The 139,165-nt window shown below is 51.4% G+C and overlaps 6 protein-coding genes across 11 annotated transcripts; 2 read left to right on the top strand and 4 right to left on the bottom strand.

Moving 5' to 3' along the window:
* Positions 1-10,004: 10,004 nt before the first annotated feature.
* TOB2 (transducer of ERBB2, 2) lies at positions 10,005-19,808 on the bottom strand. Of its 2 annotated transcripts, none has more exons than XM_058568277.1 (2): positions 19,303-19,808; positions 10,005-13,970 (listed from the first exon to the last, which is right to left on the bottom strand). In XM_058568277.1, the coding sequence occupies exon 2, from the start codon at positions 13,871-13,873 to the stop codon at positions 12,863-12,865; it is 1,011 nt and encodes a 336-aa protein (XP_058424260.1). In that variant the 5' UTR covers positions 13,874-13,970; positions 19,303-19,808; the 3' UTR covers positions 10,005-12,862. The 2 variants fall into 2 exon arrangements, with proteins under 2 accessions (XP_058424260.1, XP_058424259.1); XM_058568276.1 differs by having other exon boundaries at positions 19,307-19,808.
* A 7,150-nt stretch (positions 19,809-26,958) lies between these two features.
* On the bottom strand, positions 26,959-35,335 carry PHF5A (PHD finger protein 5A). Its single transcript, XM_058568288.1, has 4 exons — positions 35,243-35,335; positions 34,795-34,818; positions 34,111-34,277; positions 26,959-27,620 (listed from the first exon to the last, which is right to left on the bottom strand). The coding sequence occupies exons 1-4, from the start codon at positions 35,292-35,294 to the stop codon at positions 27,531-27,533; spliced, it is 333 nt and encodes a 110-aa protein (XP_058424271.1). The 5' UTR covers positions 35,295-35,335; the 3' UTR covers positions 26,959-27,530.
* Positions 35,336-35,516: 181 nt separating this feature from the next.
* Positions 35,517-88,395, top strand: ACO2 (aconitase 2). 2 transcript variants are annotated; one of them, XM_058568271.1, is made up of 19 exons: positions 35,517-35,852; positions 36,157-36,177; positions 64,613-64,749; positions 68,720-68,978; positions 72,597-72,689; positions 76,193-76,351; positions 76,585-76,735; positions 78,294-78,398; positions 79,210-79,301; positions 80,410-80,515; positions 81,744-81,901; positions 82,126-82,199; positions 82,741-82,852; positions 83,786-83,908; positions 84,178-84,333; positions 85,554-85,745; positions 86,237-86,369; positions 87,242-87,363; positions 87,865-88,395. In XM_058568271.1, exons 1-19 carry the CDS (start codon positions 35,817-35,819, stop codon positions 88,000-88,002), a joined length of 2,367 nt encoding a protein of 788 aa, XP_058424254.1. In that variant the 5' UTR covers positions 35,517-35,816; the 3' UTR covers positions 88,003-88,395. The 2 variants fall into 2 exon arrangements, with proteins under 2 accessions (XP_058424254.1, XP_058424255.1); XM_058568272.1 differs by lacking the exon at positions 36,157-36,177 and having other exon boundaries at positions 35,518-35,852.
* Positions 87,946-100,874, bottom strand: POLR3H (RNA polymerase III subunit H). 4 transcript variants are annotated; one of them, XM_058568285.1, is made up of 7 exons: positions 100,723-100,874; positions 100,458-100,588; positions 98,000-98,096; positions 93,091-93,177; positions 92,498-92,561; positions 90,910-91,111; positions 87,946-89,871 (listed from the first exon to the last, which is right to left on the bottom strand). In XM_058568285.1, the coding sequence occupies exons 2-7, from the start codon at positions 100,566-100,568 to the stop codon at positions 89,818-89,820; spliced, it is 615 nt and encodes a 204-aa protein (XP_058424268.1). In that variant the 5' UTR covers positions 100,569-100,588; positions 100,723-100,874; the 3' UTR covers positions 87,946-89,817. The 4 variants fall into 4 exon arrangements, with proteins under 4 accessions (XP_058424268.1, XP_058424267.1, XP_058424270.1 ...); XM_058568284.1 differs by having other exon boundaries at positions 100,773-100,874; XM_058568287.1 differs by lacking the exon at positions 100,723-100,874 and having other exon boundaries at positions 98,000-98,255; positions 100,458-100,520.
* On the top strand, positions 100,735-125,771 carry CSDC2 (cold shock domain containing C2). The gene is made up of 4 exons (XM_058567991.1): positions 100,735-101,022; positions 121,620-121,918; positions 122,982-123,104; positions 123,715-125,771. Exons 1-4 carry the CDS (start codon positions 100,735-100,737, stop codon positions 123,875-123,877), a joined length of 873 nt encoding a protein of 290 aa, XP_058423974.1. The 3' UTR covers positions 123,878-125,771.
* Positions 125,772-125,842: 71 nt separating this feature from the next.
* Positions 125,843-135,411, bottom strand: PMM1 (phosphomannomutase 1). The gene is made up of 8 exons (XM_058568265.1): positions 135,289-135,411; positions 132,982-133,099; positions 131,797-131,873; positions 131,577-131,668; positions 131,238-131,337; positions 127,843-127,918; positions 126,748-126,863; positions 125,843-126,380 (listed from the first exon to the last, which is right to left on the bottom strand). The coding sequence occupies exons 1-8, from the start codon at positions 135,373-135,375 to the stop codon at positions 126,258-126,260; spliced, it is 789 nt and encodes a 262-aa protein (XP_058424248.1). The 5' UTR covers positions 135,376-135,411; the 3' UTR covers positions 125,843-126,257.
* Between the last annotated feature and the right edge of the window lie 3,754 nt (positions 135,412-139,165).

Below are 139,165 nucleotides of genomic sequence, written 5' to 3'. Positions count from 1 at the left end.
TGTGGAACCCTGGGATCAGCATTGTTAAGCAGCCTCCTGGTGGCATGATCCTGCTTTAGGACTCTCCTGGGGGGCAGCATGGAAACCCAAGATGATGCCCTGACCAGAGGCAGCGAGGGAGAGCCAACGCAGTCAGTCATGGTGGGCCTGGGGGCTAGGGATGACCTCAGGTGGCAGCTGCTCGTGTCCCTTCCTCCCTTCCCAAGGGTGAGGCAAGCAAGGCCTGGGCAAGGGGCTTCCTCAGTCCCAGTTGGCCAGCTGGCATCTGCTGCACCCGCTGTGCGCGCAGGGCTCAGGGCCGCCCGCTGGGAGACAGCCGTGGATATAAATAACTAAGCGCGAGGCCAGGCCGGATGAAGTAAGTGCGAGCAGAGCAGAGCGAGGCAGGAACCGCCGCTGGGGAGCGGGGGTTGGCAGGGGAAGAGGCGGCAAGGCACGGAGCTCCCTCGGGTCCCGGGTGACCTGTGGGGGGAAGGGGGGCTGGGCCTCGAGGCGGGGCCGAGCGTGCAGCTTGAGCCCCCAGCTAGGCCCGAGGCGGAGGTGCGACAGCGCCCGGCAGGGGGCTGGAAGGGAGGCTGCAGGCGCCGGACGCCGGGCCCCGGGGGGGCCAGTGGGGTCTCCGTGCTCGGAGACCCCGCCCGGCGAGCGGCCTCGGCCCACTGAACGCCCAGCTCGGGCTTGGCGAGCCTGGAGCGTCGCTCTGGCACCCGATCTCCCCAGGTGTCCGCCTACCGCCCGCCAGCATCCGCGGGCGCGGCAGGCACGGAGGGCGCGGAGGGCGCAGTCCTCCTGTCGAAAGGACGGAACAGCCCGGCTACTCGTGGGAGAGGGAGCCCCGCCCCCGCGCCGCCGGTTACGTAACCCTTCCCCCGCCCCCTCGCGCCTGCGCCAGGTCGGGGGGGACGGGGAGGGGAGGGGGGCGGGGCCCCGTCCCTTGGCGCGGGCTTGCCTGGCCCTGTGCCGTCCATTTCTGCTTAGTGCCCAAGGGGAAACTGAGGCCGCTGTCCAGGGGGAACAGCGAGGGGAGTGCCCGCGGGGATATGGGTGACCGCCCTCGCTAAGATCCTTGGGCCCCCAGGGGAGCGCAGATTGTGGTGGGAGCCCCAGCTCCACCTGGGGCCAGGGCTTCCTCCTCTGTTCATAGGTTCCCTCCCTGGCCCTGACATTGGGGGCTCTGGGGTCCCCTGCTCTGGGAGCCTTCCACAGCCACTCCTCTCACCCCACTGTGTCTGTGCCACCATGTGTCTTGAATTCTAAGGTAGGCAGTGAAGCCTACTGGTTTCTCCACCTACCCTCTGGGTGACCTTGGGGAGACTTTGCCTCCTTCAGCCTCAGTGTCCCCACCTATGAAATGGGGTTGCTCATGGGCCCTCCTTCTAGTGTTGTGGGGAAGAACCTGCTGAGTACACAGGTAACTGAACTGTCCTCCCCCCACCCCCAGGACCCGGACAATGCTGGACCTGGGCCTGGCTAAGCTGGTAGCAAGTGCCCCACTGAGCCAGTCAGCTCCCTGTGGACCTTGGCCTTTGCCCAGGGAGCATGTGGTCCAGGCCTGCCCTGTGGTCTGGCCGTCAGCAGCAGGCAGGGCTGGTCCCATGGGGCTGGTCCTGAGGGGCCAGTGCAGCACAGGGGGTCTTGCCCAGCCACCCTCCGCACAAGACTCCTGGGAGCACCTGGGGGTCCCCTGCAGTGCCACCCATGGTCTCACTCCCTGAGGTAGCCCACCCAATGCCTGTTTTGAGCACCTCCTAAGAGCAGACTTCGGGATGAGAGAGAGATCTGCTTAGGCCTTTTCTGGGCTCAGACACTGTGGGAGCCTCAGTCTTGCATCTGTAAAATGGGGCTCCCTCCCTCCCTTCCTGCTCAGCCTCTGCCAGGAAGAGATGAAATGCTGCTGTCCCTGCTCCTACTTCTCAGGCCTGGACTGTGACCCAAGGCTTTATGGTCATTTTACCTTCCAACAGCAATTTGAGGTGAGGATTGGTGTCCTTTTACAGTTGAGGAAACCACGAGGTAGAGTAACTCCTCCAGGTAGGGTGACCAGCTGTCCTGGTTTGCCCAGGATTGAGGGGGTATCCTTGGACGCAGCACTTTCAATGGGACAACTGAGAGTCCCCCCTACCTCCAGGCCACACACCTTGAAAGTAACAGCACCTGAGTCCAAAGTCTGGCTGTCTGGCTCCAGAGGCCGTGTGCAGCAACACCAAACTGTATTTCCCTCAGTCAGTATTTGCTAAATGAATGAAAGCATCACTCCCCTCCCCATTCCCCGGCCCTTGTATATCTGGATCTAGTGTGGACTCTGCCAGGAGTGTCCTGTGGGAAGCAAGCAAGGTCTCTGGGTTCAGCTGCTGAGTTCCTAGGACCCCTTGGCCCCTCTTGGTTCAGATCAGCCTCAGGGAACCCCCACGGTTCTCCCTTCAGGCCTGTATCCTTTCGCCTACAGGAGAGAGTGGGTTCCCAGTGAGGGAGCCACTTGCCCCCTAAAGCCAGCTGTGTCACTTTGCTCCTTGGAGCTCAGTTTCCTCATCTATAAACTGAGGGTGATAAACCTGCCCTCTGGGTTGCTGTGGGGATTCAGGGCCATGCAGGTAAAGCTCCTGGCACAGACACAGAGGAGGGCCTCAGTACAAAAATGTTCTTGTTGGGCTGGCCCGATGGCTTAGCGGTTAAGTGCGCGCGCTCCGCTGCCGGTGGCCCGGGTTCGGATCCCGGGTGCGCACCGACGCACCGCTTCTCCGGCCATGCAGAGGCCGCGTCCCACATACAGCAACTAGAAGGATGTGCAACTATGACATACAACTATCTACTGGGGCTTTGGGGGAAAAAATAAATAAACAAAATTACAAAACTTATTTAAAAAAATGTTCTTGTTGCTTATTAATGTGTAATTATAGCACACTACTCTATCAAGCACTGCCTCCTGAGAGTCACTCTCCTAAATGCTTTCCATGCATTCACGCCCAAGGAAGTGGCTGCCATATCTCAGGTGAAGATCTGAGTTTCGGAGAGGTTTTGACCTGCCTAAGGTCACAGCAGGAAGGGGCAGGGCCAGCATTTGCAGGGTTCTATACTCTTGTAGAGCTTAGCTCAAGTGCTGGCAGTTGGTGGTGGTATGGGGAAACTAAGGCACAGAGTAGAGAGGGATTGCTGAGGTCCCCACAGGGCACCAGGCCCCTGCCTCCCTCCCAGACAAGCTGATCCTCTCCTTGCCCAAGGTGGCAGGACAGGTTGTAAGAACAAGACCTTTGCTCAGGCCGGGCTGCTCCTCCCGTGTTCGGCCCACTGCCCGTACCCTCTGCCAGCCACTTCCCTGTCCGCCAGCCAAGCCATGGAGCAGTCCAGGACATTGTGTCCAGAGAGAGGGCCAAGTGGGCCCCCCCGCCCATGGCCGCTGACCTCCCGCCCTGCCCCTCCGGGCGTCAGGCCAACCTGGCCTGTTCCTGGCCCTGGCACGAGCAGGAGGCCAGAGCTGCGCTTCCAGAAGCAGGACAGTGCTTCAGCTACTCCCACCTCACTGTGAGCTCTGCTTAAGAGGCACGCCTCTGCTCCATCCAGCCCATACACTCTCCCCAGAAGACAACCCCAAGTCCTGAGGGACCGGATCCCTAGGGTGCCTCTCAGGAGAAGCCAGCTGGGCTTCTGAGAAGCCTGTTTTCCTGCCTGCCCTTGGCATATTTGTTCTGCCTGTCCCCAAATCCAGCTGCGCCAAGGTGAGAGGCCCTATGGGCAGAGAACCGACTGTGTGGGGACTCTATGCCCACGTGAGCTGGGTACAACCTGTCTCCCCACTGTATGGCTAAGAAAGCTGAGCTGCAGAGAGAGGCCGGGAATCCTGCAAAGCCACGCAGTGGAACTGACTCCGCCATGTAGACCAGGAAGGGGGCTGAGGGGCAGCGACAGCTGGGAGGGGCAGTCTCAGAGGGGCGGGGGCACACAAGAGACAGGAGGGACCCCTCTGGTCTTAGTTTAACTGCCACCTGCTCAGACACACCTTCCCTCACCCCCTGCCCTCCATAGTGAGGAGAGCTCCCTCCCCCAAGTGTTCCCATTGTGATGCCCTGTTCTGTTTCCCTGAGGATATTTCTCTGCACAGCTTTTCTTGTTTGTTTATCAGGTTTATTGTTTATCTTGCCCACTAGAACATGAGCCTGGTCGGGGAAGGGACTTCATCTTGTCCCTGCTGCATCTCCAGTGCCAAGAACAGGGTCTTGCAGATAGTAGGAGGTCAATACATATTTGTTGAACGAACGATTGAATATTGGCTGTGCCTTTCAGTCCTTCGGACACCTCTGGGCTGCTTCTTGTTCTTGTTTGGGGCTAACAGACAAAGCTACTGTGAACACCCGTGTACAAGTCTTTGTATGGACATTTATTTCCTTTTCTTATGGGTAAATACTTAGGAATGCAATGGCTGGATCACATAGTAGTTGTGTTTAACTTTTAAAGAAGCTTCCAAATTATTTCCCAAAGTGGTTGCACCATTTTACATTCCCACCAGCAGTGTATGAAAGTTACTAATTCTTCCACATCTTCATTAACACTTGGTATGGTCAGTCTTTTTTTTTTTTTAATTATTTTATTGGGGTCATATTGGCTTATAACATTGTATACATTTCAGGTGTACATTATTATATTTCAGTTTCTGTTTAGATTCTGTCATGTTCACCACCAATAGACTAGTTTTTAATCTGTCACCATACATATGTGCCCCTTTACCCCTTTTGCCCTCCCCCTACTCCCTTTCCCTTCTAGTAACCACCAATCTGTGGTCAGTCTTTTGTGTGTGTGAGGAAGATCGTCCCTGAGCTTACATCCGTTGCCAATCCTCCTCTTTTTGCTGAGGAAGATTAGCCTTGGGCTAACATCTGTGCCCATCTGCCTCTACTTTATATGGGACGCTGCCACAGCACGGCCTGACAAGGGGTGCATCGGTGCACGCCCGGGATCTGAACCTGCGAACCCTGGGCCACCAAAGCGGAGCACGTGAACTTAACCATTGCGCCACTGGGCCGGCCCCTCTGTGGCTTCTTGAAGGCGTCATCTACACTTGCTGTGCCGAGGGCTTCACCCCTCACTCCTCTGCTCCCGAATCTTTTTTTTTTTGTGAGGAAGATCAGCCCTGTGCTGACATCTGCCAATCCTCCTCTCTTTTTGCTGAGGAAGACTGGCCCTGGGCTAACTAACCTCCGTGCCCATCTTCCTCCACCTTACATGGGACGCTGCCACAGCATGGCTTGCCAAGTGGTGCGTCGGTGCGCGCCCAGGATGCGAACTGGCGAACCCCGGGCCACCGCAGCAGAGTGCGCGCACCCAACCACTTGTGCCATCGGGCCGGCCCTTCTGTTCCTGAATCTTGTTCCTTTCCCTGCCTCCCTGCTGACCTCCCAGAGCCCCTCAATGCTGAGTCCAGGTGTCATCTTCCTAGCCCGCCCTGAGGTGCTTGGCATGTGTGCTATGTCATACCTCCTCACACACTAGCTTCTATCAACCCTCTGAAGAGCCTTCCTCCTCTAGGCTCTGTAGTTCCCTGGGCTTCCTTCTGCTGTGGACCTGATTAGGGTGTTGAAGTCATCATGACCTGGGTCTGTCTTCTGCTCCACTCTTCCACCACTAGAAGTACCCCTGTCCTCCAGCAGGCCCTTGCCCAGGGCCCAGTCAGGGCCTAGCACAAAGGAGGGGCTCCGGGAAGGTTTGTTGATTGAATGTGCGAGAGAACACTCTCTCACTCTCTCTGCCCCTAGCCACAGATGAGGCAACCTGGGGGTGAGAGACTTAACGCTCACATTTTTTTTTTTTTTTTTTTTTGTGAGGAGATCAGCCCTGAGCTAACATCCGCCAATTCTCCTCTTTTTTTGCTGAGGAAGACGGCCCTGGGCTAACATCTGTGCCTATCTTCCTCCACTTTATATGGGACGCCGCCACAGCATGGCTTACCAAGCAGTGCATCGGTGCGCGCCCAGGATCCGAACCAGCGAACCCCGGGCCGCCGCAGCGGAGCGCGCGCACTTAACCGCTTGCGCCACCGGGCCGGCCCCGTTAACGCTCACATTTTTTAAGATAAAATCCCAACTTCCTGTCTGAGGTGCGGGGCCCATGATGTGGCCCTGAGGACTTCTTTGACCTCATCTTGTGCTACTTGCCTCCAGTTTACTGCTGGCCTTTTCATTCCTTGAGCACACTGAGCTTGTTCCTGCCTCGCCCTTGGAAGTGGCTGACCTTTTTGCTGCTGTCTCTGCTAATTCTCTTGTGATTCAGATCCCAGGTTGAAAGCCCCCTGCGTAGGAAGGCCTCCTTCCCCTGACCACCCAATCTAAAGGGGTCACTTGGTCACTGGCTACCATCACTGGTTGTGATTGTCTTAACGGCACATCCTCACCATCTGGTATTTTCTCATTTGTTTGTGGTTAATACAACATTGTCTTCAGGAGAGCATGGATTTTGTCTGCTGTGCGCCTTTATTTTCCTCACACCTAGAACAGTGTTTGGCACTCATGGGGGCTCCATGTTGAATGGTGACTATGGGATGTTGAATATAGTAAATCGGGGCAGAGCTAGCTGAAGGGCCCAGATGTCCAGGTGGCTGGGCCAGTCCTCGTCTCCTGCCCAGACTTACCCAGCCCTGCCACAGCCCAGCAGTATTCTGATCAGGTCCTCATGCCTGGGGTGTCTCAGCCATATGTAGCCATGTGGTCGTGCCCAGGGCTCAGCCCATCATTCTTTCCTTCCCTCCCTGGGACAGGTGCCACAGCACAGGGTCCTGCAGGGCCCTCACCAGGGCTTGGGAGCCAGTAAGGCTGGAAGAGGTGCTGGCCCAGGGCCCAGCCCCACTGTTCCTTGTACAAATAGGACTGATATCAAGAGGGGAGAGGGGCTGGCCCGCTGGTACAAGCGGTTAAGTGCGCGTGCTCCGGTGCAGCGGCCTGGGGTTCGCCGGTTCGGATCCTGGGAGCGCACCGACGCACCACTTGGCAAAGCCATGCTGTGGCGGCGTCCCATATAAAGTGGAGGAAGATGGGCACGGATGTTAGCCCAGGGCCAGTCTTCCTCAGCAGGAAAAAAAAAAAAAGAGGAGGATTGGCAGATTTTAGCACAGGGCTGATCTTCCTCACAAAAAAAAAAAAAAAAGAGGGGAGAAATGTGTTCGAGGTTACACAGAGAGTTGGCAGCTGTGAGGACTGAGAGCCCACTTCTCTTGCTGGCAGTGAAATTCCCCAAATTAAAAACCAGTGGATCTGCAGGTTCCTGTTGCCCAGGGGCTTGAAGACTTCCTGACTGGTCCTTAGGCCCTGCCCAGGCAGGACTTGGCTGAACTGGCCAGGCCCAAGGAAAGGAGGATGGAGGGCGAAAGTGTGCCCCTCCAACCCCTGACTCACTCAGGGGGAGGTGGCAGTGGTGGGGACCAGACAGTGGCATCCCCTTGGCCTGCGGGCAGGCGCTGACTCAGGCAGGCAGTGACCAAGGGAGCAGGGTTCTCCCACTGCCGTGACTCACCTCCCCTGCCAGTCTGCTCTCCAGGGAGACACTCCCAGGAGCTTTTGGGACACACATTAAGGGCCCTGTCCCATTCCGAGGCCAAAGCCTGGGCCCCTGGAGAGGAGGAGTGGTGATCAGCATACTTTACAGGACGCTGTCTTGCTGGGGGACCAGCAGCCTCCCACCTCGACAGAGGGCAGACGGGAGCCGGCCTAGTCCCTGCTCTGAGAATGGAGTTTCTTTTTCTGCCCCAGCCTGGTCCTGCTGCTGGAGGGGTTGGGTTTTGGCCTGTTTGCTGATGTAAGGAAGCATCCTGGACTGGGTTGGCTGGTGGTGTTTGAGGATGGACAATAATGGCCCTGATGATGAAAATGATACTTGTTGTTTACTCTGGGCCAGCCACTGTGCTCAGCATTTTCCCCTCATTACTTCATTTAGTTTTCACAAGTAGGTACAATTATTATCCCCATTTTAGAGGTGAGGGAACTGAGGTGCCAGAGTGGGTGGAGTAGTTTGCTTGAGGTCACTGAGTGAGGGAGCAGCAGGGGTGGGAACCTGTGTCTTCTAAAGGAGCAGAGTCCAGACTCTTCCCTGCCAGGTGCACTCCCAACAGGTCCCTGGGAAGGGGACTTGGCCTTACTCTTCTCCTTCCTGGCTAACTTGTCCTCTTTCTTCGCCTCCTAGTCCCTGGGCTCTCAGGCCCCCTGTGTGCACCTGTCCTGTAACTGCTGTCCCACCTGTGCCCCTGGGGCAGACATGGGGTGCTCATGGAGGGTTTGCCAAGTGAATAAATGAGCCTTTTTTCCAAGGAACTCTGTGTCTACCAGAATGTTGTTTCTTCTGCTGCTGCAGGGCAGGGACCCCGGGCAGCCCTTTACCTCTAGGTCTCCCACTCCACTGCTTCAGACTGAGTGAGTGTTTGGTGACTAAATGGAGGCATGAATCTATAAACGAATCATTTCTGTGCCTATGCCTTGGAGAATTTGGGGGTTTGTTCAAATCTGGGCTGGCCGGGAAGGTGGTCTCGGCACCTGAGCTGGTCTCCCCAGTCCTTTCTGCTCTCTGGCACGTGCACAGGAGTGGGAATGAGTCACTGTGGGCACCTTCTGTGGCAGGACCTGTGCTGGGGGGCTTTATTTATATGAACATGAGCAGGAATGAGTGTGCAAGGGGCCCTGGGGCTCACACACAGGTAGGCGGGCAGCCTGTACACAGGGACAGGCTGGGCTTCTCCCTGGCAGGACATATGAGCGCGAGACCCCTGGGAGTGGCCTTATATCTGGCAGACCAGGGCCTGGGCCTCCCTCAGCGAGACAGGCTCTGTAGGGGGAGCAGCCCATAAAGGGGCCAGACATCAAGGGCTTCTGGGACCTTGTGCGGGCTGCACGTTTGGCCTGAGAGCTCCTAGGCTCAGTTCACACACACTTGGTTGGGGAGGGATTGGTGTTGACCTGTTTGGAGCGAGGGGCCTGAGGAGACCCTCATCCCGCTGATGCCCCAGAAGAGCTGCTTGCCCCGTCCCAGCCTGGAGGGGGCAAGGTCAGCCCCCGATCGCTGCCTCCAGTGTCCCTCTTCCATGGCAGTTACCACAGCTTTTTAAATGAAAAATTCACATGGGTCAAAATCTCAGCTTCCCCAACTAGTTTTGTGAATTTAGCAGTAATCTAACTTAAAGCCCATTTCTCAGTTGTACTGTGGAGATAATACCTCTATCACCAGGTTGTTGTGAGGGTGAAATAAAAGATTCAACAAAATACCAAGCTGCCCCTCTTCAACCCAGGGCCCTGCGGTACTGCTGTGAAATCACTGCTGGGGAGAAGTTGTAGGGGGAGGCGGTTTCCCCCACAATGGGCATTAACAGGCTGGCCCTGGGAGAGGGAGGTAGAGGCAGATGACTGCTCCTCCCCAGCCCCAGGCTCAGGCAGGCCCTCTCTCGTCCCTAAGGCAGCTCCGTTCTGGAATAGCCCAGCCACAGGAAGGGCCGAGAATCCAAGCACCACGTTTGTGGACAGAACCTGACTTAGGTGGGCTCTTCTCATCCTTGTTCAATTCTAAGAGTCTAGTGGTTGGGGGTGGGCAAATAACAGACCTAGAGCAGGCTGGAGGCCGATCCCTCCCTCAGCCTCAGCCTCAGCTTAATGATTTTATAGTATCGATGCAGATCATTTTTCAAAATATTTTAGTGGAACTAATTACTTAATAGGTCATTCCTAAAAAGCCACGAAGTATCCTGTTCTCAAGGCTTTGCTTCCAGACCTGGCTCCTCCACCTATGGGGAGAGGGAGCTGGGGCAGTTCCCAGCCTTGTGGAACCTGTTTCCAATGTGGAAAAGGCCCCTCAAAGTGGGCATTCCCAGGTGTCCTGTGTTGATGGCATAGGTGGGAAAAGGGGCCTGGACACTTATGCCCATCCAGGGGTCAGGTCAGGATGACCAATCATTTCTTGAAGCCAACAGGGGCCAGGTCACTCCCACTCTCTCCTTCCCAAAAGGGGTCCCAGAAATAAAACAAGCCGGGAGCAAGCAGAAGGCTATTATATATCATGCTTTTAATACAAACTTAAAAAAATCTGGAACAATATAAACTGTACAGATTTGATCAATCTTTTTGTTTTGTTTTTAAACTAAACCTCTAAACACACCAATGTCCCATTCCAAAATATTGCACAACATTCTGAATACAAAATGCTTGATTGTATTCCTCCTTCACTAAAGAAAACAAGTTCATTACCCTGCTCCCCCAAGCTCCTCTCCACATTGCCTCAATGCCCCCCTTCCCATCCCTAGGGGTCAAACTAGAGAATCTGTAGCTCACTGCATTGAGAAAAATACATCATTCTGGACTAAAAGCTTACATTCTTTACAAGACAATCCACCTTTTGATTTGTTCCTGGGAAAGAGGGATAGATAGAGAGAGGATGGGGAAAGGGGAGAAATCAGTTTTATTCTCCTCTTTTTTTATTTTAAAGTTTGTTTTTCCTGAAAAAATATCTGTTTCTCTCCTCTTTTTAAGAAAAAATCTTGAAAAGAAAAAAATTACGTTTTTTACGTTAGAAATATACATATATTATATATACCTCTTACATTTTACAAATGTAGCAAATTATTCAATACAAACGGACACCAAAAAATGTAAAAAATAAAAAAAAAGTTTTCCTACGAAACCAGGTAAATTAGTGCAGATTTTTTTGTTTTCTTAAAAAAAAATAAAATTGAAGCAAAAATGCCTAGATTTGAGACGAGACAGACTGAACCGAGCCCAAGAGCCCAGCACTGGAGTCACGCTCCTAAACACACATTTTTCTTCATATTTCAAAAGACACTAAGGGGTTGGTCTCCCCCTCTCCCTATGTGGTGAGAAACAAGCAGACCAGGGTGTGGCGGGTACCTGTGTGCGTGAGTGTGGGAGGAGGGCCTTGGGAGAGGGCATAAGGCAGCATCCAACCTTTCCCAGAGAGCAGCGATCTGCCTGGGCCTGTCACCTGTGTGGGAGCTGAGAGCTGGGGAGAGGGTGGCCCAGACTGGGCCGGCCCCTGAGAAGTGTAGGGGGACAGATGGCGCTGGGCTGAGGAACCAGGGCAGTGCCCCGCTGGGGGAGGTAGAGCTGGTGCCCACTGCAGGGAGGAGGCTGGCAGTGTCTGTCTGGGCTGGACCCACTGCCACAGCAGTTGCCCATGTGCGGGTCGCTGGGGAGGGTGGGGTGGGGTGCCAAGGGCTTTGGTACTTTCTGATGACAGGGGCCTTGATGCCACGTGCCCCACTTGCCAAAGCATCATGACACAGAAGCTGGCCCACTAGGGTTGGGTCGGAGAAACAACTTCTCTTCCGGCAGAGGGTGGAGTGAGTGCTCCTCTGTAATCCAAACACACCACCTGTGATGGCCAAGTGCCTGTCCAGCCCAGCCTGCCCAGGAGACCACTCCTCACAGCATCAGGACCCAGTGGGGTTGGGTTGGGCAGTGAGAGGGGTTGGCAAGAGGTACCGAGAAGTTCTCAAGCAGGCAGGGGCAGAAATGTACTAAAACAATGTCTACAACCAAAAGACCAAAAAGTCTCAATTCAAGGCTCAGGACTGCCCACTTCAGGCACTGACCCCCAAACTCCCACCCCCCAGGGTGCTCAGGTGAGCAGCTCCCACCCTGGGCTAAGGTCATACAACAGGAGGGTCCGAGTTCAGGAACTTCTCTTAGGCATCAGAGCCTTGGTATTCCCTCAGCCCCTCACAGCTAACCCCCGCTTCTTTTTGGTCAGAAACAAACAAAAGTGCAGATCCCTCCGCAGTCTGAAAACCAGTTCCTTCTGCAGTGCTTTCCCCTGGGAGTGTCTCAGGCTCAGCCACAGTCTCACCCCACCACCACGTGAACCACCCTATAAAAAGACTGACAACCCGCCCCCGGCCCAGTCCCCAATCTCATACATAAATAAGCACTTGCTGCAACCCCAAATCACATCCAGAGGGAAAGTTTCACATGGCTTGGAATCCTTTAAAACAGGACAGCAAACCACGCACACGCACGCATGCACACACACAGACCCACACGCACACTTGCCCTACCTCCCTACCTACAATCTCAGGGGCAGGGAAGAAGCTGCATGAGAGATGCCACATATGTCAACAGCTGGGTCTCCAGGGCCACGATGACAGGCTGGGCCAGGTGGGGATGGCGGCATGGGGCCACAGGACCGAGATGAAAGGAATTCCACCAGACAGAGTGCTAACCTCCCTGGAGTCACAGACATCAGCTCTAGGGGGAGGGTGTCAAGTGGCCAGCCAGCAGCTCCCTGTGGCCCAGGCCTGAGAGGGAGTGGGGGCTGGGGTCAGACCTATTTGGGTGGCAGGGCCCAAGAAGGCCTGCTGAGGTTGGATGGCTTTGAGTGAGAGGATAGCTGGGTGACGGAGGCAGTGACACAGGGCAGCCTCTCCCTGTTCTGGGGAGGGCCAGGCCCCAGCTGCAGCTCTTCCTTCTCTGTGAGCTTGGACACACCAATCCTAAACCAGGCGTGTGAAGGAGGGAGGAAGAGGGGGAGCAGGGAGCAGCAATTCACATCTGGACCATTCTTAGCACAGGAAGCCACTAATTGAAGATGTTATATAGAAAACTACACGTAAAAAAAAAAAAAAAAAGAAAAAAAAAGAAATATAAAACCCAAACCAACCAAATAAATCAGAGGCAGGCAGGAAAACAGCGGGGGGTTGAGTTAAACACGATCTGGTGCTTCGGGAGTCCCCTCCCCCTCCATGCCTGGGCTGGATCTCTTTTCTAGATGTGAGAGTGAGAAGACTGGAAATCTTTTTGTATATTTTTCTTTTCCTTTTTTTTTTGGCCTTTCCTTTCCTTTCTCTTTTCTGTGGTCTTGGGTGCTCCTGGCCCCGCGGGCAGGTGGGTGGTCAGTTGGCCAGCACGACGGGCTGGAACGGCTGGCTGGGATATTGCATGGTGTTCAGGTTGTAGCTGAGGCCTTCCACGAAGGGCGTCTTCTCCAGGAAGAGGCTATTGGTGCCACCTCCAAACACCTGGGCCACATCAAAGCTGCTGCTATTGCAGGTGCCGGCCCCACTGCCCTGGCCATCGGCCCCATCAAAGAAGAGGCTGGGAGAACCACTGCCGTTGTACACAAATTCCTTGGCATTGGGCGAGAGCTGGGATTGAGGGGCCGGGTTGGCTGCGATGAAGTTCAGTGAATGCATAGACAAAGAGAGGCTCCTGTGCTTCAGCAGGTTGTTGGTGGGAGAGCGGGCCATGCGAGGCTGCTGCTGTGGGGGCTGTTGGCCACTTGCCCCACTGCCGGCTACAGCCCCACCACTTGCTGCCCCACCACCCTTCTTCATCTTGGTGGAGCCAAACTTAGTGGCAGCGAAGGAGGCGGTGGTAAAGGTGATGGGTTGGGCGGAGCGGGGGATGAAGGTGGGGCTGGGCGACTGGCCAAAGGACGGCGATGGGGAGTTGGACAGAGAGCTGTCCTGGCTGCTGATGGGCACAAATACCTGGGCATCAGGGTTGAAGCTGCTCTTGATCTCCTTGTCCAGCTCTGGGGCAACACAGCCCTCGCTGTCATCCAGGTACAGCACTTTGACAGCCCCCTTCTCACCAATCTGGTAGGACACCTCAAAAGGGTCAATCCAGACGCTCAGCTCCTCAGGCACATTGGCCCGCACATCCTCTACTGCCAGGCCACTCCGCTTGGCGGCCAGCTCCACCACGGGGTCCACTATCTCCCCAATGTGGACACAGCGGAAGCCAGAGCCCTTCAGTGGCTTGTCAGGGTACCAATGGCCTTCATATTTCTTTTTCAAGAGCCGCTCTAGCTCCTCCCCAAACAGGTCTGCCCGACGCCGGGGCAGCTTGTTGTACAAGTAGGAGATGATGAAGTTCAGGGCCACCTTGATCTCCAGCTGCATGGTCCTGTCCTAGGCAGAGAATCAGTGCAGCACACGTGCACAAGCCAAGAGCACTGGCAGGAGACGGAAGGTGGGCAGCCTTGGGCTCTAGACAGCTCTGGGAAATGAGAAAGGGCATCATGAGTTTTTCGTTACATGCTGTCAAGTCGGCTCCAACTCCTGGTGACACTATGAATGAGTGATGTCCACAATGTCCTGACCTCAACAGCCCTTCTCAGCTTCTGTAGACTCATGCTTATGGCATGAGGAGATATGCAGAAAGCCAGGGAGATCAATGGCAAAGGACAGACAGAAAAGCACCAAATTTGGATCACACAGACCCAGGGTCTGCTACACCAGTGACTAGCTTAATTGCATGACTATGGGCAAGTCACTTTTATCTGAGCCTTGGTTTCATCAATTAACATGAGGCTATCATGAAAAATAAGTTAGTGCCAGGATATAAACTGCCTGACGCTGTACCTGGAATTTAGTAGGCACTTGATAAAGTTAGCTATTATTTTTTAACTAATTCTAAAGAAATAGGGGTGCTGAGGTTTCTACTATTTTGAGAATTCAGGTTACTGTACGACTGACACCAAAAAAAAATCGAGCCCCTAATTCAGCTGGAGCTAAGGCTCTTACTAACTTGTCTCTGCAATAACTTGGTGAAGTCATGCTCCCAAACTGTCACAAGCCGAGATATAAGTTTAAAATCTTTAGTTTTCTTTCTTAAATGGAAAGGGATACAGGTCACCAAACAGAAAGTAACATTGCCAACTTTTTACTGGGGGCTTGGACTCTGGTCACATCCAATTTATCTTCCTGGCTCTCTGGCTCACTCTGGGTTTGCAGAACCGATTTAAAAACTCCACAGTGTAAGCAAGGCATGCAATTCCATCCAGAAAGCCTCCAAGAATGGAGAAGACAAGAGCATGATTCCCAGAAAAAAGTCAAGACCTGTAGTAACCAGAGGCTTGGGCCAACAAGGGAACTGCTGACCGGGGGCCGCCCCAGGGAAGCAGAGGGAAGCAGGGCCCTGTAAGCCAACAAAGTGTTAAGAGCCGCACTGGCGGGGCCTGAGAGAATCTCTGTACTTCCTGGCTGGAGTGTAGATGATGAGGGGGGTAGAGAGAATAAATTTTCCATCACCCTGCAGCCTCCAGCTGGGGACCCATCATCACTCAGTCTCCCAGGGACTGTCTGACCACCTGTCCTTGGCACCAGATCAGATTTATCAAGTGTTTGGAGATCCCTGCAGAGAAGACAGCCCAAGATAAATACTCAGATTGTTATTTTGGGATTCTCTCACAGCCAGATCCCACAGAGGTCAACAAGGTTTATTCCCGAGGTCTGGGCCAGCCTTGTGTCTCAGGAAGATGATCTGTGAGGTCCTGAGAGCCAGTGATCCTAATCTCCTCACTTTCTCCAAAAGGGCAGCTCCCAGGCTCCTGCTATGGGAGAACTAACTGAAAAGGGCCACCTTTGAGGGCAGGCAGGGTCCGAACATGTTCCTAGCCAGACTTCTGAGTTCAGCACAGAGACGAGACTGATCTGTGATCTATCAAGGGCATCTTCTGTCCTGTAAAAGACCTAGGGCTGGATTTTGATTAAAATCCCTCTGGGTCCAGCATAAACTATCCAGGTACCAATTCTAGGCTTGAGAATCTTCAGTTTTCAGGACTCCACTCACTTCCCTGTAATTCTCAAGCTTGAGGCTGTGGCTCCTAGGCACATTTTTAGGAGTGAATCCTCAGGCAAAGATCTCTGGGGTGAGTATCAGAGAAGATGCACTGGGTCAATCTAAAGCTAGCCACCAGGACCATGGGCCCCCTCAAGAACAGGGCTGTAAGGGCCACAGTGGTCCACTAGAGGTGTCTAACACGGAAGAGACGAATGGGCCTGGAGTTAAAGATAGTTTTAAAAAAAAAAAGGACTCGAACACGACATATGACACTTTTCCCAAGGTACCGTACACATGGCCTCTTGGTATGCCACCCAGACCAAAGGGCTCCTACACCTTTCTAGGCTTCCTCAAACTTTGCTGCATAACTGCCTTCCAAGTTAACCTCCCGAACAGTTCAGTCTCAAAATGGGAGCATTTTAAATGCAGGCCAAAGTCACTGGGAAATAAGCCTCCTACTCCAAAATACAACAGAACCACTGTCATCAGTCCTGCCTAGCTAACCATTTTCTGCAGCATAAGCAACTAAAGCTGCACACCAATCTGTACCTCAGTGATGCTGCCACACAAATAAGGAAGTATATAATGCCACCTTTGCCTCTTTAATTGGAGAACAGGCCAGGCCAGATGGCTGTGGGGTGGAACCTTACAAAAATGCCAGACAGCCAGAATGAGATTTTCTGCTCTATCAGCTCAGGCTCTAATTTTGACTTCAAGAAGCTTATGGAACAGAGGATTAAGGCACTGGTACTATCTTGTCTTTAACTAAAGATAGGAGTGACCACTCAGATGAGTTTACTCATTTTTTTTAAGGCTATGGACAAATTCTAAAGCTTATATATAAAATATTCATAGATTGTGATAAGATTAGAAGCTTAGAAATAACCACCCTTCAGTAAAAGGAACAAGTAGATTAGAGTTAAGCGGCAGGAAAGGCCTCGAAGATCTTTTCCAAACCTGACTAGGGCACAAAAGGCCAGAAAGGTGGCAAAAAGGGGGGAAAAAAAACAAAAAACCCCAAAGGCTAAGTGTTTAACAATAGCAATATCTATCTTTTGTCAGTATATTAAAAAGTTGCAAATGTGAGAGTAAATTCTGTCCAATTTTATTTACAATCTCATCCTCCTTCACTTTACTTCCTGCAACAAAGTTAATTCTGCATTCAGATCCCTTGTGCTGACTTGTGCTTTAAAGAATAAGTGCTTAAGAGAATGATAAAAACGGGGGAAGAAAGGCAGCATGAAGCTGGAAGGTGGCTACAGTCTATGATACGGCAACAGAGATTCCAGAGAACTTCTGACAAAAATGCGAAGGAATGTTTTTAATAAGAAAAACAGTTATGTTTTAAAGAGGAAAAGGAGGGATAATGGTGAGGGAACCCATCGGGGCCCCAAACCTTTAAAAATATTCAGGCACCTCAAGCCTGAACATCCTACATCCTGAATTGTCCTACAATCAGGCACTACGGGATTCAAATGAGTGTGCAAAGTGTAGTCGAGGAGGAGAGATTCTCAATTTTGACAAGCCCAGTAGGGTGCCGGGGCGTTAAGAGGCAGGCTCCAGGCGGGACAGGCGGGCTCCACCCCGCCGTCCCCACCCCGCCGGTCCCGAGGCGGCGGCCCAGACAGGCGGGTCTGGTTGAAAGGCTTCCAGGACTTGTGCCGACTGGCCGCACCACCCCACCCAGAGTCTCACACCACCTCCGCCAAACAAGGACTGTGCAAGCCCAAGACTGCAAGGCTCCTTCCGCCTACGAGGGTCCTTTCTAGGGCACTCTAGGTTCCTCTGAAGCCAGAAAGACTTGACTGAGCCCCAACGTAGGTGCGGAGGCCAGCGGCAGAGGCGCGCTCCGCACTCTGGGAGTGGTAGTCCTCAAAAACCTCACGCTCCGGTTGCAGCAAGTGACCTACTTCTCTGCACACTACACTTCCCTGCGTACTTTGCGAACGCTCCGCTGGCGAACCACGCATGCCCGGTAAAGGGAGCTGGCAGAGGGTCGGAGAACCGAGGAAAAGTTTCCGATGCACATGCGCGCTGTGCAGGACGGTCGTTCCCCGCCCACCGCCTAATACACTTTATATAAATTCTACCCATAAGGCCTACTCCCTGTATTGTACCACCCCACCATATCCATATCTCGGCTTCACGAAAGGTTGAACTTCCCCCCGCCCCGTTCTCTTCACCGCCTCCCATGACTGTTGAATTAAGGATCTGCTTCTGATGAGGTTTTTTCTGGGTGAAGGCGGTGGGCTGGGATAAATAGGGTCACCCACCCCCCAACCCTGCCGCTTAATCTGTATTCCTTGGGCGGGGTGGTCTCCGTCTGGAGTTGCTGTAGGGACGGTGGATTCAAAGAGAAAAGAGCCTTTTCACTTAATGCCCAGCGGGCTCGGATCCAGCACCCCCACAGCCAGGAAAGGAAAGGCAGGAATTAAATCCAGTCCTCCCGTCCTCTCGGCCAAAGAAATTCCCAGTTAAGCTGTAGGGAGGTGCCGGGCCGACAATCAGAAGGCCCCACGCCAGCAGGGCCCAAGCCTCACCCCTCTTCAGTCCAAGTCCGAGTAACCAGACGCGGCGAGGGAAATGGGAAAAAGTCCCCGGGAAGGGAAGGAAAAACTGTACATCTGACACCTGAACATCATCTAATACTTAAAATTGTTTGTGAGTCTCCTCCCACTGCAAGGCCTGCTCTATGACCAGACTTACCAGATCCTCGGCAAAGCTCCCCTAGAGGGTGGTAAACCTCCCTAATCCTTCCTCCCACACAAGCTTCTTTCCCCACTCTGCTTAAGAGGGGGATGGGGGCAGGCACCCAAGAAAGCAATAGGGGTGTTTTTATGCTGGAAAATCAAAGATGAGGGACCCACTGCCAGGGTACGGTGGGTAGGACGGAGAAAGGTTAGATATGGAGCAGGCACCCGAGACCCCTCCGCTGGTCCCCCTGCTGTGTGGGGTTCTGGTTCCTCTGCGGGGTGGGAAACGGCCTGCCAGCTGCCCGGCTTCTCTCTGCTCCCTCCTTTCCCTCCCATTCTGGTCAAGGGCACAGTCCATCCTCTGGACAGGAGGGGAAGGAGCTTCGAAGTAGGGTTCTTCCTCCCAGGCACCTTACCAAGATTAACCAGAAGCCACTCACTGGTATTGCTATAAAGGTACTTTTTTTCTGCCCAGTTTTCCCTTAAAAGAGGATAACGAGTTCAAGCCAAAACGGTGAATTCTGGCTCAGCGTCCAGAGGACAGTCGCCACTGACCGGTCCGAAAGAGGGGTGTCCACCCTTCCTCCCCCCAGGCTTCACAGGGCCAGAAATAAACACTATTAATTATTACCACCCCCTTCCCTGCACACGGGGAAAGAAGTAGAAAAACAAGGCCTAGATCCCTTTCCTTCCTCTGATATATTTAATGGTGGTGGGAGTTATGTTTTTTGGGGGAACAGGGAAAATCTACCGAGTCTCTAGGATATGAAGAACTGAGGGAGCCGGAGAAGGGGGAAAATGCACCCCACCCACGAGGGGGCAACACTGAAGACAAGGGGGCTCTGGGGTACCCCAGGATGAGAGCGAGCGTGAGGAGAGGAAGAGGAGCACAAGGGGAAAGCGGGGTTCTAGAGAGAAGGGGGAAGGAAAATGTTGGCCAGGAGTGGGGGGGGGGGCGACAGCAACGTGGAGCGTCCAGCAAAGCGAGGAGCGGGAGGGGAGCAGAGGTGGGGGAAGGCGTCGGGCCTGTCGGGTCTCAGGGGGGCCCCCCCGCCCGCACGCCCCCCACTCACTCACTCGGGTCTCCGCGGCGGCGGGGCGGTCTGCCGGCCGCGGGGCGGCTTATCCCTCCAGGATGGTCCCGGGCGCGGGGCAGAGGTCGCTTTCCTTTCCTTCCCGGACGCCGCCGGGCCGGGGCCGATGTGTCCTTTTCTTCGTTGACGGTTGCGGGGCGAGTGAGGGGGGTATGGGCTGACTTGCAATAATAATTCTTTCAGCTTTTTGGAGGTCGGGCTTGGCGGCGGGGGGACGGAGGGCGGGCGGACCGGCCGGCGGCGATGGCGCGGGGATGGAGGACCGGAGGATGGCTCGTGCTGCGGGGCGGAGGCCGGTCCCGGCTGTGGCCGGCTGGCGGTCCTGCCCCTTTGGCCCCGCGTCGTCCAAGCCACTCGCTTGTCTCCGCCGACCACCCACACCTTCCCGCGCCCCGGCCCGAAGTGAGCAAAGTCAATGAAAAGTTTCACCCTTAGCAACCCTGCGCACGGATCCCGCTTCCCCACCCCTGCGTGATGCGTCCCTCCGCCCTGCAGGGGCGGGGCTGTGCGCCGGCCGGAACTACTTCCCAGCCGGCGGGCAGCTTAACCTCTTCGGTCGCGCGGCCTACCGCTCCGCCTGCACCCTCACCCTGCCGTGGCGCTCGTGCTCATCACTCAGATCCCAGTTCAAACGTCAGCGAGGCGGCCTCTGGCCGGCCTGTGTAACGCTGCTCGCCTCCGTCCCCATCACGGCGCCGCAACGTAGTTATTTTCTTCATGCCCCAAACCACTGTGAAATGGGGCTCATTGTGTAAGGTGTTTGCCCAGGTGGACAGCGGGTGCCGAGAGAGCAGGGCCTGCACTGGGACCAGGCTGCTCACTTTAGATGTGTTGGATGAGTGGAGGTCGCGGGAGGGGACTCCCCCCCCGTGTCTTCGGCCCTGCACCTGCCTCGGCGCCGACGGTTCCTACGCTCTGCCGAACCGTCCCCGAGGCCACCTGGGCGAGTCCCCCAACTCGGCGACCGTCTGGCCGTCCCCGCGGCACTCGCACCGCCGCAGTTAGGGGCTCTTCGCGGGTGGGGAAGCTGAGGGGATGACGCGAGCTCTCGACACGTTTTGGACCTTGATCAACTCCGGTCGGCCCAATCTTCCGAGCGCCTACGCCTCGTCTGGGGACGCGTAGCGTCGAAGGGAGGGCGACGGGGAAACCGGGGCCCGGGTACGCTGAGCGGGGGAGAAGGGGAGGCAAGGAGAGGGCGGACGGCCGGGAAAGGGAGCCAAGCGCCACTTTAACCTTCCACTTGTCGCCTCTGGCGCCCGTTACCTCTCGGTGGGGAGAGAGCCAGCGCACGGTCTGCGCAGGCGTGTCAGCGCGTCCCCGGCCCGCCCCGCGCGGGGGTCGGCCCCTCTGCGGGCGGCCCTGTTCGTTCTCCCGGCCTGGCGACCCCTGTACCGGGTACTGAAGAGAGCCAATTCCTTCTAGTAACAGCCCGCGCTGGCGGGCGGTGGCGCCCACCCGTGCCACGGGCGTCGGGCTGGAGCACACGACGGCCTCTCGGGCGGCGGGCCGAGGCTCGCCGAACCCGGAATGGGGCGCGCCAGGCCCGCGCGCTCGGCCCCCTGCCCAGGCTCTGGCCACGCGGGCCCCTCGGCCACTTTGTGACTGTGCGGGGCGCGGAGTTGTGAGCAGGGAGGCCTGTGCCCGGGTCCGGAGCCTCCGGGAGATTGCGCATTGTCTTTCCCCGTCCCTCCTTTAATTACCCCTTCCCCAGTTCTTCTCCCCCCGCCCCTCCACCTTCTTATTCCAGAAGGTTCCAGCCCAACGGTAGCCGCCGAACCCACGTGGGGTGGCGAGATGCAAAAGTTTCCAGCTAGAAACAGTTTGCATTTTTTTTTCCTTGATCACTTTTTTTGGCAAGGGCACAGAGCAACGGTAGCGTGGGGGTTTAAACGCGCTTTCCTTGACTGCAGCAGAGAAACGGCGGACTGGAGGGCAAACTCCGCGGGGACAGGAAGGCGGGAGGGAGCCCGAGCTCGAGAGCCCCCATCCCCCACACTCTCAGCCATTCAGCCCCTGGGGCACCTCGAGGGACTACTTGCTTTGTGCGTCAGCGAGTGGCAGAGCATCACATACACGCCCCCTCCGCCTCGCCCCCCTCTCCACACCTCCCCTTCTTTTTCCTCCCTCTCGGCCTCTCTCCTCTCCCTCCCCTCCCTCCCCTCCCTCCAGCCGGGCAGTGAGCCGCGGCCGACCCACTGGGTTCCAGAGCCCTGAAGAGCTAAAAATATAACCGGAATGTTAGCAACAGCCTTCTCATTGGTCGGGGAGCAGGGAGAGGCGGCATCTGATTGGCTTTTCGATCTAACCGCTAGGACTAAGGACGGGGGCCGAGAGCGAAGGAGGCGGGGCCCTAGGGGAGAGTATGCGTTTGCGCAGTGGGGCATTGCAAGGGGTGCTGGTATTTGTAGTCGTTTATTAGAGGCAGCCTTGGAAATAGGTAGGTTTGAATCCCAAATCTGCCACCAATCGTGTTATCTTGACTTAATGGCAACACGTCTCTTTACATCACCAAACCTGTTTGATCGTCCTTAAAATGGATATCGTGTGGGTATTAGCTATGGTACTGTATGTAAAACCTGGTTCAAATAGTTGCTATTCTTAATTTAAAGGTAACCGTTCTGGTCAAATTGCATCCTACGTATTCTGTGCTCAGTTCGGTGTGCATTCCTCAATTAGAAACCTTACAAGACAGAATGATGAGAAAGGTGATGCTGAGTTGAAACGAATTCTCCTAGGGTATCTCAGGAAGGAGGGATGGTGTCCATATAAGCAGATAAAGAGTAGAGGTCTCCTATCATTCAGTGCTGGCTGCGGGAGGGCGGACTGAATCCCGGGAAGGAAGGCGTTGAATTTCTGCGTTTGTGCCTTTTACTTGAACCTGCAGTGCTGGAAACACACCAGCCCTGAGCAACATCACTAAAATAAAAATGAGAAATCCAGCCTCCTTGGCAAATGAGAGCCCTGAGTAAAGAGTTAGCATATAAATAGGAAAAGATAAAATAGAGGGAAAAAAGGTAATCACCCTTAACTGCTCATGTCTCCATTTATCATGTGGTGAAGAGGACGTTTTCCTCTCCCCAACGTGTGATTTCATCTTGCCAGGGCTTAATTGTGAGCTGTACTCCTACTCAAGCATTCCAGAGTCCCCTCTCATTTCGAATAATCGTGCGTTGAAAGGCACACACCATGTTTTCGAAATGGTGAGCTTCAGAGGTAAGCATGTGCAGAGGGGAGAGGTGGGGGCAACTCCCCTGTCTGAGGGTAAGCAAGTTATGCCAGATGTTTTGGTGCAGTGACAAGTCAGGCTGGTCATAACTAGCCCCAATTAACTAACTCTCAGGGTTGAGTCACTCTCTCATACACACATGCCAGGGCGAAAATTTTTGTAGTTTAAGTTATCCAAGAAAATAGTTTGTGAATTTCAATCTTCAGATCCACTCCTCCAGCTGGGCAGGGGCAAAGACAGCCACAACAGAAACGGGCTTTGGAGAATGATTGGATGCTGAGGGCACATGATTTACTTTTTATTCACCACTGACTGATGTGAGTGAATTCTAGTAAACAAGGTAAGTGAACAAACCTGTCTTTTGCTAAGACACTAAAACTTCAGTGTTGGAAGAAGGTAACATTTTAGCCTTGGTAGTGGCAGACAAACCACTTGGAGATAGAGTTGATAAGGCACGGAACAACTGGGAAAAGGTAGGAATTGGAGTCTTTTTTTTTTTAAAGTAGGAAAATTCCAACCAAGGCAAAGAATCTTTCACCTTTACATCCTAGCTTCAAACTACGAAAGAGCTACAGGTCAGAATAGAGTGACATACAATCTCTCTGAAATTTAGTCATTTCAATTTGATTCTCTGGGAAGTTAATTTTTTTAATTTAGAAGCTAATTGGCAGGCCAAGGTCCATATCTGGTGGATATATACTGGCATATACTGACACGTTATACTTTTTTTGTGTGTGTGAGGAAGATCAGCCCTGAGCTAACATCTGATGCCAATGCTCCTCTTTTTTCTGAGGAAGACTGGCCCTGAGCTAACATCTGGGCCCATCTTTCTCTACTTTATATGGGACGCCACCACAGCATGGCTCAACAAGCAGTGCGTCGGTGCACGCCCGGGATACGAACCGGCGAACCCCGGGCCGCCGCAGCGGAGCGCGCGCACTTACCACTTGTGCCACCAGGCCGGCCCCACATTATACTTTTAAAAATGGTTGACATTTAAAAATTGGGAGATTGCACAAAAATACCTTAATTTGCCACTTGTCCTAAATTCAAAAATCTGGTAACACTGGGCATTCAAGGTGGCAATTATTTGGAGTTGAATAGCAGCTGCCTCCTTTAGACAGAGCCTGTGCTTTCTTGTTCCCCCAAGGTCCCCACCACTCCCTATTGTCTCCCAGACACTGAGGCCAAGGGTCACATACCATTTATCATCATGTTTGGGCTATTTCTACACTCCACCCTTTACAATCAATTATATTACTCACCCAGACTCCTGAGTTTGTGACCCCTTTTTCAGTTGAATGTAATAAGTAATTGTTTGAGTGCCCGGCAGTGAAGGGAGAGGCAAAAGGAGCTCAAGGATCTTATGATGTAGTTTATTGTTTTTAAACCATGGGTCATGACCCATTAGTGGGGTCATAAAATCACTTGGTTTAATGGATTTCAGCCAGAAATTTTAGAAGAGCATGGAATAAAATGAAAATATTGGAGTGCAATACACCCAGTAAATGTTTCATGAAACTTTTGTTTCTGTTATACATATATATTAGTCATGAAAACAGCCCAAGTGAGAGATTGTTGTGGGGTATGGTGCATCTGGAAGCATTCCTGCAACGTTAGGAGCTTACAAGGAGAGGTACCCAGTTGGCTGGCTGATGTAAAGGTGGAAAGCTATTTCAAACAAAGGAAAGAGAGCCAAGAAGATGGGGCATGTGCAAGGAATGTCTAACTACCTGATGAAGAGCACAGAGAGGAGTAGAGGAAAACCTTGGGGGTAGGGAGAGAGGGAACCATTTGGAGGACCTTCAATGCCAGGACTTAAATGTTTATCTACGAAGAAGCAGGGACCCATTGTAAAAGAACTACCATTTATGTAAAGCCTTCCCTGTAGCGGTCAGGCACTTACAAGGTCAAATTTAATCCCTACAACCAGAAGAGGCAGGCATTATTATTCTTATGTAATAGATAAGAAAAAAGCAGCACAGAGAGGCTAAATGACTCACTAATGGTCAACAGCAGAGCAGAATTCAAATATAGGTCTGACTGTAAAGCCCACACATTTCTCATTACACTTTTATTTTGAGCAAAAGCGCATGTAATAGGTGCAATGTTTAAAGGAGATTAAATTACCGTGTGTGTACAGAGTGTACTTGAGAAGCTGGAAGCAAGACACCCACCCTTTTGAGAACCTAGAACTGAATACATATCAAACACTGAATACTTAATAACAGTAATCATCATAAATCCAGGAAAGGGAACCACTTTCTCAGGCTGACCATGATGAGTTCAATTATTTCAACGAGACTTATGTAGGTAGTGCTTATTTCAACAATGGAGAAAAACAGTAGTTTTTAAGACCATTCTGATTTTTTGTGGCCATACACAGTTGGCTGAGATCATTACTCTAATTCTCTTCACAGAACTGTATACTGTTAGAGGTCAAAATTCAGCTTGTAAGCAATGTTTTCCCAACAGAGAATTTGGTACTATCATTTCCCTAATTTCTAAAATTGAAAGGATTTATTCTAAAGTTCAAGGTAGACATTAAGGATTTGAACTTTAAGGTCATTTACTTTATCTCAGGTGTTCTTAACTCATTCATTGTATTGTATTGTTCTCTTGGCCTCTGAAAAAAAACAAACCAAGAACGGGCTTATGAAATTAGGTGACAGAGGAGCAGAGTTCAGTGGAATTCACTGGGCTGAGGCTGAACTTGCCCCATTGCTGATCAGTGTGGAGGGGGTATGCCCTTCGAGATAGTATATGAGGCATTAATCTTCAACTACCTTGCAAGACCTTTTAGAGGTGTATGGAGCACAGTTAAGGTGGTGTTTTGCCGAAACTATGGAGTAGCTTTTGAAACATTTGTAGATGCAAGATGTTATGTGGACCAGGGTAGTTAATAAACAAATTTTAAAAATTGACTTTTTTAGCAAAACAAAATATTACACGTTAAAACTAAAGTTACTATAGAATCAATGACAAATTCTAATTATAGTCTGAAAATGATCTGGTCTCTGCAGCTCTTTTGACATACCATAACCCCCACCTGATGCTTTAGAACTGCTCAGAGAGCTCCCCAAACATATCACCCTGTTCAAATTGCTTCCCCCACACAAATGTCTTTATCTGCCCACCCCACCCCCTTTGCCTATAGATTCCAATATATCCTTTAAAGCCTAGTTTATTATCTGGTTTCTTTGACTTCAATTATTCATTCAACACTGCACACCTGCTACCTGCTGGGCAGAACAGATTTGGTTCCTGCCATCATGGAACACAGCCTGGTAGATGACAGTCAATAATTACCAAATGCTATGAACAAAATGCTTATGGTGCTACGAGGGAGTATAACAAGGGGAACTAAACTTAGCTTGGGGGTCGGAGAGGCATTTTTGAGGAACTATTTAGCTAAGGTCTGAAGGATGAGTAAGAGTTAGTCGAGCAAAAGGGGGGCGGAGCATTAGAAGGGGATTAACAGGTAATAAGCACTGAGGCAGGAAGGAAAGCAGCAGTTTGAGGAACTGAAACGAGCCTCTGTGGCTGGAGCACAGAGAATGGGGTGGCAGGAAGCCTTACGGATTATCTTTAGCCTTGTGGCTCTGACCTTCCCCTGGCCTTCCTGAGGTGCCCCCAAGCTAGGCCAAGAACCCTTCCTTTGTGCATCCTCTGGGTTATACTGAACTCTCTGTTTCTGGCTGAATCCCTTATTAAATTCCTTGCAGAGATTATCTTAATTCAATTTTGGACATGATACATCACAAATAATCAAGAGTTTTGTTGATCCAAACCAAAACCCTGACAAGAAGTCAGAAAACTCATTTTTTTCCTTAGCTTTGCCACTCAGTTGCAGTGTAACCCTGGGCCAAGCCCCTGGATTCCTCAGGACTCCCAACCTTTTTCCAATCCATGGTGTCAAGGACCTACTTGACCAGGAGCCTCAAATTATGAATGTGCCTCCTCGGGATTGCTTATTGCTTCTAGCAGGCAGAAAGCAGATAGCTGAGTTAGGGTAAAAGATATGTCTGAATTTGCCCATAATCTGTTAATTTACTTAAAACAAAAAAACATATCCTTAATGTGAGTATCTATGTACTTTATGAAACAAATCAACCAAGTTCAGTTCTCCTAACTCATCGATTTGAATACATTTTGTCTCATTCCCTTTACCATTACTGGAAGTCATCTCTTCAGTTCAAAATTAAAGTTGGACAGGAAGAAAAAACAGTTAAGTTTCTAAAAGTGACTTTGATTTACCTATAATGAAAGGCATGGAAGGTTTTGAATTCCTTCCCATAAGAGAACGAGGTGCTTAATGAGTCCCAATACCTCTATTTTGAATCACAAATTCCTGGGTGACTAAAATAAATTCCCAGAGTTAAACTTAAACTGGGACAGTGACTGACTACCAGAAAATAAACACCTACTTTATTAATACAATAGCAACAGAAAGGGTTTCCAATTTCTTAGAAGAAAAATAACATGAGCCAGCAGCCCCTGGCAAGTGTTCTGAGATTAAATGCCCACATTTATTGCCGGGAGAGCTCCCCCACACTGCAGACGTTCCATCGAGGACAACCGCCGTCAGAGCTGCTGCAAGAACACGTGCCTCACTGTGGTGGCTTCACAGTCAGCTCCTCAAACAGGGACTGAAATGATATTATTCCTGTTTTAGAAGCTCGTGGTGTAGAGAGAACTTATCAATGTGGCAAACAGAGCCTTGCTTCTTGAATTCAAGAAAAACCATGAACTAATCTATCAATTTTTCTCTGGTACACCGCCAGAGCGCTCTGTGAAGAATCCTTTTCCATTCCTACCACGTCTGGGTGAGAGGAGAGGAAAGGGTGGAAAGGTGCCAGTGTACTAGCAGGCAATTCAGGTGATGCTCTGCGCTCCACTCCCTTTCTGCTGGCAGTAGTAGGCGTCTTTTCTGGCAGCTGCAGCAGCTTGATGGGGGAAGGAAGAGGCCGCCCACCAATCACCTCTTCTTGAAACCATATTTTTTGCGTTCATAGAAGAGATCTGTCTTGGAGCTCCCCAAATTGACAATCTTTGGGCAACCATCTCTCTGGAAAATAGAAGAATAGAGAAGTTGTTAGAAGTCTTTAAGCCTGAATTGAGAGGGATTTAAGATAAAAATAACTTTTGGATTAATGGTTTAGCAATTCATCTCACCAGTTCAGTTATCCTATTCAACCAATCACTAAGAATTTACTAAGCACCTAGAATGTGCCCAGGGCCTGTCCACCTTCTATCCAGTGGCCTGCACTTAGAATGCTGGATTCTCAGCCCACTTCTGTTGCTAATATGGTATGGTTGACGTAGAACCTAAAACTCTTAAGATGTCCAAAGGGTTTTCTTCAAGTGAGGGGTAAGAAATGTTAATAATCATCTACAGATCCAGCTCTCTAGCTCTCCTCCACTATCCCAAGAAAGGAGAGAATACCACCAAAGAAAAAAAACTAAAGACTTTAGGAAATAGTATCTTATATTTTAAATACCAGAAGAGAATACTGGGTTTGATATGCCCTTATGAATTCACTTAATTTGACACATGGTCTTGGGGAAGAGTGCTCCTGTGCTAGAGATGGCTGTTGATGGTCCATACTCTGACTTGTAATGACATGCTCCCCTGGCCATTTTGTGAGCTTGAGTGGTTTCAGTGAAGCGCCTGGGAAGCTGTGTTCTGCAGAAATGATGACTCCATCAGTTGATGTGGGATGATGGGAGGAAAACTAGGGGGGAGGGTTGCTACGGAAAAAACCCTTCACAAGTCTGATTTAACATCCATGTCAAAGGAGGTTGTTTCCTGTGACACTGGATTATAGAATGAATTAATCAAGTCCTTAGACATCTCATTTCTAATTCAGCTGACTTCTCTTTTTGGGGACTGCTATCAACACTGTACAAAAATCTCTGAAAACACACAAAGCCAACACTAACATTTCATTATCTTCTAGAAAACATGTATCATGTATTACATGGAGAACTAGCATCTGTGGAGTTTGGTGTGCTGAGGGAGCCAGGCTGTGGACCCAACCCCATCAATGGCTTGCTAGGTGAACTCAAGTAAGCCATGTAATCTGTATTGAAAGTCCTGGTACAAATGAAGGAACAGCTGCCTCCTCTGGCCCAAGGCAGCCTGATATTAAACACGACAGTGCTCCAAGCCCTTTAGAGATGGTATGAAATTTTGTGGTATGCTGATAGCCTGTTTAGGCTTACTGTGCCTTACTGACTTGTGCAACTGTGGGCAAGTCACTTCTCTTTGGATTCGTATTCCCCAATTGTAAAATAAGAGGACAGGATCAGGTCAAACGTTAGAGCCCTAGAGAGTCCTGAGAGGTGCCAGGTGATGGCAGGACCCATCCCCCAAGCTGTGCAGCTCTGTTCTCACCTATAGTTTAGGTTAAGAAAGTAGGCTCTGGAGCTAGGCCTCTTGTATGAAATTACTACAATGCTAGAACCACCTCATAGAATTAAGAATCAATAAATATCCTTAGAACAGTGCCTGGCATATAGTCAGCCCTTAGTAAGTTATAAGAAACTGCCAAAAGCAAATATCAGCAATTTCATAATGGTCCAACACACACACACACACACACACACACAGACATACACACAGCTTCTGAGTAAGAAACTTTTTTTTTCGTGAGGAAGATTAGCCCTGAGCTAACATCTGTTGCCAATCCTCCTCTTTTTTGCTGAGGAAGATTGGCCCTGGGCTAACATCCGTACCCATCTTCCTCTACTTTATATGTGGGACACCTGCCACAGCATGGCTTGATGAGCAGTGTGTAGGTCTGTGGCGGGTATCAAAACCTGCGAACCCCAGGCCACTGAAGCGGAGCATGTGAACACAACCACTACACCACTGGGCTGGCCCCAAAGTAAGATACTTTTTTTTCTTTTTGTGAGGAAGATCAGCCCTGAGCTAACATCTGATGCCAATCCTCCTCTTTTTTTGCTGAGGAAGACTGGCCCTGGGCTAACATCCGTGCCCATCTTCCTGTACTTTATATGGGATGCTGCCACAGCATGGCTTGACATGGTGGAACCTGCGAACCCTGGGCCGCCAAAGAGGAGCGCGCGCACTTAACCGCTGTGCCACCAGGCCGGCCCCGGTAAGATACTTTTTGAAGATAGGAAATATTAAAAAAAAATTGGAAAACCAATGCATTAGATTATCAGATCTTTGGCTTTTATGGCATTTTCTCTCACTGACTCACAGGTTTCTGGTTTCTTGCCTAAACTCCCATTTTTTTATTTTCTACAAATCTCCCATGGGTCTCATGGTTGTTCCCAAATTCTACCAATGCTGTGAGAGGTGAGGATGTACACTGGAACTAGTTGGCTTTTGTTGAATATGCCTATAAATGGAGAGCATGAAAAGGAAGACAGAAGGCCTGTTAAGAAACCTTGGAGGACGGTACAGGAGAATATTTGTGAGTTCAGCTAGAAGATCTTTTAAAAATACCTGCAAATGTCTGCCTGATGGCAGTAGCTCTTTTAGCCACTGTATGCCTGAATACTACAAATTTCATCCTTTCTCAGTCCTCCCCGAGAACTGACCGAGTTCCCTATTCCTAGCAGAGGAAGCCTTTATTTTAGGCAGCTGTGGCTTGAATTGAATGCCCATGGTAAATATGTTTTATGACCACTTAATTTCTAAAATTTCACAAAAATGTAGACAGTAGACTGCCAAATGCTTGTTTCCATTATATTAAACAAGTCCACTAAAGCATCACCAGGAGAACCCTAAGCTGGGCTTCTGTAGCGACCACCAAGGAGAACTCAATGCCTTTGGGTCTCCTTCCTGAGGAGGGCTGTGTGTCAGGTCTATTTCTATGGCAGGAAAGCAAACTATAAAAATTACCCTGAACCAGTGACGAAAACTCAAGACTTTCAAGCAATGCTTTATTTTTTTTATTTTTTAGAGGTTTTCTTTGTTTTATAATTTTATTTATTTTTCCCCCAAAGCCCCAGTAGATAGTTGTATGTCATAGCTGCACTTCCTTCTAGTTGCTGTAGGTGGGACGCGGCCTCAGCATGGCCGGAAAAGCAGTGCGTCAGTGCGTGCCCGGGATCCGAACTCAGGCCACCAGCAGCGGAGCACGCGCACTTAACCGCTAAGCCACGGGGCCGGCCCTCAAGCAATACTTTAAAACCAACACGAATCATGTACCAAAATATAACATACCAAAGGGAAATCTGTATAGAACTGAAATGCAGGAAAAGGCAACTTAAAATTTTTTAGATCATGGGGCCGGCCCGGTGGCGCAAGCGGTTAAGTGTGCACTCTGCTGCGGTGGCCTGGGGTTTGCCAGTTTGGATCCCGGGCGCGCACCGACACACCGCTTGTCAGGCCATGCTGTGGCGGTGTCCCATATAAAGTGGTGGAAGATGGGCACATATGTTAGCCCAGGGCCAGTCTTCCTCAGCAAAAAGAGGAGGATTGGCATGGATGTTAGCTCAGGGCTGATCTTCCTCACCAAAAAAAACAAAAAAACACAACAACAACAACAAAAATTTTTGAGATCAGAAAAACACACTTACTGAAAATGGGTCCACATCTCTATTTCTTAGAAATGGTAGCAAAGACTTGTGAACAGGTGCCAGTGGCAAGACCTGCTTTATCAACAAAAACTAAAAGGTGAAACGTCGTTCATTCTTTCAGAAACTGTTTAATGAATACCAACGATGGGAAAAACAGACTGTACCCTGGTTTGGGGCCTTCACAATAGTATCACATGTCCTATCTGAAACTTTATTGCTTTCTGCCTCGCAGTCTGGGGTTTTTTCCAACATGGCTTCCCAGAGGCAAAAACCGAAACTTGCCCACGGCTTAGGAAGTTGTAGAGAATGGTAAAGGTGTGAATTAACTTTGAAAAGTATCAAATATCTTTTGCATCTATCTAACTGCTCTGCTGTTCACTTAAATGGGGAGAAGAGAATGGAAGAAATAGCAAGGGGGGGGCATGTCCTTAACCACCCTGATTTGAGTTAAACCATGCATCCTCAAAGGGGATGAAAACATCTTTGATACGACAGTGGTTTGTGATCTAAAGCTCATCCTTACCCAACAAAATCTTATTCCTTAATATTTAATTCCTCTTGTCAGAGAGAAAATTTAATTTAATTAAAATTTTAACTTTTCCATTAGGGGTCAATAATGAAAAAAAAATGTTAGGAAACAATGAGTTAAGACAGATCTGGGTTCTAGCCGCAGATCGGCCACTTATTAGCCGTGTGACCTTGGGCCAAGCTGCTTAACATCTCTAAGCCTGTTTCCTCATCTGCACCACGCAGAACTTTTGGAAAAGAATATTCGGCACAGTACCTGGTACACAGCCAGAGCTCCATAAATATTAGCTGCTGTTTTTCTTGTTTTCTGGTTGGGAAAGTTGAGGAAAATGGTAAGTAAGGGGATCAATGTGAGACTGCACTATAAGAAACTACAAATTAGTCCTCTGGCAGCAACACCCACAGATATTATCCCCAACTCCTGAATATTCTGGAAGCTTTGAAAATTTACAGAGAACACCCAGCTTAGTTTACTGGTTTAATTCCCTTATAAATTATGAAAGCTGCAGGAAGAGGAGAACAGTGACGGGGTTGCTTTGGTTGTAGGAAGATTTCTGCATAGGAAAAAGTCTCAAGCACTTAATCTACAGGATGATCTGTAAGGCTGAGAGGCTGGATCATTGGAAACTATTGCTCAGTAAATGTGAGCTAGATGCCATCTCAGGTATCCTCAGAACATTCCTGTATAACGTGAAGTAGGGGAAGTGACGTCTAGAATAATTCTCAGGGACACAATGAAGCACGAAGATCCAAAGATATCAGGTCACACACCACATGCAGACGAGTCAGACAGCAATTAACATTTATTAAGCATTCTCTGGTTCAAAGCTTACTCCAGATAAGAACTCTAGCTACAAATGAAGCACGAAGATCCAAAGATATCAGGTCACACACCACATGCAGACGAGTCAGACAGCAATTAACATTTATTAAGCATTCTCTGGTTCAAAGCTTACTCCAGATAAGAACTCTAGCTACAAACCTGCAAAAGTCCAAGAGAACGTTGTCCTTAACGGACTCTTTAGTTAAAGAACTGCTCGTACTTTCTCTTCACTGCTGGGGTCTTACCAGGGTTTCACTGCTTACAGACTATAAATAATTACCACACACCTACTACGTACCAGACCCTCTGTATGGGGAACTCCTATAGATGACTTATAGGGCAGCACCAAAAATGTGGACCATGCCGACAAAACATGCCAGACCCTGTACCAAGAAATGCAGAAAAGGAGAGACAAATACACAAACTGAGGTCCTTTCTCTGAAGGAGTGTAACCTAGCTGGTGGATCAGATCAAGCAGGATATGATCTGACAGTCAAAGAGAAATGCAAATCAGAGTGTAGGATGGGAGAATGTTCAAATCACCAACTGAAATTATGTTTTTGGTATCTATGACCCTTCGTATCTCCCTAAATAATAGAAGACTTAATGATGTAAGAAACAGTCTTATCTGGCCAAATGCATAAACTGCTGAGGTGGCTGGGTTGTTTCTCCTCAACATGGGCACAGCCGACAAAAAGGACTTACAAAAGGACAATATGCTGTAATGTGGACGCCACTAGCTTTAGTCAAGATAGCCTGTGCTTGCCACTTATCAGTGGGCTGCGGGACTGTAAAATGGGGATGATGATAATCTCTATTTATCAAAGTTCTTGTGAAGAATAAACTATATAAACATCTATAAACTACCTACTCTTTGCTCATGGAACTATTAACAATTATATATCTTTTGCCTTATCCTAGATTAGGTAAACGCATATCTTCTATTAGCCAACTGGTACTATATCACACTTTCTTTTATTGTCATAAGAAGAAAATAAGCTAATCCAGGTTTTTTCCCCCCCTAAGAAGCCTGCTGCTTCTAATCTAAAGAAAAATGGTAAAACTTGCCTTTGGATAAATCTACAAGCCCTCTATGCTGGCATTTGGTTCAAGGAGTTGAATAACTAGCCACTGCCACCACACAATGTCACAGAGCAAAAATGTCATGAGATAGAATCACAATCAATTCTGCAATATCAAACCAAAGGCATTCTTTAGTGGCTTAAAGCTGAAATCAACCTGAATTGTCCCACATTCAAATGTTACCACATCCACCCAAACAGTCCTTAATGACAGTAAAGAGAATTACTGAGTGGCTAGTACACACCATGCACTGTGCTAGGACTTAGAAAATGCAGGATGTTGTTTCTGAATAAAAATAATCAGAGAGACATCAAAAGAATAGAGAGAGGGCTCTCCAAATTGCTGGTGTTGACCAAGATTTGCTTCTCTTGCATTTTTGCCCTTGATGCAAAATAACAGCCTTTTATTGGACTACACCCAGTTTAGCTTACAGAACTTGAAAAAATTATAACCTAGGTAACTAGCTGACCATAGTAATCTCCACAGATCATAGGAGTTTGCTGTGGATGGCAACGTGTTACTAAATAAAAGGAAGAAAGATCAGCTGGAAAGCTCAGTATACACTCACATCCTTCTCCTGGATGGTGCACTCCTTACAGTAATAGGCGTCAGAGACTCCAGGGCCTCCACAGATCACGCAACGCCCCTGGTAAGAGCCGTAGTTACACTCGTCACATATGCGCACCAGGGTGCAGGGACGCACATAGGAGTCACAGATCACACACTTGCCATCACCTGTGAGGAAAAAAGAATGGAATTATGCCTACTTGCAAGTACCTCCTCAAGTCCTTTGCCCTCCTCCTGCGATGGGGAAATACACCAGTCTCCTTCTAACAGTGACTGTAGGGCCCTCTACTTTGGCATCACAGAACCTGGCTTACCTGTGTCCATCTCAACAATCCCCACAACACACAGGAAAAGTTAATCAACTAATGTGTAAAGAGCTTAGAACAGCACCTGCTAGATGATAAGTCTATAATTACTGGCAAAGATCTGTGTTGGGGATGGGGTCATGCTACTTCCTGTCCAAAGCTAGAGATTTTCTTGAAACCTAAACATAGCACCTAAAACATGCAAGTTGGAGTGGGGAAGTGGAGGGGCCTTTGTTGCAGTCTGGCATTCAGTGTCCACATGCTTCCAGGCGCATCTACTCAAACCCCTCTTTGTGGCACCACTGGAAATGCCCTCTTGCTGGCTCCACGGACACTGCGAGTGGCAGGGTGGGGTGTTTGGGAGGGCGTGTTCCACTCACATTTTTCACACAGTCTTCCGATGGCTGCAAGATCAAAGACAGTAAAGAGTGTAATTAGAATTAAGGTTTTGAGGAAGAAGAGAAAAACATCCTCGAGCTTGGGGTGGGGACAGGAGCAGGGACAGCAGTGAGCCCTGAAGGAACTTATCCATCTTATCTTCATAAACTTCGATCCGAACCAAACCCACACCCTCTTGAAGCCCCTCCCAGGCCCTGGGCAGTCTGAAAGTTTCTCCGGGCCCCACCCTGGCTACCCGCCTCCTCCCAGCACGCGCGCCCCCGCCCCCTTTTCATCCGAGGCCACAAACTCGCGCACTCCTTCACTACCGACCGTGAGGCGGGAAACGTGGCGCCTCCGAAGCAAGACCCTAAAGAAGACGGGAACCCTCGACTCCCCAGCTCCTAATACCACCCCACCCAGACAGCCGGGGCAAGGAAGCCGGCTCACCAACACCGGCCTGCTTGCGGCAAAAGATCAAGTCCGGATGATGTTTAGCCATAGCTCCCACTCAAGCGCCGGCCACCAGAAGCTTCGGGAACTTCCGTTCGACCTTTAACCTCCATTGTTCCTGCCTCCTGGTCGCCGTGATTGGTCCTCTAGGCTTCCATCAGCGATTACAATCTTTGCACCAAGCCCCGCTTGCTCTCGCGGGATCAAAACCTTTAAGTTCCAAAGACGAATTTCCGTTGTTAGCTGGGGAGCCAGGTCCTGGCAGGTGCGTGAAAGTCATTAAGACAAAATACCTTTCTTAGGTTTGGATGGAAGAGACAAAGTGCAAAGATGAAATTTGCACTTCGATGAGATAACACTGTACCCTGTATTTACTTTCATACAGCTCTTTTTCCTCTCCCGTGTTCGGGACCTCGGCCCACTGCGCTCTTAGGGCACTGGGGGCCTCTTTGGAGGCCCCGCCTTCACCGTGACGCATTTCTCTTCAGGCCACGCCCCCCCTGACCGAAGGCTTTAAATACGCCGTCTGTCGCGTCACTTTCACGCGACCTCATCTTTGTCAGTGCACAAAATGGCGCCTTACAGCCTACTGGTGACCCGGCTGCAGGTGAGCGAGCTCAGGGCCCTCGGGTTTCACGGGGGCGGGGTGCCTCCTACTTTACCTGCGGCTGTGGGCGAGGCAGGGCGAGGCGGACCCAACCTCTGGCCGACTTTCCGTGTACCTGTTCCGACCGCGGGCCCAGTGCCGGTGCCCGCTACTCCGGCGCCCGAGGTCAAGGCGTCCCCGGCTCAGTCAGCTCTCCCAGCCCAGACCCCGCTGACGGGATCCGTGGGTCCAAGCAGCGGCGGCCAGGTGAAGAGTGGAGGCACCTCATTCTCCTTTTTGAGGACCGCACTCTTCTCTCTCGTAGGGTGCCGTTCTGTTTCTCAAGGTGAGGACAAGGTGACTGGGGGGCGCGGTCGTTGTTGAGCCCGCTGAGCCCAGAACCCGAAGGCCTCTCTTCTCATCTCTCAGCAGCGGAGACTTGGCTCTCAGCTAGCCAGGAGCATCTACGGTTGGCAGGCCTGGAGTCGGGAGAAAAAACTAGTACCCTATTACATTTTATGAGGATCCTGCGGATCATAACAGTATAGCCAAGAATACAAGGAAATCTGGGCCCCGACGTAGTAAATAGTAATAACAGTAGTCTCTCACCTTTGCACAAGATTGCAAGACAGGTTTTATTCCTCATCATAACATTTGATTCGTTTACTCATCTGGTGAGGTGATTCTTCTTATTTGTTAGGTGATGAAATTGCTAGAAAGTAGATGACAGTTCTTGCTTTGTGAGTGTCACAGAAGTGCTGTGACCTGAGCGTCTGTCCTACTTACCCCTCTGTTCTTCTTCATGTCAACCTATCCTCACAGAACTTTCTGAACCAAAGTGTGATCCTTGAGCTGACATTTGTATTTGTTAGAGCACCAGAGTCGAGTATTTTGAGTTCACAATTAGTTGCTTTTCAATTACTAGATGGGAGGGTAAAGAGACTCAACGGTTTGATCTTGACTCTCCTGTTTGACCTTGATTCTCCTGTTATGAATCATCTAGAAAATTGACATCTGACTTCCAGATGGTTTTTTTCACTCCTAACTTGACAGCTCTAGGAAGGTATTATACTCAAAGGTTCAATATCAAGCGTGTAGTTTGTTAATAAAAATAAAGAAAGCAAGCACTTATAGACATTCTCTGACAACCTTTTCCATTTAACTTTGTGAATCTACTTTGAATCAAGTCGTGCAGCTTTGACTATAGAATTAAAAAGTTGTGTGCTGGGCGGGCCCCGTGGCTTAGCAGGTAAGTGCTCTCGCTCCGCTACTGGTGACCGGGGTTCAGATCCCGGGCGCGCACCGACCCACCGCTCCTCCGGCCATGCTGAGGCCCTGTCCCACATACAGCAACTAGAAGGCTGTGCAACTATGACATACAACTATCTACTGGGGCTTTGGGGAAAAAAGGAGGAGGATTGGCAATAGATGTTAGCTCAGAGCCGGTCTTCCTCAGCAAAAAGAGGAGGATATTAGCACGGATGTTAGCTCAGGGCTAATCTTCCTCACACACGCACACAAAAAAAAGTTGTGTGCTGTACTCTGAGGAAGCATTGTGTTACTAGAAGTTTTTTTTTTTTATCACATTGCTTAAATTTAAACCATACGGTTTAAAGTGAAATCATCATTTATCTTAAAATACTTTTTTTTTAAAGTTTTTATTTATTTTATTTTTTTTCCCCCAAAGCCCCAGTAGATAGTTGTATGTCATAGTTGCACAGCCTTCTAGTTGCTGTATGTGGGACGAGGCCTCATCGTGGCCGGAGAAGCGGTGCTTTGGTGCGCGCCCGGGATCCGAACCTGGGCTGCCAGCAGCGGAGCGCACGCACTTAACCGCTAAGCCACGGGGCCGGCCCTTAAAATACTTCTGATCTCTCAATTCTGGGCAAAGACAAGGGATTTCCCCTAATTATCTCTTCAGATCTTTTGATTCTGTAGGTTAACAATGTGGAAATAGTTGTCTTTTTCCTGATCCTTCTGTCCCAAGATGTTGTGAAATCAGGCAAGATTATTTGTTAACATAAATGATTACAGATTTATTAAGCTTGGAAGAGAGGACTTATATCACAGTATTTTTGAACTGAGAGAGGATCTTGGGAAGCATGAGTGTTAGACTGGTATAGAAAGAGATCTGAGCCATAGTTCATGTTCTACCGTGACCCTGTGACTTTGAGCAAGTTACTTCTGAATCCCAGTTTTCTCATCTGTCAGTTGGTGATGGATCTTCATTGACAAACATTTATTGAGTACGTGGTAATTGGCTTCTACTCAGATTGTTATGATGATTGATATAAAGTGATGAGAAAGAGGAATATGTTTTTTTTTTTTTATGATCATCATGTGGTCCAGCCTCTCACATATGGACATTCCAAGACCTTGAGAGCCTGGGTGACTTCCAGTAGCACAGTCAGAATTAGAATCCAAGTCTCCTTGTTTGTTCATTCAGCTAAGATGAATGAACAGCATTATACCACACTGCCTCCCAGTAGCCAGCTGTCTTAAGTAGTGGCCAGCTAATACTGTCCTCTGAGAACCTTGTAAATTTACCTCTTTTGTGTTTGGCTACTTTTGAGAAGTGATGGTACTACCTTAGTTGTCATATCTGCAGAATCCTGCCCATGCATTCAGTTTATTCCTACCTCATTCACCACATATTTACTGAGCACCCACTGCTTGCTCTGGATACAATGATAAGCAAAGCAGACAATTCTTGTTCTCATGGAGCTTCCACTATATTCTAATGTATTCTACTGTAGAGGGCCTTGGAGATCTTTCTCAGCCGAAATATTTTTCTTCTGCCCTTGGCTGAACCAAAGATGAAGGTAGATAATAGAATGATGGTAATTACTGCTATCACTAAGAGTAGCTCATATTTACCTTATTGTGTGCCAGTAATCTCACAACACCCTGTGAGATAAGGCAGAGCTGTTAGCCCTGTCTTATGGATGAAGAAACAGGGTTAGAGAGGAAACAGTGTAATGGTTAAGAGCATGGATTCTGACGTCACGCTATCTGAATTTGAATGTTGACTCTGATGCTTGCTTGCTGTGACTTTGGGCAAGTTACTTCACCTTTCTGTGCCTTTTTCCTCACCTGTAAGATATGGATAGTAATAGAACATCTGACTTATCTAATAATCATATTAGAGTTGTAAAGTATTTAGAACCCTGCCTGTACCTAGTAAGTGCTATATGATTGTTTATTAAACAAAATAAAATACACTTGCTTGGGGCCTTGTCCGTAGTTGTTAGTAGATGTGATTTGACTCTGCACCTTGCTGATTCCAGAGCCCGAGGTCCTAGCACCTGCTCTACCATGATTCCCTGTGGCATCAAGACTCAGCCTGTCCACCAGGGCACCAATATTGCTCCATAACCTTAGAACAGTGCTCTTTAAGTTGAAAGTTTGACAGTACCTGCTACCAGCTAGTGAGATTAGAAACAGTGAAGACAGTGGAGGTGCAAGTTTTGGAAAGCCACGTTTACCCTCTGGTTTTTGTTATTTATTTTTGTGCAAATGACTATAGATGGTAAATAAGAGGGATTGGGCACTTGCAAATACATTTTTTAGGTCTTTGGTTTTGCCTTGTACTGGAGTGCTGAGTTCTCAACTCATGACTTTGGAGAGTCATGTAACCTCTTGCATGTAACTCTGAGATGGCAGTTAACTACGAAGAAGTCTTGCCAAAACTACATATTTGGCAGAAGTTAGGTTCTCTGTAAAGTGCCATGTAAAAAAATCTTACTTTGAGTTATGAAACAGGTCATTCTGGTTGCATGTTCCCTGTGGTACCTTTTCAGGTGTCCTGTAGTTAACTGTGGATTTGAGTTGAGTGAATGAATGAATGATTGAATGGATGAGTAAACAAACTTCCAGTCTCAAACTTGGGCAGAGGGAGTAGAATCACCATCTTTTTTTTTTTCCTTTTTATTTTTTGTTTTTCTTCTTTTGAGAATCACCATCTTGAGGACTAGGAGAGAACACAATTCCCTTGAACCAACTGTTTCCAAAATGTTTATTGAAAGCTTATTATATATGCCTAGCACTGTTCTAGACACTGGGAGTGCAACAGTCTACAAGAATAGTGGAGCTTTTATTGTAGTTCTGGGGAGACAGAAAATAAACAAGTAGATAAATAAGGAAATTGTAGCTGCGAAGTGCTATGAGGAAGGTAAGATAGGATAGTGTGGTAGAGAGAGTAGAGGTGCGGATGTGGCATGACTTTAACTGGGGTGGTTGAGGAAGGCCTCTCAGAAGAGGTGATATTTGAGCTGATACTTAAATGATAAGAAGGCAGCCCTTCAGCATTTTGGGAGGAGAGACTTCAAGTAGAAGGAGCAGAATGTGCAAAGCACCTGAGATAAGTATGAACTTAGTGTGTTGAGATTAAGAATTAAGGCCAGTGTGGCTGAGGTGTTGAGAGGAAGGTCTGAGCAAGAGGTGGGGGCCAGGTCATGGAGGCTCTGCTAAGGAAATTGGGTTTTACTCCAAGTGTAATGAAAATCCACTGGAAGGTTTTAAGCCAGGGAGTGACAGGATCTGATTTATGGTTGAGAAAAGTCATTTGGGTTGCTGCATGGATGATGGACCACAGAGGGACAAAAGAGGAGGCAGGGAGACCAGTGGGGGCTGTTGGCGTCATCCAGGGAGTGGTGGCGGTGGTCTGCGACTAGGGTTCTGGTAGCAGAGATATTTTGGAGGCAGGTGTATTGGATGTGGAGTGCGAGGGATGGGGAATAATTAAGGATGACTCCTAGGTTTGGGGCCTGAGCAACTGAGCGATGGTGAACTCGAATTCAGTGTCATGTGTTTGCATAGTACTTGTAAAACTTAGATGAGGGCCAAAGCTCATTTATAAATTCTTGATCCTTTGATCAACTCTCCACAAGCCCCTGTATTTCACAGGTGAGGAAGCTGGATGGGTCAAGTGTCTTGCCCAGGATCCCTCACTTGAGTATGAGTATCATGTCTCAAGTGAGCCCTTTTCTGTCTCTGGCCTTACTCTGGCACCTGGTATCTCCAAGAAGGCCCATCTGGGAAGTACTTAAAATGAACGTTGATGCTTGAGTGGCTTTGTTGGCTCCAGCTTTCTTTGACACACCTGGTTTTCCCAGCATTGGTTTGGAAGGCAGTGACGGGCTCTGGGTCTCTCAGCAAATGAGGGAGGGGACCACAGGGAGGCTGCTTGCAGTCTTTAAAAAGCACATAGAATATCAGGAACCTTAGGGAGACTTCCTCTGCCACAGACTTATCACATGACTTCAAGCAGGATCTCAACCCTCTGTGGCCTTCAGGTTACACATCTGCAAAATGGGACAATTAATGGCTACCTTCCATTGGGGGGTGGGAGGTCCTGAAGGCCTAGTAATATTTGAAAAGTTCTTTAAACTCTAATTTACTATAAAAAATTGTGAATAGTTTCTGATGTTATTTTAGGAATAGGCCCTTTCTAACATTGAGAATAGAGGCAGACTTTTTCCTCAGATTGTTCCAGAATGAGGCTGTGGAAACTCTTCTTTTTTTTTTTTTTTTATAATTTTATTTATTTATTTTTCCCCCCAAAGCCCCAGTAGATAGTTGTATGTCATAGCTGCACATCCTCCTAGTTGCTGTATGTGGGATGCGGCCTCAGCATGGCCGGAGAAGCAGTGCGTCGGTGTGCACTCGGGATCCGAACCCGCGCCACCAGCAGCGGAGTGCACGCACTTAACCGCTAAGCCACGGGGCCGGCCCAAGAAGCTCTTCTTTATTTTGGGAGTTCTAAAAGGCATGGAGAATGGTTTTCCTGGGTTCGTTGTGCAAAGCTTGGGCCAAAGGAAAGGGCACCAGCTTTGGAGCCAGGTCTGGAATTCCACCTTTGCTGTGTGGCCCTGGGCAAAATAGTTAACATTCCAGAACCTCAGTTTCCTCATCTGTAAAATGGGCACAGTACCTTCTGCCTCAGGATAGTTATGAGTATTGAATGGGACCGTGTATATAAAGTACTTGGAGCAAATCTGGCACAGGGTATAGGCACTTGGTATATAAACTCTCTGTTTCCAGCCCTGGAAACGCTTACAGCTTCCATCGCCCTAGCATTTATCCTCAGCTGGTGTGTTTAAAAAAGACTGGCTCTAGGGAAGTTGCTTGTTCCTCCCCTAATCTCCAGGGATTTCGGGTATGTAGTAGTTGTTCAGGAAAACCTTTTGGATACTGCTCTAAGAGAGTTGGGAAAAGAGGTAGAAATGAATCCGCTGGCTCCCTGTTTTTTATTCTCTGAGTTGAAGGGCAACATTGGGAAAATGAGCTCTAGAATTACATTTGCAGTATTTTCATCATTAAATATAAAAGTCTGAGCCCTTGGGGAATTTAGGCCCAGGAGGAGCATTTCTGCTTTCACCCTGCAGAGATGGAGAGAGTTTCTGACTGGGAGCTTTAATTCTGTGGCCAGTGGTGGGAGGGACTGGAGAGGTCTCAGGAGTTCCTTTAACCCCCTACACTTGAGTGCTTGGTTGCTGGGCTCCTTCACCTTCTGCTGGACATTTCTGTTGTTACTGTTGGTTTTATTGTTGTTCACTGAGAGAATACAGAGCTGGGTTAAGAAAAGGGCCCTGCTTGTGAAAGAGCTTATATGCTCTTTATGAGGAAGAAGTCGCTTAAGAATTGTAATACACTGGACTGAAGCCAGGAGGGGAAGGGGTGTGCTGGGTGGGGCTAAATTCCGACTGGCCCATCCTGGAGCTTGGATGGTGTGATGGCATGTTAGTCTGCCCCACACCGTCGTCAGCATTAGAGATTCCAATACTGAGCAGTCAGACCCGCTGTACCAGTCACTGAACTAGGCCTTGTTTTACAGATGCTGCCTCATTGGTCCTTCACATCAACCCTAACAAGTAGGTATGATTAGCCTATTTATGTGACGATGGAACTGAAACCTAGAGAGGTTAAGTAGTTTGTCTGAAGTCACAGCTAGCACGCAGCAGAGCCAGATTTTGAATGCAGATTTGTTTGACTGCACAACCCAGGCTTCTTACCACTCAGCCAAACTGTTTCCCCAAAGTACTCCCCTGGGGGTAGAGGGTAGAAGCTACATCTCTGTAGAGTAAGCTAGATAGAGGGGACACAGTTCACTTGGCCCCCTACCTTGTTTAGATGTATGTCTATTTGGAGCCTTGATTGCCTCCTGCCCCAGGTACCAGCAGAGCTTGAGAGGGAGTGGCTAGAGGTGTGGGTCTCACAGAGGCAGCTTTATTCCGTGACTGAGCTGTGGGTCAGCCTCACAGGCTGCCTGTTGAGCTTGTAGAGGACGCCCTTCCTAAGTGTGTTGGTGCGGAGCTGCTGCCCAGGTGCCAGAGCAGGGCTGGGGATTTGTATGCAGTTCACAGTGTGCCTGGAGTCTCTGCTGCTGCTGCCAGCAGCAAGGAAGAATTAGGCAGATGAGTGAATCTATCAACAATTCCTTAAAGGAACCCCCTATTGCCTTGGAGCCCATTTAAAGGCTGTGACTTGGAAAGATGCAGCTCCCTGCCCCCTTTCTAAGCCTCTGTAAAAGACTGCATCCGTTTTGTGCCTGCCAGTTGCATAGCAACCAAGCTAGCTGGTTGCTCCTGGCGGGAGGGAATTGTTTAGCTTTGGGTCTTAGGAGAGGTGCCAGGCATCGCCTACCGGGAGTGGGAGAAAATTATTAGAAGCAGTCGAGATGTGGGAAGATGCTTCTTAGGAGGGTGTTGACTGACATGCATTCCTGTGTTGCCCACCTAGACAGAGCCCACCTGAGGCTTCCCTGCCAGGAAGGGGTAGGCAGCTAGTTGCTAGGAGCTGTGAGCCTGAAGGCTGCTGAGGGTCATGGTCAGAGGAATGAGGGGTCTTACTCCACCTGAGACCTTGATGTCATCCTGCTGGTGAAATGGGCTGCCTCATATGGTAGTGCGTTCCCCGCCACTGGGCAGGGCCTGCGTAGGGTGGATGACTCCGTGTTAGGCATTCAAGGACAGAATGAGTGGACAGAGGAGACCTTTTCAGTCCCATTTCAATTCTGAGATGTGCTTGGGACCTCCTCCGGGGCTCCTTGTCTTTGTTTGGTGGCTGGGAAGGGTGTAGAGTGCGTCGTGGAAAAGAGCAGCCCGTGGTCCTTTCTGCAATGCACAAGCAAGCGGTGTGTTGGTAGTAGCATCTCGTTCTCCCAGGAGAACTGAGTAACATCAACGTATATTTATTGAATGCCTGTCAGGAACCCAGCTACTGAGCTCTGTGCTTTACATATATTTTTTCCTTAAAGAATGAAGTATATTCATAAAAGCTCTCTTTTCTTTCCTCCATTCCAGTCCCCAGAGGCAACCACTGATAGGAGTTTTGTGTTTATCATTCCATACTTTTTTCTCTGCATTCACAAACAATACATTCTTCGTAATCCTCACAAAATCTCTGCTCTTTTACTCCCATTTTACAGAAGAGGAAACTGGCTTAGAGAGATGAAGAATCTTGTCTGAGATTCTAAGCCAGATCCATCTAGCTCTAGAGTGGATGCCCTTTCTGTGAGTTGGCACTAGGGTTGGAGTGTTTCCACACACTCGACAGGCAGAATGGGGCTGGTGACTTCTCTGTCTCTTGCTGAAGCAGTTGCCTCAAGAGACCAGGCCTCCTTTAGGAGCCCAGGCTGTTTGGACAGCTCAGCCACCTTCTTTCTGCTCCTCAGCTTGCTCCAAGTGCTGGTGCCCACTGACACGTGGTTCCCTAAGGCAGTGCTAGCATTTGCCACGCTTCACAGGATGGAGAGAAGGTCAGAGTGGCCCACCAGGTTGGCCTCCTGCCTGAGAATATGTTAGTCCCTTTGGTGTGGACTGTTCTCTGGGTGCAAGTGGTCTCAGGGGTGACCTCTGTTCTTTGGTAGGAGAGTACAACATGCGTGACCTTGGCTGAGTGGGGAGGCCAGAGTTCTGAGTGGGTGTGCATGTGACAGGCCTTTCCCATGTGCTTTGGCTCTTTGAATGCACACTGACGGCTCAGCACAGCCTCTGCCAGAGGCACAACTTGAACTTGAAAGCACAATGAAGAGACTTGTGTTCAAATAATGGCTCTGCCTTCATCCATTTTGGTCACTGAGTATTTCTTGAACTTCCGTGTGTCAGACATTGTCCTAGGCTCTGAGTATAGTGGTGACCAGATTAGACAAGTTTTCTGCCCACATGGAGCTTTACATTTTAGTGGAATTTATTTTCTCATCTGGCTGAGTCTCTGTTTTCTCATCTAAACAAGGGACAGAATTACCTGTAACAGTCCCACTTGGCACAGTCATTGGGAGGGTGACATAACCCTTTGTGATCTTGCCTGGCACAATTTCATTTCGTTTCGTTTCTTGCCTGGCTCCCCTGTGTGGTCCACTTTGGACACGTTCTTTCCTTCAGAGTTTGTTCTGTGTCAGTAAATGCAGGATCAGCAGAGCCTCCTTTGCTCCGTGGGAGCCCTGGAGATGTATATCCATCCAGCAAAGGAGAGGGCACCTCAGACCAAGGAGCCAGACTCCACCAAAGGCACTCTGGTTCAGCAGTTGGGACTGAGACCCCCCCATGGAGGACTGAGCCCACTTAGCTGCTGGACCCGAGCAGAGGTTGGAAGACACTGTCTGTAGCACAGTGAGAAGGGCATGGGCTCAGCAGGTTCCCAGCTGTGTGACCTTGGGCAGGCCATGTCCTGTCTCTGGGCCTCTGCATTTTCAGGGCAGTTAGGGAGGTTGAGCTCTATATAGCCAGGTTTACCAGAGTAGCTGGTACGGAGCAGTGTGACAACTAACTGCCCTTTACTCCAAAACAAATCTGAGGGCATCTGGCTACTGGTCACCCTGATGGGAGACTCCCACCCAAGTGTAGAATTAGAGAGTTGTTTCATAGCAGAGGAAGTGCCATAGGGATGCTGAGAATGGAAAAGACATGATTATGGTTTTCAAGGATTGGAGGGGCTAAAGTGTGGAAGAGTCGCGAAGCTCCTTTGATCTGGTTCCAAAGGACAGGGCTGCGAGGTGAGGCCTCTCATGTGTCCGGTGCCAGGCTGGGTGCTTTCACGTGGGTGCTCTCCTTTAATCCGCACTGCAGCCTGCGAAGGTGTTAGCCCATTTATAGATGAGAAAAGTGATGTTGAGAGGGGTTGAATAAGACCACACAAGGTTACACAGCTTGTCGAGGCAGAGCTGGGGTTTGAGCCCAGGTCTCCGACGCTGGAATCTGTACTCTGATATGATGGAGGCATGTTTTCAGGTCAGTATAAGAAGCATATGTTGTTAGTGTGAGGTATTAGAACTGTCCAGTAGTGGAATAGGCTTTCTGGAAGAAAATGAGCTTCCTGGCCTAATTGTGTTGAATCAGGGGCTTATGGAGGTTGCTGAAGAGAGGTTTTCTGCCTTGAGGCTGCCTTGGTCCTGCCCTTGTCCCCTTTGTTCCTGAGAAAGTGGAGGGTGAGGGCTTAGTGAAAGTATCTCTTGTAGATAAGGGCCTGGTGTTTACCCATGAGAATTTCACAAGGCCTGAGACTTGGGCTCCAAGTACCGGAAACAGTGTTCCCATTTCCTGGGTGTTGTGACATCTGAGTTGGATAGCCTTATGGGTGATCTCAGGAGTGTCTCTGGGCCCTGGGGCCAGGTTGAACTGAGCATTGAGTATGTTTTACTCTTGGACTTAGGAAATAAAAACAGAACCCCAGGAGGTTATTTTTAAAAAATATGCCTAAGTCATCGTCCTTTTTAAAATAATACTGCTCTGGACTACTCATACCTCAGCCACAGTGGTCAGCATATTGTAAGACTCAGTACTATCCTTTTTTAGGATAAAATTAGTGTTTACCTTTTTTTCTTATTTATAAAGGTAATTACCCATTGTAGGAAACTTGGAAAATACAGAGGTATAAAGGATATCATAAAAACAGCTGCCTATAATTATTTGTAGTACTCTACCCCTACCCAGAGATAGCCACTGTTAACATTTTGATATGTTTCCTGCCAATGTTTTTAAAATTTTACAATCCAAATAAAAAATATGTACAATAATACATGTATTTATAATCATACAAGCAGCAATGAGAACATTCTTATAAAGATTTGAACACTACTGACAAAGCTGAAATCCTCCTTTTCTACCAGCCCTTGCTTACACTTCCCTGCTTCCCAGGAGTGACAGCGGGTCAGTGAGGTCTGTCCTCTTAGGTGTAGATCTGCATACAATATGTGCACACAGAAAGAGTGTTCACACAACCTGTAGTGCATTTTATCTACAACTTAACAATGAATCTGGATAATTTTTCTTAAAGTGTTGTGTAATATTCCACAGAATGGATAAAATGTAACTTTTTAAAAAATAAATGGACATTTACGTTGTTTGTAATTCCTTAAATATTTCACTTGATGGTGCAGTGAGCATTCTGGCAGCTGCCTTCTTGTGCACATGTGTGGTCCAGGCAGATATGGGGAAACGGAGTGGCTCAGTCACAATGTACTAAGTTTTAGTAGCTATTGCCACTGAGAAGACCTTATTGGTATTCTCTAATACCAAAATTCGAGGTTACTCTTTCCTTGCTAACGCTTTAGGTTGTAAATCTTTAAGATTTTTGCCAATTACTTTTGTATAGTGGGGGGATTCTTTTTTTCATTCTTTTTTGTGTTTGTGTGAGGAAGATCAGCCCTGAGCTAGTATCCATGCCAATCCTCCTCTTTTTTTTGCTGGGGAAGACCGGCCCTGAGCTAACATCTATTGCCAATCCTCCTCCTTTGTTTTTCCCTTTTTCTCCCCAAAGCCCCAGTAGATAGTTGTATGTCATAGTTGCACATCCTTCTAGTTGCTGTATGTGGGACGCCGCCTCAGCATGGCCGGACAAGCGGTGCGTCGGTGCACGCCCGGGATCCGAACCCAGGCTGTCAGTAGTGGAGCACACACACGTAACCGCTAAGCCACGGGGCCGGTCCCCAGCCTTCATTCTTTTCCTTTTTAATAATCTGAAGTAGACTGCAAGTTGTAGAAAGCAGTGTGGTGCTTCAAAAAAAATTATTTATATTTCTTTAAAAATAACTTTTCTGATTTTAAAACTACTATGTATATAGTATTAAAGGTTCAAAATTACATAAATATAAAAAGTTAAAAAGTCTGTCAAATATTACCCTCTAGGGATAGCCACTGTTAATGGTTTGACATCTATTCCATTTTGATTGTATTTATTTCTTTAATTCATTCGTGTCCATATCCATGCTTAGAATTGCCAGGAGACACGTGGAGGTTTCAGTGTTTGGGCTTTAGAGCTAGGCTGTATTTGAATGCTCATGTTATTCACTCTGCAGGGGCACTTGGGCAAGTTACCACCTTCCTCCAGCCCTCAATTTCCTCATCTGTTAAGTGAGGTTCATATTATTACAATAGGGCTCTTCGTCCATGTAAAGTGCTTATAACTTGGCGTTCAGTAGAAAGTGTTAAATATTACTAATAATGGTCTTTGCTTAGAAACCTCAGCCATGACGCCTGTTTGGTGTGGGTACAGTGGGTACCGTGGTGCCAGGGACTATGGGGAGGGGTAGATTCAGCATGGAGCTAGTGCTTGATGCCTCTCTTGGAGTCACTGAGTGTTAAATACCACTGGGTACCTGGCACCAGGCCGGGGAGTCTGGTGAAGGGGTAGTGGTCGTATCCCTGGATGGGTTTCAGGGAGTCTGTAAAATTGTGTGTTTTCTAAATTTTCTCCATGAAGTATGTACTACTTTTTAAAATAGGAGGAAAAACCATAGTAAATTCTATTTTTAAAAAATCTGCTTGTAGCGTTTTACAATAATTGCTATTCTTTGGGAGCCCATTCATGTCATTTCATGCCTCACATAATGCTGAGCTATTATTCCCTTTTTCCAGATGAGGAAACTAGGTGCAAAGGTGAAGCCTGCTTGAGGTCGCACAGCTAGTAAATGGTGGAGCTGGGCTTCGGAGCGAGAGCTGCCTAAGTTCTTTCTGTGCCGTGTTGCCTCTTGTAAACCACAGGTTATAATTTGGGATGGTGAACCACACCCTCCTGGCCCTGCTGGGTTTCCAGCCTGACCTTGCACCATTTTCTGCTTTGTCTTTACCCCCACCAGCTTGAGTGCTTTGTAGCTCCTGCACACTAAACTTGATGATTCTGTATCTTTTTACATACTGTCTGTCCTCTTTTAGTGCATTGCAAACTCCTATTTATACTCCACAGCCCTGCTCAGTGAAGCCTTCCCTGGGCCTCCCAAGCAGAGTTAACTGTTCCCTCTGCTGCCCTCCATCCCCTGGTGTGTGCTTCCTTCTCCACATAGGTTGCATTTGCATGCTGATCTTGGCCAGACTAAGGTATATCAGTGTAGGGGCTGTCTTACTCTTCTTGGTGTCTGTGGCCTATTGCTTGGCACGTAGTAGGTGCTCAAGTGGTAAAATACAAACGTCTTTCCTGGAGGACAGAGGTTACGTGAAAAGCCACCATCAACCTCTTGTACTTTTGCCCTTCTTGAATGCATTATCTACAGAGCAGCCACAGTGATTTTTTTTCTTTTTTTTGAAAATGCAAATCTGATTCAGTCATGATCCTGCCTAAACTTTCAGTGGCTTCCCATTGCTTTTAGGATCAAGTTAAACATTTAACATGTCCTCCTGTAAAGCTCACACACAGTTACAAGACAAGGTCAAGGCCTGACTGACTGGACCAGTAAAGGTACCGTGAGCCACTCTCATATACAGACGATTCATTACTTACATAGACAGCGACAGGAAGACGAAGTCAAAGGTGCTGGTTCCCTGGGTCCTCGTCCCACACACCAAAAAGGACGACACCGAAACAGAAGGAGCTGATGGCTGCATGTAAGTTGTGAGCACCCTGTTGCAGCTAAGGGGGTTTATATTCTGCAGCTCGAGTCTGAAGGGTCCTTGGCAGAAAGCTCCATACCTCATCAGGTCCTGGGAGGCGAGGAGAAACTGTCTCATGGCAGCCTCCCAGGGGAGATAAGAAGCAAGTGGGAGAGGGCCTCACAGCAGCTCCTTAGAGGCCTCCCATCCTCTGGTGTTCCGAGGGGATCACAAGGTGTACTACCAAGACTCCAATAAGCTGTGGCTCAAGGTTGCTATGGTGCTTTTCACCTACACCTACAGAGTCTCTCATGATACCTGGCTCATTTTATCTCTTAGCCTTATTTTCTGCCATTTCCACTGCACTTTGCTCACTTTGCTCCAGCCAAGCTGACCTCTCTTTCTTCTTTCAGTTACAAGTACTTTCCTGCCACGGTGCCTTTGCACATGCTGTTCTCTGCCTGCCAGAATCCCTAGACTCCTTCCCATAAACCCTATTTTATTTGCCTGGCTAACTCCTAGTAAAGTTTCAGTTCTCAGGTTAGATACTGCTTTCTTGGAGAATCCCTTCCCCCAGTCTAGATTAGGTCCTCCAGCTTTAAACTGTGAGAGCTGCTTAGTTCTCCTTCATAGGACTTCTCTTACAGAGCTGCTGACATAGTCCCTTGAGTGATTACTTGATATCTGTCTTCTCCACCAAACTGTAAGCTCAACAAGGGCAGGGACTGTGTCTGTCTTACTTATCTGATTAATTCAGATACCACAGCACAAAGTCTAGGGCTGGATAAATACTTGTTTAATGAATCGGTAACACCTTAGTTTAAATTAGGGACGTAGTGTGGTGGAAAAAGCATTGACTTGAAAATTGAGTGGCTTGAGTTCTCCAGACTGCTATTAGCTAGGTATGTGACCTTGGGCATTCATTTCTTCATCTGTCAAATGAAGAAAAAATACTTGGTGATCTGGGCTCACCTTGGGTCCTAATAATCTCTGATTCTAGATGAACCATTTAATTAGCAGAGTTCTACAGGGATGGGACCTAGGATGAGAATCCAGCTGCCAACTTGACATCTGTGCTTGGGTGTCAGATAGGCAAATGACCATAACCAAACTCCTGGTCTCACCCCCAAGCCTGCTTTTCCTGTTGCCTTCCCCATTTCAGTTTATAGCAACTCCATTCTTCCAGTTACTCAGGCCCAAAACCTCAGGGATATTCTTGACTCTTCCCTCATCCCCGTTGGCCAATTTGCCGGCAAATCCTGTTGTTACTTCCTTCAGAATATAGCCATGAGCCAGCCCTGATTGCCTGGTGGTTAAAGTTCGGTGCTCTCACCACTTCGGTGGGTTGGGTTCATTTCCTGGTTGCAGAACCACACCACCCATCTGTCAATTGCTATGCTGTGGTGGCAGCTCACATAGAAGAACTAGAAGGACTTACAACTAGGATATACAACCATGCACTGGGGCTTTGGGAAGGGAAACAAAAAAGAAATTGGCAACAGATGTTAGCTCAGGGTGAATCTTTCCCTGCAAAAAAAAAAAAAAAAAAGACTATATCCAGGCTCCATCCCCTTCCCCACGCCTCCACCACTGTCATTCTGGCGCAAGGGTCCAAGTCACCATCATCTTTCACCCAGCTGTTGCGTTGACCCCCTGCCTGGTCTCCCTGCTTCCTTCTGTTCTATATACAGCAGCCAGAATGATCCTTGTAAATAAGTCAGAGCATGTCATTCCTGGTCAGAATTCTCCATTAGCTTCTCATCTCAGTCAGTGTGAAGTCAGACTCTTTATTCTACAGGGTCCTATACAGTCTGATTCCCTGCTACCTCTGATCTCATCTCTCACGGAACACACCCTTGTTTATTCTGGCCACACTGACCTCCTTGCTGTTCTTTTTTTTTCTATGTATTTTTTAATTTTTAAAATTACCATTTAAACCATTTTTAAGTGTAGAGTTGAGTGGCATCAAGTACTTTCACAATGTTGTGCAACCATCACCATCATCCATCTCCAGAACTTTTCCATCATCCCATGCTGAGACTCTGTACCCATTAAACACTAACTCCCTATCTCCCCTCCCCACCAGCCCCTGGCAACCACCATTCTGTTTTCTGTCTATGAATTTGACTCCTCTAGGTACCTGATAGAAGTGAAATCATATAGTATTTGTCCTTTTGTAACTGGCTTATTTCACTTAGCGTAATGTCTTCAAGGTTCATCCATATTGTAGTGTCAGAATTTTTTTTTTTGGTGAGGAAAATTGGCTCTAAGCTAACATCTGTGGCAGTCTTCCTCTATTTTGTATGTGGGATGCCGCCATAGCATGGCTTGATGAGCAGGGTGTAGGTCTGCGCCTGGGATCCAAAACTGCAAACCCTGGGCTGCCAAAGTGCAGTGTGTGAACTTAACCACTATGCCACCGGGCCAGCCCCAGTGTTAAAATTTTTTTTTTTTTTGTGAGGAAGATCAGCCCTGAGCTAACATCCAATGCCAATCCTCCTCTTTTTTGCTGAGGAAGATTGGCCCTGGGCTAACATCTGTGCCCATCTTCCTCTATCTTATATGGGACGCCGCCACAGCATGGCTTGACAAGTGGTGCATTGGTCTGCGCCCGGGATTGGAACCTATGAACCCTGGGCCGCCGAAGCAGAGCGCACGAACTTAACCTCTTGCGCCACCAGGCCAGCCCCATCAAAATTTTTTAGGCTTTCAAAACTCCTTTTTAAGGCTGAATAATATTCCATTGTATGTATGTACCACATTTTATTTGTCCATTCATCTGTCAGTGGGCTCTTGGGTTGCTTCCACTTTTGGGCTGTTATGAATAATGCTGCTCTCAAGGTGGGTGTACAAATATCTCTCCTTGCTGTTCTTTGAACGCAAGTGCCACCTCACTTTAGAGGACCCTTATAATTTCTGTCTGGAATGCTCTTCCTTCAGATATCTGTAGATTGGCTTGCACCTTTTGTCAGGTCATTGTTCAGTGTCACCTTTTCACTGAAGCCTTTCCCAACTATCCTATTTTATTTTATTTTATTTTTTTATTTATTTTGTGTGTGTGTGTGTGAGGAAAATTAGCCCTGAGCTAACATCCATGCCAATCCTCCTCTTTTTGCTGATGAAGACCGGCCCTGAGATAACGTCTATTGCCTATCCTCCTCCTTTTTTTTTTTTTTCCCTTTTTCTCCCCAAAGTCCCAGTAGATAGTTGTATGTCACAGTTGCACATCCTTCTAGTTGCTGTATGTGGGACGCGGCCTCTGCATGGCCGGAGAAGCGGTGCGTCGGTGCGCACCCGGGATCCGAACCCGGGCCGCCAGTAGCGGAGCGCGCGCACTTAACCGCTAAGCCATGGGGCCAGCCCCCAACTGTCCTATTTTAAATTGCACCTTTCCCATTACCCCTGCTTTATTATCTCTCGTGATACTTATCAACATTTGAGTGAGGTTTTACTTGTGTCTCTGCCTCTATTTGTTTCACTGTCCGTCCTTCCTCTAAGCCCCTGGAATGTCAGTCCCAGGAGGGCAGGGAGTAGTGGATGATTTTGTTTGCTGCTGTATCCCCAGTGCCTGGAACAGTGCCTGGGACCCATAGTCACTCAATAACTATTTGATGGATGGACGAATGAGTAAGGTTTGTTGGTGAGAGGTAGTAGAGTTGGAGAGAATGACAGTGAAGATAGATGTCTCTCCCCAGGGTCAGCCATGCTAGTCACTTCTTATATTTCTGGCTGTTACTGAGGTTCTAAGGGTAAAATTAAAATAGTAGCTTTTTCTTCCTCATTGTATCTTCCTTCTCCAATGACTGCTACTGCCCCCTAAAGACAGTTGTGTTCTGAGCAAGTTGCATGATAGAGGGCACCAAAATGCGCACACAGAATTGGGAGGATCAACATGGGGTTGCAGGTTTTAAATTTCTCCAAGTAAGGACACAAAAACAACAATAACAAAAAACAAAAAAACCAACCCAAATCACCATCTCCTATCACCATTATTTGTTAAAAGAAATGGCTTTTAACACCAGTTATAGAAGGGAAAGATTCAGAACAAAGGACACACTTTAGATTTAATAAATCTGACTTTTTAAAAAACTTGCTATGTTGTCCTTATTTTTCCCATTTTGCTGGTGGGTAGTTATGTGCAGACAGGCACCAAGGGGGTGGGCAGGGGTTTGGCTGCCTCTGGTGCAGTAGACGGAATGCTGCAGAGAGCTTGATGATGCTCTGCAGATGCCCGGGATGACTGGGAGCAAGTCATTTGATGTCACTGTTTGGCTTGGACATTTGTAACTAATTTTTTTAAGTTGGAACTTCTCTAAGGTATTGTTTTTCAAACTGCCTATGTTGACCTGTTACTGGATCATGAAATTAACGGAGTTCAACTTGCCTCCCTAAAAAGATAATGTAGAATGCTAAGTGAAAAAAGCCAAACACAAAAGGCCACCTCTTGTATGACTCCATTTATATGAAATATCTAGAATAGACAAATCCATAGACAGAGAAAGCAGACTAGTGGTTGCCAGAGGCTGGGGCGAGGAGAGTGAAGAGAATAGGAGCAACTGCTTTATGGGTATGGGGTTTGCTTTTGGGGTGATAAAAAGTTCTGGAACTAGATAGTGGTGATGATTGCACAACATTGTGAATGTACTGAATTGTATACTTTAATAGTTATAATGGTAACTTTTATGTATATTTTTTTTGTTAGTGCTGTCCAGTTGATTCCAACTGCTAGTGACCCTGTGTACAGCAGAGTAGAACCCTGCCCAGTCTTTTTGTGCCATCCTCTCCACCTTCTGGTGCTCAGATAATGCTCTGCTGCTATTCATAGGGTTTTCATGGCCACATTTTTCAGAAGTAGGTGGCCAGGTCCTTCTTCCTAGTCTGTCTTAGTTTGGAAGCTCTGCTGAAACCTGTCCACCATGAGTGACCCTCCTGGTATCTGAAATACCAGTGGCATAGCTTTCAGCATCACAGCAACACACAGCCACCACAGTATGACAACCGACAGATGGGTGATATGGTTCCTGACTGGAAACGAACCCAGGCCACAGTGGTGAGATCGCTGAATCTTAACCACTCAACCACCAGGGCTGACTATGTGTATTTTACCACAATAAAAATAATAATAGAGGGCCGGCCCGGTGGTGTAGTGGTTAAGTTTGCATGCTCCCCTTCAGTGGCCCACGGTTCATAGGTTTGGATCCCAGGCACGGACCTACACACTGCTTATCGAGCCATGCTGTGGCAGGTGTCCCACATATAAAGTAGAGGAAGATGGGCACGGATGTTAGCTCAGGGCTAATCTCCCTCACAAAAAATAATAATAATAATAAAGAATAAAAAGTATCAGCGTGCATTGCACGTGGCAAGTATTGTTTAGGGAAACTTTTGTTTCAGTTGCACACACCATTCTGGCAAACCTGTGGGCTGGATCACAACATAAAATGTATTTTGTGCATGTGTATTCTCAGTCAAAATTTGAAAGTCTCCTCTCTAAGGCTCCTTTTAGCTCAGAACATCCTATGGCCAATATTTGGATGTTGCTGGGATTGTCTCTCTGACGTGGCTTCATGGGGGTACACTGGACTTTGAATGACTTCCTCCTTCCTTGATGACTCCAGAAATGCCATGTGATTTTGAGCGAGTCACTCATTCTCTCTGTCTGGCTTTTGCATCTGTACCCAATTTTTTTGAACTTGAACTCAAACATGACGGTCTTGTTTGAACCCTGAGAAGGTCTTGGCCTCTTTTTTATTCGACCACTCGTACTTCCATGCCTTCAGTGAACCTTGGACCTGATGTGTACAATAGCAAGCTACTGCACTTTTTATTTTCCTCTCTTATCCCATCAGACTGTGATCTTGAGGGTAGAGACTGCGTGGTGGTGGTGTAGAGTGTAGTATGGTACAGTGAAACTTTCCTCAGGTGTACTGTAGCAAATGGGATACAGGTGTGCGGATCATGACCCTCCTAACCCCGGCCTGCTAGTTGCTTCCCAGTAGCAGCCTGGTCTGTTTACCTACCTGTGATGTCCAAAATGAATTATTTTGTTCATGGGCCTTAACTTGAAAAAGTTTGGAAGCCGTGTGGTAACAGTGTTTGGCACCTAGGAATGTGTCCTTTGTTTGCTTTAATTTTTTGTGTGTGTGTGAGGAAATTAGCCCTGAGCTAACATCTATGCCAGTCTTCCTCTATTTTGTATGTGGGTCACCACCACAGCATGGCTGATAAGTGGTGTAGGTCTGTGCCCAGGATCCGAACCTGAGAACCCGAGCCACCAAAGTGGAGTGCGCCGGACTTAACCACCATGCCACGGGGCTGGCCCCCGCATTGTTTGTTAAATGAGGTAGACTAGACAGGGACTATTCTGCCTATTTTGTAAGTATTTTAAAATAGAAAGAGTAAGCAGTTTGACCATATAATAGGGGGCCAATAATAAGCAGGTAGCATTCTGAATCCAGTGCCTTTCCGTGACACCGTACTGGGTTGCGTTTTATGTATGCATATATGCATATTGTTGCATCCTCACCTGTGTGTAAATGAAGGCCAAGGCTGTGGCTAGTCCACAAAGGCCTGAGCTCTGGGAGCTTTCTTCCTTGGTACAGATAAATCTATTCTGACATTGCTACACTTTCCTCTGGGCCTTTGAGGAATAAATGAGTTTATCTGAGAGCCTGCTTCCTGGGGAGGAATATTTATAGAATGACTGAGCTGGAAAGAACTTTGGAGAACATCTAGTCCAGTGGTTCCCAGACATGGCTGCATCAGAGTAACCTGGTCATTCTTACCGATGCTTAGGCTCCTCCTCTGGTGACTGATGGGAGAGGTCTGGGAGTGGTAGGGCCGAGAGCTGAGTGTTTATGAAACCTCCCAGGTGATTTTGATGCAGCTGGAATGATGCCCTTCTCCCATTTTTTAGAAATGGAAAAGGAGGCACACAGTGGCTAGATTACTTTACAAGGGTACATAGTGGCTGAGCGAGGAGGCCAGATCTCTGGACTCCTAAGCCCTGAATGTTCTCTCTTGGCCCCCACCACCTTCTGTCACGTGGGGGCTTTTGCTGTCCACCAAACCGCACACAGGGAAATGACCCATGGGGCAGTCACATTCTGGCTCTTTGGCTCTCTGAGTGTGGTACTCTCACCCGAATGTTGGATTGCAAAATTGGGGTTCAAGGCCAAAAGTATAGAGACACTAGGGGACTTTGGCTCTCTCTACACCAACTGAAAACAGCTTGCTGTCAATCTCTTTTCAACCACATAATATTACCTTAATACAAATTTGGGGAATTATAGGAGAAAATGATTTTCCCATCTTAACTCAAACATTTTTTTATAATGTTAGTGCATTTCCTTTCAGTCTATTTTCCCCTGTGAACATTAGTTTTATAGCATTGTAATCAGTGTGTATGTGACTTGTATCCTACTTTTTCATACATTATTATAACGGACAGTTTTCTGTGTTGCAACTTATTACTTAAAATGATGATTCCTACTGAGGCGGAATTTATACATCTATATGTCAACATGTTAAGTTGCTTTCAATTTTAGCAATTATAAATAGTAGTGCATATATTGTATCATTTTCATATTTAGAATTATTTCTTAAGGATACATTCTTAGATATGGAATTAGTGGGTCAAAGGGTATGGATGTTGCTGTAGGCTTCATATTGATAGGCTGCTTTATGAAAAGATTGAATCAGTTTGCTTTTAATCTGCAACAAGCAGTCTGCAAGAATATCTTTGGTTCTGAGCATTTAATTTTTTTTTGTTTTTTGGTGAGGAAGATTGGCCCTGAGGTAACATCTGTGCCAGTCGTCCTCCATTTTGTATATGTGATGCTCCTACAGCATGGCCTGATGCGCGGTTTGTAGGTCTGCACCTGGGATCCAAACCCGCAAACCCCGGGCCACCGAAGTGGAACGTGTGAACTTAATCACTACACGACCTGGCCAGCCCGTGAGCATTTAATTTTTAATAAAAAGTTAATGTTGGTTATATTCTGTCTAGTTATAATAAGCATTATAACTAGTCATTTGTAGAAAATTTGGAAAACATAGTCAAGAAGGAAATTTAAACCATAATTCTAGCATATGGATTTAACCATAATTAATGGTTAAATTACACATTTACAGAATTTTTACACATAAGGAAAAATTGAAGATAGTACAAAGAAGACCCATATGCCTACCATCTAGATTGAACAGTTACTAACATTTTGTCTTATTGCTTCATATATATATTTTTCATTATTTTTTTCTGGATCATTTCAAAAGCAATTGAAGGCATTGTGACACTTCATTCCTAAAAACTTCAGCATCTCTTAAGAATAAGTCAATTGGGGGCTGGCCCGGTGGCGCAGCAGTTAAGTGCACGCGCTCTGCTGCGGCGGCCCAGGGCTCGGGGGTTCGGATCCTGGGCACGCGCCGACGCACCGCTTGTCAAGCCATGCTGTGGCGGTGTCCTATATAAAGTAGAGGAAGATGAGCACGGATGTTAGTCCAGGGCCAGTCTTCCTCAGCAAAAAGAGGAGGACTGGCATCGGATGTTAGCTCACGGCTAATCTTCCTCACGCACACACAAAAGTCAGTTGGCTATATAACTACAATATCATTATCTATTCTCCCAAAAATGTCTTTGGTAGCTGTCTTTTTCCAAATCAGGATCTAATAAAAATTTACACATTGCATTGGTTTAACTTTTTTAGTCTCTCTTAATCTAGAACAGCCCTTCCCCCTACACCCCCGCCCCAACACCTTTCTTCCCCATGACATTGACTTTTTGGAGAGACCAGGCCAGTTTTCTTATGGGATGTCCATTCTAGATTTGATTGATTGTTCTTTTATTCCCTGCATTTCCCTTAAACTGGAGGTAAGGTCCCAAAGCTTGCTTAGACTCAGGTTAAACATTTTTTTTTTTTTCCCCAAAGCCCCAGTAGATAGTTGTATGTCATAGTTGCACATCCTTTTAGATTTATTTATTTATTTACTTCTTTTTCCCCAGAGCCCCAGTAGATAGTTGTATGTCGTAGTTGCACATCCTTCTAGTTGCTGTATGTGGGACGCGGCCTCAGCATGGCCGGAAAGCAGTGTGTCGGTGACCGCCCGGGGTCTGAACCCGGGCTGCCAGCAGTGGAGTGCGCGCACTTAACTGCTAAGCCACGGGGCCGGCCCCAGTTAAACATTTTTTGACACGAATTCTTCATAGGTGATACTCTCCCATCAGGAGGCGTGAATGTCAGAGAGTTTTGCTGTTGGGGATGCTGAGTTTGGTCTCTGGGTTAAGGTGGTGGTAACCAGATCCCTCTAGTATAAAGTAGTATAAAGTACATTTATTTCCTTTTCCTTATTAATGATAAATTCCTGTAAGTTAACTTGCTGAAACAAAGGGTTTGCACATTTTAAAAAACCAGAACACTGTTAATTATTGTCAAATTGCCAGTAAACAATTGTGCTACAGTACACCACAGTCACATGCTTTTCTGCATCTATTTGCCTTGTTCATTCTTTTTCCTGCTTACAAAAGGAACTCATCTATATCATGCAACATTTAAAAGTTACAGAAATACTTAGCCTAGAAAGTAAAAGTGCCTGTAATTCTAATCCTAGAGATAATTGCTGTGAACATTTAGGCATATCATTTCAATTTTTTTCTAAACACATTTACATTTATTACTACTACTATTATACAGAAATGGGCTCATACTATAGTATTATTTTGCTACTTATTATTTTTACTGAATGTGTCATAGTTTTTCCCTGCCAGTAAAGGTAGAACTATCTTATTCTCTTTTTTAAAAAATTATGGTAAGATATATATAACATAAAATTTGACATTTTAACCATTTTTCAGTGTTCAATTCAGTGGCATTATTTACATTGACAATGTTGTGGGACCACCACCACTATCTTATTCTTTTTAAACAGCTGTAGAATGTCATTTCTTGGTGGATGAACCAGAATTTATTCAATTGGTGCCCTATTTTTGGACAGTTGGGTTGTTCTCTTAAAAACAGTGCTGCAGAGAACGTCCTTGCCTGTCTCAATGCTCGTTTCTTTGAGTATTTTTATGAGATACCTTCCTGGAAGAGAGAAACCTGATCAAAAAGTACAGACATTTTACATTTTAATAGGCATTGCCTAATTGTCTTTCAAAAATGTTGAACCTGTTTACACTCTAACCAAAAGTATCAGAGACTGGTAAATTATTGATTTGTCTTGTCACCTGTTTGCACTCACAAGGTTAACCTAACCTGCTCTGTATTTAACCCTACTCAATAAAGAGGAGCTGCTTGGTCAAGTAGAAACAACATTCCTTGGTTTAACTGATATTTATGTAGCACCTCAGGTGTATCAGACCTGGTGTTCAGGCATGGGAGATTTAGTTATGAATAAACAGATGCAATCTCTCCCCTAGTGGAGCTTATGAACTAGTGGAGACAGATATCTCATGAGTGAATGTCAAGAAGTAGTAAATGAGGGCCGGCCTAGTGGCATAGTAGTTAAGTTCATGTGCTCCACTTCGGCAACCTGGGGTTCACGAGTTTGGATCCTAGACATGGACCTACATACCACTCATCAAGCCGTGCTGTGATGGCGTCTCACATACAAAATAGAGGAAGATTGGCACGGTTGTTAGCTCAGGGACAATCCTCCTCACCACCACCAACAAAAAAAAGTAGTAAATGCGCATATATAATAGGAGGCTCTGATTGGGCTGGGAGTTCAGGAAGAATTCCCTAAGAAAGTGAAATTAATTTGGAACTTGAAGGATCAATGAGAGTTACTTTGACAAAGGGCAGATTTAGAATGAGGATGTGCAGAGAACATTCTAAGCAGAAGAAATAGCATGTACAAAGGCCCTGTGGCAGATCCCTATGGAATGTTTACTGGCCAAGTAAGTTCAATATGTTTGGTGCCTTTGAGGAAGGCACATTCTGAGTTATTCAGAAACTGAATAGATGAGATCCCATTGCAGAGGAGGACCTGATAAGCAGAAGGGGTTTCAGAGGGATGAAAGGCTTTCCAAGGCAAATTCTAACAAATTGCAGGTAATCTGAAGGAGAGACGAAAGAGATGCCCCTGAAGATATTAGCTTAGATTTTTAGAATGACTTGACCAAAGTTGGAAGGAGGGCAAGGAACCAAGGAGAAATACTACAGCAGCTGGAATTCATCAGAAGGGAGTCAGGAATGCCAAAGGCCCAGATAAGCTACGGCTTCTGAAAAATGCTGATCAACCAAAAGAGCCTTTAAAGCTGTGTTTGCAGTAAGCAAAATAAGAAGAGGCCTGCTCCTTCTGCCAGTATCCAGAGAGGGAACACAGCTTCACCGCATCAAATTTTGCATCTGTCTCCTCTGTGAAGGGAAATATTACAATACAACATGTATTGAGCACATATTATATGAACAGGTTCTGTGCCAGGCACTTAAGTAGATTATGTCATTTGATGTTAACACTGTGAAGTTTATCTCTATTTTCTCTGTGGGGAAACTAAGGCTTGGGGAGGCTGAATAACTCGTCCAGGGTCACAGCAGGTTAGTGGTGTTGCTGGGTTAGGCAGTCTGACTACAGTTCTTTAGTCTGAACCATCATGCTGTGCTGCCTTCGGTGGGAGAGGGTGGCCTATGTGAGGGAAGAGAGGAGCAGAATCCAGGGGAGTTGGCCCATCTCAGAAAAAGACACACCTGCGCTTGCATCCTCCATTCACTGCTCACCAGGTATACGACTTCTGAGTTAACCTTCCTCATCTTCAGGTTCCACATCCATAAGACCAGAAAACAACAATTACCTGGCACCCTTGTTATGGGAATTTAAAATTGGGCACAGAAAGTGCTTGGCACAGAGCAGGTGCTTAATAAGTAATGGCTGTTTTCACTCTAAGTGGGGGTGGGGAGGGCACCTATAGCCTAGTCTCCATTTTACACGTGAGATATATGAGGTCTGTGAATGAATGATACATGGTGTCCTTGCCTTTGAAGTCAGTCTAAGCACTCCCTTTCCATCCTTATTAGTGTATAAACCTGAGCTGTACCATATGGCACTTAATTTTAAATTAATTAAAATTGAATAACATTAAAAATTCTCCTCCTCAGTCGCACTCACCACACTTCAAGTGCTCAGTAGCCACGTGTGGCTAGTGGCTCCTGTATTGGACAGTGTAGATCTAGAACGTGTCCATCACGGCAGGAAGTCCTCTTGGACAGTGCTGGCTGTTATGCACAGATGTTTTCACATGATTGGAAAGCAGAGCAGCACTGTGGTTATGGATTGAGCATGTAGATGATTTCATTTGTTATTAACACTGTGGAGTTTACCTCCATTTTGGGGGGAAGGCTTAGGGAGTTACATACTTGCCTGGGGCAACAGCAGGTAAGAGGGTCAGTCAGGCTGGATTCAGGTCCTACTTGCTACTCTGTGGCCTTGGTCACTCCCTGCAAGCCTCAGTTTCCTCTCTTGGAAAATAGGCTAAGCATAGGAGCCGCTTCACTGGGTGGCTGTGAAGATTAGATGATGTAATGCACGCAGAGAGCTTAGCACAGTGCTCAACTCATACTAGGCGTTAATCAATAGTCTTTTTTTGCCCATGTTATATTCTATATGGGCATATTATTTTGTCCTTTTTTTCCCAATCAGCATTGTTTTTTAAGCCTGTTTTTAGGTATTAATATGTGTCCATAGATTAACTTTACCTTTTTTTTTTTTTTTTTGTGAGGAGGACCAGCCCTGAGCTAACATCCAATGCCAATCCTCCTCTTTTTTTGCTGAGGAAGACTGGCCCTGGGCTATCATCCATGCCCATCTTCCTCCACTTTGTATGGCACGCCGCCACAGCATGGCTTAACAAGCGGTGCGTCGGTGCACACCCGGGATCCGAACCGGCGAACCCCGGGCCGCCACAGCGGAACGTGTGCACTTAACCGCTTGCGCCACCGGGCCGGCCCCTAACTTTAGCTTTTCTCTATGCTATAATTATGATTACAATTACTTGTTTTGCCTACTGGTCCAGACATTAGGTATTGTTACATTCATTTTTTTGTCTGTGGAAACTGAAACTTGGGGCAGTGAATTTACAAAAAGAGAGAGAGAGATCCGTATATAGATATTGGAAGATACCTAAGATATGTTGACAAATGGAAAAAAGCAAGTTGCAGAACAACTTGTATAGTTTCTCATTTGTGTGAAAAACACAGAGGGGCTGAGTGTATGCTTATAAATGCACAGGGGTAATGATAGAAACTCTGCCAAGTACTTTATTTAATCGCTCCTAGTCCTCACAACAGTTCTGTGAGGAAATGAGTCCTCAGAGAGGTGAGTTGTCTAAGCTGACTCAGTTGGTAAATGGCATGCCAGACTTAAGCCCAGGTCTCCTCGCTCTACTGCTGTGCCCTGGGCCCCCCACTGTAGAAGCGCGGTCGTAGCTGCAGTGTGGCACATTCTTCCTGTGCACAGGCTGTTGAAAGTCCTTTGATGTGTCATTGGTGGGTTCCTCACCTCTACCATGAGGCAGACAGTGTTGATCCCTTGGTGCGTTTTGAGCTGTAGGGCAAATGGATCTGAATTCTTCACTGGGGAGATCCCTCCTGCTGTGGTGGGTAGGTGGGTGGTGCTGTTTTCTAATGGGGTCTCACTACTGAGTGACCGAAGCAGGGAGTGGCGGTTGTGAAGTGCCAGTACAAGTGGCACTTGTACTGGTTCAGATGCTGAGGTTGGCAGTTTTGATTTAAATGGCCAGGTGACGTAAAGAAAGGAGCCTTAGGCTCTTCCCTTACCCAGGGGTATGACCCCTAGACAGGGACCACCACCTAGAAGGGAAGCAGCTGTTCCTTTCCCTCTGTCATTTCTTTGGGTTCGTTTATTCTTCCCTGATCAACCTTGTAAAGGTTGTCACAGTTTAAAATTAACTAATACCCTATCGTAACAATCATTCATCTATTACTGCATAACAAATTGCTCCCAAACTTAGAGGCTTAAAACAACGATAAATATTTCTGTCTTACAGTTTCCCTGGGCTAGGAATTTGGAAGTGGATTGGCTGTGTGGTTCTAGCTCGGGGTCCGTCAGTCCAGCTATCAGCCAGGACTGCGGTTATCTGACAGCTTGGACTGGGACCGGAGCACTCGCTAGCAAAATGGTGCACTCACACACCTGGCAAGGTGGTGCTGGTTATTGGCAAGAGGCCTCCATTCATCTCTACGTGGGCCTCTCCCAGGGCTGCTTAAATGTCTTAACAACATGGTGAATGTCCAGAGCAATCAAAGAAAGAGAGAGCCAGGAAGAAGCCATCCTTTTTATGGCCTGCCCTCGGAGGTCACTAGCCTCACTTGTGCCTCATTCTATCCGTCAGAAGTCGGTCAGTCAGTCCGCTGCACATTCAGGAGGAGGGGAGTTAGGCACCACGTTTTGAAGCAACGAAGGAACATCCAAAGCTCCTGCACAGGGTTTCCTCATTGATTTTTTCATCTATTCAACAATTACTTATTGACTCTCTAACATTTGCCAGGTAGCCCAGATCCAGAGAGAAATAAGACAGATAAGGCTTGATCCCAAGCCTCAAGAACTTACAGTGCAGGTGGAATAGCAGCTACGATTCAGGTAGTGCTTTCCAGCTTATTGAGAACTTCCACACGTGTTCTCCCTCAACCTTCCCAGGAAGCCTGGGTGGCCACTACAGCTGATTATAGCCCCACTGCCCATCCCCTCTGGAGCTCAGATGATGGAGGATTTTCTTAAGTTGATAGAACCTTGACTTTGATCCCAGCTATTCTGACTATAAATCCTTTGTGCTTATCCTACCACAGGCTGTGTTCCTTGTGACTGCTGTATCATCCTTATGCCTCAGATGAGGAGACGAAGGCTGCAGTCACTGAATAGCTCTTGATGATTTAATTCCTCACTTTTTTTTACTACACTGTGCTCTCCCTCCCGGGTGGACCTCCCCAGGTACTCCATTGATGGTTGCTGTTCTCTTTCTTCCTGCAGAAAGCCCTGGGTGTGCGGCAGTACCATGTGGCCTCCATCCTGTGCCAACGGGCCAAGGTGGCCATGAGCCACTTTGAGCCCAACGAGTATATCCGCTATGACCTGCTAGAGAAGAACATTAACATTGTTCGCAAACGGTAAGGCTGCAGGGGTAGCTGTGGTGGCTGCTCAAGGGTGCTGCTTCCTCTGCCTGCCCCTTTCAGGCTGTGTAGGGGTGCTCAGTGAAGGATGGCTGATGGTGGTGGCAGGATAAAGGCACTTAGGATACAAAGGTCTCTGCTGAAGAAAGGCATTCCAGATTGGTGGTGGACCATCTGCCCTCTCTTCCAAGGAAAAATCTGTTATCAAGAATCCTGGAAATATGGGCCATAGGGAATGTCTCAGACGCTGGTGCTGTGGCCTGAACCTCCCAGCCACCCTTTCCAGGATAGACTACTGACCCTGAGCCAGCCCTCTGGGATCTGCCAGGCCCAATGGCTGGAGAAATACCTGTATATCCCCTTGCGTGCATAGGCCTGGGGGAGAGCTCAGGCTTGAGACCCAGAAGGAAGCTCAAGTGGGATCTTGAGCTTATCTTGTTTCTGGGCCTCCCTTTCCTCATTTGGTAAAATGGTAGCCATCTTTGCACTGCTGTCCTGTGTGCCATGTCCTGGGCTAGATGCTGGCACTGGAAGGATGAATAAGATACTACGGCAGGATGAGGAGCGGGGGCTGATTGTACATACCAGCCAACACTGCTCCTGGAACTTGAATGACTGCACACAGAGCTATATGCTTGCCCACCTGGTGCCATGACCTGGGAGTAGGAGAACAGATATGAATGTACCCATTTACAGCTGAAGAACAGGCGCAGGTGGAGAAGCAACTTGCCCAAGACCACACAGTGAGGGAGTGGTGAGACTTGCCTCTGTGTCCTCGTCCAGTGCCCTAGCCACTATTCCACACTCTCTCTGTTGCCTCTTTGCTTTCTCTCTTCTGGTCTCTAACTTCAGTTTTAAGGGTAGGGACTGTTAGTCTTTATCTCCAACAGCATAGCGTCACCTAATTATAGTAAGGACCTATTAATGTATGTCCAGGACGTTCATCTGATTCAGGTGGTGTAGGCCTTACAACTCAAAATGTGGTCCGTGGATCAGCAGCATTGGCATCACCTGGAAGCTTGTTAGAAATGCAGAACCCCAGGCCCCACTTCAGATCCACTGAATCAGAATCAGCAGTTTAACATGATCTCCAGGTGACTGGAATGCACATCAAAATGTAAGGTGCACTGGCCAGTTTCCCAGCTGCTTCTAATGTGCAGTCAGGGTTCAGAACCACTGTCCCCATCAATATGGGCACTTGTACAAATACATTTTCCCCAGGAAACAATATTTTTTGTTCTTAGAGCTCTAAGACCACAGCTCAGTGGAAAAATGATGGCTTTTCCTTTAGTCTGCAAAACACTTCCACCTTGCTCTTCATCATGCATGGAAAGAGAGTTAAATAGAAGTTTGCTTTGAGATAACTTGACAAAAGAGTATTACTCACCATTTAGTCTTTGCCTTAAAAAATTAATCAAAAACTACCCTTTAAGGCACTGGGAATTTTTTTGGTGTTCATTTTATCAGTAAAATTAACCAAAAAAAAAATTTCCTTTGCCTGTTTATTCCAACCCTGCATTAATCAGAAAAGGTCAATAACTTTCAGCATTTTCCAAATTAGTACAGACAAGGGATGTTCTGTTTTCATTGTTGCCATAGAACAGTGGTTCTCACTGGGGGTGGGGTGTCGATATTGTCCCCCAGGGGAATAATACTGCTAAACATCCTGCAATGCAGAAGACAGCCCCCACGACCGAGAATCATCTGGCCCAAACTGTCAGTGGTGCCGTGCTTGAGAAAACCTCACACAGAGAAAGAAGACAGAAGTGAGGCTATTCTAAAAAGATACTAGTGGATTAAAATAGTTTTCAGAATGTTTTAGAAGGAGGCTTTTCCTCTACCCTCTGTCCATGACAGAAGGGGTCCAATTGTGTTCCTGGGAACTGGCTCTCTGTCATCCAGTAAGGCAGAGCAGACATGGAGGACCTGTTTTGCCATCCTCAGTTAATCCTCAAGGAAATGCGGTGGTGAACTCGTCCTTAAGTTTTTGTCCTTGTCAGGCTTTTTTCTACAACTTCAGGCATTTGCTGTCAAGGTCTTTGGTTTTAAAGCCCATGTGCTATTTTCTATCTCCCCTGGGGCCCAGAGAGAGGGGCCATGCTTCTGGAGATGCTGCCACAAAATGGGGCAGGCTGTACCTCAGGCCAGGGCTATTTTTATTCAGGGTTCTCATGACAGCAGAACTGTGGAGATTTTCAGAATGCCAGTTGCTCTGCTGGTGCCTGCAGAGCCAGCACCGTAAGGAACTTGTGCTCTCAAGGGTTTAGGTAAACTCACAAGTGAGGGGCTGGAACCCAGACGAGCAGAGGAAGTTGCTCTGCTCTGCTAGGAGAGTCATGTTGGTAATAGCAATAACAATAATGATAATAATTGAACAGTTACTACAGGCTGGGCCCTGTTCTGGGTGTCCAGGTGTTGTTGAGAGACATCCTAGGGCCGCATGAAGAGCACGGACAGTGGAGCCACGCTGCTTGGCTCCTTATCGGTGTGTTGATAAGACTAATGTAAAGTGACAGAGAGCAGATCAGTGGTTGCTTGGGGATGGGGGCGGGAGGGAGGGATGACAAAGGGGCACAAGAAAACTTTTGGGGGTGATGCATGTGTTCCTTATCTTGATTGTGGTAGTGATTTCACAGGTGTATACATATGTCAAAACTTATATTCTATACTTTATGTGCAGTTTATTGCACGCCAGTTGTACCTCAGTAAAGCTGTTGAAAAACAAGTAATTTGCTATATAAGTGCTAGCCATGATCTCATTCAGTCCAAGCCCTGGACTTTGAAGATGGGTTGTTGAGCTTCCTGAGAAGGACAGTGGCTCCTCTGGTTACACAGTGGGGTTAGTAATAGGGTCAGGTCTAAATCCAGAGCCTCTGACCCCTAGTCTGATACTTTTTTTTTCCTTGGCTTGTTGGGTGTGGATGGAGCTCTGCCCCTTCCCAGGAGGCCTCAAGTTTGGCCTAAGCTTTGGGAACAGTGAGAGGCAGAGTGTGAGGTCCAGCCAGGGCTGCAGAGGGGCGGCTGTTGTGCTGTGTGGGCAGCCAGGTTGAGTGGGCTGCAGCAGGGAGTCACCAGGGAGCCTCAGGGTGGGTGGTTGAGGGTTGATGTACACCAAGCTCAGTCTACACGGGAGGGAGGCTGGTAAGGAGGAGGCAGTTGAGGCATGGCAGGGGCTGCACCTCCCTAAAGGCCAAGCTTGGACTGCCAGTTTGGCCCTGACAAGGAAGGGAGGGGTGGGACCTACTGGGACATGGGGTCTAGGAAGACAGGGACCAGTGAGAGGCTGGAGGCGGTGACTGGGTTTCTGTTCCTGAGAGCTGACAGCCATGCCTGTTTTAATGGGGTGAGAGCAAGTGGGGCTAATGGGAAAGGCTCTAGCATAATAGGGTAACGGGTCTCCAACACTGAGGTGAGGGTTGTGGATGGAGGGTAGGCAGACTGGGTGAGGGGGATGCTGGTGTGGATCCCCTGTGTCTTAGTGGGGCTGATGGCCCAAGGGAGATGGCTGTGGACAGAAAGAAGTAGAGAATCCAAGGCAAGACTGGCTGTGAACTTGAGCTACTAGCATCACTCTGCTGAGCCTCCATTGTGCCTCTTGGTTGTTTTATTAAATGACAAGGATACAAGATGATTAAACGGTGAGATATACGTATAATCAGTGCTCATCCGATAATAGCAATTAATATGCCGGAAAAGCGAATGTCCTTTAAAAAACAACCCTGCTACTTCTTGTGATGTTGTCATTCGCTAATTGATCAAGTAATTTTGGAGCACCTAGTGAGTGCCTGCTGTTGTGCCATGTGCTGGAGGTACCGCAGCGAGCAGGAGCGATTCTCGCCCCCCTCATGGAGTGCAGGGTCTCCTCTCCCTGCCATTGTCAGGGTGGCCATGTGCACAGAGGGATTGGCTGTGGGTGGGCAGGGGATTGTGCAGCCAGCACCAGGCACCCCCTCCCTTCTCCCCCCAGATTGAACCGGCCTCTGACCCTCTCGGAGAAGATTGTGTACGGACACTTGGATGACCCAGCCAACCAGGAGATCGAGCGGGGCAAGACATACCTGCGGCTGCGGCCCGACCGCGTGGCCATGCAGGATGCCACAGCCCAGATGGCCATGCTGCAGTTCATCAGCAGTGGGCTGCCCAAGGTGGCTGTGCCGTCCACCATCCACTGTGACCATCTGATCGAGGCCCAGCTCGGGGGTGAGAAAGACCTGCGCCGGGCCAAGGTGAGCTAAAGGTGGGGACAGCGGGTGCGACATGGGATGACAGGCAAAGTCCTTGAATTAGGGCATCGCCTCCAAATTCTAATGGGCTCTTTGGTTTAGTCTTTTCTTTTTAAACTTGTTTTTCCTCTTTTCTAATTCTAAAAATACCATTCGCTCATTGTGAAGATGTTAGAAAATACTGAGAAAGCCTAAAGAAAACAAAAATCCTTCTTAATCTTACTATACTAAAGGGATTTTTTTTTCTGGTCCTTTTTCTGTTATATTAGAAAAATGATGCAGATATCAGGTTCTGATACATATTGCCAGTTGCTCTGGAGAGGGTAGTTTAAATTTCCTGTTCTGCCAACATCACGTGTGTGCTCACTCCCGCTCTTATCTGATCCCCGGGGACCCTGTCAGGGAGGTAGGCGGATAGTGTTGCTCTTTGTAAATGTGAGGCGGCCAAGACACCGTGCAGTCAAGTCCTACAACCGCATGGTTGGGGCCAGACCCGTTCCTTGCACCCACTCGAGTGCTCTTGCTTACTGACTGGCCTCCTTTGGGGACTTTCTTCTGTGAAGAAGGTGTCTAATTTTGCTGAATGAGGTTGAAGCGGCTGTGTGTCAGGCTGAAGAATTTTTTCCTTGAGTTTCCCCAACCCTTCGTTATGAAACCAAATCCCTGCTCCTTCCCCCAGGCTCTGCTTGTGGTATCTTTGTAGGTGCCTACTCCTGGTAGCAGCAGGTCTCTCCCAGCTCTGGGCCTCCACCCTCTCTACCCCTTGCAGTGGAAGTAGATGCCCTTCTTGGGGGGCCATTGGCAGGAGCTGAATGCCGGTGGGGCTGTGGCCTGGCTGGGCACAGAGTGAGGCATGCAATTGAAAGTGCTGTGGCTCCCAGGGTCAGCACAGCTCAGAGGGCCTCTCAGCCCCATGGGAAATGCTCAGGGCAGCTTTCCCATTCAAGCACTTTCTTCCCACCCTGGCCCGCCAGTTTGTGTCCTGGTTGCGTGGCGGCTCTTTTTCCACTCAGCTGAGAGAGCCCAGCCTGCTGGCCAGTGGTTTCCATGTTAGCAGCAGCCACGGTGGTAACGTCACGGGGACTCCCACTGTGCCAGGAACTGGGCATCGCCAGGAACGGGTCCTCTTCAGCTCTCGAGATGACGGCCCACAGCAAGGCCACCACCTCGGGCTGGCCTCCCCTTATTTTATGGATTCAGAATCTACCTTCTGGAGATAAGATTCACAGAAGCATAGGATTTCAGAGCTCATTCCCTCATTTATTTAACAGTGTTTACTGAACATTAATTGTATGCCAGGCACTGTGCTAGATCCTGGGGATGCAGTGTGAACACGACAGACAGGAGCTCTGCCTTCATGGATCTTAAGAGTCTGGGAGGGAGACGATAACACAAATAGGTAATGGCCAGTTTGTGTATGTGTTATGAAGGGAAAGCACAGGACTCTGAGAGTATAAGAAAGTTGCCTAATTGAGCCTTTAGGGGGAAAGGGACAGGCTCTTTAAAGGATGTGACAGGTAAGCTGAGACCTAAGCACAGAAGTTGATGTTAACTGGAAGAAGAACATTCTAGACAGAACAGTATTGTAGGGCTGGCCCCGTGGCTTAGCGGTTAAGTGCGTGCGCTTCGCTGCTGGCGGCCCGGGTTCGGATCCCGGGCGCGCACTGACACACCGCTTCTCTGGCCATGCTGAGGCCACGTCCCACATACAGCAACTAGAAGGTTGTGCAGCTGTGACATACAACTATCTACTGGGACTTTGGGGGAAAAAAATAAATAAATAAAATTATAAAAAAAAAAGAACAGTATTGTAAAGGCCCCAAAAGAGGAAGAAACTTGATGCATTTGTGGAATTGAAAGGGGGCCCGTGGGGCTGGAGTTCTCTGGTGGAAGAGAGGGTGGTATGAGGTGGGCGGGGGCAGGCGCAGGCAGGGCCTTGAGGGCCGTGGGCACCATCCGAGGAGTCATTGAAGAGTTTAAGCAGGGGAGGGATACGGTCAGATTTACGTGTTTTTGTAAAGAGTCCCTCTGGCTGTTGCCCAGGGAGGCAGAGCGACCTGTCGAGGGTCACACACACAGCCAGAGAGGGATCTCGGCTGAGTTCAGGTCAAGACACTGCTGCACCACTCTGTGGCCACCCCACTGCTTCTCCTCCACTTGCACAGACACACGTGCGCAGGCACCCAGACACACGATCACCTGCCTCTTGCCCTCCATACCAATTTTATAAGTGACCGATTTGTAAATGAAAAAGCCGGTATATTAATTATTCATCAGAAAGAGACTGCTTTGGGGACCCAAGTTCTTTGTCTGCCTTTATTTCATCTGGGGGAACCAAATGGGCCCTCAGAAGAATGCATGATTGGTCTGGAGTTTAGATGAAGAGGGTTGCGTGGTTTTGAGGGTATTTTATGGAGGGCCCAGGAGGCTGACAGAGAGTCCCTCCTCTGCCTTGGAGCATGGCCCTCCTGTGCCCAGAGGCTAGTAAGTCTCATTTCCTAGTTCCTCCTTTGGGACTCTGTGCAGTCTGCTGTGGTCTCATCCCTTTTGTCACTGGGATCTCACCTGCCCAGGGACACGCCATGGCTTCCAGATAAACCCTGGCCTCACGTCAGTGTACTGGGAAGCCTTCCTTCCCTGTGAGGAAGCTGCCTTCAAGTTATAGGCAGAATGGATGCAGCCCATCCCATTGTTTTGTTTTGGTGAAAACTGTGTTTCAGAACATGGTCCATTTGACCTTCATTTGGGACCCACCAAACATATTGAGCACCCACGACATGCCAGACACTTTTCTCAGTGTTCTGAGATGTTGTCTCATGTGCTCCTCCCTAGAAGAGAGGTAGCTTTATTTTATAATAGAATGTAGCTCTCAGGCTTTGTGGTTGGACGGCCTGGCTTCCAATCCTGGCTCTTCTGTTTAACTCTGGGATCTCCAGCAAGTTATTTCACCTCTGAGCCTCTGTTTTTGCATTTGTAAAATGGGTTTGATGACATTACCTCCCTCCCTCATGGGATGGGTTGTGAGGATGTTTAGTGTGATGCCATTTCCTTAGTGGGCATTCAGTACATGTCAGCCGAGATCACTGGCATGGCCAGATGAGGTGTCCGAGGCTCAGAGGGAGAAGCAACACCCCTCTGAGCCACAGTGGGGCCAGGATATCCACTCCATCCCACTGCTTCCCTTTGACAGTCCCCTTTCCCTTTGACCATGTCCCATTTAGACAGTCCTGTGGTGATGTGTCCCTCACTGCTGGCCTTGGCTAAGGACTTGAGTGCCAGAGGGACCCTTGGAGATGACGTAGCCCAGTTCCTTCTACAAATAAGGAAACTGAGACCCAGGGCAGGAAAGGGACTTATTCCAGAGCCACTCTCTGACCAGGTGTCACAGAACCTGTCTCTGTTCCCATGTCTTTCTCCCGAGCCTGCCAGCTGAGACTGTGGGCCAATGTCCAAGCACTTTGGGAATGCTTTGTAGAAGGCCCCCGGGAGAGGGCCTGTCTTCACAGTGCCAGCATTTCAAGGTCATAGGGGAGGTGGGGGGAAAGGAGGAGGCCATGAGCAAGGGTTGTCCCAGATGCAGACTGTGTTATTAATGTTCTGGTTATTTATTTGTCTCAATAGGACATAAACCAGGAAGTGTATAATTTCCTGGCAACTGCAGGTGCCAAGTATGGCGTGGGCTTCTGGAGGCCTGGCTCTGGAATCATTCACCAGGTAAAGCAGGGCTTGGCCTGCCTTTCAGGGGTGGGGGTTGGGAGGCAGGCTACCCTTAGGGAAGCAGAGAACACCACCGGGCCTGTGGGAGCAGGGGGCTCGAGGCTCAGGAGGGCGGAGGGGGAATAAGATGACATCTCGGTCAGCCCTTATGTTGCTCCTCCTTCATCTTTAAGTTAATTTTCATTATGTCAAGTTATACATTCTCACTCTGCATGTAAGAAATTAAAGTAGTCCCTTCTGACCACCTTGGTAACCTACATTTTAAGTTTGACATGTCTCTTGCTACACCTTTTAAGCATTATAGTACTGTATTATTTTTTGTTTTGCTTTTTTCCGTGAGCATTACCCCTTGTTGCATGGATAGCTAACATTTGATGAGCACATCCTGTGTGCCAGGCACTAGACTTAGCACTCCGCAGATATTAACTCAATGCTCACCACGACCCTACGAGGTAGGGGTTTTATTATCCTCACCTTACAGGTTAGGAAACTGAGGCACAAAAAAGTTAATCTGCTTGCCCAGGGACACCCAGCTGGCTAATTGTGGAGCCAGGATTTGCATCCATGCAGCCTGGCCCTGGAGCCAGTGCTCCGCACTGCTGGGCTGCCTTACGGCCCCCATCACACCCAGGGCTTCTTCCCCCTCAGGGCACAGAGCGTTCCTCGGAGTCTTTTTAGTGTCTTCATAGTATTCTGTAGGATGGAGGTACCATGGGTCACGTGGCTATGTCAGCCAGGAGTTCTTCTGGGGTCTCCCCCAGCATGGATTTTCTCTTGGTGGGTAGTTTTGTCTCTAAGTGCAAGTGTGTGTGTGCATGTTTCTGGGGAAATGGGTGCTTAGCTCTCATCACAGGCGACTGCTGAGGACCCCTGACCTTGTTTATGGGGTGCGCACTGATTTGTGTGTCCATTTGCCCCCCATCCTGTGTCTGAAACCTGCCTCTTTGCACCTTTCCAAGGTGACCCTTCTCCCCGCCTCCATCCGAGGCCTCCTTCAAGATGAGCTAAGTCAGGCTGTAATCTGGTATGCCTGGGCTCCCAGCACTGCCCCACTCTGAAACCAGAGCCCACGGATCAATGCTCTGCCCTTTCAAACCAGCGCCCTCACCAGGAAGGGGCTGCCTGGGAATGGCAGGGCACATGAGTGTACAGGGGCCAGAAAGCCTCTCTCAGCCACAGGGCTAGGGAGTCGGGGGACCCAGCCTTGGCCTTTTGTTGTGAAGGACACCTCAATCCAAGTGCCCCCCATTCCACCTCAGTACAAATGCCCAGGCCTTTTTGGCAGCTCCTGGGCCAAAGTTTGGGGCTGTGAGTGATGGCAGCTCATACCTGCCATTGGCCACCAGCTAAGCTTACAGCCTGATGTATTTGTTCCTTTAAAAATAAAATGCACAGGAATCATGTGGTCCCTGTGCAGTCTTTCTCCCCCAATGTCAGGCTGTCAGCAGCTTCAGTCCACCACGTCCAAATCAAGCCTTAACCACTTTCCCTCCGCCTCGAATGCCCAGCAGATCCTCCCTCCTCCACGTGTCCGCTTTCTTGGGACGTCTGTGAAGCCGCTGGCCCTCCCTGTGCCCCACACTGGGGCACACTCATGTGATTCTGTGGGCCCCTCCACATTATGACCCCAGTATGTGCCTGGTGCTTTCCCCACCACACCGTGTGCTCTGTGGGGACAGTGACTGGGGCTTCTTTATTCCTCTCCAGTTGTGGGCCCGGGGCCAGGTCAGTACAGAATACGTCCTCAGTGTACGTGTGTGTTGGCTGAATTTCCAGTTTTATGTTCTAGATGTTGGTCCAGCCTAAAATACACTTCTCCCCCCTCACCCCTTTCTGCTCAGCTGTATGCAGCCGACTGCTGAGGTCACTGTCACAAGCAGCTTCATTGTGACACTTTCTGCAGTCCTTGGGTCTGCACTAACCTCTCCCTTCTGGACGTGGACCACACTCAGGGTCTACACCGTGTGACCACACTGAATTCTCGTGGACCATACTTAGGGTCTACACGGTGTGACCACACTGAATTCTATGTGTCTGGTTTTCATGAATCAGACTTCTACAACCTTGAGGAGCTTTAGAAATTAACTGGTTTTAAATCTTTGTATATGGCTGAGGCAGGAGGCCCGGAGAAATGAAACAGTTAAACAGTGTTCTCTCCCACAGTTGTTTTTTGTTAGGGATTTCCTCTGGGTCGGCCTGTTCTCCCAGCCAGCTGCCACCCTCCCGGGGAAGGAACCAGGTCTAACTTGGCGCGTTACCATGAGGCAAGAGCCTGTGCGCCTTGCTGAGTCTGCTGGGCAGATGCCTGGCCTGAAGCAGAGGCCTTGGGGTTTCTGTAATATTCTAAGGAGCCTACCCACCAGTCAGTCAGTCCTGAGAGTTCATAGAGCCTTTTATGTCTCTGATCTCATTTGTCTTTCCCAACATCCACGTGTGTGTGTTGGGGGCATAATTCCATTTGACAGATGAGCAACAGAACCTCAGGTGAAGGATCTCAGTGCAAAATAATAAATAAAAATAATGTCTCTCCCGGCACTATTACAGCTTAATGTGCGTGAATCCATTGAGTCATCACAATGATCCGATGAAGTGAGGTTGGCTCCTTTTTATAGATGAGGAAACTGAGGCCTGGAGAGGTGAAGTGACTTGCCTAAGGGCCACAACTACTAGTTGGTGGGGCCAGAACTGAGACCCAGGGCGTAGGACTCCTTGCTGGGGTTTTCCCAGTAGAACCCTGCAAGCCCTAGAGTGTCTGCACAGGGGTAGCTGACCCTGTACCTCCATCAAATGTTTTGGAGGAAATGCTGACTGCCAGCACCTTCGGGTGCCTCTGAAGGGAACACTATGAAATAAGAAAGGTGATGATGTGGATATCATCTTCCTTGAGCAAGTCACTTCAATTCCCAGAGCCACCTCCAGGCTGCTGGGGTTGGGGAGACACCGTCTATACTTCTTTTCAGTTCAGCAGTGGAAAAGCTCGTGGCCTGTGCTCCCATTGGGTCCCCAGTGCTTCCTGTGGGGGCTGGAGCCAGGTCGTGAAAGAATTTTCTGCCCTGATGGGAAGCCAGATAGGCATGTTCCACACGTCCAGTACTCAAGGCAGAGTGTTGTCAGGAGCACCTTTCAGTGGTCATGCTTGTCCCCAGGCCTTCACAGGACACATTCTTGTATCCCAATTCATCTGGTTCTTGCCACTATCCTGGGGTCAAGATGGTGTGGGCGTTCTTATTACTGTGCTAACAAATGAGGAAACTGGGGAGGCACTTACAAGCCCAAGTCATACAGTCAGGAACTGTCAGAGCTGTTCACGAGCCCAGGCCACCGACTCCCAAGTCTCTGGCTCTTCCGGGCCGCACTGGAGTGGCCCCATCCTGGAGGAGTGCCTAGGAATGGCCCAGTGGCCCAGTGTCAGCAGGGGAGAGTTTTGCAGACCCCCTTTGAGCCTTACCTCCATTCTCTGTAGTGGGCTTTTAAGCTTAAGGTCTTGGATTCTTTTTCAGATCATTCTGGAAAACTATGCATACCCTGGGGTTCTTCTGATTGGCACTGATTCCCACACCCCCAATGGCGGTGGCCTGGGAGGCATCTGCATTGGAGTAGGGGGTGCTGATGCAGTGGATGTCATGGCTGGGATCCCCTGGGAGCTGAAGTGCCCCAAGGTGAGGCGTAAGAAAGGGCTTATTTCGAGGTGGCTACAGAGCGGGGGCATTGGTGGGGATGAATGGGAGATGTGGAACCCAAGGGGATGAGGGAAAAGGTCAGGCTCAAATCTCTTTCAGAGGGAGGTGGGGATAGATAAGCAGAAATGGGAATTCCAGCAGGTGGATTTCTGGTTGGAACATGGCACACGGCACACAGGGCCTGTAATTGCTCTCTTGCCCCACATGTTTAGGTGATTGGTGTGAAGCTGATGGGCTCACTCTCCGGTTGGACCTCTCCCAAAGATGTGATCCTAAAGGTGGCGGGTATCCTCACGGTGAAAGGTGGCACAGGTGCTATTGTGGAGTACCACGGGCCTGGCGTAGATTCCATCTCCTGCACTGGTGAGGAAGGCGGCCACGTGACGTGGCTCTTGGCCTGCGCTGGGCCTAAAGGGGCCTGTAGTTGAGCTGTAGAAGCTGTGAATGGCCTTCCCCTAAGAATCTGTCCAGTCATTTTGGACTTGGGGTGGACATTTAGAGGTAGAGGAGAGATTGTCTAGTCCAGGTCCCTCATTAAACAGAGGAGGAGATTGAGGCCCCTCACGGAGGGCAGGTAACTTCCCTGTGGCCATACAGTTAAGGGCCAAGCCAACTTCCGTTGCTGGGCCCTTGCCATGGCACTGGGCCACCTTGGGTGATCCAGAAGAAGAATCTCAGAGAGGATGGAGGTGGTATGGGAATGGGGAATCAGAATCATTCACAAAGCAGCCCCATCCCCACGTCTTCCCTTGGCTGGAGTTGGAGCCTCACTCACTTCCATGGATTAGAGATTATTTCCTCTTAGCTTCCAAGGCCAGGTAGGAGCCACTCCCTTCCTACTCATCACTCCTGGTGATCTGGCATCAGTGCCTGGCCCCTCAGAAATCCAGGGACAGAGCCAGACTTGATGACCAGGTTCAGAGCTCTCACTGCTTCAGCAGCCCGAATTTGTTTCCTGGTCGCAGAACCACGCCACCTGTCTGTCATTTGCCATGCTGTGGTGGCGGCTCACATAGAAGAACTAGAAGACTTAGGACTAGGATATACAACCATGCACTGGAACTTTGGGTAGCAAAAAAAAAAGAAATCCAGGGAGACTTGGAACAAGCTTCAGAGATGATCCAGTCCAGACTTCCCCAGGTGCCTGCCTCAGCTCCACAGCAGGCCAACATAGCTGCTGTTCTGCTGATACTTGTACCCCTCCGGTGATGGGGGGCTCACTCTTACAGGGAGCCCTTAGTACCATTGGACAGCTCAGTTAGGAAGTTGATAACAAGCCTAGACCCATGTCCCAGCAACCCCATGAAGCTGGTGTCCTGACAGCAGTCATGACATCTGTAAGCCTCATCAGGGCTGTGTGAGGCTCTGTGGTCCAAACAGTGGATATCATTCTAGTCTTATTGCTGGAAAACCTCTGAGACGCAGAAACACTTCCACATAGCACCACGATGTGGCTCAGAGGGAGGCCAGGCCTGACACCAGGCAGATAGACCGAGACCCGAGCGCCGGCATCTGCATTTGCTTTACGGCACGACCTTGGACCCTCTGAGCCAGTTCCCTCATCTGCAAAATGGACACAGTAACGACGGGACAGTCTGGTCAGGTCAGCCCTCAGTACATGGTGGCCGTCTTGTTTGCCAAGCAGGACAGCCAGGCCAGAACTAGAATTTTGCTTGTAGGGGCTGAATCTTCTGTTTTCTTCACTCTACCCAGTGGCCACTCTTGAGAGCCAGGACACAGCTCTGGCCCCCGTGGCCTCTCTTCACTGGCCCTTGTTGTAACCCTGGGCCACGGGATAGCGGTGTGAGCAAGGGAAGACGTGATGCCAGCTCCCTGGTGTGAAGACGTGTGTGCACACCTAGCAGGTAGTGGGACCCACGCCCAGCTGCTCAGCCAGCCTCCCTGGGCTCTTTCTCTACAGGCATGGCGACAATCTGCAACATGGGTGCAGAAATCGGGGCCACCACTTCAGTGTTTCCTTACAACCACAGGATGAAGAAATACCTGAATAAGACAGGCCGAGCAGGTGAGCCGGCAGGGGCAGGGTGGGGGGAGCAGAACAGTCGTGAGCTATACCTTTCCCTATCTGCCTTAGGATTGGGGCCGCCTGAAAGGGTCGCGGAATACCAGTTCTTCTTGGCCTGGTCCCTGGGGTCCCCTACAGGAAGCTCTGGAAATGACACGGACCTGCTTCTGTTTATAATTCCTGCCCCCGCAGGGGGAGGAGGAAAAACATTTGGAACAAGAACCACTTTCCCAGCCTCCCCCCACAACTTCCCTGAGGTTCTTCTAACTTGGATTCTTTGAAGCCGGGAGTTGGAAATGGGGCCTGCGGGAGGGAGCACTGAAGGGAGGTAAGGGAGGGTGATTGGTGGAGCCACAGGCCAGGGGGCCGTGGGGAGAGCTTGTCAGTTTGCTTCCTAGCTCTGAGCACATGGAGTCCTACCTGGAAGGGCCTTTTCTCCCTTTCATTATCAAGTAACTTGTCTCCCTTCAAAACTCAGTGCGTCTCATCCGCAGGAAACCTTCCCTGACTCTGAACCTCAGTTGTTGCTTCTCTTCTGTGTCCCCATGTTCCTGTGTGTCTCTGTCACGTCATATTGTAACTTCCAGCTCACTGACTGCTCCTTTGCTAGATTGCGAGCTCCTCAAGGGCAGGGACAGTGTCCCATGCTGTTTATTTTGTTTCTTTGTTGGCCCCGTCAGTGCCCAGGGCCCGCTGTTTGGCAGGTGCCGGGTCGCTGTGGCTCAGATGGATGAACGGAAGGATGGATGGTGAAGTTTCATGACCAATTTCTGTTTCACATGCTTCAATCTCCCTTCCTCATTGATTTCAGAGATTGCCAGTCTAGCTGATGAATTCAAGGATCACTTGGTACCTGACCCTGGCTGCCATTATGACCAACTGATTGAAATTAACCTCAGCGAGGTGAGGAAGGGAATTGAGTCCAAGGAGTTTCCAAGGGTGGGAGATTCAGGCCCTGTCTGGGGGCTTCTAGTGGTCCCTGGGGAGGGCCAGGGCAGATCTCTGCCTGCACGGCAGCAGGGCTCTTGGGCCTTTGGCTCTCCAGTGCCCCTGAAAAGTGCTGCCTGAATCAGGCTGCAGTGGGGTGGGAGGGGGGCAGCAGGAGGGATATGTGGCCAAGGGGAGAGCGGAGTTGGCTGTGGCTGGTGATTCAGAAACTGGTTTTGTTTGCCCCCACCTTGGCTTTAGCAGAAGCCAAGATTTCTCCCTGGAGTTTGCCTTGTTGTCAGAGTTCAGAGGGCAAGGCCCCATATTCCCAGACCTGAGCAGGGTTTGACACCCTGAGACCTGCGGACCAGAGCAGGCATCTGGAAGATCAGAGGAAAGGCAGGCTGGAGGAACAGAAGCAGTAGGGCAGAGTGGTCAAGGGTTTAGGCCCTGAAGCCAGTCTGCATGAGTTCACATTTTGACTCTGCCGCTTAACCCTCTGACCTTGGGCGAGTTACTCAACCTCTGTGGGCCTCACTTCATCATGTAAACTTAAGGCAGTTGTGGGAATTCAATGAGCTAATTCATCTAATAACAATTGCTAACGTTTATTGAATGCTCACTGTGTGCCAGGCACTTTGCTAAGTGCTTTACATTTACTGGTAAGTGTTATCACATGTGAAGCATCTGGTCTTAAGTCCATTGTGTCATAAGATTCCAAAAGCACCATAGCATGGGAGAAAGTGGACTTATGAAGCTGACAGCCTTGATTCATTCCATGCCTCTGCCATCTCCTAGCTTTGTGACCTTGAGCAAAGCACGTCAGCTCCTTCATCTGCAGACTGGAGCTGATACCAGCCTTTCAGGGTTAGAGGGATCCCAAGGAGCTGGTGCACGTACAGTGCCCAGTGCTCGAGTGTTTCCTGGGTGAGGTTTGAGCCATAAGAACAGTGACTGGCCTCCCAGGCTGTCTGTAAGGTCTTGGTGAGGAGGAGCCAGGCAGCCTCTGAAGAACAGAGGCTGTTCACACTCCAAGATTTGTTCTCTCGTCTCTCTCTCTGCTCCTCGTGTCTTTTTTCTTCAGCTGAAGCCGCACATCAATGGGCCCTTCACCCCCGACCTGGCTCACCCCGTGGCAGAAGTAGGCACTGTGGCAGAGAAGGAAGGATGGCCTCTGGACATCCGAGTGGGTGAGCACCTTCCACCCTGTTGGTTTAACAGGCCTCAGGGCCAGTGGGTCTGCCCAGGGCTGTAGGCAATCGCCTGGGCGCTTCCAAAATTTACCAGGCACTTCCTGAAATAGTTTGTTTTTTCTTTATGGATTTTTTAAAAAAATTACTTTTCTTGGTATAAAAGAAATATATGCTTATTATAGAGAACATTGGTAAACAAGAATTTTAAAACACCCTTAATCTGAATCTCCAACCAAAAACTAGCTCTGGGTCTCTTTGAGAAGTATGCTGTGTTTCTGTGTACACGTATATATTGATGTGTGTATTTTTCTGTTTTACAAACATTTCATCATACCAACCAGCTGCCTGATTTCATTTTACATGCTTTACATATACGTTCACACTGGCATGTCGGTATCACTGGCACCTGCTGTTGTCACAGTACAGGGTGACTGTGAAGAGCATGGACCCTGGAGCAGGTGGCCTGGGTTTGAATCTGACTCTGCCACTTCATAGCTGGGTGACCGCGAGCAAGTTACTTCACCTCCCTGTGCCTCGGTTCCCCATCTGTAGAATAGGAGTGGATCTCGTACTTACCTGTTGTTGGGAGAAGTGACAAGTTATAACATGAAAAGAGCTTTGCACAGCACCTGGCATAAAGTGCTATATAATGTGTTCACCCTCATAGCTGAAGTAAATAAAAAAATCTGTGGTAGTTTAATAATTAGAAAATAAATTGATTTGAGAGGCTGTCTTGATATCTAGCGATAGTGTGATGTCACCCAGTCTTTACTTTTTGAATAACTGTGATAGACTTTTTTTAAAAAACTCTTTTTACTCTGATTATAAACCAGTAAAAAAGTCAGAAAATTCTAGAAAGTATAAAGGAAGAAAATTAACCTCTCCTATGAGCATCTCACCCAGCAGTGGCCACTGTTAATATTTTAATGTGAGCCCTCTGATGTGCATACACGTGCAGATTATATTATTGTGAGAATGGCTTATACTACTACCATATATGTTCAGTGTCATGTTCAGTGGCCACATTGTCTTCCCTTAAATGGCTGGATCGTGAGTAGCCTGACCTTTGCTGTTGGACAGTTAGGTTGCTTCCAACTTGTCTCTGTTGAGAACAGCCCCTGGCCCAGCACAGTTGGTGAACTTTTGACCGGGTCTGGATAGTTCGAGGTCAGGTGGAGACCTCTGATCACTGTCTCCTCCTGACCCAACACCTATAATGCACCAGGTCTGATTGGCAGCTGCACCAACTCCAGCTATGAGGACATGGGGCGCTCAGCAGCTGTGGCCAAGCAGGCGCTGGCCCGTGGACTCAAGTGCAAGTCCCAGTTCACCATCACACCGGGCTCTGAGCAGATCCGCGCCACCATTGAGCGGGATGGCTACGTGAGTGCCCACGTGCCCCTGCCCCTGGCTTCCCCACCCCACCACTGAATAATGTGGCTTCAGGGTGGGACAAGCCACAGCCTTATTGGCCAGGGCTGGTACAGGTCCCAGCAGCTGCCCCAGGGTTCCAGTACAGCTCTTCATCCTCAGGCTGCCGAACTATTCTTTTCCATCAGCCACTAGCCTGCCCATGACAATTCCCTGTCCTCCTCTCTCCCCTACAGGCACAGATCCTGAGGGATGTGGGTGGCGTCGTCCTGGCCAACGCCTGTGGCCCCTGCATTGGCCAGTGGGACAGGTGAGAGGTGCATCTTTGATAGGACAGCCCCTTGTGTCCTGGGGTATAGAGCCTTAGATGTTGAGGGGAGACGTTACTAGGGCAGAGAGAAGAGAATCAACCCAAAGGCTGTAGCTTCAGGGGCTGTTGTACATTAGAAGACTTTTCCAGAAAGGACTGGCAAGTTGGGCTGGAAGTAAAGAGGAGGAGCCCCACAGTGGCACTGAGTGGCCACTGGCTGAAGCCTGGGCTAGAAGGAAGAATCCAAAGAGGCCTCATCCTAATGACACAGCTGAGGGCTCTGATGGAGCCATTTGAAAGGAGACAGTGGCCCCAGGTCAAGAAACGCAGGCCTCAATCTGGGCTCTGCCTCTGCCTTACATGTGGTTTCAAGCAAACCTCAGTGATCCCTGAGGTTTCCTCCTGCTCTGATGTGTGAGTCCCAGTGAGGAGGTGATTGTTTCAGGGTCTTTCCATTTCTCCTTCCTCTGTCATGAGCTAGGCAGGATGGGCCAGGTGACAAGGTCAGACATCCCTGACCTTATTCCCTCTGACCTGGCAGAAAGGACATCAAGAAGGGGGAGAAGAACACAATCGTCACCTCCTATAACAGGAACTTCACGGGCCGCAACGATGCGAACCCCGAGACCCATGCCTTCGTCACGTCCCCGGAGGTGAGGCTCTGCCCAGCCAGGCCCTAGCCTGGACTGCCTCTGGGGGCTTTGCCCCTGGCCGGTCAGGGGAGGTAGGGAGAGATAGGCTGCCGAGGGAGGGCTAGCATTGCAGGGCAAGGGGCTGTCGGAGCAGAAACCGAGAGCCACAGGCCTTGCTGGCCCCACACGTCACGCTCCTGTGGTGCCCCTGCCTGGCCCGCTTCCCATCCCAGGAGTCCGAGGTGTTGTTCAGTGCAGTTACGGTCATAGACAGGAGCTGGAAATCACCACCTGGGACAAACGCCAGCCCTGCCTCTACCCAGCCGTGTGGGCTTGGCCGAGTCACTTTCCTTCTCTGCGCCCCAGGATCCTGTCAGGATTACATGAGCGAGTACGGAAAGCACTTGCCGGGCAGGAGGCCTCGTTGTTACAGTGAACATCGAGTGAGCCAGGCGCTCCAGGTGCTTAGCGGAGATTCAGCCTCAGCATGGTCGGCACCTGGCCGGTCTTTCTTGACTTGATCTTGTACGAGTGTTCCAGTGTTGCTAAAACTGAATGAAGAGACGGCCCCTTCTGTGTTTTCAGTGTGCTACCCGTTTGGGAACATTTTCATCCCAGCAGCGTTTCTATGCCAGGGCTTCTCCAGGGTGCTGGGCCTCTCCTGGTCCAGGGTGGCACAGCTTGAGGAGGGCACTGAGGCCCAGGCCCTGGTGGGGAATGGTAGAGGCCAACTGTTCTTGGGGTTCATGAGTCCTCTGCAGGCCCGATGGCCCATGGTCCCAGAGACATTCCTGCAGCTCCAGCCTCTGAGGGGAAGCGGGGTCTGTGGACCACCTGGAAATGGAGGCTGGGGAGTCCTGGGTTCCATTCTCAGTTTTGGTCTAGGCTTCTGCTGGGGTGGGGCACAGGAGTAGTGGTTGATGCTAACCAACAAACTGGCCGCCTCCATTTCAGATTGTCACAGCCCTGGCCATTGCTGGCACCCTCAAGTTCAACCCAGAGACTGACTTCCTGACCGGCAAGGATGGCAAGAAGTTCAGGCTGGAGGCTCCGGATGCAGATGAACTTCCCCAAGCGGTGAGCAGGCACCGCCACCCTCTGCTCTTACCTGCCGTGCCTGGGGGCCTCAGGCAACTGCTGACTGCTGTGTAACCAAGATACTTCCTTCCCAACATCCCAAGACCTTGGCCCTGCCCATCCTGGGCAGGCAGGGCTGGCCCTCTCAGTGAGAATGGAGCAGCTTTATTCACTGGCAGGGAAAGGCTTGGAGCAGGGGGGAGAGCCCGTCCATGTGGGGACTGAGGATTCGGCACCCAGCGTGTCCCTGTCCCTGTTCCCTGCTGTAGGAGTTCGACCCTGGGCAGGACACCTACCAGCACCCCCCCAAGGACAGCAGCGGGCAGCGGGTGGACGTGAGCCCCACCAGCCAGCGCCTGCAGCTCCTGGAGCCTTTTGACAAGTGGGACGGCAAAGACCTGGAGGATCTGCAAATCCTCATCAAGGTCAGCAACGAGGGGCCTGGGGAACAGTGCCATCCTGCCGGGGCACCCTTCCCTGATCAGCAGGAAGGGCTGTGAGACCACGCATCCTCCCCTGCGCCCCGGTGGAGGAGAAGGTCAGGATTAGGTTGGGGGCCTGGAAGGGAGGTTTGGCTGCAGAGGAGCGCAGGCAGAGCTGAATCTGGCAGCTGCTATCTGGGGCTCTCAGCCATCTGGCTGCAGCTGGTGAGGGCCACCTCCAGTGGTGTGGAAAGTGAATGCAGCACAGGGAGGGCAGGAAGAACACGTGTGACCCTGCACAGCAGGTCTGTACCCCTCCGGCTTGACCAGCTAGGCTCCAGAAGCCCTTGATTTCTCTGTTCCCCCAGTTGGGTGTTAGTAGGTGTGGCTTGTATTTGGGAGCTGAGCTGACATGAGCCTTTGTGGTGTGGCCAGAGGCCTCAGACCCATGTCAGACATGAATTTATTTTTACCAAGGAGTCTCCAGGTGGTGACGCAGCCAGTAATAAGCCCACGTGATAAGATGAAACTGATCAGGGGCCGGCCTGGTGGTGCAGCAGTTAAGTGTGAGCGCTCCGCTGCTGGCCACACGGGTTCGGATCCTGGGCGTGCACTGATGCATCGTTTGTCAAGCCATGCTGTGGCGGTGTCCCATATAAAGTAGAGGAAGATGGGCATGGATGTTAGCCCAGGGCCAGTCTTCCTCAGCAAAAAGAGGAGGATTGGCATCGGATGTTAGCTCAGGGCTGATCTTCCTCACAGAAAAAAAAAAAAAAGAAAAAGAAAAAAAAGAAAAGAAACTGATAAGTCACCAGCCAGGTCCTGGATACATCCCCGGGCTCCCCTCTCTGTGTCTGAGATGAGGTCTATAGCTGTTCTTCCAGCCTGGGCCTCTCTTACCTGGGGGCCTAGGCCTGAAGCGTGGGTGAGCAGACATATCTGTGCCCTGTCCAGCCTCCGCCCTCTCTGAATGTCCTGTCCTGGAGACCTCACTGAGCAGCCGAGGCCTTGGAGGGGTGGGTGACGGCCTTGCCGGAGGCCTCTTGGCCCCAGTGTGGCGATGCCAGGACTGCAGACCACGTATCCAAAGCCTGACGTGCTTCTCTTGTCTCCCTTCCTGGGTCCAGCCACTGGGGCCTGCTGCCTGTCTCCAGAGGGCTTCTCCCTTCATCCACCACTCAGGGGCCTTGCCCTGACTTCTGTCCTCTGCTCACCCACCCAAGGTCAAAGGGAAGTGTACCACTGACCACATCTCAGCTGCTGGCCCCTGGCTCAAGTTCCGTGGGCACCTGGACAATATCTCCAATAATCTGCTCATTGGGGCCATTAACGTTGAAAACGGCAAAGCCAACTCTGTGCGCAATGCCATCACCCAGGAGTTTGGTCCTGTCCCTGACACTGCCCGCTACTACAAGGTGGGTCAGAGTTGGTGGGGGCAGGCATGGGGGTCTTCTGACACCTCCTCATGGCTGGGTGGGGCAGGGTGGGTGGTCCAGGGAAGGGGTGCTCCCCACCCAGGAGCCCACATCAACGGCTCTGCAGTTGAAGGGTGTCCCTGTGCCTCGGAGGCAGTCCTCTGTCTGTCACCCTCACCGTGTACCCACTGCTCTGGGCTCTGCTCCCACACTGTGGCCCTGCACCCACAGCCTGCCTCTCTGCTGAGCACTGAGGGCTGGGCCATACCTCCCCATGCCCACTGCAGAGGGGCAGGGCCCATGTTTGATCACCTCTGTCCCCTCAGGGCCTGGTTTGGGCCTGATTCACCTCTGACTTCACCTGCCCTTGAGGAGCAAGTGAGGGGCCTCTCAAGCCCCTTGACCTGTGAGCCTCAGGAAACCCAGGGGCTGGGCAGGTGGGGCCAGTGCCCTCCTCTCCCTCATAACCTGGCTCCTCACTTATCGGACAGAAACGTGGCATCCGGTGGGTGGTGGTCGGCGATGAGAACTATGGCGAGGGCTCGAGCCGGGAGCACGCAGCACTGGAGCCTCGCCACCTCGGGGGCCGGGCCATCATCACCAAGAGCTTCGCCAGGATCCACGGTGAGCTGGAGCCACATGCCTGGCTCCCATTTTCCACCACAGCCACACAGCCCAGCCTCTGCCCCTGCAGATTTGTGTTGAGTCGAATGCCCACAGCTCCCCATCTCGGGCAAGCAGTGGTCTTGCTTTCCCACTTGTAGAGCTAAGCAGTTGAAATCCAGGACACAGAGTCAAATTATGTATTTTTGTGTGTGTGTGAGGAAGATCAGCCCTGAGCTAACAAACATCCAATGCCAATCCTTTTTTTTTGCCAAGGAAGACTGGCCCTGGGCTAACACCTGTACCCATCTTCCTCTACTTTATATGGTATGCCACCACAGCATGGCCTGACAAGCAATGCGTCAATCCATGCCCGGGATCTGGGCTGGCCCCCAAATTGTGTTTTCTGACTGTGAACATCTATCAGGAAGGCCTTACGGAGACACAAGCACCAACGCACACTTGCATAAGGTCCTAGCAAAAGGCGCAACATTGGGAGTGCAGCCGACCTGGTCCTAGTAGTCACTACCCCAGGTTTGTCCCCAGGTGGCAGGACTAGGGTATTTCTCCTAGAGCCCTAACCGGACTTAGAAAAGGAAGCTCTCAGGTCAGCCCTGTGGCACAGTGGTTAAGTTCAGTGTGCTTTGGTTTGGGGGCCTGGGTTCGTGGGTTCGGATCCTAGGCGTGGACCTACTCCACTCCTCAGCCATGCTGAGGCAGCGATCCACATACAAAATAGAGGAAGAATGGCACTGATGTTAGCTCAGGGCCGATCTTCCTCACCAAAAAAAAAAAAAGTAAAGGAAGCTCTCTGGGCTGGTGAGATTCCCTGTGCAGAGAAGCGGGGACAGGGCCCTGCCTGCTGTGGACTCAGTGTGCCCTCTGCCTTCCAGAAACCAACCTGAAGAAGCAGGGCCTGCTGCCTCTCACCTTTGCTGACCCAGCAGATTACAACAAGATTCACCCCGTGGACAAGCTGACCATCCAGGGCCTGAAGGACTTTGCCCCCGGCAAGGTCAGGGGGCCAGGGAAGGAGGGTGGGTCGGTCAGCCCAGCTCCCCTGGGGCCCTCTTGAGTAGGGGGGAAGGTAGAGGGCAGCCACTTTGCTTCCTCTCCTTCTATACCTGGCCCCATGTGCACCTCTTCCCATGAGCCTTTGTTCCAGCTGGAAGGGCCCTTAAATTCTCCAGGCACCCTCCCAGAGAGGGAAGGAAGTACCTTCCCAGAGAACGAGGGTGGAGCCAGCTCAGGCCCTCCTACAATGTGCTCATTAGCCCTGGCTGGGCACTCAAAGGCCAACAGCCCATGCCCAGCAGGACCCTCTTGGCCCCAGGAGTCCCCTGTGGTTGCCATCCAGGTCTTACCATGGCCACCCAGGCCCAGACCAGGCTTAGGACTTGATTTTCCTGCCGGCCCCCAAGGCTCCAGGGCAGTACCCCACCTTCCTGACCCTCGAGCAGAACCAAGGGCCATGTTCCTAGGAGCCACTTGGCCCACACCGCCTCTTCCCGTACAGCCCCTGAAATGCATCATCAAGCACCCCAACGGGACCCAGGAGACCATACTCCTGAACCACACCTTCAACGAGACTCAGATCGAGTGGTTCCGCGCCGGCAGTGCTCTGAACAGAATGAAGGAGCTGCAGCACCAGTGAGGTCCTGCTCTGCCACCCACTGCCACCTGCCCTGCTCCTCGGACCCGGCTCTGGTGCCACAAGTGCAGTTCCACGTGTCATCAGAACTGGATCTGATCAATCCAGCCTTGGCTGCCTGCTCCAAGATGGTGTGGCCGGGCCGCCTGCCCTCCCCTCCCTCAGCCCACGAGTGACCCACGGGTTGGGGCCTTTCTTAATATTTCAGCCCCACTGCCTTCCTGTTTTTAGTTTGATTCAAATCTTGAGCAGCTCCATGCAACTGTTATTTATTTTTGATGACAAGACTCCCATCTAAAGTTTTTCTCCTGCCTGATCATTTCACTCGTGGCTGAAGGATTTTAAGGAACCTTTTGCTCTTGCAAGGAAAATAAGAATTCAGATTCAGTGACTGTTCCTGTGTGTGTGTGGTTGGTGTCTGTGCTGTTATCAACTCCAGGGTTCAGGGTGGGTCTTTGCAGCCAAGTTAGTGGAGGCCCCTGGTAGCCACACCATGGTGGACGTGTCACTGCAGCAAACGGGACGTGAGCCAGCAGACTTGCCACTTCTTTTCTGCCCCACCTCCCTGTCCTAATCCACTTCTGCCTGCAGGGCAGCCTCCCCAACCCCCCACATTCTGGTGGATCAGGGGGACTGAGCCCAAGATGGAGCCACCTCCTTCCCCGTTGGAGGGCATTGAGTTAGTTAGCCCTCCAAACACCGAGGGTGGGCAGAGCCCATCTTACAGGCCACCCTGTCCAAGGTCACAGCTGGTCTGTCGTGTACCATCCTCTGCCCCTCAGCATGAGGTGGTGGCAGGCACTGTTCTGCAGCTTCTCCTCCCCCCAGAGTGACATCCGCTGGCACTACCCACACCTCCATACTCTGGTGCCCTGTGAGCCAAAAAAGGTGAGGGCAGGAGGCAGGCTCCACGGAGGCCCCTGCCCCTTCTCCAGGACAAGACTTGCCTGACAGAAACATGGCATCTGGTGGGTGCTACAAACAAGTGTCCTGGTCCCACAGAAGTGAGTGAAGGGGCATGAGGCATCTGGCAAAGCCATTCTGCTGACTAAACAATGGGGTGCTTGCCCTTGTGCCAGGAGCTGGCATCAGCAGCAGACCCACAGGGTGCTCCTGGTGTGGCTGAGGTCTGAAAGTGACAGTTGGCCTCAGGCTTCCTGCTGTATTTGCTGTGGGGCATGACAGCGGGTCACCAGCCCTCACCCTGGGCCAGCAAAGCCCACAGCCTCCACTTTCCTGATGGAGCTGGTCTGGCTGAGTCCAGGCCCCACCACCTTCCACGTGCTGGTGGGAAGGAAGGCAGTTGTCCCTTAAAGGTCAGACTCTTACCAGCAACTGGCAGCTACCCCAGGCCAGCCTCTTGCTGTGTTACTTTATGCAGCCACCAAGCTCAGCCAGCCCAGAGCCCAGCCTGAGGCAGCCGGGATCTCAGCCCCTAAGTCCTGCCATTAGTGGGGGTCATCTCCAGAAGAGATTTGAGGTAAGAAAAGACACGCTGTCCCAGCTGTGGCAACTGGGTGACCTTGGGTCTTTGAGACAGGATAGCTTCTCCCTGACTGACGCTGCCGTTGTTTATTGTCTTTATTGTCTTTGCTGTCACCGAGAGGCACAAGTCCACGGGGACAGTGGGACTTCAGGGGTAGCTCCAGGAGCAAGAGCAGGGCCAGGATGGTGGGGGAGTGGTCAACCTGGCAGGGCGCAGACTTGACTCCTCAGCATCTGCAGAAGCTGCTGCTGTCTTCGCAGCCAGCTGCACCACCTTCCCGAGGGCTGGGGCAGGTCTGCCGGACTGGGCGGGGTCCACTGTCAGGCCCACAGCTAGCTGCTAGTCCACCAGGAGAGAAGGCCCAGGCCCGGCTCACTAATGGATCCCTGCCAGGGAGAGAGAACAGGCATAGTTCAGCTACCTTCAGGGCATAAGCCAACTCAGACAAGAGGCAAAGGGGGCCCCTCCTGGGCACCCAGCAGGCCCAACAGAGGCAAAAGGAAGGGTGGGGCACACACCAGCCCAGAGGCTTTGGGGAAAACCAGGAGCCACACCAGTGCTCCCAGCTGGCACACGGGTGTACACAGCCCAGACTCCCCTCTTGCCCCAACCTCTCCTGAGGCCTGTAAGGAAAGCACTGGTTTTCTGAGGGCACGGCCCCTTGCCCCAAGGCCTCAGCAGGGTCAGGTATCCTGCCTCACCCCCAGGGCTGCCCAGACACAGGCACCGGTGAGCCAGTCCTAGGCGTGCCCTCCTGAGCTGCTAGAAAGGCCTAGTGACTGTGCACCAGCCTCTACATGCAGAGGTGATGCCCTGGGCCACCAGATTTCTGACAAAGACACAGCTGCCCTAAAAGCGAACCACTGGGGCCCACTGTACCCCAGTAAACCCTACCAGCAGCCCCTGAAACCCTACTTTCATGTGTCACTGTCTGGTTTCCAGAGGGTGAGAAACAAAAGGAACCCAGGTCAGACCTGGCCAGCCGCAGCTCCCATGCCGCCTCAGGCCCACGCACAGAGGGTCACCCCTCCCTGAAGCCCTACCTTGCTCTCAGGGCTTTGACTCCCAAGCCCCTTGGTTTCCTTCTCCCTCAGCCCATTCATCAGTAGCTTTGTCATCCAGGTTGGGCTCTGTCCCTCTTGCAGGCAGGAGTCTTGACTTGCCCACCCTCCCCAATAGCCACGGCAGCTTCACCACCTCAGCGCAAGGACTGCTGCCCGGGCCTGTAGAAACCGAGGCTCCCCAGGGAGAAGTGACCGCCCACGACCACACAATGGGGACCTGCACTCTGACCTGCTGTAGGGCGGGTCTAGGAGTGGAACCCCAAGTCAGCACCCAAGGAAGCGGCTCCCCTGCCGCTTCGCTGCTAGTTCTCCCACCACACGGTTCCCTGAGGTTTGGGCAGCGGCAGCAGGCCATCTCACCACGAGTGTGTACGGAGCCTCCTTCTTTGGCAGCTCCTCGCTGGAAGAGGCGGCCTCCGCTGAGCTGGGCCCGGTGGGGGATGTGTCCACAAAGCTCTCGTCCACCACCCGGAAGCGGATCTCCTCGCCGGTGTCCATGTACAGGTCGTGCGCTCCTTCCTCTGTCTCGTACTCCCACACCCACACCTGCTCCGCCTCGTCGCTGGGCAGGGCCCAAGGTCAAAGCAACAACCAGGCCATGGGGGAGCCCCTGAGGATGGGGGAACTCCCATAGCACCCATCCCCAGGAAAATCAGTCCCAGGTTAAGATCACTCTGGCTGGGAAGTCACAGGAAAAGCAGGCCCCAGGCTGGGAACACGGGCGCCTGGCCAAGCACGCACACACATCCCCAGGACATCGGAGCAGGAAGGGGGCTTGAGAACGGAGCACGAGTTCCTCCTCTCAGGACAGAATGACCATGGCCTCTTGCTGCCCAGGGTCCCCTCCCTGCCACGCATTCTCTCAGAGGCCGACTGCCAAGTTCAGACCTCTGCTCCACCACCCACCAGCTGTGACGTGGGGCCAGGCCCACCTCTCAGTGCCTCAGGGTCCCCATCTGTCAAATAGGCCTGTGGTGAGGAGCTAACAAAGGAGCACCCACAGAAAGTGCTTTTCACAGGACCCACAGTCGGCCCTCAGTGCCAGCTAAAGCCATCCTGTGTCCTTTGCGCAGTGCGATTCCACACCCCTTTCCATCCACGCCTTGTGACACTGACCAGCAAGCGGCACAGGGGCTTTCCCAGTTTTCAAGAGGACAGTGGTGGGATGGGAGGTCACTTGCCCTAACACCCACGGCCTAAGAGAGGACCAGCAGGCTGGGCCAGGTTTTCTGACAAATTCTGGAATTACACACAGACCGCACCCCCACCCTGCGAAGACCCAGCAGGAGCTGCCTGCCAAACCAAAGGATGGCCGGCCAGCTCCTCCGAGTCCACAGGAGCCATGCTGCCCTCTAGTGGCAGCCTTGCGCATGGGTCCTGCCTCTCCTCCGTGCCAGGTCCTGTGCTGCGCACTGCGGGTACAGTCGTGACAGAATGGGGTCCCTCCTAGTGAGCAGTCTCAGTGAGGACCCGCAGAAACAGACAATCCAGTGCAGCAGGATGAGGGCTGGGATGGGGACAACGGGGGAGGCCAGCAGAGGGAAACTTAACCCACCCAGGACCCACACAGTCTAGCCCTCAAATGCTGGCCTATGCTACCATTCACATTATCAGGGAGGAGGGGAGGGAGCCAGTCAGGGAAACCTCTGGAGGGAAGTGATCTGTGAGATGATTCCTGCAGGGACAACCTAAGCAGAGTGAACAGTCCCCCGCCTGCAGTGCACCAACTACACAACCAAGCCCAGACAGAGGCACGGGCATGGGGACGCCATCGCCAGTGCGGGAAGCACAGGCAGGTTGGTGTTTCTAGAGCAAAAGTGCAGGCTGGAGGGGTAGGCACAGAGGCCAGCAGCATCGGATCACAGGATAGGACCACCCCAAGGAGTGGGGACCACCCTTCCGAGAGGCCTGCACTCCTCTGTGACCCACTTTAACCTTGGGAGGATACAACTTGGCTGGCTGCTGCAGCGACTCTGGGGGAATGAGAATGTCATCGAAGAATCCTAGCGAGACTGGAAGAAACGAAGGTGCCAACATGGGACAGGGGCTCACAGTGGACAGTTTAAACAAGGGGTCTGGATACTCGACAGGCAAGCCCTTTACCCTGTGCTGCCTGTGGGGCAGGTGTCACCATGGAAATCTGGGTGCCTCCCCCACCTCAGAGCCCCACGCCTCTGCCTGTGCCACTCACACAGCCGGAGCAGCCACCACAACCTGAGGTGGACACCACACACAACAGGGACCAGTGGGTGCCGAGGACCTCGAGTCACCTCCAGCAGCTCCAGTGCCCACGCTGAGGTCCTGAGTTGTGGCCTCCTGGTGAAGCCCACAGCTGGCGAGGTCCTCCCTGTTACAGGCACTCGGGAGGGAGCTGAGTATTCCCCCTGCTCACAAACTTTTCTGACACGAGAAGATTCTGCTTCTGTATCTGACCCATCCTCTGACCATGCGGCCCAGCACGGAAGCTAAAGGGAGGCCGGCCTGGCCACTTGTCCCCAACATGCTCCCGGGTCTCATCTGAGGAGGCAGGGCCGCCATTACCGTGCACTCCCTCTGGGCTGCAGCCTTTGATCTTTCCAATCAGGATCTCGTCCAGGAATGGATGGAACACCACGTAGCGAAAATGGACTGGAAATGAAGAAGGTAGGTCAGTGACGAGCACATGAGGAATGGCTGTTCTGACCCTCACGCCAGCAGACAGACCCAGAGGCCCCGTGGCTGCTCCAGGAGCCTACCCGGCTGTGGGCCAAGTGCCCTTGCAGGCCTAGACCCGTCAGCTGAGCTGGACTCACCCCGGCCCCCACAAGGCCACAGCTCGGTGCCTGTAAGAGGCCAGCAGCAGCAGCCTGGAACTGAAGGCTGGCTCCCAAATCCGTTAGGAAAGTCACACCTGAGCCCAGATTCTGGGCCATCGATGACTCCAACTTCAATTCCGACCTTCCTCCGGGCTCTCTCCTTTAAATTCTAAAGAGGACAGAAGCAACTGGCAGAGAGAGCCACGTCTGGAAACAAGTGCCCGACTCCCGCTGACTGGCGAGGCTTGCCCCGGGCACAGCTCTGACCTGGAACGGGATGCTAAAAACGCCCTGAAATTACGCAGGGGGAGGCAGAGCCGATAACCCAGCAAAAATGCCTCTGGGGCTTCTTGGGCCCCGCCCTAGGTGGTCCCCATTCACCAGACCCCAAGGAAACTATCAGGTAAGGTCTGTGCCCACATCACAGACTCTGACCACAGGGTCTGGCAGAAGCCATCACCTTGTCACTCCTGCCTCTTGCTTAAAGCCCCGAAGGGGATGTCCATCACTGGTCTGAACACCCCTAGGGCTAGAGAAGGACCATGAGGCTGCCCCCTGCCGGTCACCGAGTGCCCATCACCATCCACCTGTGTCAGCTGTCATGCCTCCTCACTGTAAGGATGAGGAAGCAGCTCAGAGAGGCTGGGTAACCTGCTCACGTTCTGCCCTGTTCTGCCATAGGGAGACTCCAAGTCCTTCTGGACCACCACACAGAGCCATGGGGTCGAATCTGCCTTTCTCGAACAGGTTTAATCCCCAAACACAGGCTTCCACCAGCAGCACCCTCAGCTACCTCATCTGCCAGCCGTGCCCCAAGGACAGCAGGGCCCACCTGGCCCCCAGCTCCCTGCCAGGCTGCTTCCCCTGGCTCCACTGGGCAGGAAGGCGTGGGGAAAGGGGAGTGGGCAGCTGGTGGCCCCTCTCCCCCTGTGAGGAGACAAGCATGAAACATCTGAGCCATCAGGAAGATGACGGAGGCTCATGCTGACCTGGAGAGCAGGTAAGGGCAGCCAAGAGGCACTTACCCACAGGACAGAAAACCCTGTCCCCCATACGACCCAACATCAGTTCAGTTCACCACATCCCCAGAGCCTCCATGAGGGCTGTGCCATGCTTGGCTTGGGCACCGGGCTTAGGCGGGCAGGACAACACACGATCCTGCACCCAGGGAGCTCCAGTCTGGAACCACCACACCCAAAATGACGTGGTGAGCAACCCAAGTGTCCATCGACAGACGAATGATAAACAAAACATGATAAACCCACACAACGGAATACTATTCAGCCTCAAAAAGGAATGAAGTACTGATTTATGTGACGATGTGGATAAACTTGAAAAACATTAAGCTCAGCGAAAGAAACCAGACACAAAGGTCACATCTTGTGTGAGTCTATTTCTATGAAATGTCCAGAAGAGGCAAACCCTGAGACAGACAGCAGAGTAGCGGCTGCCGGGGGCTGGGGGGAGGGGAGAATGAGTGACTGCTAGTGGCTTTCTTTTTGGGGTGATGAAATGTCCTGGAATTGGAGTGGTGATGGCTGCACAGCTCTGTGGATGTACTAATACCCACTGAAGTGTATGCTTGAAAGGGTGACTTTGATGGTAGGTGATTTATATCACAGTTTAAAAAAAGGAGGCCGCAGACGAGCTGGAGGGCCAGCCAGGACAGTGCTGTCTCGGGGCCACCTCCCAAGAGCCCCACCTGAAGTTCTGGGGATATTTAGCCCGCAGACGGGAAGCCTGAGTCTGCAGGACCAGTAAGAAGAGGAAGCCCTGTCCTCAGTTGTAGGCTTCAGTAAAATCCGTGCCAGGATACAGAGGGCTGCCTCCGGATGGAGCGAAAAACCAAGGACAGATACCATGATCCCCTCAGGCAAGGTCCCCAGAGGAGTCAAATTCACAGACAGAAAGTAGACTGGTGGCTGCCCGGGGCTGGGGTCAGGGAGAATGGGGGGTTAGTGTTCAGTGGGTACAGTTTCTGTTTGGGAAGAGAAAAGTGCTGGAGATGGATGGTGATGGTTGCACAACAATGTGAAGGTACTTAATGCCACTGAACTGCACACTTAAAAACGGTTAAAATCGTAAATTTTGTTACATTTATTTTATCACAACTTAAAAAAAGAAGAAAAAAGAATAAAGCAAATGGTGAGCATGAAGACAGGCTACTCTAGAGCTCAGGGCGGGCCCCAATCCAGCCTGGGGCGGGGATGGCGGGCAGGTCAGGAGGGGCTCCCCAAGAGGGCATGGAGAACATGGGGCTGGTGCTAGGCAAAAGTGCCCTAAGTGATAAGGGATAAGGTGGCCAATCGGGACCAGTGTCACAAATCACAAAGGCCAACATCGTGTGAGCACCTACTGTGTGCCAGACGCCGGACCAGAGGCTTCATGTGGTTTTTCTCACTTACGCCTCACCATCGTTTTAGGAGGTAGGTACTATTAGTACACGATTTTTCCGGATGTGGAAACTGAGTCTTAGAGAGGGAAAACAACCTGGCCTGGGCAGAAGTGGAAGGAAGTAGGAGGCAACCGGCAAAGGAGTAATCCTCAAAGCAAAGGCAGGGGCAGGTGCTGAGCCCCTCCCTCAGCACCCCGTCCACCACAGCCCTGGCAAGGCAGGGGAGGGGGCCTGGGGTCGGCGGTCAGCCTCGAAGCACGGCCATGGACCCCCACGACACCGTGACAACCTGCCCAGCATGGTGCCCAACAGGCCGTGAGGAGCTTTACAGCTGCAGGTGTCAACCCCATTTTATAGATGAGGAAACCGAGGCCAAGAGGTGGAGTTACCTGCCCAAGATCCCCATCCGGGGCGCCAGAGCCAGAATTCAAATCCGGGTCCCTGTGACGTGCCTAACCCAGTGCTCTGCTCCTCAAACCTTGTTCCCAAGAACACAGGGGACCCGGAGTGAACAGGGGTCGGCAATAATGAAAACCAACAGTAACATCTTATACCAAGTGGCAGAAATAACCAAATGAATGGCCAGAATTTCCTCAAATTTAACTTTTTTCTCTCAGTGTTTTTTGAAGTTCTGGTGCCTCTTACCACTTTCTCCTGGACAATCCAAGGCCCCGTCCAAAGGCCGAGACTAGGCTCAGCTCGACAGACGGCGTCCTGCTCTGTAAACAGAGGCCCTCGTGGTCTTGTTTTCACATCCCCGTCTTATTTTTCTGCTCCTGAAACTGCTCCTAGTCGGCATACACAAAGCCTGTTTCCAGGGCTCTTTGCAGGGCACAAGAGCATCCATGTGAACTAATTAAGTCTCTGGATTCCCAGACACGGACACCAGGCATGTTCTGGAATGCTCGACATCTCTGTGCCAAGAGGCTGACCGGTACGGGCTAGGGCAGGGCTCTTCAAACGCGGCCTTGTGTGAGAATCTCCCGGCTCCTTGTTAACACAGTCTGCAGGGCCCCACCTCCAGAGACTGGGATTCACAGGTCTGGGGAGGCGAGCAGGCCTAGCCATGGCAGGCCAGATGTCTACACGCTGACTAGCCCTGAACCACGTCAGTGGCCCCCTTGTCCTCTGCTTCCGATTTGGCCGGGTCCAGGCAGGAGAGTGAAGAACGCCCCATTCCTTCTCCCTCTCGGAGAGCTCTTCTCAAGGTGACCCTCCCTCTACTTCTCTTTCCAGGTCTGCTAACCACCCCTTCCTTCCCGGGGTGCACACCCCTTTGCAGTGTGACTGCAACTCCTCTCATCAAGAGGTGGAGTCTCTTCTCTAGCCCTTGACTCTGGCCTCAGACATGTGACCTGCTTCGGCCAATGGGACAGAAGCAGAGGCTTGAAAACTCAGGCGCCCAGTCTTGCCAACTGAAAGATAAGATCACTTGGAGCAGAGATGAGCCATCCCAGCCGAGGTCCCCAACCAACCAGTCTGCCAACCACCAGACACATGAGGCCACCCCGCACCATCCAGCCCTGGCCAAGCCAGCCCAGAAGAATACCACCTCACTGACCCACAGAACCAGGAGAAACAATTCAAATTGATAAGCCGTTGAGCACTCGCAATGTGCCAAGGTCCTGTTCTAAGAGCTTGGCACATATTAATTTAGTAATCCTCATAAGAGCCCTGTAATATAGAATCTACTGTCAACTGCATTTTACAGATGAGGAAACAGAGGCACACAGAGGTTACATATTCTGCTCAGGACACACAGCAAATAAGTGGCAGAGTTGGGATTTAAACCCAGAGGCCACACTTTTAACCATTATATCCCAGCGCCCCTCAAAGCCCCCCACCCCCAACCAGCCTCCTCCCCAGGAGGGGCAGTGCGCTTCCCTCTGTTCGCCACACTTCTCATCTAGCAGTGATCACTCCAAGTGTCTGCGACTATCTGGCCACCACCTCCCACCAGACTGAGCAGCCTGAGGGCCAGGCAGAGCAGGGCTCAGGAACAGACGAGACCAAAGGCGGCACAGACACAGAGACACAATCTGAGAGCTGGAGGGGCCTTGAGAATCACCTTGTCCACCTCCCGTTTCTTAGAGATGGGAAACCGAGGCCCAGAGAAGGGAGGATTCTGCCCATTATCACCCAGTCAATTCCTGGCAGAGTTAGGACTAGGCCTCAGGTCTCCCAACACCCAGACCAGGACTCTCACCACCGAAAACTGAGCCCCAAGAAACCCAATGCCCCAGGAGGAGAGGGCACCCACCTTTGGTGTGTGACGCGCCGTCCCCCGGGAACACGTAGGCGTCCTCCAGCTTGGTGATGTCGAACAGACAGATGCAGAGTCCCACGTTGTACACAACCTGTGTGCGTCCGTGTACGCACATACACAGTGACCCCGAGGCCCAGCTCCCAGGCGTCTCTCCTGAGACTGTCACCACCACATAGCAGGTCTGGCTATCCCCGTTCTACAGTGGGAAGTGAGCTGGGACACTGCCTGAGGTGACCACGGGGAAGAAACCCTGGAAGGATGCAGAGCTCTGGGAAGAGCAGGGCCTTTTCTGACAAGGCAGATCCAGCTCACAGTGCCAGCTCCACCACTTACTGTGTGACCTCCAAGGTCCTTCTCTGAGCCTCAGTTTCCTCATCTGCAAAAATGGACAAACCAGGCTGCAGGGTTGTTAAATAAAGAGGGAGAACGGATGTGAAGCCCCTAGCCCAGTACCTGGCTCACGTACTAGAAATAATAATCACCGATCAAGGATCACTACTGTTACTAGTACAGATCAGTAGTAGGGGAAGCCTGGTTAAACTACACTTTCCAACGTCCCCAAGTCCCTACTGGAGCCCACAGCCCAGTGAGCGTCAGAACCACAGCTGATCTCCATTCTGCTCACACAGATGTGGCCACAGGGACTGAGGCTGGAAGAGTGACACATGGCCAAGGCCCTGAGACTGGGCAGAGAAGAGCCCATGCCCCATCCCCACCCCACGGTGCTCTAAACAACTGTCCACTTGGTGTCTGCTTATCTGCCACCAGTGTCATCACCTCCCAATCAGAGACCTTGCAGGACCATTCAAGGATTAGCAAGAAGCTCAGGGAACTCGGAGTCCTGGCCAGACATCACAGCGATGAGGCACAGAGCCTGGCTGGACCATAGGCCTCTTCTGTGTGGCCTCCTCTCAGTGACTCAGTAACTCAAATACAGGAAGACTTGTCTGAAGAGGTCACTGAAGGACCTGTGCCCCAAAGGGACTGCATTCCCTTCCTGGACTCTTCACACCTTCTCTCTCCACAATGTTCACACTTCATCTCCCCACAGACCCCTCGCCTTCTACCTCACAAAGTTACCAGAAGCCATCCACTAAGGACTCCGTGAGTTCTCCCCACCAACAACTCCCCAGATCTGGACACCCTCCTTCTGTGACCTCAGCTTCTATGGAAGGGACCTGCCTCCTGTAGAAAGACAGCCAATCTTCCTCCTGCTGGCTCCTTCTCAGCCTATCACCTCCCACTGTTCTATGGATGAAGACCAATACTCCCATGAAGTCCTGCAGGCCCTGTGCAGCCTGGCTCCTGCCACCCTTCCAGCCTGCCCTCCCCTCTCTCCCTCTGCCCAGGGCACACCAGCCTCCACCATGCTGTGATGGTGTAATAGTTCCTCCTGCCACAGGGCCTTTGCACATGCTGTTTCCTCTGCTTGCACAGCTCTTCTCTCTGCCCAGCCTCCTCCCACCCCCCAAAAATGAATTCCCTAGTTAGTTTTTCCATCAGATCTCAGCTCAAGCACAAGTGCCACCTCCCTAACAAAGCCACTTGTCTCCCTCATCGTAGGTGAAGTTTCTTCGTTCCACAGGCTTGTGGATACCTATCTTTTGCAGCATTTACCTCTACTTGTCATCATGCGCTCAACTGTGGGACCCTCTCATTCACATCTGCTCTCCCACCACACTACAGGGCAGAATCTTGTCTGTTTCATTCACTCGATCAACAGACAATCATGGAACATCTACTCTGTGCCAGGCTCTGCCTAAATATGGGGAATACTGTGGGGAAAGGTCTCTACCCTCATGCAGAGGAAAGAGAAAAACAATAACCAAATAAACAAATGCAGAGGAAAGAGAAAAACAATAACCAAATCAACAAATAAGAACATAGAGTGTATAAGTGCAAAGAAGGAAAGAGTAACATGGCACAGAATAACTGAGGAGGGAGGCTGACGACAGAAAAGGCAGTGGCAAGGCCTCTGACGAGCTGGCAGTAGGGTGTGCAGGCCTGGCACATAGAGGGTGCACAAATATTTTTTTGCAGGAATGAATGGATAAATCTCCTATTGGTTAACTCTAAACTACCCTCCATCTTCACAAAAACAAGGCATGGTTGGACAGCAATTTTTATTTCCATTTTACAAATGGAAACTGAGGCCCAGAGGGGGTAAATGACTTGCCTAAGATTGCAAAGTAATCTCTAAGTGTGGAATCTAGCACCTCTCAGTTACAACGGCCTTTTTCAAACCCAATTTCTCTTTTGATTCCCTCCAACACCCTTGTGGGTAAGGATTACCCCCATCCCACGCACGGGTGAGGAAACCGTGTTCTGAGACGTTAAGCTACTTGCTCAAGGCCAAGGCTTGACATGACCAAGGCCAGGCCTGAAGCGGGCAGGTGGGCAGCGTTGGGCCCTCCCGTGCCAGGGCCTGCCCGCTACCCCGTGGGCCCAGTACCTTGTTGGCCAACTTCTTGTTCAGCTCCTCGGCAATGGAGTCGTTGAGCTTCCTCTCAAACTGCCACGGGGGGATCCGCACGGTGTCCACCATCTCCACCAGGACGAACATCGCGGCCTGCGCTGGGCGCTCTGGGAACGGGAGGGTCAGTCACGCACCGGGGCCTGGGGCGGTGAGGATCCCCGAGCCCCCTCCGTCCCGTCCCAATCGCTGAGGCCCCCCACCCCAGACCGGTAGCGCAGCTGCACGGTAGAGCGTGGAATACCCCGGGCGCAGCATGCTCCGCTACTGCAAAGAGAGGAAACTGAGGCTCACGGGAGGTCCCGTCGGTCCAGCGCGGGGACGCGCGGCCCCGCCCCTGCCCGCCACGCGCCACAGGGCCACTCGCCACGCGCCGCCACCACGCACCGCGCACCCACACGCAGCCGGCAGCGGCGAGACTTTCCCCGAGATTACGAATCCCGTCGCTTCCGGAGAACCGACCAATAAGAAACCTCTGCCCGCCCCCTCGCGCGGGGCGGGGCTGCCTACTGGCTCTTGGCGGAGCGTGGTGGGCGGGGCCTGGGTGGGGCGGGTCTTCCCCTTTCCGCCCTCGCGGAGCGGTCAACCCACAGACAACACTTTCTGGTTGCTAGGCGACCTCGGGGCAATCCGGTCATCTCTCGTCTGGCCTGTGACATTCTCTTGTTGCTGGTCCAGGCCGTCCCGTGCGCCGCAGCCAGAGTGATCCTTTGAAAACGCAAACACAATCGGCTTAGACCTTTCAGTACTCTGGAGACGGGCAGAATTGACTGGAAAGGGGCAGGCGGGGCCTTTCTGCGGTGATAGAAATATTTTGTATTTTCTTACGCAGTTGTATACAATTTTGAAACCTCATTGAATTCAACACTTAAGATCTTCACATTTAATCGTAGGCAGATTACATCTCAATTGAAAAGTGATAATAAATTGGCACAAAACACAACCTCGGTGGCTTCTCACTGAACTAATAATAAAGTCCAAAACCTTTGTGGTAGCTCACAAGGCCCTGCAGGATCTGCCCTGCCGCTACCCAGGCCTCCAGCCCCATCTTGTTCTCTCTCCCCCATGTTCCAGTACCATTCATCTTCATATGATAGCTAACATGGGCTGAGAGAATTCAATAACTTGTCCAAAATCACGGGCTGCTAAGTGATAGAAGTGGGCCCTGTCTAAACCTCAACACCACACTGCCTCTAGGTAGTGTGTTTTAACCAAATAAAAATTTGAAAACTTAAAAAGAGGTTGGGGGGGGCGGCCCGGTGGCGCAAGCGGTTAAATGCGTGCGCTCAGATGCGGCAGCCCGTGGTTCGCCGGCTCAGACCCCCAGCTCGCAGCAACGCACCACTTGGCAAGCCATGCTGTGGCAGCAAGCCATGCTGTGGCAGCATCCTGTATAAAGTGTTGGAAGATGGGCACGGATGTTAGCCCAGGGCCAGTCTTCCTCAGCAAAAAAAAGGAGGATTGGCAGATGTTAGCACAGGGCAGATCTTCCTCACAAAAAAAAAAAAAAAAAAAAAAGAGAGGTTTGCGTAGATGACAGAGACACTCAGAAATGCATAGTGCTTTAATTTGCTGATCTCTTTACAGAGATCTCTCCATGAGACTGGCTGTAGTAATACTGAATTTGGCCTTCCCTGCATCTATATTTTTATTTATACGTTTATCTCTCTCTCCTAGGATTTCAGCTACTTGATGACAAGAGAAAGTGCTACTTCAGCTTTTTATTCCCACAATCCCCTAACATCATTCTTAGGAGGCATTTGGTAAAAGTGTTTAGGAGATTATATAAATTATTTCTCTCAAATATCTCTCAAATCCTCCCTCTTCATTTCATTCCCGCTGCTACTGCCCTGGTTGGGGCTTCTTCATTGCTCCTCTGAAGTTTATCCACACACCCCAGCTCCTGGTCTCAGTCTCTCCTGCAAGCAACCTCCACACTGTCACAGAAAGGTCTAGACTGAACGCAGCCTTCCTCTCCAGCCTCACTTTCCTTCTGTCCTCCAGACACTGGGAGCCTCCAGCCCTGAGTGTGTGATACCAAACTGCTTAATCTCAAATTTGTGTGCCCAGTGCGCAGTAAGCCGATCACTGAGGCGTTTGTGCTTAGAGATGGAGAAAGGTTTATTCGAATTGGCCAAAATGAGAAGACAGGAGTATAGAGTCTCTCAAATACGCCTTAACAAGAGAAGAAAGCAGGGGGCTGGGGAGGAGGAGTTTCAGAGAAACAAAAGGGTAATCCGTGTTTCTTTCACTTCAGATAAGCCCCTGGGCAATCTGACTTCTGGGCGTCAACGGCAGCTGGGGGGCTGGTTATCTGGTGATCTTTGAACCATTCTCTTTCTTCTGTAAAAGAAGCTCAAAAACCCTTGTGACCCTTGAATTACCCCTCAGGTTAAACAAGAAGACAGCAAATTGACAATATTAACTTCTTTTCATCTGTGTCTGTGTTGGGAACAAGGTCAAAAGGTAATCATGTTCTTTTTCATGTGAGTGTGAGGAAGATCAGCCCTGAGCTAACATCCGATGCCAAGCCTCCTCTTTTTGCCGAAGAAGATCGGCCCTGGGCTAACATCCGTGCCCATCTTCCTCTACCTTATACAGGATGCCGCCACAGCATGGCTTGATGAGCGGTGGGTCAGTGCGCACCCGGGATCCGAACCCGCGAACCCTCGGGCCACTGAAGCGGAGCATGCACACTTAACCACTACGCCACTGGGCCGGCCCTGGTAATCACGTTCTTTTTTTTTTAATGATTTTTTTTTGTTTATTTATTTCCCCAAAGCCCCAGTAGATAGTCGTATGTCATAGTTGCACATCCTTCTAGTTGCTGCATGTGGGATGCAGCCTCAGCATGGCCGGAGAAGCGGTGCGTCGGTGCGCGCCCGGGATCCGAACCCGGGCCGCCAGCAGCAGAGCGTGCGCACTTAACCGCTAAGCCACGGGTCCGGCCCATGGTAATCACGTTCTTATTGAATATTTACAGTAACCCCACAGGTACCAAGCTTCAGATAGAGCAAGCCCTTTTATAGCCCTGCCTTGAACACTTTTTTACCTGGAAAACTCCTACTCATCCATCAGAACCCAAATTCAATCATTCATTTTCACATTCTTTCATTCATTCATTCAACATACCATGTGCCCAGCTGTTAGAGATTCAATGGGGAAGAAGAACTGGTCCCGGCCCAGCTTCAGCTCAGAGGGGTTGGGGAGAGGACAGAGAGAGAGAGAGAATTTGACACTCTCAGGGAATCAAAAGTATTTTAGCTGATTTATAGGGGAGATGTGAATTGGTGAAACTGGAGACCTAAGCAGGATCCAGATCCCAAGGGCCTTTTTTTCTTTTTAATTTTTTTTTTCCCCAAAGCCCCAGTAGATAGTTGTACGTCACAGTTGCACATCCTTCTAGTTGCTGTATGTGGGACGCGGCCTCAGCATGGCCGGAGAAGCGGTGCGTTGGTGCACACCTGGGATCCGAACCCGGGCTGCCAGTATGGAAGCGCATGAACTTAACCGCTAAGCCGTGAGGCCAGCCCTAAGGGCCTTATCATTATAATATTCATTAACTTTTAATGCTCACAACAGCTATATAAGGTGGGGGCTATTATTATCATTAGCTAATTTGTCTCATTATCATTTATCATTCTCATTTATCTCATTATCTCATTTCACCTCATTTAAAGCAAAGAGAGGTTAAGTAGGTCATTCAAGGTCACACAGCTAATTAGTGGCAGAGCTGGGATTCAGGCTCCAGAGCCCATGATCCTCCTAAACACTGGGTCGTGCCACAACATTAGCCCGAGGTCAGCAAAGGGAAGCCTTCCAAGGTTAGAACAGGGAAATGACACAGTGACACATCAGCTGGATGGACAGTGGACGGGAAGGGGCTGGGATGAAGACAAGAAGACCAAGAAGGACGTTATTGGGTGGGTCCTGTAAGAGTAGGCCTGAGCGAGCCTACTCTTGGTAGCCTACTCTCCTGGTAGGCGTGGAGAGCAAAGTTGGGCAGAGTCCAGAGGTCTCCAGGGGATGGTCTCAGTGACAGGGTGGATAACCTGGGGATGGAAGTGGAAGGAGCCAGCGCTGAGAGCTGTAGCCACTGGCTGGGTGGTGGGCCTTTCACTGAGATGGGAAACTGGAGGAGGGCCAGGCTGGGGGAGGGGGCCAGCATCGCAGAGTTCAGTGTTTGGGGTTCCCAGGCTTCTTTTACAGTATTCGGCTCACACGATTGCGACAGGGAGTTGTTGGCATGTTCGGTTTCCTCATTAGTAAAAACAGGGACCAGCCTTCTTTATTAACTGTCTGCATCATTCCCTGGAAGTGAGGTGGCTTACAAAAACACACAAAGACTTAGTCTGCAAGCTCCTCGACAGCACAGGACTTCTCTGTCATGTCCCTCCACATCGTCTTGGCCTAGCCTTGTGCCTGGCAGATGGTCAGGGCTTGTAAATATGTGTTATTTGAATGAACAAAAGGATAGCAAAATACTTGCTAAGAGCGTAGGAGTGCAGGAGAAATAAGGGTTGGAAACTAAACCCAGGAGGAGAAGGAGGAGGAGAGTCAAGTGGGTGGGTAAGGGCACGGAGTTCCCACACCACAGCGCACCAGCTGAGCAACCGTGGCAAAGCAGATGAACCTCTCCGGGCCTTAGCTGCCTCTCTGCAAAATGGAGATAGTAATGAACCGATCTCAAATGATTGTCTATCAGTGGAGGACTGGATAAAAAAATATATACAGTATATCATACAATGGACTAATATGAAGCCACAAAAAAGAATGAGAATGCTCTTTGTGTATTGATATAGAGTGATATTCAAGATACATTATTAAGTATAAAAATGCAGGTCACAGCAGTGTGTGTGGGACATTACCATTTGTGTAAAAAAAGGAGAAAAATAATACTTTGCATGCGTCCGTGCATGCTTTGAGCAGGTACACCAGCAACTGATGACACTGGTTGCCTCCAGGGTGAGGAACTGAATGGCCGGGGGTGTGGGCGAGGGACAGGATAGGAGGGAGAATTTTTTACCAAATGCCCTTTGGAATCTTTGATGCTTGAGATCATGGGAATATATTTCCTATTGAAAAATGAATAAAATTTAAATTAAAAGAGCAATTAAAACTTTTTCAGATCTTAAAAAAAAAACCTTTGTCAGCCCCCTTTCCCTCCAGCTAGTGCCCCATTTTCTGCATCCTTTACCAGCAAAATTGCTTGAGGGAGTCATCTGCATTTGCTCTTTCCAAATCGTCTCTTCTTGTTCTCTCTTCAACCTGTGCCAGGCAGGTTTTTGGCCCTACCTCTCAGCCCAAACCGCTTTCTCAAGGTCACTAATGGCCTCCATGATGCCAAATCCAGTGGTAGTTCTCCTCCTTCACACACTCTTTCTACGTGGTTTCCAGGAGCCCATGCTCACCAGGTCCTCCCCCAACTTCATGGACTCCTCCCCGCACCTCTAAATGTCTGCAGGCCTCAGGGCTCACCTCTGCAGTCTATGTGCATGCCTGGCGACCTCTTGGGACCTCCTGGCCTTGAGCAGCATCCATCCACCAATGGCTCCCACATGTCCATCTCCAGCCAGCCCTCTCCCCCAGTGCCAGATTCATATGTCCACCTGCCTGCTCCCCATCTCCACTTGGCGACCCAAGCTTGACCTGAGCCAGAATGGAGCTCCTGGTCATCTGTACCCCACCAACCTGCTCCTATCATCAAAATTGGCCACATCAAAATATGTCTCTTTACCTTGATTATTTTCTCTGATGGACATTTAACCTCCCCCATTAACTGCCTAAAGAATTTAACATAGAAGGCCTGTTTCAGGAAGGAGCCACTACCATATGATAGCTGTAGTATAATGTAAAACAGATGCGACAAGAAAGGCACCAACAAGCCCATCTTATCAAAAATTCTGTCTCTCCAGCCACATTCTCTATAGGTGGCCCTGTAAAGAGTTGTCTGACAAACATTTGCATTTCCATCTCCATGTGAATTGTCTTCTTCCCCTCTGGAATCCCAAACCACTACCCCTCAGCACCCTCCTCTCCTTTGGATGAAAATACTTAAGTGAGCAGCTTAGTCAGAACAACGAGTTGCTTGGTTTCTATTTTCTGAGTTTCTCCCATGTATACATGTTATTAAACTTTGTTTGATTTTCTCCTGCTGTTCGGATCTCATGTTGATTTAATTTGTAGCCCAGCCAGAAAGCACCCAGAGTGGGTAGAGGATACTCTTCTTCCCCCTTCAACAGTCTCCCTGTCTTAGAAAATGACTTCTCCATTCTTCCTGTTGCTCAGGCCAAAACCTGGGAGTCATCCTTGACTCCTCTTTCTCTCTCACACCCTCCATGAACCCTTGAACAAATCCTGTTGTTTCTACCTCCAAAATGCATCCAGAATCCAAATCCTCCCCATCACCTCCTCTGCTACTCTTGGGTCCCAGCCACACTCACCCCTCATTGGGCCCCTGCAGCAGCCTCTGCCCTGGCTTCCTCATCCTGTTCTCATCCCCCACAGTCTATACTCAGCACAGAAGCCAGAGAGATGCTGTAAAATGTTGCTCTGAAATTCTGAGTCCTCCCGTCTGGACCCTGTAGTGCTCCATCTCATTTGGGGGAAGAGCCAGTCCTTAGGACAGCCTTCATAGCCCTTGGGGGTCCCCCACCCATTACCTCTCCTATAGCATGCCCCATTCCTCTGCCTGGTGGCTGTTTCTGACACCCCAAGCACACTCCCCACTCAAGGCCTCTGCTTGGTGCTGTTCCCTCTCCCTGGAACACTCTTCCTGTCACCATCCTCATGTCTTTCCTTCTTGCCTCCTCCAGGTCGTTGTTTTACTGTCACCCCAGTGACGCTTTCCCTGACGCACTCCCCACCCCCACCCCCTTTTAATTTACAGGCCACCCAACACCACCCCCCACTCCCTACCCCACTTCTCTGTTCTACAGCATCTATTGCCTCCCGACATACGACATAATCATTTATTTGGTTGTTTTATGATCTCTCTCCCTCTTCTTGACTGTAAGTGTCACAAAGACAAGGATTTTGTTCCCTGTTGATTCCCCAGTACCTAGAAAAGTTCCAGGCACACAATAAGTCCAGGACAAATATTTGTCGGATGATTAAATGAAAGGATGAAAAGAAAAGATTAGCCCTGGGATGTGCATGGTCCTGTAAACTTGCTGGTGGTGGAAGAAGAATTTGGTTCCAAGCTTTCTAACAGCCACAGCAAGGAGAAAAACATTTTCCATCACAATATGGAAACTAACCAGGGGTGGGAGTAGGTCCAGATTTTCTTGATTCTGAGCCCTCAAAGGGCTTACTCTAGGTTCTCAAGGAATGGAGAGGGGCTGGCCCGGTGGCATAGTGGTTAAATTTGGCGTGCTCCACTTTGGCGGCCTGGGTTTGCGGATTTGGATCTTGGGCGTGGACCAACACCACTCGTCAGCCATACTGTGGCAGCAACCCACAGACAAAACAGAAGACTGGCACAGATGTTAGCTCAGGGCTAATCTTCCTCAAGCAAAAAAGAGGAAGATTGGCAACAGATGTTAGCTCAGGGTGATTCTTCCTTAGCAAAAAAAAAAAAAAAGGAATGGAGGTTCTGAGGAGCAGAACGATGCCCTTTTTTTTTTTGTGAGGAAGATCAGCCCTGAGCTAACATCCATGCTAATCCTCTTCTTTTTGCTGAGGAAGACCGGCTCTGAGCTAACATCTATTGCCAATCCTCCTCCTTTTTTCCCCCCAAAGCTCCAGCAGATAGTTGTATGTCACAGTTGCACATCCTTCTAGTTGCTGTATGTGGGACGTGGCCTCAGCATGGCTGGAGTAGCAGTGCGTTGGTGCATGCCCGGGATCCGAACCCGGGCCGCCAGTAGTGGAGCACGTGCACTTAACCGCTAAGCCACGGGGCCAGCCCCAGAACGATGCCCTTGACAGTGTCTGAACAGGCCCGGGAACCATTCTCGTTTGGGCCTTTTTTTTTTTTTTTTTTTTTTGTGAGGAGATCAGCCCTGAGCTAACATCCGCCAATCCTCCTCTTTTTTTGCTGAGGAAGACGGCCCTGGGCTAACATCGGTGCCCATCTTCCTCCACTTTATATGGGACGCCGCCACAGCATGGCTCACCAAGCAGTGCGTCGGTGCGCGCCCGGGATCCGAACCAGCGAACCCCGGGCCGCCGCAGCGGAGCGCGCGCACTTAACCGCTTGCGCCACCGGGCCGGCTCGTTTGGGCCTTTTTAAAGTGCCCCTCCATGGAGGCAAAGGCAGCGCTGCAGTGCCGCTGGGAACGGTGGTTCTAGAAGGGACCTACAGAAAGCGTCCGGGATGTGGCTCTCTGTTCTGGCTTGAGCCAAAAGCAAAGTACAGAAATCAACAGGTGTTTGTTGGGGCCGCTGTGCAGGAGGCCCTGCTCTGGGGACTTGTCTCCCGGGGAGGGGGACCAAGGGGAAACAGGAAACCAACAGATGCAGGAGATCATTTCAGGCATTGCTGTCGAGAGGAGTCACATGAATCACGTGATAGCCAGTGAGTGGGGACTGCCGCTCTAGCCAGGGTAGTCAGGGAGGGCCTACCCAGAAGCTGAAGAGGGAGGTGAGCCGTAAGTGTTGCGAAGGCTGGAGGCCCACGGCCCCGGGTGTTCAGGAGTGTGCATGTGTGGACAGATGGCTGACGGAGGCCTAGCTCACAGCCCATCCCAGCCCTGGGTCAGCTGGGGGTCAGCCTGGCTGCTCCAGCCCCAGGTCCTCAGGGCAGGGTGCATGGGAGGCCGGCTGCAGGACAGGGACCCCGTCACCCCATCACAGAGAGCTCCTCCCGGTGACTTGAGGGCAGCTACAGCACAAGGAGACCCTCACCCGTGGGCCAAAGTGCTGGCTCCAGCCCCTGGGCCAAAGCCAGGGACCCCTCCGTGCTCCTGCCTGCGTTGATCATTACCCTAGACGAGGCTGCGAGGCTGCCAGCAATAGTTTGGAGGCAGGAGCATGTCGTGCCTTCCCATCTCATTTCAGACGAGAGCAGGCCTCTTGCCAGGCCCCCCAACCCCACCCAATGCGGCCCCTGCCCTCCTCCTGCTCCCTACTCCAGCCACATGGGTGACCTGAAATTCCTTGAACGTGCAGAGTTCTTTCCTGCCTCTGAGAGTTCACCATGCTGTTCCCTCTTTGGGAAAGACTTTTCTCCTTCTTTTTGCAAGGCTCGCTCCTTCTCATCCCTTGGGCTCAGCTTACAGGGTGCCTTCTCAGAGTGATCCTCAGCAGGTGGTCTCTGCCCTGCTGGTCTCCTTCGTCTCACTCTGCTTGTCTTCATAATTTGTGATTATATGTTTGTTTGTTTGTATACTTTGTACTGTGTCTCTTCCTAGATAAGACATGAGCTTCGTAAACTCAAGGTGGGTATCTGTCTTGTTCATTGCTGAATTCCAGCCTAGACCATCTGGCACATGGTAAGTAGCCAATAAATATCTGTTGAATGTACGAATGAATGAACAAATGATGTGGTCAGAGCTGCAGAAAAAGATCTTTTCTGGCAGAAGAGCAGTAGTCAGATTGGAGAAGACGACTAGGGGACAAGGAGAGGGGAAGGAAGGACCATTCTGATTTACTGGGCAAAATCCTTAATACAGGCTGGAGACAAGTCCCACAGTGCAGGAGATGAGCATCCAGGGAACTGAAGAGAAGTTTCAAAGGCAGTGTGGTGTAGCAGAAAGAATAAGAGTGTAATGAAGCCAGAATCCCTGTGTTTTAATCCCAGCTCCATTACCAGCTGGGTGATGCTAGGCAAGTTTCTTAACCTCTCTGTGCCTGAGTTTCCGCATCTGTCAAGTGGCACCGATACCTGAGGGATGTATGGCCCTTAAAGGGTTATGTGGATTCAAGGACTGCCCTTTTGCTAGGCTGACAGTCGATAATGGAGTGGGAATTACAACATGGGTGGAATCAATAGCATTCATGAGCTGCTCTGCTCTGCCCCACCGCTGCAGCTTCTCCAAGCCGAGGGAGGCTTTCGAGGAGATGAGCTTTTGAATTCTCAGCTTTTCACAAAAATAGCCTGCACCGAGCCCCTGGTTTCAAGCAGACAATTTCTTTGTTACTCAGCTGCTGGTGGGTGGGTGGGTGGTGCCACGGCTGCTCATTTCCTGAATGAACAGCTGTGCCCTCTCCTCCTTGTCGACAATAATCATAACACTACTTCAAACCTCGGCCCAGCCTCCTTCATTCACGGCTCTCCGGCTGCCTGGCAGCCAGGGCACATGTTCGCCAGCTAGCAGGAGGGGCCTCAGGGAAAGAAGGCTGGATGTGAAGGGAGGGGCGAGGCCCTCAGCTCTGGCCTTGGCCTTGTCCACAGCAGACCAGGCCTCAACTCCTCAGAACTGGCCTGGAGGTCGTGCCTCCTGGTCTCCAGTTTCGTATTGTACCTCATGCTTCCCTCACCCCCAACAGCCACACCAGCCTCCTTCCTCTTCCTCTGGCACACTGGAGCTCACACCCACCAGAGGACCTTCTGACCAACTGTCCCCTCTTCCCACAATGTTTTCTCTCTAGATTCTGGCTAGTCTGGCTCCTTCTTGTCACTTGGGGCTGAGGTTAAACATCATCACCTCAGAGAAGTCCTCCCTGGCCACTTCCATCTGCTGGCCCGTCAATTTGTAATCCTTCGCTTGGCCACCAACAGCCCAAGGCCAGTGCTCTACCAACTCAGGAGCCACAGGGAGAAGAGCCGACCTCGGCATCAACATGCCAGCCCAGGGGGCCAGCTGGTGACGCAAGCTAAGTGCGTGCCCTCCGCTGCGGCGGCCCGGGGTTCGCCGGTTCGGATCCTGGGCGCCCACTGACGCATCGCCTGTTTAAGCCACGCTGTGGCAGCGTCCCAGATAAAGTGGAGGAAGATGGGCACGGATGTTAGCCCAGGGCCAATCTTCCTCAGCAAAAAAGAGGAGGATTGGCATTGGATGTTAGCTCAGGGCTGGTCTTCCTCATACACACGAAAAAACACATGCCAGCCCAAGTCCTGACACTGGCTCTGATTGGTCGGGCCTCAGCTGGGGGTCCTGTGGACCAAGAGAGGGGAGAGGGCACTCCCTAGGCAAAGGCAGGGAGGCAGTTCCCAGCAGAAAGGACAGTGGGTGGTGGGCAGGGAGAATCTAGGTGACCACAACGGCCCCTGCCCTTCTCCTGGAGTGTGAAGATCATGAGTCCTCAGCCCAGGGCTCAGGCCCCCACTCCATCTCTCTGTCACTTCTGAGCCGGGTGACTCAGTGAAGCCCCACCATCTTCCCAGGCTGTTTCCTCATCCAGGTAAACCTCACAGAGTTGTTATAAGAAGCAAGCGAGATGATGCCTGTGAGGGCACTTTGAAAACTATTATCTTTGGAAGACAGGAAGGCAAAGAAGGAAGAGGAGGATTTAAAGGGGGGAGTTTCCTCTGGGCAGGGTCTTCAGACCAGGTGGAAGAGAATCAGAACTACGGGCCTCAGGTAACAACAGGCAACATGTATCACCATCGCTCTTGTAGAATCAGAAACCTAGACTGTGTGAGGCAGATTGTTCTGGAAGGTTCTGGAAGGGCAGGGATATGTGGTGGTGTTGGATGGCGCTAGCTCAAATATGCCTCTGACCAAGTAATGAACGCAGGCAAGTCACTCCTCCTGCCTGAGCCTCTATATCCTCACCCACAAAATAGGGATGATGATAATAAATTATTGGACTGTTTTGAGCTTTAAATGAGGGCAAAGCAGGTTGCCTGACAGGTGGGAAGCCCTCAATGCATCTTACCAGCTATTTTTATTAGTTATTTGTATTTTTCTTGATAGTTTCCCTTTTAAATCCCTCGTCCTTTTTATTTTAATAAGACATCTTTTGGGCCGGCCCCGCGGCTTAGCGGTTAAGTGTGCGCGCTCCGCTGCTGGTGGCCTGGGTTCGGATCCTGGGCGCGCAACGACGCACCGCTTGTCCGGGCCATGCTGAGGCCGCGTCCCACATACAGCAACTAGAAGGATGTGCAGCTATGACATACAACTATCTACTTGGGCTTTGGGGAGAAAATAAATAAATAAATAAAATCTTAAAAAAAAAAAAATATAAGACATCTTTTGAAAATGCCGGCCTGCCTCAGTAGTACTAAGGGTATCTGAGGGGGTGACTTCCTTCTTTCCAAGCTGAGGCTGACAAGAAGGGACGGGAAGAAAGAAGAGAAGCCCCTCTGTGGAGGCCTCCTCCAGCGGGCCTGGGGCTTACATACTATTGCAGAGGAGTCCCCAACAGCCTTCTCTTCCTTACTCTACAGACGAGGTTGTGGAGGATCAGAGTCCTAAGTGACTTGTCCAAGGTCACACAGCTTGGAGGTTCTGGAGCTCGGATTTATACCCAGGGCTTGTCTGATGTGGAAACCAGGCTCTCTCCAGGAGAGCCTCCCAGGCTCTGTGTGTGTGTGTGTGTGTGTGTGTGTGTGTGTGTGTGTGTGTAGCAAGCTTATCACCCCCTCAGGGTCCTCTCCAAGTCAATTCAATAGAAATACCTCAAGGGCCTAGTGTGGGCCAAAGAGGTGAGTTCACCACATTCATTCACTCACACTGATCTCAGAGCCAAGTGAAGGACAGATCTGAGCACAGTGTCGGTGCTAATGGAGGACAGGGGACACTCTGAGGGTCCAGAGGGGAGAGGAAGGCCTGAGAGTTCCTGGGGACCTGGCTCCCCAGGTCTGGGGCACCTTCGGGGAGGGCTCCTCTCTGCTGTGGCCTCTGTTCTCCAAGACTGGCCTCCCACCTCCACACACTCTCACACACGCTCACACACACTCACCACCCCACTTGCTCTCTAATTGCCAGGAATGCAGCGCTGTCCCCAGCCCTTCCTCCCCTGCATTCCTCAGCAGCTACTCCCACCTGGCAGGGCAAATTATACCCTGGCCTGGCCATCAAAGCCACTTTCCAAAAAAAGAAGCTTTAGGGCCCTGAGAGACGCATCTCGCTCTCTCACCCGGCCTGTGCCTGACTCAGGAGGGGGTGTCTGGGCAAGAGGCGACAGGGCCCCATGTCCCTTTAAGCAGGGAGTACAAATTCCCATCCCAGTCCCTCCCTCCTGCTCTTCCTGACGTCAGGAGGAAGGCGTGTGTGAGTGAGTGAGGGGCCTGAGGTGCCGCATGCTCACACACAGACACACACACACAGAGTCAAACACACAGCACATCTTTCAGACCTGTCCCCTGCTCGCCCGCTCCAGGCGCCGGAGAGAGGCGGGGTGCTGAAGCCGGCTGCGGAGGCAGTGCCCGGACCGCCGCTGCCAGGGAGAGGTAAGGGGCTAGATGAGGGCGGAGGGCGCACCGGCTCTAGAAACTGGCTTTGGCAGGAGCCAAGGAGGGAGGTGTGACATTGGGGGAGGCGGTGGCTAGGAAGGTGGGCACCTCCTGAGGGCTGGCCCAGCCTTGTTCAGTTTACAGAGGGGATGTAGGAGGATATGTAGATGAGCCCACCAGCCCTCCCTCTCTCGGGCCCCCAAGGGAAGCTGAGGCTGTGTGGCTCCCTGTGAGAGAGCGTGTGTCTGTGAGTGTGTCTGTGTGTGTGTCTGAGACTTATGTCTGGCTCAAGAGGCAGAGAACAGCAGACACCTGCCAAGCCGCAGCCTCCCGTCTGGGAACCAGGGGGAGAGAAATGACTGGAGAAATAATCACGCTCTGACCAGATGCCAAAGGGAGAGTGCAGCTGAAGCATACTGGGTCTTTTCCCTGGAATTTGGGGCTGGGGTTGGGGAGGGACCGTCTGGGGAGGACAGACAGTTGGACCTGGAGCAGCTGACTTACCCTGACTCGATTTCTTCCCCAACATGATGGGATAATTGTGTTAACTGGCTTAAAGCGGTGGTTTCATGTTATTATTTTTGCCTCCGAGCCCCCTCCACCTGGAGCTCTTGCCTCTCCCAAGGCCTCTCCTCTCCCTGCCCCTGCTCTCCTCTGACCTCCACCCTTGCAGGGCACGGCCTGGAAGGAGGGTTGAGAAGCCAGGGGCTGCTGGATCCCTTCTGCGGGATGCAGGGACTCGGGCAGCCTGGCCAGCGCCAAGTCCCTGAGTGGCCTGACCCTGGCACATGGAGTCCAAGCGGAGATAGGGGGCGATGCTGGCACCCACAAGAGAGACAGCAGGTTCCTGCCAAGCCGCCAGCCTGCAGACACTTCCCAGGGAGAGGGGAGGGGGACGCAGAGCGAGAACAATAATAAATACAGAGTGTGAACTGCTGCATCCGCTGGGGCTGGGGGAGGGGAGGAGGAAGTGCGCCCTGGTTGGGGGTGGGCAACCTCTCTGAGAGCCTGGCACCGTGCCCGCCTGGCTGTGCTCCAGGTGAGGTCTCTCCCTGGGAAGGGGCTGTCTCCAGCCCCCTGGGGGATGGGGAGCCAATTCCCCAAACCTGACTCCGTCCCAGAGGCTTCTGGGTCCTCCAAATTCTGGATGTTTCCTCCTCCCAGCCTCCCCCCACTGCCCCACACTGTTTCCTTGAAGTCTTTCCCAAAAACATCTATTTCTCATATCTGCCCCGCCCCTCTGGATCTTAAAAAAAAAGGACAGGTGTAAGCGGGAGCTGGCTGCACAGGGCCCTGGGAGAGGCCAGAGGACAGTCTTGGCCACAGAGGCCTCTCCCAGGCCTGGAGAAAGACGGATGGGCAATGTTCACAGATGCCCACTGGCCATGAAGGGGAGCTCCCTAGACAGCACTGGGGGAAGGGGGTCCCACACAGCTGGTTAGTGGGGAGGGGACCCCTGCAGGCTGGTCTGGAGCCAGGTCCCCCAGAGTGGCACCAGCAGAGGGCGCTCCGGGCCTGGCTGACATGGTCACGTCCACTGGTCACAACCAGCAGGCCAGGACCCCGTGTCTGGTGGGAAGGGGGCTTGGGGCAGTTCGGACCTTTGTCCATGCAGAGAAGCAAGATAGGGGGCAAAAAGCAGTGAGGGGCTCATTTCCTGCCCCATTTCCTGCCCCAAAGCCAGTGAAATGATGGTCACCAGGATGGGTGGCATGGCGCACTGGAAAGCTCGGGGGCTTTGGGGTCACGCTGACTTAAGTTCAAGCTCAGCCACTTTCAGTGTCACTTTGACCGGTCCGTTCCTCTCTCTAGGGAGACTTAGAGTGGGAAAGTGACCTGCCCAGGGTCACACAACCTGGTGGAGCTGGGACGTGAGCATGGCTCTCGTGGTGTCCATCCTGGCATCCACACCCCCACTGATGCCAAAGGCCTTAATCACAGCAGCCCCCGGGGTAGCACGAGCATGTGACAAGGAGGAGCGTGCAAGGGTCTCAATTAATCTCAAGTATTAGCTGAGGCAGCCCTTCCCCATACACACACACACACACACACACACACACACACGCACGCACACATGCGCGAGCACACACACACATGGCTGTGGGAGGGGGAAGAACCAGGTTTAATTAGGTCACCTCCAGCTGCTGGGGCAGCTTTGGCGCTGATGTATTTTAAGGAGTGTCTGGGAGGCTGGGGGAGGGGGAGGGCGGGGAAGAGCCAGCCTCTGTCTGGTGGTCCTGAGGCTGCTTCCTTGCCCTCCTAGGGCCCACCATGGACAAGACCCTGATGTTCAGAAAACCCTGCCACTGTCATCCTGTGTGCCCTGTCCTTCCCATTTTTGAGCCACCTTATCCTTTCCTCCCCCTGTCTGCTCCTCCACAATGGGGGCTTGGGGCTGGGACGTTTTTATTGGGTGTTGTTTTTAAGCTTGTCAGAGCGGGCAAGTGACTCACCCAAGGTCACGGTCTGAGTCAGCACAAAGGCAGAAATAGAGCCTGAGCCCCAACTCCCCAGTTCTTCCTAGACCCTGCGCTTCCTTCTCGGGGAGCGGGGACAGGACCCTTTAGGGACAGGCTGGTCCTCCCTCCCTGCCTCCTGCCAGAGGCCTTTCTGCACCCCTAAACGTCCCCAGTGCTGCCCTCAGCAGCCGTGTGACCCCAGCAGCATCTTCACCTCTCTGAGCCTCAGTTTACTCTTCTGAAGAATGGGGATAATAATAGTAATTGTCGCATAGGAGTGTTGTGAGGATGAGATGGGGAAACGGGGCAAAGGTCTGGGCGCCCACTTGGCATGTGGTTAATAATCAACAGATGGCAGCCATGACTCTTGCCGTATCAGGACTTCCCACACTGTTCAGCTGGTCCGTCTGTTCCTCCCACTGGACTGCCGGCCCTCCAAGTGCGGGGCTGTCTCCTCTCATGTGTGTTGTCCCAGTGCCTGGCACTCAGGTTTCTTTCAGTGATGTGTGTATGTTTGACAACCTCAGAGGACAGTTGGAGTGACCCTCATTAGTCATCTGGACCAGTGACAATTTGTGTAGCCGAAGAGCAAAGTGAGGCCCAGAGAGGGGCAGGCACTTGCCCCAGGTCACACAGCACTGGGGGGTAGAGCCAGTTTGCTCTCCCTGATCTGCCCAGAATGAGAGGGATTCACATGGTCGAGGGAGGACTCTGACAGCCGTTTCCTGCCCTGTTCTTTTTGGAGGAGCTGAGAATTGGAGGAGCCCCAGCACCAGGGCCACGGTCATCTGCTGACAGGGCTGAGTCACCGGCCGGTCGGCCTCGGGGTTATCTGTGAACAGCCCTGATGTTTCTTTACCTCCCTTGTTTGTGGAGTCACGAGTCAGCTGGGGTTTGGCCTTCATGCAGGGAAATGAAGAGGAGCTTGACTGGGAGGGTCAGAGCGAAAATGCATGGACAGGGCAATGCCCACTCATAGCTCCTCGGCTCCTCCCACGGCCTGCACAGGGTGCAACAATTAGCCCTATTTGACAAATGAGGAAACTGAGGCTCAGAGAAGGAGGTCACTCAACTGGGGCACCATAGAGCCAGGATTCAAATCCAGCTGTCTGGGTCCCGAGCTGCCCTCTCACCCTCCAACTTCTAGTTCTGAAGGGCGTTATTCTGGGCAGGAGGTGCCCCCGGACGGGCACACCAAATCCCCGGGGGGCCGGGCTTTAGCTGTTTGAGTTGAGACAAATGTTGTACAAACACATCTGTTTCTCCGCTCCTGGAGGAGTTTATTTTCCCCTTTAGTTTCTCAGGGAAAGTTCTTTTGGGAAAACTCCAGCCTCCTCTTGGCCAAACTAGGAACAGAATTTATCCTCACAGGCAGAGCAGAGTTTACCTTCAGACAAATCTGGGCTCTGTCACTTACCTGCTGTGTGCACTGTATGTGACCCTCACAATAACAGCCCCATCTTCACTTGCCCCTTTCCACAGCAACTTTGTGGAGAAAGGGTCTGAACTTCAGGCTTGCTCTGCATCTCCTTGTTCCCTTCTCCCTGCTCTCTCAGGCTGCTGGGCATTGCGTCGCTCCTTCAAGTCCAGGCCTCTGGCAGGGCCCAGAGAGGGGAGACTCTGTCCAAGGTCACAAGGAAGTTAGTAGGAACACAGGGCCTGAACCCAGGACTCCTGACTTCCCACTCTGGGGTTGCAGACTCAGATTGCCCTGGTTCGAGTCTGGCTCAGGTATTAATTGCTGTGTGGCCTTGAGTGAGTGACTTAGCCTCTCTGAGCCTCAGTTTCTTTGTCTGAAAAATGGGGTAATAACGGCACCAGGCTTAAAGGGCTCTTTCAGGAATTAAATAAAAGGAGAAGCTATGAAGCTTTGAGGGTGGGGCAAGGACCTAGTGGGTGGGTGAGTCCTTGGGGAAGCAGGGAAGAGGAGAGGGAAGGTGAGCTCTGCTCAGCTCAGTTGGGTCTCTCTTTCCCTCCACTCCCTCTTCCCCTCATGCCCAACTTAGCAGCCCTGTCTGGGAGGAGCAAACTTTTACCCAGCACTACCCAGTGCTTCCCACATTCTATCCCACCCCATCCTCACAGGAGCTCTCGGAGGAGGGATTCTGTAATCCCCAATTTCCAAAGAGGAAGGAGATGGGGGAAGACCCCACAGCCAGGTGGAGGCTGCCTCATCTGCCCCTCTTGCCCTGAATCCTGCTCTAAGGCCAACTCCCTGCTTTCTCCCCAGGCCCCCTTCTCCAGGGGGAGGGGTGATATGATGGGGTGGGGGGTGCAGCCTCAGCGAGTCGTGTGGGCTTGAGGGAATGAACGCCTATTGTTGTGGCTATTATTCCGTCCCCCTCCGCTCTGCTGCCTGTCCCATTTGGGGGAGTCCATTTTGGGAGGGGAAGGGAGGGCGGCTGCCCTCCGCTCTAACTCTGGATAATTGGTGCATCTTTCCTTTGCATGGGGCCTTGGGTTGGGAGGCCCGGCTGGCCAGAGCAGGGCCCGGCTCAGCTGCGTCTCCCTGGCAACCACTGTGGGCTGCCTTTGCCCCTCCTCCACCTCCTCCCCTCCTCTCCCCGCTCCAGGACCTCCCAGCACGGGCTGTCACCGCCAAGCACAATACGAGACCTAGGAAGACTGTGCAGTGGGCAGGCCGGGACCGCCCTGCTCCCAGGAGAGAGGGAGGCAGAGCTTCGGTCCCCACTGCCTGCCACCCTCACCCAGGGGGCACCCAGGAGTGTGCTGCCAGGCCCAGCATCCCGTGTTTTCCTCGCTCTGCTGCCTGCCTTCCTTTCCAGTAACAGTTTTATTGGGATATAATTCACATACCATATAATTCACCTGCTTAAGGGGGACAAGTCAGTGGTTTTTAGTATATTCACAGAGTTGTGCAATCTCACCATAGTCAATTTTAGAACATTTTGAATACCCCAAAAATAAACTCTATTCCCATTAGAAGCCACTCCCCACTTTCCCCTCCCCCAGCCCCTGGTAACCACTAATCTACTTTCTGTCTCTATGGATTTGCCTATTCTGGACATTTCACATGAATGGAATCATGCAACGTGTGGTCTTTTGGGCCTGGTTTCTTCCCCTGACATAATGATTTCAAGGTTCATCTATGTTGTAGCATGTATCAGTACTTCATTTCTTTTTATGGCTGGATAACATTCTACTGTATGGCTACACCACATTTTGTTTATCCATTCCTCAGTTGATGGACATTCGGGTTGTTTCCGCTCTCTGGCTATTATGAAGAATGCTGCTGGGAACATTCCTGTATAAGTTTTTGTGTGATTGCTTCTCTTCTTGAAACTTCAGTTTTCTTCCCTCTAAAATGGGGATAAAAATGCCAAACCCGGCCCACCCCTGCCTCCTGGAGTGAGCTCAGAGAGAAAAGCCCCACATCAGCTTGAGGGGGTTGTGGGGGCCGTGAGGGGGCATGAGGGGCTGTGAGGGGCAGTTCTTACTCGTCTGCAGCTCTCCTGGCTGGAGGAGGACGTGGTGCGGGGCTGCTGGGGAGGAGGGAGGCTGCGTCTCCGCCCCCAGGGATGGCAAAGCTGGCTCATCGTCTTGACCCAGAAAAATCCCACTTGCGTGTGATCTTGAACAGCGGCCAGGAGACCTGCTCCAATGACAAGGGTTGAGTGGGGTGACTTGGCCCTTCCAGGTCTGCCCTGTGGTGTTTTTGGGCCTCCTGGGCTCTGGGCCCCTAAGGAGCCTTAAACTCTTCCCTGGAAATTCTAGGCTTGGTGCTGGGGGGGACAAGATGGAGCCCAGAAATAGACTTGCAGCTCAGGGATTCACCTCTGATCCCAGGACCTTTGGGTGAGGGGGTGGGGGAGTGCAGGAATGGGGGTGAGGAGGCCGAGAACCCGTCACCCCCGCTCCTATATGACTGCGGACTGTGGGAGCTTCTTTATATCCCCAGGCTTAGCCAAGTCTCCCCATGGCCTGTGAGGGAGCGAGGCAGGGTTTATCAGCTCCGTTGTACAGACGAGGAAACTGAGGCCAATGGAAGTACTACCCAGGTCAGCAGCTAATAGGCAGCAGGTCTGGAGCTCTCCTGGTCTAGGCATCCTGCCCAGCCCCACTGTGCAGGCCACCTGCCCCAGGCTCAGTCAATAGCCTGGCTCAGTACCTCCCCAGGGTTCCACAGCAACGTCTCTTGGGGTCCAAGACTTCCCAACCCTTTGGGGGAGGTAGGGTGGGTGAGTGCACTGGTTGGGGAACTCTGTTCTCTTCCTCAGTAGAGGAAAATATAGGATGAAAGTTTTCAAGGTCATCCAGGCACTGAGCTACTGACATGGGAATTTCTATTGATTAGCATTGGTACTAGCAGTTTATTGGGTATCTACAAGATGCCAGATGCTGTCCACACTAAATTATTGACTCCTCAGCAACTTTGTATGGTAAGTATTCTCAGCCTCATTTTAGAGACAAGGAAACTGGGGCTAAGGAAAAATCGCCAATGTTCCCAAGAGCTCACCATGCCCTGGTCCTGTGCTAAACATGTAGAAAGTCACTTAATCCTCATAGCAACCTCTCTATGAAATAACAACCAATGCTATCCCCATTTTACAGAGCAGGAAACTGAGGGAAAGGTTAAGAGTGTTGACCAAGGCTGCACAGCCAGTAACCAGAACAGCCAGGATTCAAACCCAGGCCCCCTGGGTCTGGAGCCTGCCCTCCCACCCACCAAGCTGGAGCTGCTGAGTGTGCTTGAGGTCACCAAGTTACAGGTGACAGAGCTGAGATTCGAACCCAGGGCTGTGGATTTGAAAGTGTTAACACTTGTGCCAAACTATGTCCCAGACCATCATTGACCACTTTACCCATCCCACCTCCCAGGCCCCCGGAGTTAGAGAATTGGACTTCAAGTTGGAAGGACCTTTAGGTTAGTCTTAGTCAGCTTGGGCCGCCATAACAAAATACCACAGACTAGGGGGCTTAAACGACATTTACTTCTCACTGTTCTGGAAGCTAGAAGTCCAAGATCAGGGGGCAGCACGGTGGGTGAGAGCCCCCTTCCTGCCATGTCTTCCCATGGCAGGGAGAATGGAGGCAAGCTCGCCGGGTCTCTTCCCATCATGGGGCCCCACCTGACCTGGCCAGATGACCTGGCCTCATCTAAACCTAGTTATCTCCCGCAGGCCCTGTCTCCAAATACCATCCCATTAGGGGTTAGGACTTCAATGTAGGAATTTTGTGAGGACACATTTCAGCCCATAGCAAGGTTATGTGACTGTTTTGTCTTTCTGGTGAGGACACTGAGTCAGGGAGGGGCTATGAGTGGCCTGAAGTCACTCTGGGAGGATGGCAGGCAGGCCCAGCCCTCTAGACTTATGCACACTGTCAGGAAGCTGCCCACCCTGGACCACACTCACCTGTACCTCTCTCTCCTCCTTCCAGACGGAGCCTGTGGCTGGCGAGGCCGCCGAGCAGGGCCAGGCCGGGCCCTGCCCGCAAGGACGCCCAAGCCCTTCGCCGGCCCCCGTGCCCAGGAGCCCACCAGGCTCTCCTGTTGGCCCCACCATGACTTCGGAGCCCACGTCACCCCCGGTTGTGCCCCCGCTCCACTCTCCCAAGTCCCCCGTCTGGCCCACCTTCCCCTTCCACCGGGAGGGCAGCAGGGTCTGGGAGCGGGGCAGTGTCTCATCTCGGGACCTGCCCAGCCCCCTGCCCACCAAGCGGACCAGGACGTATTCAGCGTGAGTACCTGCCCCTTGCCCAGGCTCCAGTGCTTTCCCCAGGACAGAGCCCAGCCCCGGCTGCTCAGCCTCTCCTTCTCCAACCCCTGCTGTCCCCACCCCAGGACAGGGGAGCTGTGTATGGACCTTCCAGCGACTGCAGGTGTTCATTCATTCATTCATTCCACAAAGATTTATTTAGCTCCTGACCAGGGGATTCAGTGATGAATAAGACAAAGTCTCAGCCCACGGGCTGCTTACAATCCAGAGGGAATTTGTCCACCAGTCACTATCACCAGGCAGCGCTGGGGGGAGGACCAGCGTCGGGCATTGGGGAGGATGATGTCGAGCTGGGTTTGGAAGATGTGTCAGGTGAAGGAGGAAGCTGGGTGCTTCAGACAGATGGGATAGCCTGGGCAACAACCGAGGCATGGGGCTGACTTTTGGAGTGGGGTAGGGGCAGGCTGGATGGAGACCAGCCCTGGGCCTTTGGGGTAGGTCACTGGGTGGGGTCAAATGGGGGAGGAGGTTTGTAGGAGCCACAGGGAGACTGACTTGGCTTGGCTAAAGGAGGAGTTTTTGATGGCAAGCGCTGATTGTCCCCTGTGTCCACCCCAAGTCCAGGCACAGAGCAGATGCTTAATACATGATGAATGAATGGATGAGTGACAAATAGTGAACAGGGTGCCACTGCTTCAAGAGATAGTGAGCTCCCCATTTCAGGAGGTATTTAAGCCTAGGTTGGACATTCTTCACTCAGAAATCTTTCAGCAGGAACATGTAAGCCCGAACAACCTCAGGAGGGGAGGGTGCTGTGCAGAGAGAGGGGCACTGGCTGGGAGTCAGGAGACCCACTTGCTGTGTGCCCTGGGAGAACCAGTTCCCCTCTCTGGGCCTCAGTCTCCTTATCTGTAGAATGGGATGATCAGAGGACTGAACTAGTGTGACTGTGTGTGGTTTCTGGCCTGAGGAGGGTTTCCCACAGCCTTGAGGCAGGCTCCGTGGGTAAGGCCCAGGAGGGCTGGGGGGCCCAGGGAGGGAGGGTCCCCAGGCCACAACTCCTATCCCTGTCCCCTATCTTCAGGACAGCCCGCGCCTCGGCTGGCCCCGTGTTCAAGGGTGTCTGTAAGCAGTTCTCACGCTCACAGGGCCACGGCTTCATCACTCCCGAGAACGGGTCTGAGGACATCTTTGTGCACGTGTCTGAGTGAGTCCCTCCCCCTCCCTGCTCTCGGCTGGGCGCCTGCTGCAGGGTCCCCAGCGGTGCCTCAAGAAATGCCGCCCAGGCCTCTCCCCTCACTGGCCGAGATCTGTGTTCCTGGCACCATTCTCTTCCTCTCAGTAGGGTCTGGGGGTGCATGGAAGGAGGGGAGCTGTGGCCAGGTGGGGAGGGGGCACTCAGACCCCAGAAGCCCCAGGAACCACCGTCTGAGCCCTGGGATCCTGTCCCAGCATCACGGGGGCTGAGAGCGCCAGGCCAGCCTCCAGGCAGGTAGGCTGGGGCAGAAGAGGTGGTCTAGGCCTGGGCCCCAGCCTTAATGCCAGGCATGACCTGGGGAGGTCACTGAGCTTCTCTGAGCCTCAGAGAACTCCCTGCGTCCTTTCTCATCTCACTCAATCCCCAAAAAACACCGAGAGGGAGGGACTGGTTATGATTCCCATCTCACAGATGACACAGCTGAAGCTCTGGGAAGGGAGGCCGGCCCAGGCTCCTCGCTTAGCTAGGCCCAGGGCTAGGCCACCCTCGTGCTGGGCTGCAGCGGGTGTCCCGGGAGTGGGGCCTGCTGCTGGGCTGACGTCCCTCTCCCACCCACCAGCATCGAGGGGGAGTATGTGCCAGTGGAGGGCGACGAGGTGACCTACAAGATGTGCCCTATCCCGCCCAAGAACCAGAAGTTCCAGGCCGTGGAGGTGGTGCTTACCCAGCTGGCCCCACACACTCCCCATGAGACGTGGTCCGGCCAGGTTGTGGGCTCCTAGGCTGGGTGGCTCACGTGCCAGCCAATGGGCAGGTGGGGGCCACACAGGGAGGATGGGCAGCAGCTGGCTCTGTGCCTCACTGCACTGGCTGACCCAGTGGCCTCAGTGTGCACGTCTGTCTGTGCTTATGGCTGTGAGTGTGTGCCTCCATCCACCCCTGTGACCGGTGACTGTTGTGTGAGCTGGACCCAGGGGGAGGCCACGAGACCTGCCTTCTCTGGTTGTCCACTCTTTACTGCCTTCCCCCCACCATACACCATAGGACCCTCTTGCCTCCTGCCCACCTGTCCACATGTCCACTGAGCCTCTGAGGGCCTGTGTCAGGCCTGGGGGTGGGAGTCAGGGGGCACCAGTGGGTCCCCGCCTGTACAAGCTTGCCCCCTGCCTCTGCCCCAGGGGCCAGACTCTGCTTGTGCTACTTATACCTCCCATCCTGGGCCGGGGTCTCCCACTGTGGCCTGGACTCCTCCTCTCAGAAGCCAGGCCAGTGAGCGCTTTAGGGGGCCTCCCAGCCTTTGGCAGGGGAAGAGGGCAAAATGTGGAAGCAGACAGGCCCCTCCTCGCCCCCATGTCCTAGCCTTCCTGCGCTCATCTCAGCGCACAGGAGGCAGGAAGAGCAGTTTGGGGGCTCCTGTTTTGTCAGCCACAGTCCCTCCTCCTCAGCCTGACAACGGCTCTGTGAACCCCAAACTGAGGCCATGTCCCCTCCCCTGGGCCGTGCTGCCTCCACCAGAGGGTTGGAGTCCGTCTCCCGCAGCCTGGATGGGGCCATCCCCATTGCTGACTCAAACCCCACTGATGCTCTGCCCGTGCTCAGCCACAACGGCCACTGAGGACCCGGCGATGGATGGACACACATCCCCTTAGGCAGGGCCAGACACGGGCACCCACAAGGATAGCTCTCAGCCTGGGAGACCACCAGCCCTGCAGCCCCCTTGCCAGGCCCCCTTCCCGAAGCCGCGAGATGGCAGCTTCCACTGGCCCCCAACAGGCCAGTGGCTGAGGTGTGGTCCCTATCTTGTCCGTCCCTTAAGATGTGTGTGTGTATCTGCATTCACTCTTGGGTGGGGGGTTGGCCTGGCCTGGGAGGCCAGGAAGGAGGGCCCTGCCTCCATTCCCCTCCAGCCACCACATTCCCTGCCAGAGAACGCATCACCTGATGGGGAGAAATGAGGTTCAAGAGAGGGCCTGCCAGGGACAGTGACCCTTAGGAGACCCAGTCTGTGAGTAAAACTGGGGGCTCAAATGCCCAGAATGAGGAGGTCAGTGACTGTCAGGGGGATCTCCAGCTCTGTACGTGCCCCAAGGCCCCAGAGAGAGATCAGCTGGGGTATGTGCATCCCACCCCTGCCCCAGTCCCCCTCACAGAGGCTGGGTGCCCAGAGCTGCTGAGATGTGCTGACCAGCCCCCCAAAACTGACACCCCACTCTGAGCTGGGGCTACTCCAGTAAGGCCTGAGGCCTTCCCTCTGGCCTCCTTGGTGCAGGGTAACTCTTGGGAGCCCCCCAAGACCCCCTCCTGTGAGTAGACTCCCTTTGTAGGCACTAACCAGGAGGCAGATGTAGTAAGGTCAGCCCTGGGCCGCCCGGGGTGGCGGAGGGGCAGCTGCGCCTCTCCCCGCTCACAGCCCCGCAGTGTCCAGTCAGAACTCCTCCCAAGACCCCAGCCGCCTGGGCGCCCCTGTCCTTCCTAACACTGGCAATAAACCCTCAACTGTGACACAGCCTGGCCCTGAGCTGCCTCTGTCCGTCTGGATCCTGGGGGAAGGGGCTGGGAGAGGACGCCCCAAACCAGCCCGTTTAGGGCTTCAATGGCCCACCCTCCTTGACTGGGTCAAAGCCTTCCTGTGTGACCCAGGGCAAGTCCTTGCCATCTGTGCCTCTCTTTCCTCATCTGCAAAGTGGTAGCTATAACAGCATCTGTGACTGGGGCCAACTATCCATTCAGACAGAATTGACGCCATACCTTATCCAGGAACTTTAATATTTGTGAGATAAAGTTCTCACAAATATGCACCTTCCCCACTGCTCTGCACCCTGTCTGGGCCAGGCAGGGAGGGCAGGCCCTATCTCGTACGAACACTCGCACACGCCTCCTCCCAGTGTAGACAGGAACCTGTTCTGTTCAGAAGGACAAGCAGCAGCTGTAGCCAGGGCCATCGGGGTGGAGGTTGGAGCTGATCCCACCCGGAACTGACTGGCTGGAAAGGTTGTCCACACAGACCCTGGGACCATCGAGGTGGGCCTTGCAGCAGGTAACATGAGGCAGGCATCCCGGCCAGAGAAGGGCCCTGGCACCCCCACTAACGCCAGGGCCAGGGGCTCTCTGTAGGCCAGGGCGGAGCTTTCTGGAAGTCCTGAGGAGCAGGTATGGGCCCTGTCATGCCTCATGGGCTGCCTCTGGGAAAAAGATCTCGCGGCATCGTTGCACTGTGTCCTGAGGGGAGACCACGCTATGGCCGACGGTCCGGGGGTCAGCATAGATTTCGAAGTCGTTCCCACCCTGCACACAGAGGAAGGGCAGAGAAGGCATATACACAGGTGGTGCCTGGAGGAGGTATCCAGCAGCCACCCTGGCAGGGGGTACCCTCCCAACACTGGCTGCTGCAGAGCTCAGCCTCCTCCTGCCCCCTCAGAACAGCCAGGAAGCCCACCTTCTCAGCCTTCACCAGATCTGCTCTGACTTGCTGTGTGACATGGGGCAAGTGTCCAGCCAGCTCTGGGCCCCAGCCTTCCAATCTGTGTAATGGGGCTGATGAGCACTAGCTATTCTCTGGGAGTCTCCCAGGAGGTCTGTTCTGTTTCCCTGTGTCCTGGCCTTGAACTAGGGGTGACTTGGGGCAGGAGGGACTAGGCTGAGCCACACTCACGGGGCTGGTCTCATTCCCAAAGAAGTGGATGGTGTCGAAGCTGTCCTGGTCCAGGCTGTCCAGACAGTAGCGCTTGTCCCAGCCCTCAGGGAAGACGTCAAAGCTGATCATGCCTCCTGCGGGGGTGCAGACAAGTCTAGCAGAGGGGCGACTCGCCGGGAGGGCTTGGGCAAGGCCCTTCATTCATTCATTTATTTGTTCAACAACCCGTGAGTGCCTACTTAGAGCCAGGCACAGAGCGTGGGACAGACTCAGGATCCTCATGGGAGTTATGATCTAGGTGGGACCACAGGCGGTGAACAGACCAGGCCACTTCAGAGCATGCAAGTCAGTGGGGCGGGGAGGGAAGCCCCTCAGTCAGCGTGGTCAGAGGAGACTTCTCTGAGGAGGCCACACTGAGCCGAGGCCTGAGCCAGAGTGGTGATGGCTGGGGAGCAGAGTTCCAGGCTCTGGCACAGCGAGTACAGTCCCTTAGCAGGGAAGGGCATAGAATGTCCCAGCACAGAGAAGGCCAGGAGAGGGCAGGGGCGAGGGCATGCAGGCCCTGGGGTCCAGGGTTTCATTAGGCAAGTGAGGAAGAGCATCTGGAGGGCTGTGAGCAGGGGTGTGACGTGGTCTGTATTCTGTAAGGATCCCTCTGGCCACTGTGGGGAATGGACTATAGGATGAGGTGGCAGTAGGAGACCAGCTCTGGAGTTAGCCGGAGCCTGGGATGGGGCTGCTGGCAGCGGAGGTGTGAGCAATGGTCAGATTCCAGAAGCATCCTGGACATAGGGCCCTGGGACTTGCTAGTAGACTGGACTTGGGAAGGGGTGAGGGAGAAAACTCAAGGGAGACTTTTGGTTTTTGGCCTGAGCAACTTGGCGGGTGGTGGGGCAGTGAGTGGGTTTAGGTGGGGAAGACTGGGGGGCCCCAATACACATTGAGTACCTGCCCGTTTTGGCTCAGGCTGCCCTGCTGTGCCGAGGGGCAGGAGGGGTTTCTGAGGATGCTGGAGAGTGCAGCCTGGCCTTGGGAAGGGAGGGGTCTGAGGAGGGAGGCCCTCGGGTGGACTCCTGGGCCAGGCCTCTCAGGCCCTGTGCAGGGTGGACATACCTCGGGAGAACCTCAGCCCTTTGCCGGCAAACTCTGTCTTCAGGGCTTCCACGAACTTCTCCCGGATTTTCTCCTTCTGCAGGAGGGGAGGAGAGCCTGAGGCTCAGAGAGCCATTGTGTGCCAGGCCCTGTGCTGGGCACACAACCCATGTGAGCTCACTGAGTCTTCTGGTGGATAACATGACCCCCACTTTAAGATGAGGAAACTGAGGCTCAGAGAGGTGCTGCATGTTGTTCAAGGTGACCCTGCCTTAGTGGCAGAGCCAGGGCCTGAATCCAGGTCTGTGACAAACACAGTGCCAGATCCTGCCAATGGGGATGTGGATGGGGCACTCTGGAGCGGGTCTTGGAGTAGAAGCAAGAGGAGGAAATTCAAGGGGACGGGGCAGTCTGAGTCCCAAGTCCCAGTGTCCACCTCAGGGCAGGGCTCAGCCCAGCTCGACACAGCAAACCATGGCTCAGACTCCAGAAATGAGCACGAGGAGCCCAGAGCACAGGAAGACCTATGAATAAGCGGCAGTGAGTGCTCAGAGAGAGGTCAGCAGGATGCCAGGCGCGGCCACAGCACCAACCACACAACAACGATGTGCATCAAGGTGCACGCCACCTCCTGTGGGCAGGGGGCCGGGTGGGCTGGGGGATTCAGCAGTGCCCAGGAGACCCTGGCCCCCACCCCTCTGGGCGGGGCCTCAGAATTCCACAGCATCCCTACAAACGCGGAGTCAGGGCATTTACTCACTAGCCTGGCCCTGCTGGGGCCGCAGAGGGGAACAGCCATGCCCGGCCTGGAGGCGCAGCCGTCTTGGTTGCTGTGCTAATGGGGGCCAGCGGCCCGGGAGCAGATGGCTCACTCAGCGCAGGCTTGCTGTGGCCGAGGTACGGAGGTGGGCAGTCGGGATCTGGCCGAAGCGGCGGTGAGAGCCTGGCAGAGGGCCTGGAGGCCGGGCTGGGGTGTGTGGACACACCCCAGGGGACCAAGAGCCACTGAGGATTTTGGAGCACGGGAGTGGAGTGGAGTGCCTAGTGCTGAGTTTTAGTCAGTCAGAGTTGGGCAGCACTGGAACGGAAAGGCAGGCGATGGCCAGTGGTTTGGAGCCAAAAGAAGTGGTCCAGGAAGGACACGAGCTATGAAGCCAGATGACTCAGCCTGCGATACAAAGGCAGGCTGCCTGCCTTCCAGGCCTGGCTGCTGTGCTGCCTGGCTGTGTCACCATGGGCAAGCAGCCTGACTTCTCCGAGCCTATTTCCTGGGCTAAAGAATGGACAAGCAGTGAATGACCTCTGCCTGCCTCCCTCTTATGGAAAAGCAGAGATGAGGGATGTGAGCCCCCTGCCAGCCTTGGCCTTTCAGCAGGCAGGTGGGCCCCCAGGGAGGCCAGAGGCCCCACCAGAGGCCACTCTGTGGGCCCAGGGTTAGAGCTAAGGTTGCCCCAAGTGCTGAATAAATGTTCCCATATGGCCCAGGATGGCAGCACCTCCTGTCTCCAGAGAAGCAGGCTGGTCACTGCACAGCCCCGCATGCCAAGTGCAGCCTCAGCAGGGACCAGCACTGTGACCTCAAGCTGGTCACTTACCCTCTGGCCTCAGTGTCCTCATCGAAGGAATGGGACTACCTGTCCTCAGGGTCTGAGCGACTGAAGGAGAGTAAAGCGTTTACATGGGATCTGGCCGGTGTAGGGCACACAGACCAGGAGGTTCAGGCTCCTCTCCAACACCAGAAGGGGACGAACAGGATTCACAAAACAAGAGAGGGCCCTGGGGGCTGTGGGAAGTCAGTGTGTGCCAGATTCCACTTGCCCAGCCCTCACTCCAGCCCATGAGACGGGAACTATGACTGCTCCCACTTGACAGATGAGAAAACAGAGGCACACAGTTGTGAGGCCACTTTTCCAGGTTACTCGGCAAGTAGGAGGTGGAGCTGGGATTGGAAACCCGGTGGCCTGAGAAGGGGGGGGGGAGGGGGTTCATTGCCAGTGGTCAGGCTTAACCACTCCAACCAGAAAAGTCTCCGTGCCTGTGGGCATTGCCTTCTCTAAGCCTTGGGACACAGGGTGGGAGTGGGGGTGGGGGTCACTGAACTGGGAGGTGTCACTGAGGGTCCCACCCACCCTCAGGGAAGCATCAGAGGGCAGCAAGCAGAGTCCCAAGTTCAAATGTTTGCTCTGCAACCAATTCCCTATGTGACCTTGGGCCAGTCACTTCCCCTCTCTGAGCCTCAGTTTCCTCATTCATGAAACGGGGATAACACCACCTATATCATTCATTCAAAAGTGTTTCTCGAGCACTTGCTATGCATCAGGCATGTGCTGAGCACAGGGGATCCAGCAGTGAAGAGCCACAGAAATCCCAGCCCTTTAGGAGCCCACAGCTTTGGTGGAGGAGCCAAACACTAACCAAGATTTAAAAAGGAGGCGATAAGGGTATTAGAGGGTGGCGATGGCTGCTTGGGGAGAAATAACAGAGGCGAGGAGTAGGAGGTGCGAGGAGGTACAAGATGAACTGTGATGCCCAGGGGAGGCCCACGGAGGTGACATCCGGGCCGATGTGAAGGAGGTGAGAAGACAAGCTGGGTCAGATGGAAAAGGTTCCTTGAAGTGGGAAACTGTCTGCCGTCTCTAGAGTCAGTGAGGAGGACACAGCCAGAGAGAGAGAGGAAGAGGGAGAGCAGAAGGTCAGGTCAGAGAGCAGGACAGAGACGGGCCAGGGTGAAAGGCTGACTGGCTGGACTCCTCCATCCCTGAAAGGGAAGGGGCGGGTGGTGGGGATGACAAGCAAAATGCAAGTCAAGGTTTAGCAGGGGCAGCACATCCAAGGGCGAGAGGGACCCTGGGATGTTCTAAGAACAGACGCACAGAGAGAAAGCTGAAGAGGTGGGCTTGAGCCAGGCAGACCCCTCAGGGCAGGGGCACCACGGGAGGGGGCTGGGACATTGTCCAGTCGGCAAGAGGAGCCATGGAAGGATTATAAGCAGGGAGTGGACAGGGCAGATGTGCTTTAAAAGGTTCTCAATGGCACTGCAGCAGAACAGACGGGCAGGGTTTTATCAGGGATGGGGGAGACACACACACAGGTGAACAGATTTGAGCCCAACTCTGGAGGCTCAATCAATAGGAATTACTGTTGGACCCTATGTGGGTGGGAAGGTGGAAATGACGTCCTAGGTGTTGGCTTAGGTAAGTAGGTGGCTGGTGGTGCTGGTCACCACGGGTGGGAAACCAGCAGTGTTGGAAAGATACAGTAGTGCCTACAACCAGGGCACATGGTAGGTGTCCAAAAGGTGTGGGTTAAATCAGAACACTGCCCACCACCAATCCATTTCACTGACGAGAAAATGAAAGCTCAGAGAGGTTGAGTGACTGAGGTCCTACAGCCTAAGGTCGCAGAGTTGGTGGCACCTTGTCCAGTTCGGAGAACTCAATTCGCTCCTCCAGGGTGCAGCTCCGGCCGATGGGCGAGATGTTAAGCATGCCGTTCCGGAACTCGATGAAGGTTCCACTGGTGGTGACGGAGGGGGGAGGGTGGGCAGGGAAACAAAGAGAAGGAGAATGGCCCGGAATTCAAATCCAGCTCCGTCTGAGACCATAGCCTCCTTGGACTTCACAGGGGACAAAAATCCACCCACCAATAAGTCAGGGCCCCAGCATCTCTAGGTTCCATCTGAGAGACCCACCCTTCTCCTCCCTCTGGCCTAGGACTGGGAGGAGGGGCTGGACACAGGCCAGGTGGGATCTCACCGCTTCTTGGGCAGTCTGAGCAGAGCCATGTAGTGGAGGCAGAAGTTGATCAGGTCCTGTAGCAGTTCCTCCCCTAGGTGGTTCTGGATGGTCTGGGCAAGGAACGCAGGGCTCTGAGTGTGGTGGGCATGGCGCCCCTCCTCCAGCCCAGGACAGAGGCACCCATGGACTGTCCCCTTGTGGAAGAATGTCCCGGGCTAAGGCCCCGTGGGGCACTGACCTGCTTGGAGAGCAGTCGTCCATGCTTATACTGCACCGTCCCGTTCTCGGCAAACACATAATCAAACTTCTCAATGACTTCAGGGCCATGTAGCAGCCGGGAGAGAAAGACAGAGCATGAAACTAGGTACCCAGAGCAAGCAGAGAAATGAAGCCCACTCTCCTTGGTTTGACATTGAAAGCCCATTTGCTCCACCCGGAACCTATTTTCCAGGCTCCTCTCCTTCTGCAGCTTTGGTTTTTTCCAAACAAGCCAGCCACACCTCTGGGCCTTTGCTCATGCAGGTCCTTCTGCCTGGAATCACCTCCCCTTCGAAGGCTCCCCACTCCACTCCTCCTCCAAGATTCAGCTCCTTCCTCTGGACGCCTCCCAGGACTCCCCAGCAGAGGGTGTCATTTCCACTCTGTGCTCCCACAGTCCCTCTGTACAGGGGTTCCGTTTTGTTTTACAGCCTCCATCACCGCGTTCTCAAGGCTGGCTGCACGCGGAAGTTTTCAGCTCTGGCTGCCATAGTGGCTAGAGTGGGTGGGAGTGAGGAGGTGCAGGGAGCACAGCCACTAGGCTGTGGCAGGGTCCAGGTGGGAGGTGATCACCTGGACAGTGGTGGGGCGGTAGAGATGGAGACATGGACACAAAGGGAGATATTTCTGGACTTGCTGATGGAAGGAACAAGGGGGTGGGGAAAGGGAAAAGTCAAGGAAGTTTCTGGTTAAGGAACTGGAGGCATTTGCCTCGAATGAACTGAGACCAGGAACTCAGCTGAGAACAGGGGCTCTGGTTCCAAAGAGCTTCCTGGGTGACTTCAGAATCCTCCTCTCTGGGAGAAACATGCCCACCCTAAAATGTGGTTGTGAGGATTAAACAAAAGGAATTTAACACATGGTCATTTCCAACAAATGGTAGCCATTATTGATTATGCCCATTTTAAAGATGAGGAAATCAAGATTCAGCAGGGAGAACTGAGAATGTAAACTATGTAAGGGCACAGAGCCTGGCACGTGGTAGGGGCTCACTAAATGTGTGTGGAATCAGTGAGGGAAACATCTGGCTGTCCCCTCCACGTCCCTTGACCCACAGAAGCAGGACCGGGTCTTTGAAGGCACATTGGTCCAGTGATCTCCCAAACTCCCCACTCCCTCCACCCACACCCCGACTGAGGAACTGGCTCTGGCCCTCTCCTCCTACCTTCATCCCCCTCTCCCAGCTGCTCAGCAATCTTAGAGTAGTCGGAGCCGCCCACCACACCGATCTGCACCCTACTCCGCAGCTTCTGCAGGAAGGCAGCCACCTCAGGGTCAATTTTCTGCAGGGGGTGGAGGCAAGCACAGGATTCTGGCTGTCAGCATGCCTGGGACCTCCACTTGGCCCTCACAACCCAGGGAGTCCATGTTCCACCTGGATCTGAGGCAGTTCAAGGTTTAGAACTCAGACCTCAAATTACATGCACTTGGTTTCAAACTCTGGCTCAAGTCCCTCAAGAGCAGGATGACTTTGAGCAAATGGCTTTGCCTTAGTTGTCCCATCTGGAAAACGGGAGTCACTGTTAGGATTAAATGAGATAGTGCATCCAAAGAGCCTGGAAATGAACAAGCAATGAACCGGTGATTCATCAGGTGAAGAGATTTCCCACCAAGGAAATGTAAACTCATGAGTTATAATCTGCCTTTTCAAACATTCAGATTATATTCAAAGCTGACAACATCTACAGTGGACAACGATGTAGGGCAAACAGGCATGCTCAGATGCTGCCAGTCAGAGCGTACTTTGTACAGCTGCTTTGGAGGGCAATCCGGCAAGATCTATTAAAACTTAAAACGCACATGCCTCGTCACCCAGGATTTCCACTTCTCTTGCCCAGGTGTATACGGAGGTTCACTGGGTTTGTAACAGGGAAGAACTGCAAACAACTTACATGCTTGTCAATCAGAGATGGCACATGGCTGCTCTGAAATGCTATCCTGTGGTTACACGGAATAAGGCAGGCCTGTGCTTCCCATGTGGGAGAGCCCCAAGACATGCTGTCAATTGTCAAAAGCAAGTTGAAGGAAGGCACATACAGTATGATACCACTTGTTTAAAAACAAAACAAAACAATGTTTAATATTTCCTCTGGGCAAACAGAGATCCAGATAAAGTCCTGGAAGGAAGCCACACGAAGCAACCACGTTATTTTGGGGAGGGGGCCGGGCCTGGGATCCTGACGCAGTCAGTGGGGACTTGAGCCTCCTCTGTTTTCATTCTTTACAAGGGAATGTGTTTATGAATACATGTATAATTAAAAATTAACTTTCAAAAAGCACTAAGGACAGGGCCTGGCTGGTGGACAGCAGTAACACTGTTCTGGTTCAGGCTGTTGGGTTAGTGGAGCAAAGGGTCAGAAGGAGGGGTGGGGCGGTGCCTAGACCCTGCCACCCTCCCTCCACTGTCATCTGCCTCCTACCCCTGAGAACCCTAGGAGCTGCTGGAAGGCAGAGGGATCAACCTCCTTGTGCTCCCGGGCCCAAGCCAGGGCACTCCCATAGGGAAGGGGATGGGGCATTCAGGATCTCAGAGGGGAGGCTAAGATCTGGGTTCCCATCAGTTTCTGCCCTGCAACCCAGCCCTACTGGTTCCCTGTTCTAGGAAATCCCTCAGTTGGTCCTGGTGGCCCCAGACTGGAGGGTAGAATACCCTCAGGGTGGCCAAGAAAGAGGACTGCTGATCCTTGCACCCATCTGGTGAGCCTGGGTCTGGGGGCTCATCCTGGCTGAGATCCATAGGGAGAAAAACTGAGTGTGGAGCAGAGGTTGGAGGATCAACACGGTGAGATGCCTCCAGAAGGAAACTGCACTCCCATCCTCCCTGTGCCACAGTATCCTCACTGTGACCAGACTAGGCCTGGGGTCTCTCACCTCCAGGTGAGCCGAGCCCATAAACTCAACCGAAAAGGTAGGGAAGCCCTCCCTCCCTCCATGACCCGGAGTGGGAGGTAAAGTGGGGAGGGGCTTGAGAAACTAGATCCAGACCCAGGCCTGCAAAGGTCAGATGGGATGGCTCCGAGACCCCTTGCTCCCCACAGAAGGCGACTCTGACGCTTGGGTGCGCTCCGCGCCCTGCCTGGAACCTTCGGGCTACTGGTGAGCCCTAGGGCTGAAATGGGGTGGGAGCCCGGGGTGGGGCGGTGGGGGCGTCCCAGGGCCAGGCCTTGGCGTGTGGAAGCCTGAGAGTGGAGAGGGGAGCTAGGCCCCTGCTTGTAGCCTCCTCCCTCCAGAATCCGACCCAGCCCCGCCACTGCGGGACAGAACGTGGGCGAGGACGCTTGGGGGCTGTGACGTGGGGGTCCGGGTCCCCATCACTTCCAGCGGGCGGCCCCGGGGTGTCAGGGGCCGGGTACCGCTGCATCCCACACTCGGTACCCGGGAGTCCGGGGTCACGCCGCTTCAGGCCCCACATTCGGCCTCCGGGTGTCCGCGCGACACTCCTGACGGGAGCTTCCGAACGTCGGGGCCCTACCTGGCGAGCCGGCGTGAGGGTCCCGTCCACGTCAAAGAGGCAGAGGACGCGCTCCTTCCTGCGGGCGCCCTCAGCGGTGACCGCCATGGCTGCAGCAGGAGGCGGCCGCCGGAGCCGCGTCGGGAGGAGGCTCGACCGGGAGGGGCCCGCGAGGGGCGGGGCCCGCAGGCCGGCCCGACTGCGCCAAAGGAAGGAGGGGCGTGGCCAGGGCGTGATCTGCGCGGGAGAGGGGTAGCCTGGGCGGGGTGGGGGCGGGGCCCGAGCGGATTTGGAAGGCTGATTCTGATTGCACCAGGCGGAGAAGGGGCGTGGCATAGGGCGGAGCAGAGCCCGGCAGGTTCGGTCGGACAGTTCCAAACCCGACGGAGGCGGGGCCTGGGCCCGGGGCCGGCGGAAACTGAGAGACAGAACCAGGAAGAGAGGGGCGGGACCAGAGCTGGACCGTGGCGGGATGATTCTGATTGCATCTGGCCGAGGCGGCGCTGGACTCGGGCAGAGCCTCGAACCTGCAGTGCAGTGCCGGGCGGGGCGAGGGTGGGACTCAGAGATCCCGGGCCGTCCCGATTCTTCCCGCCCGCCATCGATCACTACATGACTCACCTCTTTCCTGCTATACCTTTGCCCTACAAATGGTGAGCTTTAAGAAATCTCCGGATGGCCTTTGCTCAGGCTCTGGACTTTGCCAGCTGGCCTTCGCCCACCCTTACCCCTCCTGCTGCCCTTTTGTCCACCTCGTGAGGTCCAGCTCACGGTCTACCTCCTACAAGAAACCTTCCTGGATCCCTCTATTCAACTATTTAACCATCACTTTGACTTTGGAGTCAGTTCCAGGTTGTCTCCCCAGCGCCACCACTATGTGACTTTAGACAAGTCACTTCACCTCTCTGAGGCTTTGTGTCTCCACCTGTGAAACGGGTAGAACACCACCTACTTTGTAGGGTTGCCGTGCACGTGAAAAGAAATACTGAATGTAAAAGAGCCCACACAGTACCTGGCACAGGGCAGGCCCAATCCAAAGGAGAATTTCGATAGATGTACTTGAGACCGTTACTGATTAAACAGCTATTGCCTGTCAAAAGTCTTAAAAATGTGCAGACCTTTCGAGCCAGCAATTCAACTTGTAGAAAATATGAAAAGGAAAAATATTGGGGATTGGTTAAATGAACTATAGTCCACCTATAAACGAAGTGCCATGAAGCCATGAAAATCTGTGTTGCAGAATATTTAACAGGGAAAAAACATGATCCAGTTTTGGTCTGGGTGTTGGTATTACAGTGAATTTCAAGTTTTTCTCCTCCTTGGAAATGTATTGACTGCAGCTTCCTCTTCTCCAGGATTCTCTGTTTCTTCCTCCTTCCATACTGCCAGAGCCAAAGGCCCACCTCAGCCTCCCTCTGTGCTCCCAGTGGTTGCGCTTGAGCTGGAGGGTGTGCCTGGGTGGGCATTTTTGCTGCATGCACCATCCTTGTCCTGATGCCTGTGATCAACTGGGGCAGTTTTGGTCATACAGAGACACACACATCCACACACCTATTGAGTGGCACGGCTGTGCACGATGCTTTTGATAGGCCTGTTTGCTTTTCTATCTTGATAGCTGCAGTGCCCTGGGGAGATCATTGGAGTTTGGTCCCTGCTAACTATAAGGACTTGGACAGGTCTCCTTCTCTCACTGGGCCTCAGTTTCTTTATCTATGTAATGGGGACCTGACCCCCACCTGAAAGGACTATGACTCGAGATAGGAATAACTGATATTTATTGATGCCTTATTATGTGCTAGCCACCAGATTGGACACTTGACCACTGATGGTGCTCAGGGCAAGCTACCCCAGGAGGCACCACTCTGGTATGCGGATTATTTCCAGCTGAAGACAATAAGAACTCAGAGAACTCGGGACGAATATTTGAGTTTCCCCTCCCAAACTGCCTAAAGAATTTAAAACAAAAGATCTGTTTCAGGAAGGAGTTATTATTATGATGGCTGTAAAGATAATGTAGGATAGAGGTTACAATAAGAAAGGCACCAAGCCTCTTTTATCAAAAACTCTGTCTCTCCCTGACCACATTATCTATAGATGACCCTGAAAAGAATTGTCTTCCTGAAGTCCCAGACCACTACCCACCCCCAACACGTTCCTCGCCTTTAGCTGCAATACTTAAGCAAGCAGCTTAGACAGAGGGACGAGTTGCTCATTTCTGAGTTTCTCCCATGTATACATGTTATTAAACTTGGTATTATTTTCTCCTGCTAACCTGTCTTGTTAATTATTTGGCCAGCCATAAGAACCTTAAGGAAAAGGGCAGAGGGAGATTCTCCCTCTTCCCCCAACACCACATATCTTCATTTGCTCCCACAGCAGCTCTCGGAGATGTTATTCTCTCCACTTGATGAAGAAAAAGCAAAGGGATGCACCCAAGGCTGCACAGAGCACCCGGCAGGCCAGCAGCGCTGAAAACAGGGCTGGTGAAGCTAGGTGAAGTGAGGTACTTGCCCCAGGCAAAAAATTGAAGAGGGCATCAAAAAGCTCAGTAATCAAAATGAATAGCATTTTAATTTAATATTTTTTAAAAAATCAAAATTAATGCAAAAAGTCCACAATGAACAAAATATCAAAAAAAATTTTAAAAGACAAGATCAATAATTGTGCCCTGTTGAGGAGCCATATTGGAGCCTGAGGCCAAAGGAAAAAATCTGTCTTTTTCCAGGCCCTGCAGCAGACTTTGGTTCAGTCATTAAACAAATGTGTTGTGCCAGACACTGTTCTGGGTACCGGGACACTGTAGGGAACAAAACAAGGGCCCTGCCCTCAAGAAGCTCTTGTTTTCTGTTGGATGCAGAACCATCTCCGTGGTGGGGAAGGTTGAACTCTTTCCCTTGCACTCCCTGCTCCATCCAGATCTGGCCTCTGTGAGGGCACTGGCAGGGCTGAGACCCCTCCCAGGGCCCACCTAGTCTAGAGCTGGTGAGTGGGGCTGGAACTGCCTAGCTTAGTCTCTAATATCTCACAACCAACACGTATTCCATTGTTTAAGCGTTCCTAGGGCCTGGTTAAATGCAGACACCTGGGCCCCACCCCTGGTGCTGGGATCCGGAAGCTGTAGGAGGGGCTCACAAGGCAGGACAGGTTTTTGTCTCCTACAAGTTGGGTCCACCTCTCCAAAGACAAAGATCAGCTAGCTCCCAACCACAGCACACCTATGCCTTAGAACTGTAGGGAACTCATTTCCTTACAAATACCTTTCATAGTCTCTTCCTGAATTCTCACCACAACCTGTTTCACGGACTCAGGACATGGAAACCCAGAGACCCAGAGGGACCAGATGGGGTAGCCTTTGTGGCCGCTAGTATGTCCCTTTAAGAGGGAGGCTCATCCCTGGCAACTGGTGCTCAGATGGGGCCCTGGGGAGGCCCTGGGGAGAGCCAGGAGCAGGACTGGGAAAGCCCGGACTAGGAGGACTGGCAGAAGGGTGTTTCCAGAGCACCGAAGGAAGCCAGCCTGAAGGCAGGGGGCCTGAGACCCCAGCCTGGCAGGATCCTGCTCAGGAAGGCTCTGGACTCTTCTGGGCCAGCTGGCTGAGGTTTGGAGGTTACTGACTTCTGGGTTTGGTTTGGGCAATGTACTTGGGCGTTTCACTTACTTTTGCCAAGAACCGTCTGAGGTGAGTACCCTTCTACTCAATTTCCAGAAGTAGGTACCACCAGAGAGGTAAAGTGGTTTTCCCAGGGTCACACAGCAGTCAGGATTCACATTCAGTTCTGTTCCCCTAGAGCCCACGCTTTTCCCTGGCCCCTTGGTAGAAGGCCAAGTGTCAACATGCTGCTGAGTGAATATAGGGGCTTATTGACCCTCTTTTTCCCTACCTGGAGTGTGACCTTCT

This window comes from Diceros bicornis, chromosome 25 (genome assembly GCF_020826845.1).
Source record: "Diceros bicornis minor isolate mBicDic1 chromosome 25, mDicBic1.mat.cur, whole genome shotgun sequence".
Taxonomy (NCBI): domain Eukaryota; kingdom Metazoa; phylum Chordata; class Mammalia; order Perissodactyla; family Rhinocerotidae; genus Diceros; species Diceros bicornis.
Note: the sequence above shows the minus strand (reverse complement) of the source record. Positions and strands in the feature narration are given on the sequence as shown.

Excerpts from the sequence above, each read along its gene's own strand:
- TOB2 (XM_058568277.1), bottom strand. The coding sequence starts at position 13,873 with ATGCAGCTGGAGATCAAGGTGGCCCTGAACTTCATCATCTCCTACTTG.
- PHF5A (XM_058568288.1), bottom strand. The coding sequence starts at position 35,294 with ATGGCTAAACATCATCCGGACTTGATCTTTTGCCGCAAGCAGGCCGGT. Across the intron at positions 34,819-35,242 it reads CCGCAAGCAGGCCGGTGTTG|CCATCGGAAGACTGTGTGAA; the intron begins GTGAGCCGGCTT and ends TTGATCTTGCAG. Across the intron at positions 27,621-34,110 it reads GCACCATCCAGGAGAAGGAT|AGAGATGGTTGCCCAAAGAT; the intron begins GTGAGTGTATAC and ends TCTATTTTCCAG.
- ACO2 (XM_058568271.1), top strand. The coding sequence starts at position 35,817 with ATGGCGCCTTACAGCCTACTGGTGACCCGGCTGCAG. Across the intron at positions 35,853-36,156 it reads TACTGGTGACCCGGCTGCAG|GGTGCCGTTCTGTTTCTCAA; the intron begins GTGAGCGAGCTC and ends TCTCTCTCGTAG. Across the intron at positions 85,746-86,236 it reads ACACTGCCCGCTACTACAAG|AAACGTGGCATCCGGTGGGT; the intron begins GTGGGTCAGAGT and ends CTTATCGGACAG.
- POLR3H (XM_058568285.1), bottom strand. The coding sequence starts at position 100,568 with ATGTTCGTCCTGGTGGAGATGGTGGACACCGTGCGGATCCCCCCGTGG. Across the intron at positions 98,097-100,457 it reads ACAAGAAGTTGGCCAACAAG|GTTGTGTACAACGTGGGACT; the intron begins GTACTGGGCCCA and ends GGACGCACACAG. Across the intron at positions 93,178-97,999 it reads CGGCGCGTCACACACCAAAG|TCCATTTTCGCTACGTGGTG; the intron begins GTGGGTGCCCTC and ends CTTCATTTCCAG.
- CSDC2 (XM_058567991.1), top strand. The coding sequence starts at position 100,735 with ATGCTCCGCTACTGCAAAGAGAGGAAACTGAGGCTCACGGGAGGTCCC. Across the intron at positions 101,023-121,619 it reads GCGTGGTGGGCGGGGCCTGG|ACGGAGCCTGTGGCTGGCGA; the intron begins GTGGGGCGGGTC and ends TCCTCCTTCCAG. Across the intron at positions 123,105-123,714 it reads ATCTTTGTGCACGTGTCTGA|CATCGAGGGGGAGTATGTGC; the intron begins GTGAGTCCCTCC and ends CCCACCCACCAG.
- PMM1 (XM_058568265.1), bottom strand. The coding sequence starts at position 135,375 with ATGGCGGTCACCGCTGAGGGCGCCCGCAGGAAGGAGCGCGTCCTCTGC. Across the intron at positions 131,338-131,576 it reads CTCAGACTGCCCAAGAAGCG|TGGAACCTTCATCGAGTTCC; the intron begins GTGAGATCCCAC and ends CGTCACCACCAG. Across the intron at positions 126,381-126,747 it reads TTGGGAATGAGACCAGCCCC|GGTGGGAACGACTTCGAAAT; the intron begins GTGAGTGTGGCT and ends CTCTGTGTGCAG.